The sequence below is a fragment of the Mesocricetus auratus genome, unplaced genomic scaffold, assembly GCF_017639785.1.
Source record: "Mesocricetus auratus isolate SY011 unplaced genomic scaffold, BCM_Maur_2.0 Super-Scaffold_100003, whole genome shotgun sequence".
NCBI classification, from domain to species: domain Eukaryota; kingdom Metazoa; phylum Chordata; class Mammalia; order Rodentia; family Cricetidae; genus Mesocricetus; species Mesocricetus auratus.
This window is the reverse complement of record NW_024429188.1, coordinates 77,220,457-77,353,465: the sequence shown is the minus strand read 5'-3', so window position 1 is coordinate 77,353,465 and position 133,009 is coordinate 77,220,457. Positions and strand designations below refer to the sequence as shown.

At 42.2% G+C, this 133,009-nt stretch overlaps 1 protein-coding gene across 8 annotated transcripts; it reads left to right on the top strand.

The window, feature by feature from the left end:
* Window positions 1–65,752: 65,752 nt before the first annotated feature.
* Tsc22d3 (TSC22 domain family member 3) lies at window positions 65,753–127,283 on the top strand. Of its 8 annotated transcripts, none has more exons than XM_040744465.1 (4): window positions 65,753–65,904; window positions 67,591–68,025; window positions 124,601–124,652; window positions 125,732–127,283. In XM_040744465.1, the coding sequence occupies exons 1-4, from the start codon at window positions 65,876–65,878 to the stop codon at window positions 125,960–125,962; spliced, it is 747 nt and encodes a 248-aa protein (XP_040600399.1). In that variant the 5' UTR covers window positions 65,753–65,875; the 3' UTR covers window positions 125,963–127,283. The 8 variants fall into 8 exon arrangements, with proteins under 8 accessions (XP_040600399.1, XP_040600401.1, XP_040600400.1 ...); XM_040744467.1 differs by lacking the exon at window positions 65,753–65,904 and adding an exon at window positions 66,141–66,280; XM_040744466.1 differs by lacking the exon at window positions 65,753–65,904 and adding an exon at window positions 67,151–67,291.
* Window positions 127,284–133,009: the final 5,726 nt, after the last annotated feature.

The window sequence follows — 133,009 nt, the reverse complement described above, 5'->3', positions numbered from 1 at the left end:
CCTTTCCTTTCCCTCCTCAAAACTTAACAGCTGCTGGGTCCCTTTCACAAAAGACCTTGCTAAGTGATTAAGGAATTCAATCAACTAACTCAAGCTAAATGTTAATAGCTTCATTTGTCTCTCTATTAGGAGATAATATTTTAATTTTAACAGAGGCCTTCAATGTATTAATTCAAAGGAATGACTAATAGCTTATGTGGGTGGGAATGGGGGATGGGGAGATTTTGCTAATCACATCACATAAGCAGCTGCTTTGAAAATATCCCCACTTTCAACGGTTTAATGCAAATTGCTCACTGTAAATTTATTAAAGTAAATGTTTTGTATCTGGCAGGAGATGCAAAACCGGCTGGGAGTGTGTGATGAAATTATTTGTTTATAATTATTTAATGGTTACCTTTGCACATAACATATGTTGATCCTATTAACAAAATAAATCTGGCTCATAAAAAAACGATGTCTGACAGATGCAGCTGGAGGTGTTTAATCGAATTAATCTGAAGTAGACTTACCACACCACATGCCCGCAGTATGAAAGGGACAGCTCATGGGCTATTTTTTTCCAGCTGAGAATGTAAGGGGGAGGGAGTGGCTCCTGATACTTTCTTCAGAGAACAGCACAGAGGCCAGTCTGTTCCAGAAGGGAAAAAAATCACAGAAGGGTGATTTGTTGTACAAGAGCATCATTGCTTCTGCAGAAGGGGACCTTATACTGCTCTCAAAAGAAGCAGCTATTTGTCTGAAATCCAGAGGTTGACCAAAGGCTTTTCTAACCAAGCAGCTCTTAACAGGATGGTGAGAAGAAAAGCACTTTTGGCATAGTCTCATCAATAGGACACTGTTCTAAAACTCTAGTGGTGAACTGGCTCCATGGGCTGCTTGAGAAAGAGTGGTTCAAAATAATTATGTTCCTAATGTGGAGAAGTAGCATGTACCTGGTGCATTGTATTATTTTATTTCTACTCTGCTGCTGCTTTTATAACTTTTCTGAATTGCTATAGTAAACATGTATGTTTGCTATCTGCATTGCATTGTTCCTGAAGTTTTAATGTGCCATCAGGTCCAAGCCTAACCCTTACTGCTGGCCAGGCCCTTCCCAATCAGCAGTGTCAGTTACTTACTGTCTGGCTTCCACAACATCACACCTTTCATGGTTTTCCTACCATCTCACTACCTGTTCCTTAGGTTCTGTTGTTTCTTCCTCTGTTTTATTGCTCCTGAAGACTGTATACCCTAGAGCTCAGGCCTTGGCTCCCCTTTCCATATATACTCACTCCTATGGGACATCCTCCAGTCCTATGATTTCCAGTGTGATCCGTAAACGTCCAGATCCCTGTTTTTAGCTCAGACCTCTCCCTTGGGTCCAAGCTTGCATATTCTTCTGAGTATTTTGCATCTCTACCTGGATGCCTCATAGACAATACTAACATTGTGACCAAAAAAGAATTCTTACATTCTATTCCTCTTCATTTAGTTTAGTGGCATCATTCAACTACTTAAATCAGACTGGTTTGACATCCTTGACACTTTTCATGCCCCATTGCCCAACATCTAACTTATAATCGAGTCAGATTTTCATTTTCTCACTTCTACTTACATTAATAACTCTGACCAGTGATCCTTTCAAAATGGAAATCTTATCATTTAAAGCCTCATTCCGTGCTTAAAACTCCTCTCATTGCTATTAAAAGAAATTTCAACTTGCATAAGTATGCAAGACCTGGAATTAGTTGTTGTGATGGCTATTCTTGGTTGTCAGTTTGACTATATCTGGAATGAACTACAATCCAGAAATGGAGGGCACACTTGTGATCTATATCTTGAGGCAGGAAGACAACAGGCCTTTGATCTGCATCTTGAGGTGGGATGACATATACCTTTAATCCAGATCTTGTGGCGGGAAGGCACACTTTTAATCTGGACCACACCTTCTGCTGGAAGCCTGTATAAGGACAATGGAAGAAAGAAGGCGTTGTTCATCCTTCACCTGCTTCCCCTTGACTTGTCAGCACACCCATTCTTTCACTGGCTTTGCAGCCTACTTCTTCAGGATTCCAGCATACACAGAAGACCAACTGAGACACCCAACCTCATGAGGCTGAGCAACTACTAGATTCTTGGCCTTTCCATTCACGGCTAGCCATTGTTGAACAGCAGTCTATCAATTATTCCAGTAAATTCCCACATAGACAGATAGATGATGATAATAGATAGATAGAGGGGGGATAGGAGACAGAGAGATTCATTCCATAAGTTTTGTGACTCTAGAGAACCCTGACTAATAAAGCCGTTCTCTGCCAAACTCTCCAAGTTCCTTTTATCCAACTCTCATCCTTGCCCATGACAATCTAAACACAATGGCCTTCTGACACCTCTGGAGCTACACACTGCTCTTAAACACCCCCCCAAGAACTCCATGTGCTCTTTTCTTTCTTCTTCAGTGTTTTTTCCTTCCACATTCCACATGGCTGCCCGATAGCTTCTCTCAGATTATATAGCACCGCATCAGATAATCCTTTCTGACCACTCTATCTAAAGCAGCCCCTTCTCTTTATCTTCATAATCTTCTAATGTAGTACCTTGGTCCTTTTCTTTTGGAAACTTATCATCAGATAAAAAATCACATGTGTTTATTTTATGCATTCACATATCCGTGCACAAACACAAATATGCATTCCATGAGAGTAGGCGTTTTGCCTATCTCCATCACTGGTGTATCTCTAACACACCAAACAGTACCTAGATCGCAGTAAATGCTAAGTTTTGCCACATAATATAAGTAAACTGATGAAAAAGTATGGGTAAGAGATGACCTTTGCAACCTGACCTAGATTTACCCTAACTTTCAATACATAATGAGAGTATGGATTGGCTCTCTTGGCAGAACTAGTATAGTCATAACCCACCTTCATCAGTCTGAAGAACTAAGAAAAATCTCCAATATCACCCCCCTCACTTTAGGCATCCATCATAGGAAGGACCAGAGGAGCAGAGCACAGAGTGAGTAAGAATAAGATACATGACATGAACAGCAACAGAACCACACAGATTTGCTTGGATAAGAGGGCACAGACATCAGCCATATGGCAGGGGGACCACTTTAGGGTTTCAGTAAATAAGAATAAAAACCCAACAACCTTCTGGACTTTCCTTTTGGGAGATGTTGGTCATTCACAGTTGTAGGAGATCTAGTGGGAGGCCATGGATGTCATAACAAGTTCATGATGGCAGGTCAGCTGGATGACTCAGAGCCTTAACCACCTAAATTCTAATTCTTAAACTGGCTCTATAAACTTTAGTGTCCCTTAAGATATTAACTGGTGTTATGAGAAAAGGGGGATTTGATCAAAGATATGTACAAAACACTACAGTCTCTCTCAGAGACTCACAACACACATTAGCATATTAAGACTCTAAGAAGTTCTGCCAGAAATAAAATCTATTTGTACTTTGTTTAACATTTCCCCCAACATGTTTGACCATGAAACATTTATGGTCCATCCATTTATTAACATCTCACAGTGGACTGGATATGTCGCTCATAGTAGAATGCTTGTTTAGCGAGTGTAAGGCACTGGATTCCAGCTCTAACACCACAGTAAAACAATATCTTACAATGCCCTACAATATTAAAAATAACATTTTTGGAAGCACTGTCATAGATATTTGGATGAACTGTGTGTGTGTGTGTGTGTGTGTGTGTGTGTGTGTGTGTGTGTAAGGCTTTAGTTTCTAATATCACTGTCTTATGAAAAGTAGCCAAGGCTCCTGGCAAAACAGCTGACTCGATCAATGTCAGATTTAGATTCATAGCAATAAATCCTAATCAAAAGATTCACTTGTGAAATGAAGTAGTTCAGGATGCAACTTTAAAATAAGATGATGGGGGCTGGAGATATGGCTCAGTGGTTAAGAGCACTAGTTGCTCTTCCAGAGGTCCTGAGTTCAATTCCCAGCACGAATATGGCAACTCACAGCCTTCTATGGGATCCAATACCATTTTCTGGTCTGCAGGTCTACATGCAAACAAAACATCAATATACATAAAATAAATAAATCTTTAAAATACAGCAACAATTGGGGACGACAGTGCATCCTGTTAATATAAACCTATGTGGTGGTTTGAATAGGAATGGCTCCCATAGACTCATGTGTCTGAATGCTTGGCACATAGGGAGTAGCACTATTTAGGAAGTGTGGATTTGCTGGAGGAAGGGTGTCACTGTTGGTGCCTGCTTTGTGGTCTCAGATCAAGATGTAGATTCCCAGCTGCTTCTCCAGCAGTGTGTCTGCCATGCTGCCATGACGATAATGGACTAAATCTCTGAAATATTTTCTTTTATAAGAGTGGCCATGGTCCCACAGGAGTGAACACTATTGCTTTAAATTAGTTCAAATGGTATTGCCTCATAGAATTATTACTGACAATCTGGAAAAGATTGATGAAGGGACTATGGAGATAGTTCACTTGGTAAGATGCTTGTCATGCAAGTATGATGCCTTGAATTTGATCCCTGAATATACATAGAATCTGAACAAAGTGGCACATGCTTCTAATCCTAGTACTGGAGAGATAGACACAGGTGGATCCCTGGGGATTCACTAGCCGGTCAGTCAGGCCTAATTAGGAGTCAAAGGTTCTAACGAGACCCTGGCTCAAAGAAATAAGGTGGGTGGTCCATGAGAACTAGCACCTAAAGTTTGGATCACTGTAGCCACCACATGGATACATGTGTACACATGTATATATACACCTGAACACACATGAACATGCATATACACATGATTACACACAGATATCAATGGCACACTGTAGGTTATCCTTGAGAATACACAAAACAGGGGAAAGTGTTACAAACTAAAAGACTAGAGATGAACAGCTATTATAAGGGAAGGGTATGACAAAAATTTTGGTAGTACCTGTCTTCAATCCCAGTACATGAAAGGCAAGGGCAGGTAGATACCTGTGAGTTTGAGGCTTGGTGTGGAATAATGCTCTTGTTCACTGTAAAGATTTGCCACTCATATTGGCTTAATAAATCACTGATTGCCGCTAGTCAGTCAGGAAGTATAGGCAGGGCAGGCAGACTGGAAGAATTCTGGGAAGAGAAAAGGCAAAGATTTGGTTGCCAGGCAGACACAGAGGAAGCAAGATGAGAATGCCTTACTGAGAAAAGGTACCAAGCCATGTGGCTAAACATAGATAAGAATTATGGTTTAATTTAAGTTGTAAGAGTTTGTTAGTATTAAGCCTGAGAAATAGGTCAAACAGTTTATAATAAGCTGTATGTGTTTATTTGGGACTGAACGGCTGCAGGACAAGACAGGACAAAAACTTCAGTCTACAGAACCTTGTATTTTGGGTGTGAGTGTTCACTCACGTGGATCTAGGAAAGAAGTGTAGAGGAACCTCAAGGATGATTTTAGCCTTTTTCAGCTACTAGGTAGATTCATCTCTATGGACTCAACCCAGGACTGAGATGGCCGGACTTATTTATTGTTCTCCAATTTACACTTTAGCAAGTTGATTTCCATATCCTCCAAACATTTTGATGAAGTTTCCAAAGGGACAATGCCAAATGCAAATTGTCGATTAAAGCGTTCTGGATTTTTCCCAACCAAGTTCTGCATAGGCTTTGCACCTTTAAGAAACTCTCAGGCAAGATTCACATGGAGGGTAACAAGAGAAACAAAAGGTAACTGCTAAACAAAAGGTGGATTTAAGGCTAGGTGCTAGCACTTTGGAGTCAAACCAGGTGCAGCTCAGTGGGAATTCTCCCATCAGAGGCTAGCCTAATCTACACAGCAAGTTGAAGGCCAGAAAGAGCTCCATAGTGAGACCCTGTCTAACAAAAAGTAGAAGGGGAAGGAGGAAGGGGGTATTTGCAAGGCAATGGCCCATAGAAGTAAAAGTTGGCTTGAAGTCAGACACATTGTTATTGCTCTTCTCCATTTCAGTATTTCTTTTGTTGTTTGAGCACTCAACATTGGTTCATGTTTTATGGCCTCGGCAGTTACTGTTCCCTCAGCCTAGAGTACAGATAGCCAAAGCTTTTTCTGTTGTCTGCATATGGAAATATTTCAGGCTTTGTGGGCCAAGTACTCGGCTCTTCTGTTACTGCAAAGGTAACCATAGCAACACACAAACAATAAAACTTTACTCTCAGAATGAGAATGTGGATCAGATTGTTCAGTCTGAAGAAAACACTGTAAAAGAATCCTTATGAGTGATTCTTTTTATTCAAAATGAAACCTAGACATTATTGTCTCAAACTAAAGTAGCCACATTAATTTGCTTTATGTGCTTTAAAATCTAGCTATTTTAATTATTTCTCTTGTACCTATCCCAAATGGTATTTTCTTTTTTTTTAAAGATTTTATTTATTTATTATGTATACAATACTCTGCCTCCATGTACACCTGCAGGCCAGAAGAGGGCACCAGATCTCATTACAGATGATTGTGAGCCACCATGTGGTTGCTGGGAATTGAACTCAGGACCTCTGGAAGAGCAGCCAGTGCTCTTAACCTCTGAGCCATCTCTCCAGCCCCAAAATGGTATTTTCTTATTTATTGATTTCCCCCACCTCCCCCTCATACTCAAATAAGAACTAATATTTATTAAGCTTCGTTGTATATTTGGCAGTGTTCTGAGCACTTCACATACATTAACTCTTTTACTCTTCATAATAACATACTGAAAATAATCCTTAATTGACCCAATTTGTAGATGGAGAAATGAAGACTGAAACATTAAGTACTTTATTCTCAGTCACATAGCTGAGTTGGTGATAGTTCCAGGACTTAGACCCTGGCCCCTAAGCAGTATGCTACATTAAATCTCAATGATAAGCTCTACAATGTGTGTATCCTGTCTGTCCTGCTTAGGGATGGCCCTTGAACAGTGTCTAGCATCTGGTCAATAAATACATGTCAACAGAATAAAAATTCTAAGATTCTCTGTTTAAGGGAGTCAGTATTCAACAAATTTGAAATTTGATTTCTTTTTAATGAAGCTTAGTAGCTTCATCTAGTGATGAGACAAGAAAAAAGAAGTACAATGCTGTGTGTGGTTGTTTAAATGAGAGTGGCCCCCATTTGAATGCTTGCTTCCCAGCTGGTGGAACTGTTTGGGAAAGATTGGGAGATATGGCCTTGTCACAATAGGTATGTCACAGGGGATTGGCTTTGAGGTTTCCAAAGTTCATGCCATTCCAAGCTAGTTCTGTTTCTCTGCCTCCTGACTGTGGTTCAGAATGTAAGTTCTTAACTACTGCTCCAGCACCATGCCTGCCTACCTGCTGCCATGCTCCCTGCCATGAACTCTAACCCTCTGAAACTATAAGCAAGCCCAAATAAACTGCTTCATATATAAGTTGCCTTGGTAATGGCAATAGAAAAGTAACTAAGACATTGTGTTATTTGCATTTTAACAAATCATTAAACATGCTTTTCTATTTTACAAAACCTTTCCATGTCATTTGACGCTTTCCTTTTCCCTTTTTGTTTGGTTTCCATGACATTTTTTTGGTTTCCTAGTCCACTGTACACCTTAATATTTTTACTTTGTCCTTTGTAACATCTTCTTTCCCATCAATCATTCCCTAAACTGTGGGTGTTAACCAGGATTCTTCCCTCAACCTTGGCTCATTCCATTTCCCAAATGCTCTTCTGTAGTCCCCTCCATTGTCACTATTTCCATTTTTTGCTGCATCCTAATAACACCCCAGTCTAATACCTGGGCATATTTTTTATTTCAAAGCTGAGAAGTTCGCACAGGCACATAGAGTTAACATGTTCAAAATGAAATTCCTATTCTTTTTCTTATACCACCACCCCAATTACTGACATCATCTGTAATCTCCACATTAGAAGCCAACATGGCATTTTTGCTCCCAATCTGCTTTCACTCTTCCCATATCTAAACAGCAAACCCATCTCAATGATTTTACTACTTAAAATTTCTCAGCTCACCACACAGCTATAATCAACTCCTTTGGTTTCTTTTCCAGTTTTTAATCTATTCCATTCTTCACATGCCTTCCAGAAATACTTTTTTCTTTTCTTTATCATTTGTGCAGTGTGTGTGATATGTGTATGTATATGAGTGTGTGTGTGTGTATGTGAGTATGTATGTGTATGAGTGTGTGTATGTGAATGTGTGTCTGTGAGTGTGTGTGTGTAGGAGTGGGGGGGAGTGCACACTTGTAGAGGTCAGAGTACAGATTTTAGAAGTCCGTTCTTTGCTTCCTCTTTCTCTGTGGGGCTGAAATGAAGTCAATCGACTTTTATGGCTAGTGCTTTTACCCACAGTCATCTCATTGACCCCAGAATTAGCATTTCATAAGCAAAAATTTGAGAACCAATTATGATGCCACAGGCCTGTAGCATCAGCACTGAGGAGGCTGGGGCAGGAGGATAGTGAGTCTGTGGCCGGTATGAAATAAATGGTGATCTACACTGTACGAACTTGTCTCAAAGAGAGTATTTTCTCGTGTAATGACACATTGCCTACAAGATGGAGCTCAATCTACTTTAGGACCTACAAATATTTTCAAAATTACAAGTTGCTGTATCACTCACAGCTAATGTTTCAGGAATCACAAACTGCTTTAATCATTGTAGCTCTTTATTGTTTGTTTGGATTTGCTTTGGGAGACAATTTTTTGGGAAATCCATTCACGAGAAGTGAATCTACACATCACACACACACACATTTTTATATATTACTAAGTTAATTTAGCTTTGTTCTTATGTACAGGAGTTCAGAGCTGAACACTTGGAATTGGACAACTTAAGCAAGAACTCTTCCCTGAAGGAGCAGATTCTCTCTCTCTCAGCAGCTACTGACCACCTGGAACTCTTAATCTAGGGTTGAGACTTTGTGGAATTTCACTTGTCCATGCTAGCAAGTCAACTGCTGTTGACATTATGTCATTCTTGTTTAGGCAATCATACTATTGAGATTTCATGGGTGTATTTCTCCTATCATGTCTTGGAAACATTAGGAGGAATACAGGAGTCTCCCAAAACAGTATAGGCTATTACCACTGCCTTTGGTTACCTTACAGAACTTGAAGGAAAGATACTATAGCTGAAGATACCACACACTTTGAACACAGGGCATGGAAAAATTGATCTGAAGCTGACCTGGAAACACTTTCCCTGAGGACTGGTTCACATGGCATCAAAAGGTGATATACAGCCTGGGAGGGGGAGGGAGCAATTGGTAGTCCTACCCACCTATAAAGCCTGTGAACCACAACAATGACTAGCCTGAGAATATCCCCAGTGGTGCAAAAGTAGCGATTTTATCTTGTGGGTAACCAACAACTCCTAATTGAACTTAAGATCCTCTCAGTTGGAAGGAATTCATGCTTGGTATTGTTTTGTTAACTGAGACAACTATCAGTGGTTAGAAATGCCACAGGAGGAGAACCTACTACAATATAGAGAGTAAGTGACCATGGGAGGACAAGACTGGACCACATTAAGAGTCCTCACAACTGGTTGCTAAGTAGGTGTGATGTCAAAATACTATAACCCAAGAACATGACAGACTGAGGCAGGATGCTCATGAGTTTGAAGCCATAATACACTAAATACGCAGTCTTGGGGGGAGGTTGCTTTCCTGAAATTACTGAAGAAAATTTTAGGAATACTGACTTCAAATTGTACTGTATTATAGTTCTAGAGTTTGGCCTGAGAATATGTTTATTTATAGATTTCTTAAATGAGTTGAGAATCACTGAAAACAGGGCCTATAATAGTGTTTCCTAACCCTTAAATTCTGTAATTCCTGATACATTTTCATGAAAGGAAAAAACCTCAATTATGTATAACTGTGGAAAACTCGCTGGGTCATGAACAGATAAGTTCACTGAAGACAGTTATTTAGAACGGACTTCAAATTTCCAAGAAAGTCTAAATTTCAAAGAGTGAAAATGCAGTCCAGACAGAATAAGCATAAATATATGACAATTAATAAAACAATGTTACATTAAATTTCAAAGGATTTCAATGTATGCTTACATAATAAAATAAGATATAGCTTGTAATTATAAAAAAATTATTGGTTCTTGTAGGTATCTGACATGATATAAATCAAACTCATTATTCCAGGGTTTATCTTTCCAATGTAAACTAAATCCTTTTCCTGAAGTAGCCTATGGTTTAGTAATGGAAGGAAAAATAAATAGTTTAAAAAGTAGCAAAGTAGAATAACTACAAGCTGTTACATAGGATTAAAATAGAGTCATAATAAGTAGTGGAAGGGGGTAATAAGGAAAGAGGTCTAAAAGAAGAATAGCAGCTACTTAGGGCAAGAAGGGTATTTGTGAAAGATGGGATAGTAGCTCAAAAACCAAAGATAATGTGATAACTTCAATGAAGTGATGATATTCTGAGCACACAGACTGAATGTGGAGTGGAATGAAGAGAAGTCGATGAAACTGTCACAGGATAGGTCAGAAAAGGTCCACGTGACATTCCAAGGAGCATGATCACAATTCAGAATCTTTGAGTGATTTAGAATTGGAAATTGGCATGATGAAATTTCCATGGTACAATCAATACTGAAATAAGCGTAGAAAGGATAAACTCAAAGGGGATGGGGACTGAAGCAAGAGGGCTGTTCTGAAAAAAATTTTTTATTATGTTAAGTGAGAAGTAATGAAGAGAGCACATATTTGAAAGGGAGTTTAAATGTAAGTAGAAGTTTGGGACAAAATAATTGAAGGAAAAGTGAAGGGTCAGGTTTCTGTTTGCATATGAGGAATGGCAGTGTCACTAAGTTCTTCAAAAGGGAATGCAGAAGGAAGAGCAGACTTTTTAGGGAAACGAGTATGAGGGGACCAGTCCCTACTGACACAATATAACTCTCTTACCTAAGGCTCAGAGATCATTGAAGACAAAGAGCTGGAGAATTGGTAGAGGCAGAGGAACAAGAAATTCTCTGTGAGATTGTATCTCCTAGGACTATCAGAAGATACACCCACGATATCTCACCAACATGGCTGCTTAAATACCACCTGATATGATACTTAGAAATAGTTCATGCTAATGTGGATGGGAGAAATAATCTCACAAAACCTCAACTCTAAGCAAAGACTACAGACAATTAAGCAATTCTGAGAGATGAAGAATTAGTCTTCCCCAGGGAAGAAGAGCACATCGATTGGTTATACAATACCAAATGGTCACTCCTGAAAGCATGTATATACAAGTAACATTATACAGACTAAGCAGATTATATTTGCATATTTAGAAATGTGTGTGTGTGCACATATGTATATAAAATGACAAAGAGAAAGAGACCATGATGGTTTGAATAAGATGGCTCCCATATGCTCATATATTTGAATGCTTACTCATCAGGGAGCGGCACTATATAGAGGGATTAGGAGGTGTGGCCTTGTTGAAGTAGGTGTGGCCTTATTGAAGGAAGTCTGTCACAGGGGGTCGACTTTGAGGTTACAGAAGCACAGGCAACGCCCAGTGGCTCTTCTTTCCCTGCTGCCTTCACATTCAGATATAGAACTCTCAGCTACCATTTCTGTCTGCATGCTGCCATGCTCCCTGCCATGATGATGATAGACTAAACCTCTGAAACTGTAAGCAAACCCCCAATTAAATGTTTTCTTTTATAAGAATTGCTATGGTCATGGTGTCTCTTCACAGCAATAGAATGGTGACTCAGACAGAGGCCATAAATTTGAAAGAAAATGGGGTGGTACATGACAGGCTTTGGAGGGAAGAAAAGAAAGGGGAAATAATGGAATTATAATATAATTTCAAAAAGGTAAAAAATAAGCATCTAATTCTTGGGCTCTAAAGGCAACTCACTACTAAAGAGAATAGGAGTTCTTGGAGAAATGACTGATTGAATTGAATCAGAATATACTAAATTATCTCAGCAGCTTACACACACACACACACACACACACACACAATAGTTATTATTAAAAATAAAAGATCATTGATGGGAGATGTCATTCTGTAAATCTGTTTCTCTTATTGGTTGTTGAATAAAGCACTGTTGACTAATAGGGAAGCAAGATAGGTGGGACTAGGAGTCAAGGAGGATTCTGGGAAAGAGAGGCAGAGGGACACCATGTAGCCGCCAGAGGAGTAAGAGGTCCGGACCCTTTCTCCAGTAAGAGAAATACTTAGATTAACAATTATGAGTTAAATACTTAAGTCAAAGATAGCCAGTAAGAAACAAGCAAACGGCCAACAGCTTTATAATTAATATAGTGTCCTGTGACTTATTTGGGGGTTCAGACAACATGGCAGGGCCCAGGCGACTGGCAAGGAAAAAACGGCACTCTACAGACCATGAATTTGAACAGGAGTGGGAAGGACACTGGAAGAATTGAAGGAGTGGAGGTGGAAATGATGTAAATAGAATACTTATGCATAAACTTCTCAATAAATAAAACTTAAAAAAATAAGAATTCGGGGGCTGGAGAGATGGCTCAGAGGTTAAGAGCACTGCATGTTCTTCCAGAGGTCCTGAGTTCAATTCCCAGCAACCACATGGTGGCTCACAACCATCTATAATGAGGTCTGATGCCTTCTCCTGGGGTACAGGCATGTTCACAGATAAAAGACTGTATGCATAATAAATAAATAATTTAAAAAAAATAAGAATTCAATCAAGTAATAAATACCAGTGAATGCTAAAACTAATGGATGAAAGTCTGAAGAGTTAATGAGATATTTGTATCATCTCAAAGTATCTTAAGCAAGTGGTCAAACTTAATGTGGCCATTAAAGGAATAAATACTCATCACATGTCTACTGTATTTTTCTGAGTTATCAGTGTCATGAAACACATTCAGACTAAAGGACTCATGAAAATTGAGTACAGCTAAACTAAGATTTTCTTCTTCTTCCAAGGACATTCAAATGGAGTAAAATCTGAATGAGATTTGTACATTAGCAAAAGGTTGTTAATTTCCTGATTCTGAGTAGGCAATGTTATCATCAGTAACATTGATAGGACATAGCCTTGGGTGGGAGAATAGACAGATTCTCTGCTAATAGAAGTATGCCTATGCAGGAAATATGTAGAGGGTTGGTAGAAGAGCTTTCTCTCCTACTAGGGCAGTGGTTCTCAGTCCATGGGTTGAGATCCTTTAAGGGTTCAAACAACACTTTCAGACCATCTACATATCAGAAAATTACATTGTGAGTCATAACAGTAGCAAAATTACAGGTTTGGAGTAGCAATGAAAATAATTTCAATGTTGGGGGTCACCACAACATGAAGAACTATATTAAGGGGTCAAAGCATTACGAAGGCTGAGAATCACTGCACTAGAGTATTTAAGGCTTCTTAGCAAAGTCATCTAAGAAGTGTAAGGAGAGTTGGGGTAAAGTGCCTTATTGGAAGAATGGTATACAATCAAAATATCTGCTCTAAGGAATGGAAGGGAAAAAAGAGTACATCCTGACTTATCTGGTGTTGTTTAGAATACAGCTGAGACTTAAGGGAGTTAAAATCCAATTATAAAAAAACTGATTTGAAATTGGCTGAACGGTCAGCAAACAGGAGGTAGAAGAGAATCTGGAGTTCAAGGTCATCTTTAGTAGTGAGGTCAAGGCTAGCCTGGGCCACATGACATGTTTGCAAAAGAGCAAACACATTTGTTGACTCACCCTATATTATAGCTTTACCTCCTACTCCACAGTTTGTACTTCAGTATTCATGTGGGTGAACCACAAAATTTTCAGTTCCTTTACCTGTTTGTCTCCCACGATCTTTATCTTAACTTTAATGACTCAGCCACCTACTTCCATGCTAACACTTTGGACCTTACCATCATAAAAAATTATACCACTTCTACCACTTTTATTTGAAATGCCCAATCCTCTACCACCCACCATCGCTGACAACATACATTCCCTCACATCCTCATAGCCTCTATAACATCTCAAATCTACTCTTTCTTGCTGCCCTAAATATTCATCATCCTGCCTCCTGACTTCATTCCTTAGCCAGTCCTGAATGCATGTTTCATCCTTGCAAATGCATTCAACTTGCTTGGCAACTCACTCCTCAGTCCACTGACAAAATCCTAACCCTTAATGGGCACTACCATTTGCTTTCTTGGAGTGTGACCCAAGCTACTGAAGAGTGCAGGAGAATATCACACAACTGGCCTGACAGGCTGGTCTCTCGTTTAATAATTTTAAATTTAGACCTCACAAAGCAATTCAGTTCCTCCACTGCCCTTTGAATCACATCCTATTAATCTCTAAGAATCTCTTCCTTTGTGACTTTTCTCTTTTTCTTCTGGGATATTAATCTTTTCCTCTTCCTTGGACCTTTTCCATCAGATTTCATTCATACCCCAATACTCCCTAACAACTAATTTTCCCTGACCATATATCCAATTCCAATCTTTCATACTACTCTTCTAGTCCACTTTATCATTGATTTCTCATGTATAGAGTTGTCTACATCTTCTTTCTTCACTTCGTGCCTTTGTAGTTAATTATCAGTTCATTATAATCAGACCTCCGCACCAAAATAGCTGTTGTCATCAATAACCTGCATGTTACCAAATCTAATGGGTACTTGTATGCCCTCATTTTAACCATCTTGTCAGCAGTATTCAGCACTGATGAACACTCCTTCTATTTTGAAATACCCATCACTGTTGCCTTTTTGGACTCTGTAGCTTCATGGTTCTTTTTTGGGGGGAAGGGGGGGAGACAGTGTTTCTCTGTGGCTTTGAAGGTTGTCCTGGAACTACCTCTTCTAGACCAGGCTGGTCTTGAACTCACAGAGATCTGCCTGCCTCTGCCTCCAGAGTTCTGGGATTAAAGGTGTGTGCCATCACCACCCGTCTCTCATGGTTCTTTTCTTAAATATTCAACTATTCTTCCTTCTCCTTTGATATCTGATCTTCCTCTACCTTCTTCAAAAGCACTGATATTCTGAAGCAATCTGTCCTATACCCTATTCTCTTTTCACTGTATATTCTTTCTGTTGGTGAATTTATCCACTACTGTGGAACACAAAGCCTTTTATTTTGCAGCGGTCCAAAAAGATACCTCACGTGCATTAGTGGTCACTCTCACCCTAGCTGTTTGATTCCTTAACCAGTTTCATCTCAAAAGTCTCATCTTTGCAGATACATGCAATTCCATTATCCATTTCCTACTTTTTGGTGTTATATCTAAGAAACCACTGCCTAGTTCAAATTATTTAAAAGTTATACTTAAGTTTTTCCCAATAATTGCTGACTGCTTTATCTTAAATTTGTGTTTTTGATCCATTTCAGATGAATTTGTTTTGATAGTATTAAGTATGGGTCTAATTCCATTGTTTTTAATCTTTCACATGAATATATCCAGCTATATGTCATTTGTTTAAAAGGCTTTTCTTAGTAAGATGTGGTGACACATACTTCTTTTAGTTCCAGGTACTTTGGAGGCTGAGGCAGAAGGATCTCTTTCACGCAGATGTTCCGGGCAAGGCTGGGCAAAGTAGCAAGCTCCTGTCTCAAAATTAAATACAATTTTCTTAACTGAATGGTCTAGTCAAAAGTCTGTTATCAGGGACCAGAGGGATGACTCAGTAGTTAAGAGAACCAGTTGATCTTTAAGAGGACCCAGAGTTGCTTCCCAGCATTCATATGGTGGCTCCCAATGGCTGATAACTCCAAGTCTCAGAGGAGCTGACATCTTCTTCTGGTCTCCATAGACACTAGGCACACAAGTGGTACAGACATACATGCAGGTAAAACACCATATACATAAAATAGAAATATATACAACAAATACACAAGCAAAAAACACTATGTGTCATTCTCCTCACTACTCTTTTGCTGTTAATTACCTGAGGGCTTTGCTCCATTCTAGGGTACAACCTGGTGGCATAACCATTCTCTGGAATGATGGCAACAGAGGGCGAAAAGTAGCACTTTAAGCTCCCACCTCTAAATGACACATTTGCTACAATTTCAGTTCTGGAACCATGTTGTCAAAACCAACTTCTGAGGGGATGGAGAAATACCTGCAGGAAGAGGTCTTGAATGCAAGTAGTGTTCTTAAAACTTCTCCTGAAATTCTTAAATGAAATCTCCCTACTTTTGTCTCCACAATCTCACCTGTCCTTGTGCTTCTGTTTAGATTGGTTACTCTTGTACAGCACTTTTTTTTTGGTTTTTACGAGACAGGGTTTCTCTGTATTGTTTTGGAGGCTATCGGTCCAGCCCGGCCTCGAACTCACAGAGATCCCCCTGCCTCTGCCTCCCGAGTGCTGGGATTAAAGGCATGCGCCACCAACGCCCGGCGTACAGCACTTCTTAATTTTGCACTACTGATCTTTGGTCCAGATGGTTCTTTACTGTGAGGGACTACTCTGCACACTGCAGGGTGCTTTCCAGCATCCTTTGCTTCATACCTATACCTGTTGTATGTAGTAATTATGTTTTTGCACAACTGCATGCACAGACATACAGTCACACTTCAAATTATGATGACCAAAATATCTCCAGTCATTACCAATTGCCCTTGGCAAGCCAGTGCAGAGGCAAAACTGGTTGAAAATTAATACCTTTCTGTAGGTAATAGTTGTCATCCAGTTATTTTTCATCAGTACAGTCTTGGCTATGATTGACAGTTTCACAAGCTTTGTGTTCCTATAGCTGTTTTTTATTTTCTTTTCACTTTCTGTTGGTGGTCTTTCAAGGGAAATTTCCAAACTAGAGATTTCTGTCCTATTTGGAGTAAATTTATAATATATTACTTATATCTAATCTCTTCCTCTATCTTTTCTTTGCTGTATTGTGATCTCTGTTAGACAGTAGGCATCTTTAATTTCCATTGACCTGATTTGTGTAAATCAGCTATAATTTTCCTCTTGCTGGTGATCAGTTTAGGAACACAGGCACATGACAATTAGAGTTGGTAATCTTATGATGCTTGTTACTCACAACTTCAACATGGGCAATATCCAATGAGGATCCCAAAGAGACTAAAATAAAGGATTTTGCCTTATTCTTAGAGGAGAGACATGTAATGGGAGCAAGTATGCATGCAGTAATTATGGCAACCTAAATCCCAGCATGGAAGGGAGAGGCAAATAGATCTCAGTGAGTTTGAGGCCAGACTGGACTACATAGTGAATTCCAGGACAATCAGAGCTATATAGTGAGACGCTGTCTAAAAAAATAAACAAATAGCTTTCTTACAAATAGGAAAAACAAGGCCTAGGATGACTGGGATACTTTAGATGGGAATAAGAGGAACCAAAAATCTTGTGTACTTCTTGAGATTATCCAGTTGATGAATTAACAAACCTTGTTGCACACAGTATGTCTGGATGTGCATTATGTTAGTTAACACACTATACTCTATTGTTGTTGCTGTTATCTAAAATATTTTACTTATTCATAAACTTTATTATGGAAAGTTATAAGTAAAAACTCACACACTGAAATTAACTAGACCCAACAATCTGTAGATCTCTACCAAAGCCAAAAATCCATGACAAAGTTAGAACTATAAAAATGAGTAACTTTATATCAGCTTTCACATGTAGAATCTAGCCGTGTGTGTGTGCGTGCGTGCGTGTGTGTGCATGCATGTGCGTGCGTGCGTGTGTGTGCGTGCGTGTGTGTAATGTACATTGGGTGCCATATAACATGTAGAAAGGGAGCAAAAATGTTAAATGTTAGAGGATAAGGAAGAACTGAATGCAGATAATGGGTATGAGTTATGAAAGAAGATATACTTTATTATTTAAAGTTGCGTATGGCAGGATTTTCTGTTGTCCAAACACTCTGATAACTTCCTACAACTCATCTTTACTTTTACCCTTTTGTTTTGTTTAATTTTTGAGACAGGGTTTCATGTAGCCCAGATAGCCTTGAACTCACTATATATTCAAAGATAACCTTGAACTCCTGATCCTCCTGCTTCTATTTCCCAAGTGCTGGGATCACAGTTGTATTACAGTATTACAGCTGTGCATTAGCATGTCAGGAAAATTTTATTCTTGCATAAAGGAATTAAATCAATCTTTTATTAATTCAAGCATATGTATTCAGAGTTCATGATCTTTCAACTGGAAAGTTGGGTAAAATTACTTTCTTACTCCTAACTCCAATTTGTGATCTGAAGTCATTGTCTCTGACCAATATCGCTCTTTAATGAATCAGGGAGAAAAGGAATATCCATCTGAACTTCTAAAAAATTATTATTGTGTGCATGTGGGCTTGGGTGTGCCTCAGCCTTCATAGGGCAGTGAGAGGGCAATTCAGTGCAGTTGGTTCTCTCTTTTCACCTTCACTTGTGTTCCACATACCAAACTCAAGTCATCAGGCTTTCAAGGGAAGCGCTTTCACCCACTGAACACTCTCACCATCCTAGAATATCCCTTTTTTGTTTTTTTTTTTGGGTGGGGTTGGCTTTTCGAGACAGGGTTTCTCTGTGGCTTTGGAGGCTGTCCTGGAACTCGCTTGGTAGTCCAGGCTGGTCTCGAACTCACAGAGATCCGCCTGCCTCTGCCTCCCGAGTGCTGGGATTAAAGGTGTTGCGGCACCAACGCCCGGCTTGTTTTTGTTTTTTTGAGACAGGGTTTCTCTGTATTGCTTTGGGGGCTGTCCTGGAACTCGCTCTGTAGACCAGGCTAGCCTTGAACTCACAGAGATCCGCCTGCCTCTGCTTCCCGAGTGCTGGGATTAAAGGCATGCACCACCAACGCCCGGCTTGGAACATCCCTTTAAAAAGAATGATTACTGTATACTAGGCACTTGGTACTAAAGCACAAGTTCATTTTGTTTTTAACAACTCTGGGCTTATTGCAATAGGTTAAAAAAAACAGAAGACTGGGAAGGGAAAATATTTAAGATCATTAACTGTAACAGGAGTTCTAATCTGAATACTAAAAGCCCGGAATCAAATATTAGGGGGTAAAAGCTGAAAGATCAGAGAAGCAGAGCAGCCAGCCACTAGAGCTCTTACCTCTACGAAATACTCAGACGGAAAAAGAGACTGAGTTCCTGTCTCTTCCTGCCTATATTCCTCTGTCTTCCCATCCATCTCACTTCCTGTCAGACTGTACAGACCTCCAGATGTCTATGGTTAACTAGTGGCTAGCTCCACTCTCTGATCTTCAGGCAAACTTTGTTAGATTATAAACAAGATATCAACACAATCAACTAATAAGTGGCAGACTTTGATTCCAACCACAAGAATTTATTTAAAATTGGTACCCTTAAGTGGGGTACATTATCCTATCTTTCTGGCAACTTAGGTTGCTAAAAGTAAACTTCTGAATTTTCTTTTCCCCAGAGAATCAAACAACTCTGGCTACTTCACAGTGGAACTCTCTCTCCCACGAGCAAATGTCTCCAGTATGTTCTCTTTTCTGGCTTGGTTTCTAGGATCTCTTGACTCCACATCTCTTGCCATCCAGGCACATTTATCCTCTCTTCTTGGGAGAAAGAAGACCATCTGTCAGGTTTTTCTGGCCAATTTATCATACTCTGCATTCACCAATGGCGTTTGCTGATTTTTTTCGGCATCTCCCTCCAGCACCTTCTTTAAAATAGTAAAAAGATCTTATAGTTACAGAATTAAAGGATATTTTTAATCACAAGGTGTTTCTAGATGGGTTATTTGGGGGTATCTCTCAAACTCTCCCTCTAGTGGCTTCCCGCATATATTGTACCTAAGTGTGTCTTCCTAGGATCAGAAAAGCTTTCCACAAGGTCTTGTGAAGGAATTTCTGGATAAGTTAAGGAACTTTCTCACTGTGTGGCTAGAAGACTCCTCTAGAAGTTCTCACAATGTACTCTTCAAACTCATGCTGAGTGCATCAATGGAATAAAGGATAAAAACCACATGATCATCTCAACAGACTCAGAAAAAGCATTTGAAAAAATTCAATACCCTTTTCCTGATGAAAACCTCCCAGCAAACTATAAATAGAGCAGAACTTTTTCACCATGATTAAGGGCATCTCTGAAAGTTCCACACCTACTATCATCAATAGTGAAGATTGAAAACTTTGCTCTGAGATCAGGGACAAAAAGCTTATATACAATATTGTACTGGAGGTTCAAATCAGAGCAGTTAGGCAAGTTAATGAAATAAAAAGAATTCAGATTGGATAATAATAAATTCAATTGTCGTTGCTTACAAGTGTCATGATCATGCGCGCGCGTGCGTGCATGTGTGTGTGTGTGTGTGTGTGTCCCTAAGGAATTGACAAAAAGGACTATGAGGATTAATAAGTTAGCAAAACTGCAGAATAGAATGTCAAAACCCATAATTTTATCTTTAAATACTAATAATAAATAAAAATATCCAAAATAAAATTAAGAAAACAACTATGAGGGGGCTTTAAATGGGAAGATAGGAAGGAGGATAATACAGGAGAGGAATGGAAGTGAGATAAATAACATTAATGATGCTTGAAAAAGATATGGGGGAGCATCATTTTATATTTACCTAAAATTACATTTAAGTATATATGTATATATTACATTTATATGTAATATATATTTAAATGAAGTTATATCACTTGGGGAGATATAAGCTATCTAATAAAAGCTCCAGTACCAGGCATGAAAAACGTCTTTATGAGTTGTTGCTCAGTGGAGACCAAGAGACTCCCAAAGCAATATAGACTATTGCTATTATCCTTGGTTGTCTCCTGGAAGTTGAAGGTAAGTATCTATTGCTGAAGATACTGCACACTTTGGACCCCCCCAGAAAAACTCCTCCCTGACTAGTAGCTTCATGGTACCAGAAGGTGATATGCAAGCTATTAAAAGAGGAAAGCAACCAACAGTTGTGTGACAAGACATTTCCTGAGGAGATGCCACACTTATGTCTACTCAGATAGGAAGTCCATGATGAATCAAAGTACGAATACCACCAAAGTTCAACTTGCTGAACTGTAGAGAGAGATCTTATAAGTACCCATAGAGCTGACCAAGGTCACAGGTACAGGTAGGTAGAATATACAGGGGATAAAAGAACTGGGGGAAAGGAGACGCTCTCTCTTTGGGTTCCGGTTGCATCCCAGAGAGCAGCATGTGAACCTTTGGTTCTCAATTTTCTTGGTTTCTCATGTAAGTGATTTCTCCCTCAATAAAATATCACAGGACATCCCTATTTTGTGTAGCTTAATATTTCTGCAATACTGAGCCAAGCAAGGAGTTTTACTGGGGTTACTTACAGCAATTAATGAATGGTTACTTACAGGAGCAGAAAGGACTCAACGACAGCTGACTCATCAAAACTCACCCCAGCACAGGTGACATTCACCAGGGCTGGGAACTTCAAGCGTACTGCACAGTTGGCAGGCAGCTCAACAAGGTGGAGATTGTACTTTCCAAGTGATATGGTTGGTCTGAACCTCTTTCAGGCAGCTCAACTGGTTTCAGTCTTTTTTCAACTTGCCTGTACTGGAGTGACTCAGCAGCTTGACCTGTCGACTCTTAGGAAAAAGTGACCCAGTGAATCTGTTCAATTTCAGGGACTTTCTGAATCTATTTTTAGTTGTTTACCCTCATGCTGAAAAAGCTTCCCTGCAGGATGGAATTTTTCAATATCAGGGGAAACTGATACACAACTATGAACCACAACTTTGACCAATAAAACAAGATCTACCTAAGGTGCAATAGTGGCATTTATATCTTGGCGGTAACCAACAACTGTCTAATTGGAATCAAGGCCCTCTTAACAGGACGAAAATCATGTCAGGTACTATAAACCTAACCAATAACATATGGCTAGTCATGGATCTTAGAAGAGAACCTACCTCTATCAAATTCCTAAACTAGTATTCTTCCTAATTACATTCTAAATGCTTATACAGGTAAGTGTAGCTCTCCTTCTTCATCAAATACGTTTGTTTTTGCAGAAGATGGAGACCATCACAGAAAGCAACAACTGGTCAAATGCATAGAACAAGTGACATAGGGTGCCTGGCACTACTTGGTAACATCTACAATACAACTCCTATACACAAGGCTCAGGGAACATCATGGAAGAGGGGGAGGACAGACTGTGAGAGCCAAAGGATCAGGAAGTCTTACTGTGAGATTATTCCTTCTAGCTATAACAGAGAAACTGCACCCATGAACTCTCCACAGTATGCCTGTCCAAAGAAGAACCAAAGAATTCCAATACCAAAGTACATCCCAATGTAGATAGAGGAAATCTCATGTGGCTCCACACCTACATGAAGAGCTACACGAATTATCAATATCTGAGAGAAAGAGAATTAGTTTTCCCCAAGGATGAGGCAATTGATAGGCTACTCAGTACTAAGTGGTCATCTCTAGAGGCGTATACATTCAGGCAACACCGATGAACTCCACAAACTGTATTTATGTTTATTAACCTATGTTTTTAAGTAACAACAATGGTTAAAAGAGAGAGGAGAGACAGAAATGTGAATTTGAGAAGAATCAGGAAGGGAGGAGGACAAGGGAAAGGAAAGAAGGAGGGGGAAGTGATATAATTAAATTTGAATTAAATTAAAAATTTTTTTGGTTTTTCAAGACAGGGTTTCTCTGTATTGCTTTGGAGCCTGTCCTGGAACTCGTTCCGTAGGCCAGGCTGGCCTTGAACTCACAGAGATTCACCAGCCTCTGCCTCCCAAGTGCTGGATTAAAGGCATGTACCACCAACGCCCGGAAATTTTAATTTTTTAAAGAAAGCAACTCTGTTAATAATTAACATTATGGTTATCCAAAACCAAATCATTAGCCTTAAAAACTTTCACATGCAATCAGTATTGCACAGACTCAGTGGACTATATTTATATGTTTAAACATGTATATGTAACAATAATAATTGAAGAAAAAGAGGCCCTGGATATTGAGAAGGAATGGTGATAAGGAGTGGGGGTTGGAAGGGTTGGCAGGAGAGGTAAAATGATGTGATAATATTTTAATTTAATTAAAAAAACACTATACTTGAAACAATTTAAAATGTTAAGAGGACAATATCATTCACATTAAACTATAGGTTTGAACAAATTCCTATAAAACTTCAAGTTTGCTTTTTTTTTTTAGAAGAAATTGACAAAATGATCTTAAAACTTATGTGAAAATGCAATGGAATTGCAAAAAAATTTATATTTTATTTTTAAATTTAAATTAGAAACAAGTTTGCTTCACATGTCAATTCCAGGTCCCTCTCCCTTTCCCTCCCCTCCTCCCGTGCCCTCCCACCAACCCCTCCAATATCCCCTCATTTCCCCAAGGAGGGAGGCCCTCCATGGGGGTGTCCATAGTCTGTCATTTCATCCAGGGCAGGGCCAAGACCCTCCCCCCAAGAGTCCAGAGTGAGAATGCATCTCTCATTGTTGGATGGATGCCCAAAGTCCATTTGTATACCCGGGATAAATACTGATCTACTACCCAAGGCTCAATAGATTACCTAGGCCTCATCACTGACACCCACATTCAGAGGGTCTTGATCAGTCCCATGCTGGATTCCCAGCCATCAGTCTGGGGTTCAAAAGCTAACCCTTGTCAGGTCAGCTGTTTCTGGGGGTTAAACCAGCCCAGTCTTAACCCCTTTGCTCATCAGTCCTCCCTCTCTGTCACTGGATTTCTTGAGGTCAGCTCAGTGTTTAGCTGTGGGAGTCTGCCTCTGCTTCCATCAGCCATTGGGTGAAGGTTCTGTTTCCCAGACTCTCTGGCCATGGATTGTAGGCTGGCACTCCCCAGGTCTATGTCTAAAATCCATATATGAGAGAGTACATGCCATGTTTCTCTTTTTGTGACTGCGTTTCCTCACTCAGGATGGTTTCTTCTAGTGCCATCCATTTGCCTGCAAATTTCAGAATTCCATTGTTTTTTCTTCTGAGTAGTACTCCATTGTGTAAATGTACCACATTTTCTCTACCCACTCTTCAGCTGAGGAGCATCTAGGTTGCTTCTAGGTTCTGGCTATTACAAATAATACTGCTATGAACGTAGTGGAACAGACATCCTTGTTGTATGAATGGGCATCTTTTTGATATATGCCTAAGAGTGGAGTTGCTGGGTCTTGTGGTAGGTTTATTCCCATTTTTCTGAGGAATCTCCATACTGATTTCCAAAGTGGCTGTAAAAGAATTTTAAAAGAGAAAAGTTGGAGGATTCACACTTCCACATTACAAACTTATTATGAGATAATTAACAACCCAGAAGTAACTTTCACATTTGTAGACAACTTTTAATTGATTTTAAATTATATTTATTTATTTTATTTCATAGCTCTTTATAGCCCCAGCCTAGAGTATTTTAAAGCTATTGGTGTTTTGAAGATTGTGAAAGAGACCATGAAATAACAGAAAATACAATGTTGTCAACCATATTGAGAGAATGAAGAGAATAGACAAACAGGAGCACGATGTAAGCAAATTCTCACCAGATAATATTTCAAATTAAAATAGCCATGTTACTTATAAACTCCCTCAGTTAAAAATGATTTAAAGATTAAATTATTGCTGGGGGAAGGCATAGAATAGGAAGGAGTGAGGCCGAAGGATTTCTTCATTTGTCATAATCTCTTCTGGACATTATGGTTCAAATTACTGTTTTCATGTTCCTTTGATAACTACTGAAAATTTCCATTTGTTCAACTTTATTTTACACAAGGTCTTAAAAGGGGATCATTTCTGGTCCCAGGAACACAAGCATAAAATCCAAGGACAAATCTTACATAGCTTTCATCCCTGAAGAACATTTCACTTTTGACCACCTGATATTCTAACTGGTAATCTGACAACTGGCTTCAAAATTAAAATGGCAACAAAGGGATTTTATTTTTGTTCATCGTTTAATAGCTTTTCAGAAAGAAAAGGATATCAAAAGCACTTCTGCTCGGTAAGGAATGTAATTTACAATTGTTGAAGGATAGACTATTTGCAAACTCGGTGTTGTTCTGTAATAGACTTTTCAAGAAGCATGATGTGCTGCGTGATTTCTCTAGTGGATTCCTTTCCTACTGTGGTTGCAAACTTCATTCCAAAGCATCCTCTACTAGTGCCAAAATCTTTGTGAAAATCTTTTACCTCTCCTCTAGATTGGCACAAGATGTATTGTCTACTTTCTCTTACACTTAAATTCGAATCTGTGCTGATGGCATGGCTGACTAGGCAGGTCTCAATAAGGAACTACATGGCATTTTCAGCATGTTATACGTGATACTCTGTGAAACAGAAAAGACATGGTGTTTTTTTCTAATTATTATTATATCCAATCCATAAATACATTCTTTTTGTTTTTCATTTTATTTTACTTTATTTTGGGTTTTTCGACACATGGTTTCTTTGTGGATTTGGAGACTGTCCTGGAACTAGCTCTTGTAGACCAGGCTGGTCTGGAACTCACAGAGATTTGCCTGCCTATGGCTCCCGAGTGCTGGGATTAAAGTGCCACCACCACCGCCAGCTCTTTTTGTTTTTCATAATCATTACTATTTTATTTTCTTTTTGAGACAGGGCCACACTATGTAGCCCAAGTTGGCCTGGGACTCACTAAGCTCAAATAGGCCTCCAACTCAAATTCCTCCTGTCTCAACTTTTTGAGTACTGGAATTGCAAACATGGACCACTGTGCCCAGATGCTCATAACTACACTCTTGCTATCTCCAAATCTATTAAAGAGATCATATATCTATTCTTTGATCATATAAAGGGTAAGCCTGCCCACACGCCATGTAGAGATTTCTTTCAGTATGTTTTCATGCTCACTGTTATTCTTCATAACAGTGCTCACTCAGCTTCAGAAAGGACTAAATATGCACTCCTCAAATCACTGGATGTGTTGTGGAATAGGTAGCAAATAGACATCTTTTCTCAATCTGACTTGGAAGCAGTGGCATGACCACCAAAACAAATTAAATTTAAAACACAGAAAGAAACTACAGGAAGGAAGGAAGTACACACAGGGATATTTAAGAGATTTGTGTCCAACTGCAAGGACAACCTCAGCTGTTCTAAGCAAAAAAAAATGATCATAAAATCTGACTTTTAAAGTCTTTCTGGAAAAATAAATGCCTCGGGGTTTGATTTTGACTGACTCAGATTATATTTACTATTTCACAGAGGACACGTTTTCCCCTGTGGTGAGGATGGAACCCACGGCCTCACACGTTTCCCAGGTGCTTTACCGCTGATCCTCATCCCCAACCCAAAGAACACTTTCCTAACAGTGTCCACTTGGGAAAATATGGCATAAAACTCTTAAATGTGTCAAATGATCTTAGAGAATGTGCCCAGCTATCCCTGATCCAAAAGAGTAGGTATCGTGCAGGGCCTTCAAAATGACTCAGTGGACAAAGGCATCTTCCACTAAGCCAGATGACTTTAGAGAAAACTCACTCCTAAAAGTTGTCCTCTGACCTCTCCACACTCATCTCAACACATATATGTCCCACACATATGTGCACATGCACACAAAAATAAATCAATATAAATACAATGAAGACAATTTTAAAGAGGAGGTTATCAGATAAATCACGTAAGTGGTCAGTGTTAAAGTACAAACACTTTTGAAACATATCCTAATAATTTACAATTCACACCTATAATATGAAGATCAATATATTGTGTTGTCAGGTTACACAAAGAGTCCTATATATGATATCTCTTCCCCTTTCCTATCTTGTAGTGGTTCCCAAATTCTTGTACAAAAGAAATGCCTGTTGAACTCGATTGAAATGCAGATTCATGCAGACTACTCTTAAGGTATTCTCAGTAGATTTATAGTTCGAAGTCTACAATATGGGGATCAATATGTTGTATTGTTAAGTCACACAAAGGATCCCTATATACTAGATATCAAATATTCAAGTAGCTCTATAAAAATGAAAACTCTCTGGTATTATGAATTTGACCTGAATTGAGATAAGGTTTTATTAGCAGTAATTCTACTTGTCATCTTAGACTTTAGAGACAGTTTTGTCTAATTACTTTAATACTCAAAGTCTATTTTAGAAAACGTCATAGAGAATTTTAAATAATTCTCCTTTTCTAAACTTTCTAACAGGAGTAAGAGCCACTAAAATGATTTCATTGGAGCTGGTGGTACATGCCTGGAATTTCAGCACAGGAGAAGCAGAGGCAGGAAGAGTGTAAGTTCAAGGTCAGCCTGAGTCAAACTGCATCTCAAGTAAACAAAGATCCAATTGTTGTTAAACACACTTTTCACAAAAGGCATTATCTCCCTTCCCCTCTCTTATTTTCAGTGACCCCAATAAATGTGATGACCTATGACAAGAGCTTAAAAAAACTAAAATTTGCACATGCAAGGGGTAAACTAGGCCTGCCCTAAAAACATCCAATGAGGGACTCTTGGGACCATGGGTTAACATTACACTCAAGCTGGATAATATACAGATAATATGTAGAGGATTCATAAGTTTACTTTCAAAAAGTGAATGCCATGTTTTTGTGTGTGACATGATAGCATTTCATAGAATTGTATTTAAAAGAACTGAATATTCATATTCGTGAGCTGTACATGAAGATTATGTTTATTATGATTCTTATATTTTGTGTAGGATTTAATAAATTATAAAACATCAAAAGAAAATATTTTACAATGAAAGAAACACTAAAGAAGAACTAAATATAAGAGTAGACTGTTGCAGCACACCTTTAAGAATTTCTGACTGTAGATGTGGAGAGGCAAACAGGAATTGATGTTGTAATGTGCACTTCTCATTGATCTAGCTGCAAGTGGTCCAAGGAACACAGCTTGAGAAACTTTGCTGAGGTACAGCACTCCCTTAACAATTACTAAATAAACACTCTATTTTCTAGGAATTTATGATAGACGCTTTGAGTACAATAATGAAAGACTCAATGAACGGAATTATTTTAGCAATCATGTCTGGTATCTACATGATATGACTTGTATACACAGTAGACATGCAATAAATTAAATATCTGTTGAATGAACAAATGAATAGATGAATGAATGAGTTCTCAGATGAGGTCAGACAAGAAAAACATAAAGCAGCATGATTGACACTTTTTTAGAGATTTTATGAAAGAAAAGAGAAAGAAGGTAGCGTTTATTTGGAATGCACTTTGTGGTAGGCACTGTGTCAACTTTCCACTGTGTCACCCAGGAAGAGAAGCAGTTAACTCAGCTTAGAGACAACAGAGAACGTGTCTAGAAGGAAAGATGCATCTATTGATTCTCAGACGGCCAGGAATGTATGTGAGGAGTCAGAGGGATTGGCTATTAGTCCTTAGAGGGATGTAGGAATTTGGAAAATTAGCCAGGCAGAGGAAATATATCAAAACAAAGAGACATAGCATAGAAACACAAGCACAGAAAACTGGCGTGAAAGCCTGAAGAACCCAAGTGTCTTAGTTACTTTTAAATTATTGTGATCAGTCCTTGACCATCATGACAGAGAGCATGGGAGCATGCCAGCAGGCATTGTGCTGGAGCAGTAGCTGAGACAACAGCCAGAGACAGAGAGTATGTGTTAGTTAAGCCTTGGAAATTTCAAAGCCCACCCTCAGTAGCACACTTCCTTCAACAACACCTCTTAATTCCTCCCAAACAGTTCTACCAACTGGGAACAAAGCACCAAACACATGAGCCTACAAGGTCATTTTCATTCAAACCATCACACCAAGTATCAACAATAGAATAATTTATATTTTAATTTAAATTTAATTTAATTAATTTAAATGTGATTTATAGTTTAAATGTGATGCCCTGACTTTTTAGATGATAGTTGGGAAAACAATAGAAGTGTGTGTGTGTGTGTGTGTGTCTGTCTGTGTGTGTGTGTGTGTGTGTGTGTGTGTGTGTGTGTGTGTTATGACAGGTTATCATTAATGTCTGAAAATATGGCACTGGAAATTTATTGCTTTTAGTTACTGATAAATGACCCTGTGAAGAAACAAATATTCCTCTTATATTTTATGTACTTTTGCTGTTGCTGTTCCTGGGTTAGCAAATCAGATCATGTGACAGTTATGGATTTCATTTCATGCAGACATTGAACATGGTTTCATTGCACATGAAGTGGTAAAATATAAGTTGGAAGCTTAAGTTGTTTGTCAAGATAGTTCTGTAACTAGTTGAGTAACTGTAGTCAAAGAAGTATAAGAATGACTTGGTCAGATTGGAAAGGAAGTTCTAATAGAAAACCAAAAACCTCTCGCTCATCTTTGGCTAAGTGATAGTTTTGGATCACTATATGAGCTTTAAAGATGCTTAGAGAAGTCCAAAGATGGAAAGCCTACCTGGAGCACTAGACACCAAGGGATTCAAGCCAACCATAGATAGCCTATTGTCTGGTAGCCAAATAGTAGACGTGCCCCTTTTAATTAGTGTGGTATTTCAAATCAAGCATGAACTTGCAGGAAAAAAATTACAGCTCAAGGATGAACATGATGAAGCATGCCTGAAATCCTTGTCCTAAGGAGGCTGAGGAAGGAGCCTTGCTAGGAATCTGAGGTCACCCTAGACTATATACATAGTGAGTACTAGACCATCCTAGGCTACAGAGGGAAATCCTACCACAAACAAGTAAATAAATGAGACGGTAGTTCACATTTCAACTTCGCTATTTACTGAGAACAGGGCCCTTAGCAGGGTAGGAGACTAAAATAGTGCTAGTTTCCTCAGCTGTAAGTGAGGGATCAGAATACTTAGCCTGCAGCAAATAATTTAGCAACCTTTATGTAAAAACACAAAACACAAGACTTGGAACATTGTTGGTATTTAGTAAACGGTACATCTTGTACCAATTATTTTTGTTCAGTGACTCAGAGGACATGCAAATACATCTCAAATCTACCTATGACATAAAAATGGGAGAGACTTTGAATTGAATTGATTAATCTTAGACTACTTCTCCACCAATTGTAAAGGCAGATGAGATGGATCGTCAGATAAAGGTGCTTACCACCAAGTCAGATGATCTGAGTTCGAACCCCAGGCCCCAAATGGTACAGAAAACCAACTCCTAAAAGTTTTTGTCTGACTTCCACATGCACACTATGGTACTTACCATTACCAAGCAAACTAAATAAATAAAATGTATTATATTATGCCGTACTCAAACTGACAAAGTGATGGATGATATTTAACAAGAATATGTATAGAGTATCATTTCTAGGAGCAACATATAGCTAAAAGACGGAGTATAGGTGATCTGACATGATCACAGGTTTGCTTAGAAGCTGTCTTAGAAATAGAACACTCAATGATTGATTTGTTTCCCCTAATTTCTTCATTTGTATGATAAATATTTGTCGAACATTCTACTGGATTCTGGGGAAACCATGTGAAGTAATATGCTTGGGACGGAGAGACAGCTATGTGATTAAGAGCACTTAATGTTCTCCCAAAGGTCCCAGGTCTGATTACCTGTACCCATGTAGCAGCCCACAAACTTCTATAACTACAGCCCCAGAACATCTGATGCCCTCTTCTGGCCTCCGTAAGTACTGCATGCATATGGTGCACAGACATTCATGCAGGCAAAACACTCATATACATAAAAACAGAATTTTAAAAATTAAAAGCAATAATATGCTACCCCTTTCCTCAAGGAGCTCACAATATGCGACAATAATATAGTGTGATTGTTCTAATTACAGATGCAGGTAAAGGTCCAGAGGAAGTACAATGAAGGGAATACAAAAGCATAGCACTAGAGGTTAAGTGGGAGACAGCTTTCTACAGGACACAACTCCTGAGCCCTTTTAACTTCTTTTTTCCTTTTTGTTTATTCTTTGAGAATTTGATACAGTATGTTTTGTCATATTTTCCCATCCCCCAACTCCTCCAACTTGATGTTCTTTCTCTCTCTTTACAACAAAAACAGAAACAAACATCACTAAAAACTATGGGCTCCAGTTTGTGTTGGCCATCACCTCCTGAGCATTGAGATGCACTAGAGTATGGTTGATATACAGTGTCACTCCATTGGAGAGTACTAATTTTGCCTTCTCCCAGCAGTTATCAATTATGAGTAGCTTCTTAGTTAAGAGTGGAATGTTGTGTCCACTTCCCCTCCTCCATGTTGGGAATTTTGTCTAGCTTGAGTTTATGCAGGTCTTGCACACACTATCAATTTCTGTGAGTTCATATGTGCGCCTGCACTGTCATGTCTGGAGGACTGTCTAAAACCTTTGGATCTTTTAGTAATCTTTCTGCCCCCTCTTCCACATAGATCCCTGAACCTTGATGGGAGCACTGTGATCAAGATATTCCTGTCAGTGCTGAGTCCTCCAAGGTCTCAATTATGGGTCTTTGTGTTAATTAACATTGACTGCAAGACCCTCTAATGAGGGTTGAGTGAAGCCCTGATCTATATGTATAGCAACATGGCATTAGAAGTCATTTTACTGCTATGCTCAGATAACAGAATGGTACTGATAGTTTCCTCTAGGCCCATGATTTATATAGGCTCAGGCTCATGGTCACTTCAGCAGTGTCTTGTATAGGTTCCATCTTATGGAATGGTCTTTAGATCCAATCAAAACATGGTTGGTTATTTCCTTAATATCCATGCCATTATTGCACCACTGTGCGTGTCTTGTAAGCAGATTGATATTAGATTTCACAGCTGACTGAGATGATAATTACTTTTTCCTGTGGTGGCGTGCAGAGTATGTCCCAGCACCACAGACATTAGTCAGTAGGGGTGAAGCTTCTAGTTGGGCACCAGCTCAATTTCTTCATATTCAATGACATAAGTAAGTGATACCTTCAGCAATAGGACCTTACCATCAGTTTGTGGTGGGTAACCAACAGCCTCAGCAATAATCTGTGATGTTTGGATGGGTCTGTGGAGCCCCTTTGGACAGTGACTCAAAAAGATGCAACCCATTCATGGCATCTGGGGTTTCATCTAGTTAGAGCATTGTCTCTACCATTGCATGGTGACTCCATTTAAGTTCTTTTTATATATGTTTATATTTTTGGAAGCTTCTACAGTAGTAGGTTTCCACGTGACTTTTTAAAGGAACTTTAGTTATCCCTCCTCATATCCCCTCCTCTACCTTGCCTCTCATCCCACACACCCTTTAATTCTCCTGTTCTAGTTTCCCCTTCACTCCCTGATAACACTGTATTCTATGCCTCCTTCCTTGAAACATCTCCTGGACCCTTACTAGTTACCTAACCTCTGTGGATATTCTAAACAAAACATACATATCTACAGCTTAAAAGCTAACATCTACATAAAGCAAAAAGCATGCAATATGTGTCTTTCTGGATCTAGGCTACCTTTCTTGGGATGATTGTTTCTAGTTCCATTCATTTATTCACAAATTTCCTATTTTCATTTTTCTTAACAGCTGAATAATATTCTATAGTGTAAATGTATCACATTTTCATTATCTATTCACCAACTGATAGACATCTTGGCTGTTTACAGAAATGAACATGGATGAGCAAGTGTCTCTGTAGTAGGGTGTAGAGTCCTTTGGGCATATGCCCAAGAGTGGTGCAGCTGGATCTTCTGATAAACTGATTTCCAGCTTTTTGAGGAAGCTCCACACTGATTTACATGGCTATACCATTTTGCACTTCAACCAGGAATGAGTAAGTGTTCTCGTTTCCCCACATCCTCACCAGTGTGTTTTATTGACCTTGACCACTCCTTCTGAGGTAAGTTGGAAACTCAAAGTTGTTTTAATTTGCATTTCTGTGGTGGCTAGGCATGTTAAATATTTTTTAATATTTCTCAGCCATCTGTGTTTCATTTTTTGAAAACCCTCTGTTAGTTCTGTGCCCCATTTTTAATTGGGTTACTTGTATTCTTGGTGTGTGTGTGTGTGTGTGCATGTGTGTGTGTGTGTGCTTAAGTTCTTTGTATATTTTATATACTAACCCTCTGTCATGTGTATAACAACTTTTCTTTCATTCTGTAGATTGGCACTTTGCTCAAATAATAGTGTTCTTTGCTGTGCAGAAGATTATGTTTGTTTCATGAGGTTCCATTTATTGTTGATCTTAATGCCTGTGCTATTGGGGTCCTCATCAAAAAAGTCCTTTCTTGTGCCAGTGGATTCAAGCAAATTCCCCATTTTCCCTTTCATTAGATTCAGTGTAACAAACCTTATTTTGAAGATCCTTGATCCCTTTGAAGTTGAGTTATCCAGTTTGACTAGCACCATTTGTTGAAGATGCTGTCTTTTCTCCAGTGTGCATTTTTGTTTCTTTGTCAAAAATCAGGTGTCCATGTGTGTGGACTAATGTATGGCTCTTCAATTTGATTCCATTGATTAACATGTCTGTTTTTATGCCAACACCATCTTGTTTTAGTTACTATATCTGTGTAATACAACTTTAAATCTGGGATTCCAATACTTCCAGAAGCTGTTTTATTATTTGGTAGTGTTTTCACACCCCTGGTTGTGTTGAAATTTTGACAGGGATTGCATTGAATCTGTAGATTGCTTTTGGTGGGATGCCCATTTACATACTATTATTAGTGGTGATATTTTGTTTATTATCTAATAAAGCCACTGGGGATCAAAATGCAAAGCTAGCCACAACCATAGAGCCAGGCAGTGGTGATACACTCCTTTAATCCAAGCAGCCATACTATCTAGCCAGAGAGACCAGGCAGTGGTGGCATACAATTTTAATCCCAGGATTCAGGAGGCAGATGGAACTTTGTGAATCCAAGACCACCCTGGGTTACACAAGAATGAATCAGTCTAAAAGAGAAACAGAACTCATGGTTTTAATCCTAGTGCTAGGAAGGAGGAAACAGGAGTATATTACTGGGCAGAGAAAGGAATATAAAGTGGGAGGAGACAGGAAATTGGGAGCATTTGCTTCTGAGGATTCATGGAGAGCATTGTCTCTGAGGATTTGTGGAGATAGGATTGCCATGTCAGCTTTGTAGAGGTAAGAGCTACTTTTTTGACATTTTTTATTTAAATTAGAAACAAGCTTGCTTAACATATCAATCCCAACTCCCTCTCCTTCCCCTCCTCCCCTGCCTCCCAATAGTGCCCCCCCAGCTCACCACCCCATTCCCCCTCCACTTCCCAGGGAGGGTGAGGCCTTCCATGGGGATCTTCAAAGTCTGTCATATCATCCCGGGCAGGACATAGGCCCTCCCCCATGTGTCCAGGCTGAGAGAACATCCCTCCATGTGGAATGGGCTCCCAAAGTCTGTTTGTATGCCAGAGATAAATACTTGTCTACTATCCAAGGCCCCATAGATTGCCAAGGCCTCCTCACCGACACCCACGTTCAAGGGGTCTGGATCAGGCCCTTGCTGGCTTCTCAGTCACCAGTCTGGAGTCCATGAGCTCCCCCTTGTTTAGGTCAGCTGCCTCTGTGTGTTTCACCATCTGGGTCTTGACTCCTTTGCTCAGCACTCCTCCCTCCCTGAAACTGGGTTCCAGGAGTTCAGTTCATGTTTAGCTGTGGGTATCTGCCTCTGCTTCCATCAGCCACTGGATGTAGGCTCTAGGGTGGCACATAAGATAGTCATCAATCTCATTATCGGGGGAGGGCATTTAAGGTAGCCTCTCCACTATTGCTTAGATTGCCAGCTGGTGTCATCCTTGTAGATCTCTGAAATCTTCTCAAACCTATAATGGCTGCCTCTATTATGGTAACTCTCATCCTGCTCTCCTCTATTCTTCCCCTGACTCAACCTTCCTACTCCCCCATGTCCTCCTCTCCCCTCCTCTTCTCCCCCTCTCATACTCCCAGCAACCTCTCTCCTCCCCTCCCCCATGCTCCCAATCCCCTCAGGAGATCCTGTCTCATTCCCCTTCTCCGGGGTACCATGCATGTCTCTCTTAGGGTCCTCCCTGTTTTCCAGACTATCTGGCAGTGGGATTGTAGGCTGGCAATCCCCTGCTCCATACCTAAAATCCATATATGAGTGAGTACATACCATGTTTCTCTTTTTGTGACTGGGTTACCTCACTCAGGATGGTTTCTTCTAGTGTCATCCATTTGCCTTCGAATTCCAAGATTCCATTGTTTTTTTCTGCTGAGTTGTACTCCATTGTGTAAATGTACCACATTTTCTCTATTCACTCTTCAGTTGAGGGGCATCTAGGTTGCTTCCAAGTTCTGGCTATTACAAATAATGCTGCTATGAACATAGTGGAACAGATGTCCTTGTTGTATGAATGTGCATCTTTTGGATATATGCCTAAGGGTGGAATTGCTGGGTCTTGCAGTAGGCTTATTCCCATTTTTCTGAGGAATCTCCATACTGATTTCCAAAGTGGCTGCACAAGTTGGCACTCCTACCAGCAGTGGAGGAGTGTTCCCCTTTCTCCACAACCTCTCCAGCATAAACTGTCATTGGTGTTTTTGATTTTAGCCATTCTGACAGGAGTAAGATGGTATCTCAGAGTTGTTTTGATTTGCATTTCCCGGATAGCTGGGGATGTTGTGCATTTTCTTAATCTTAAGTGTCTATGAGCCATTTTAGACTCCTCTGTTGAGAATTCTATATTTACTTCTGTACCCCACTTTTTAGTTGAATTATTCGGTGTTTTGGAGACTAGCTTCTTGAGTTCTTTGTAAATTTTGGATATCAGCCCTCTGTCAGATGTGGGGTTAGTGAATATCTTTTCCCATTCTATGTGCTGCTGTTTTGTGTTTTTGACTGAGTCCTTTGTCTTACATAAGCTTCTCAGTTTTAGAAGGTCCCATTTATTAATTGTAGGTCCTAGTGTCTGTTATGTTCAGGAAGAGGTCTCCTGTACCAATTCATTCAAGGGTGCCTCCCACTTTCTCTTCTAAGAAGTTCATTGTGGTTAGATTTATGTTGAGGTCTTTGATCCATTTGGACTTAGATTTGTAGATATGCATTGTGTAAATCTGGTTTTGTCATGGAATATCTTGTTTTCTCCACCTATAGTGACTGAGAGTTTTGCTGGGTATAGTAGTCTGGGCTGGAATCTGTGGTCACTTAGTGTTTGTAGAACATCTATTCAGGACCTTACTGTGTTTATTACATGAAGATATGTCCCTCATATCCTCTCCCCTCTCTGACTTTCAATATGAAGACATGGTGAATTTTGTCAAAGGCCTTTTCTGTAACTAATAAGATGTTCACGTGGTTTCTGACCTTTAGACTGTTCATATGGTGGATTACGTTTATTGATTTACATATGCAATACCACTCACATCTCTGAGATGAACCCAACTTGATCATGGTAGATAATTTCTGTGATGTGTTCTTGAGTTTGATTTGCTAATGGTTTATTAAGAAGCCTTGCATCTATGTTCTTAAGGGATATTGATCTATAATTTTCTTTTTTGTTAATACTTTGTGTGATTTTGGTATCTGTAATAGTGGCTTCACAAAAAAGAATTTGGAAATGTTCCTTCAGTTTGTATATTGCAGAATAATTTGAAACTAATTGGTACTAGTTCTTTTTAAGGTCAGGTAGAATTGTGTACTTAATCCATCTGGTTAGGGGCTTTTTAGTTGAGTTTTGATTGCTGTTTCTATTTCATTAGTGGATATGGGTGTGCTTATTTAATATTAGTAGGTCATATATCAAGAAATGTATCCATAATTTTAGGTTTTCTAGTTTGGTGGGATACAGATTTTTGAAGCATGTCTTTATGATTCTCTGGATTTCCTCAGTATCTGTTATACTGTCTCCCCTTTCATTTCTCGTCTATTTATGAAATTTTCTGGTGGAATATTAGTTAAAGATGTGTTACATATTTTATGCTGAGGAATATTTGTTTAATGATGCAAAGACTAGTTACATTCTTTTTTTTTGTTTGGTTTTTCGAGACAGGGTTTCTTTGTGGCTTTTGGAGGATGTCCTTGGAACTCACTCTGTAGACCAGGCTGGCCTCGAACTCAGAGATCCTCCTGCCTCTGCCTCCCAAGTGCTGATGTGTTACATTCTTTTATGTTGTATTTGCTTAACTCTGTTAAGCTGCATTACTTTGCCTGTATAAAACACCTGATTGGTCTAACAAAGAGCTCAACAGCCAACAACCTGGTGGGAGAGGGATGGGTGAGGCTGCCAAGCAGAGAAAATAAATAGGAGAAGAAAAAGAGAAGAGGAGGAGTGAGAAAAGGAGGAGAGGAGGAGGTCGGGGGCCAGCCACCCAGCCCCACAGCCAGCCATGGAGTAAGAAATAAAGAAAGGTATAATAGAATAGAGAAAGGTAAAAACCCAAAGGCAAAAGGTAGATGGACCAATTTAAATTAAGAAAATCTGGCTGGAAACAAGCCAAGCTAAGGCCAGGCATTCATAAGTAAGAATAAGTCTCTGGTTGGGCATTGGTGGCACATGCCTTTAATCCCAGCACTCAGGAGGCAGAGGCAAGCAGATCTCTGTGAGTTCGAGACCAGCCTGGTCTAAAAGAGCTAGTTCCAGGACTCCCTCCAAAGCCACAGAGAAACCCTGTCTCAAAAAACTAAACCAAAACAAAAAAAAAGGATAAGTCTCTGGTCTCTGTGTATTTATTTGTGAGCTAAGTGGCAGCGGGGGGGGGGGTGCCCGCCCCAAAGAGCAAAGAGTAAAAAGAAAAAAAAACTATATTTTCTTCTGTGGATTTGTTTAAAAATATTTTCTATGCCCTTAACCTGGGTTTATTCTCCTTTCTCTCTACCTACTTATATGTTTGGTCTTTTCACAGTGTCCCATGTTTTCTGGATGTTTTGTTCCTGGTATGGAGATGGGGAGGAGGGGCTGGGATGGAGACAGCATATCTAAGGATACCACAGGGAGACCAGAATGGAGGACAATAAAGAGGACACAGGTAGGACCTTATTCTTTTTAAAAGTCATACTTATTGCTTAAATAACTTAAATTGATAGTACAAATCTTCCACTCGTTCCTGTGTCCTATCCACTTGGTTCTCTGAAGAAGAAAACCAGTTAATAGTTTCTTGTGACATACTCAGGGTCCAATTTTGAAAGTAGAATAAGGGTTTGACTGGAAGACGTTATGGCATGTTCAGGGTGACATTGCTTGAACAAAGAAGATAAAAAGTGGTAAGGTCAAGTTGTAAAGGGTACTGTAGGGCATGTGAAGCACCTTGGTCTCTAATAGTGGGAAGCCATGGTAAGGCTTTAATTAGAAGAGGGTGGACTTCATTTACATTAGAGAAAACCCATTCATGAAACCAATGTGGTTAAAAGAGTAGGTGAAGAGAAGGGAAGACGGTTATTTAAATAATTCAGAAAAGACGTGGGGAGCCAGGACTGTTAATGATATAGCACCACAAATGACAGGTGTATCTGATACTTAGAAGATAGACTTAATAGGTCATGGTGACTGACTAAAGGAATTATTATGACTCTAAAGTTTCAGGGCTGGTCAACCATGAAGATAGAGGTGAGTCACCAAATTGGTGGCAGTGAAATGGATAAGAAGGATGAGTAGAAAAACAGGAGGGGTGGGTTTGTGTAAGGATGATGAAGTTAAGACATAGTGTTTTGTCTGTAGGTATCTGTGAGATATATTGTGAAATACATGGTTGATATAAATTGAGTATATACAGTCTGAAACTCAAAGAGAAAGGTCTGGGGATACAGATAGGGATTTAAACTCAATAAAGCAATCAGAATAGATGGGGTGGGTGATCATTTGGAAAGATATAGATTGAGAAAAGCTGGCCGTTATGGGATGCAGAGAAAGAGTCCACAAAGTAACATGAGAGAAATGAGAAGCATCAGGAGAGAACTATAATCATAAAATTCAAGGAGTAGGCAGTTCCAAGAGAGTCATGAACCTCGAAGTAGGGTAAGAGTGATCAATTATAGTCCACACAGCAGAGACTTTAATTTGTTCATTGGGTTTGGCAAAGAGGAGGCCATTAGCTTTTATTTTAACGGGAACAGTAATGATGCTGTTCTGTGAACAGAAAAAGCAAGGTTGGAAACCGAGGCATTTTTGTTTTATTTTGTTTTGCTTTGGTTTTACAAGACAGGGTTTCTTTGTAACAGTCCTGACTGCCCTGAGACTAGTTTTATGGATCAGACTGGCCTCAAACTCACATTGATCCATCTGCCTTTGCCTCCCAAATGCTAGGGTTAAAGGTGTGCACCACCACCCAGCTATGAACAGAGTTTTTTCCACTTTTTTATTTCATTTTACATTTGAATCACAGTTCTCCCTCCCCGCTTCGCCTGGGTCCCTCCCCCGCCTCCTCCCTCTCCCCTAGCCCAACCCCAGTCCATTCCTTCTCATGGGTAAGGGTTCCCATGAGGAATCAACATAGTCTTGCACAATAGGTTGGGGCAGAGCTGGGCCCCTCTCCAATGCATTAAGACTGAGCATGGCATCCCACTATGGGGAGTGGGCTCCAACAAGCAGGCTCAAGTACTGGGATAATATCATGGTCCTACTGCCACTGATCATGGCATCCCACCCTAAGGAATGGACTCCAACAAGCTAGTTCATGTACTCGGTTTGTATTGTGGTCCTTCTACTAGGAGCCCCTCATCTAATCCATATTTCACAACTGTCTCCCACATATGGAGGACCTAGTTTGGTCCCCTGGACTCTTCACAGTTGTAGGTCTCGAGTTCATGTGTTTCCACGAGCTTGGTTCAGCTGTCTCTGTAGATTTCTCCATCATGATCTTGACTTCTTTGCTCATATGTTCCCTCCTCTTTGACTGGATTCCTGGAGCTCCTCCTGATTCTTAGTTGTGGATCTCTGTATCTGGTTCCAGTTGGTGTATTCACCAATCTGATTACAGGGAAGGCCAGTGCAGGTACTGTCTCCACTACTGCTAGGAATCTTAGCTGGGGTCCTCCTTGCGGATTCTTGGAAGTTACCCTAGCAGTTCTTTTGGAAATCAGTATGGTTTCTAAGAAAACTGGTAATGGATCTACTTCAAGACCCAGCAATACCATTCTTGGGCATATAGCCAAAGGATGCACAATCATACCACAAGGACATTTGCACAACAGTGTTCATAGCAGCATTACTTGTAATAGCCAGAACCTGGAAACAACCTAGATGCCCCTCAACTGAAGAGTGGATAAGGAAAATGATGACTTCATGAAATTTTCAGATGAATGGACGGAATTAGGAAAAAATGGTATGTACTCACTCGTAAGTGGCAATTATATGTAAAGCAAAGGATAATCAGACTACAATTCAGAGCTCCAGAGAAGCTAGGTAACAAAGAGGACCCTAAGAGGGACACATGGACCCCCCAAGAATGGAAATTAGATGAGATCTACAGGGCAAACTTGAGGTGGGGGGCCGACAAGGAGGAGGGGAGGATGAGAACAGGAGTGAACAGGATGATCCAGGTGGGAAGGGACGCAGTGGAACAGCAATGAAAGAGATATCTTAATAGAGAGAGCCACTGTGGACAGTTTTTTTTTAAAAGGTGAGGAAATAGAAGAAACTTCTGCACTTAAGAAAAGCATCCATTTGTCGGAGCCAGAGGGGACAAGGACACCACAAGAAAACCCCACAGAATCAACTAACCTGGGCTCATAGGGGCTCACAGAGACTGAACTGACAACCAGGGAGTCTGCTTGTGACAGACCTAGGCCCTCGGCACATATGTCGCATTTATGTAGCTTGGTCTTCATGTGGGACTTCTAACAGTGGGAGCAAGGGCTGTCTGTCTCTAACTCTGTTGACTACTTTTGGGACCTTTTTCCTCCCACTATGTCATCTTGTCTAGACTTAATACGAGGGGAGGTGCCTAGTCTTACTGCAACTTGAAATACCATGTTTATTTGATATCCACGGGAGACCTGCCCTTTTCTGAAAATAAACCAAAGAGAAGTGCAAAATAGGGACCCGGGAGGAGATAAGGAAGGGGAAACTGATCAAGATGTAAATAATAATAATATATTTCTCAAAAAATAAAAATAAATTACACAAAAGAAAAGCATTCATGACTGTGGGAGAAAAGATTCAAGGCAAGTGCCACTTGGGGATATAGTTGAAGGAAAGTTGGGTTTATTTATTTTCAAAGGAGTGAGAATTAAGCATATCTAGAGGACCAACGATATGGTTCAACTGTAAAGGCAAGGGGCTTGCCGCAAAGCCTGCTGAGTTCCATCCCTGGTAACCCACATAATAGAAGGAGAGAACCAACTCCTGCCAAGTGCGTGTGTGTGTTTGTGTGTGTGTGTGTGTGTGTGTGTGTGCCAGCGTGCCTGTACACACACGCATAGTGAATCAATCAATCAATCAATCAATGTAAATATGTTATAAAGATCTTAAATGGGTCAGGTGTGTGGTGGATCACAGAAAAAAAAAGAAGAAAGATGAATATATCTAAATGCTAATGGGAAGACTCCAGTAAAAGTAGTGGTTCAAGGAACAGACAAGAGGATCACATGGTGGCTCATAACCATCTGTAACTCCAGTTCCAGAAGATCAGATGCTCTCTTTTGTCCTAATTGAGTACTGCATGCCCACAGTTCACAGATGCACCTGCAGGCAAAACACAAAATAAAAATAAATAAATTCTCCATTTAAAAATCCCTGGATAAACTGAGCAGTGGAGGAACATGCCTTTAGTCCCAGCACTTGGGAGGCAGAGGCAGTTGGATCTCTTTGAATTCTAGGCCAGCCTGGTATACAGAGTGAGTTCCAGGCCAGCCAAGTTTACAAAGAGAAACGCTGTCTCTAAAAACAAAACCAAAAGATCCCTGGATATATTCTTTCAAAAAAGAAAACAAACCATTTTCCAAGAAAGTGAGAGGCCATTGGCTCCAAAGCATTTAGGTGGATGAATTACATTTGAACTAAAGAATTAAGGGCTTTTCTTTTTTCAAGATATAAGATTTTCCAGGAGAATAGAACATGTGAAGATGAAATTGTATGACAGTGTGAAGTGGAAACAGAAAAATCAACATTTTCATCTATTTACTTAGATGTTCATAATATAATAAGAGGTGCTGTCTTCTGCTTAGAATGAAGTAAATTACGAAAATAAGCTAGGGAATTGAAGAGGGGGTGAAAAATATTTGAAAAGATGAATGTTAACTCTGTATAGTAACCATAATTGGTATATAAAGGAAAGTTGTGACCTCTCCCTCTTTTGAGTCCCCTGACCTGCGGCTGCCAGATCCTTCCTGCCACTGAATCCCACAGAGGGACCTGGAGACAAAACAGAGAAGTCAGCATCATTGGCCGCCATTCCTGTCTTGCCCCTGCACCATTCCGGAGAGTGGAGAGAATAGAGCCTTGAACCCATACCCACCAGGAGAGGGAGAGACCCCACCAATACCCACTGGAAGAAGAGATGGGAAGACAACAGTCTAACAACACATCCAACAACAGAAAGATTTATATGACACCACCAGAGGCTAGGGACTCTACACCACCAAGACCTGAACATCCCAACTCAGATAAAACAGAAGAGAATGACCTTAAAAACAACTTCATGAAAATGATAGATTCCCTCATAGAGGATATGAGAAAATCCCTTAAAGAAATGGAAGAAAAAAAAACAAACCAAAATGCAAGAAATCAAAAACATCTCTTAAAGAATGAAGGAAACAATTCAAACAGTTCAAGACCTGAAAAGTGAAATAGAGACAATAAAGAAAACACAAACTGAGGGAATGCTGGAAATAGAAAACCTAGGGAGATGATCAGGACTACAGATGCAAACAAAGCCAACAGAATACAAGAGATGGAAGACATAATCTCAGGCACTGAATATAAACTAGAGGAAATAGATTCATCAACTAAAGAAAATGTTAAATCCAACATCCTTAACACAAAATATCCAGGAAATATGGAACACCGTGAAAAGACCAAACCTAAGTAAAATAGGTATAGAAGAAGGTGAGGAAGCCCAGCTCAAAGGTGCCAAAACATATTCAACAAAATAAAGGGAGAAAACTTCCCTAACCTAAAGAAACGCATGCCTATGAAAGTACAAGAAGCTTACGGAACACCAGATAGACTGGAAAAAAGTCCCCTCACCACATCACATAATAATCAAGACACCAAACATACAGAATAAAGAAAGAATATTAAGAGCAGCGAAGGAACAAGTCCAAGTAACATATAAAGGAGACCTATCAGAATTATACCTGATTTCTACATGAAAACTCTGAAAGCCAGAAGGTCCTGGATAGATGTTCTACAAACATTAAGAGATCACAGATGACCAGACTATTATACTCAGCAAAATTCTTAATCACTATAGATCAAGAAAACAAGATGTTCCATGACAAAACCAGATTTACACAATACATATCCACAAATCCAGCTCTACAGAAAGTTCTGGAAGGAAAACTACAACCCAAGGAAGTTAACTACACTCACAAAAACATAGGCAATAGATAGGAGGGAAACTCACACAATACCACCAAAACAAATCCAAAACAAACAAGAATCAACAATCAATGGTCATTAATATGCCTCAGTATCAATGGTCTTAACTCACCGGCTAACAGAATGGATACGAAGACAGAATCCATCCTTCTGCTACATACAAGAAACACCTCACCTTTAAAGACAGACGTTACCTCAGAGTTAAGGGCTGGGAAAAGATTTTTCTATCAGATGGCCCTAAGAAGCAAGCAGGTATAACTATCCTAATATCTAACAAATTAGACTTCAAACTAAAATTAATCAAAGGAAATGAAGAAAGTATTTCATATTCACCACAGGAAAAATCCATCAGGATTAAGTCTCAATTCTGAACATCAATGTCCAAAATACAAAGGCACCCACACTTGTAAAAGAAACATTATTAAAACACAAATCACACATTAAACACACTTATAGTGGGAGACTTCAACACCCCACTCTCACTACTGGACAGCAATACCAGACAGAAACTTAACAAAGAAACAAATGAACTAACAGAAGTTATGACCCAATTAGGTTTAACAGATATCTATAGAACATTCCATTCAAACACAAAAGAATATACCTTCTTCTCAGTGACACATGGAACCTTCTCTAAAATCAACCACATACTCAGCAATAAAGCAAACCTCAATAGAAACAAAAAAGTTGGAATAACCCCCTGTATCTTAATGGACTACCATGGCTTAAAATTAGAATTCAACAACAACACAAATTGCAGAAACCCCGCAAACTCATGGAAATTGAACAATGCTCACCTGCATCATTCCTAGGTCAAGGAAGAAATAAAGAAAGAAATCAAAGACTTCCTAGAATTCAATGAAAATGAAGGCATAACATACCCAAACCTATGGAACACTCTGGAAGCAGTGCTAAGAGGAAAGTTCATAGCACTAAGTGTCCATATGAAGAAACCGGAGAATAGCCACACTAGAGAATTAACAGAACACTTGAAAACTCTAGAACAAAAAGAAGCAAACTCACCCTAGAGGAGTAGATACCAGGAAATAATCAAATTGAGAGCTGAAATCAATAAAGTAGAAACAAAGAAAACAATACAAAGAATCAATGAAACAACGAGTTGGTTCTTTGAGAAAATCAACAAGATAAAAAACCTTTATCCAACCTAACCAAAAGGCAGAGAGAGAACTGCAAATTAACAAAATCAGGAATGAAAAGGGGGAAATCCAGAGAATCATCAGGTCATAGTTTGAAAACCTGTACTCCACAAAATTGGAAAATTTAAAGGAAATGGACAATTTTCTGGATAGATATCACTTACCAAAATTAAATCAAGAACAGATAAGCAATTTAAATAGACCTATAAGCCCCTCACCAAATAGAAGCAGTCATCAAAAGTCTTCTAATCAAAAACAGTCCAGGGCCAAATGGTTTCAGTGCAGAATTCTACCAGAAATTCAAAAAAGAGCTAATACCAATACTCTGCAAATTGTTCCACACAATAGAAGCAGGATTATTGCCAAACTTTTTTATAAGGCTAAAATTACCTTGGCACCCAAACCACACTAAGACACCACCAAGAGCAATCTCCCTCATGAACATCAATGCAAAAATAGTCAATAAAATACAGGCAAATCGAATCCAAGAACATATCAGAAAAATTGTACACCATGATCAAGTAGGCTTCATCCCAGGGATGCAGGGATGGTTTAATATACGAAAATCCATCAGTGTAATCCACCATATAAACAATCTTAAAAAGAGAAACCACATGATCATCTCACTAGATGTTGAAAAAACCTTTGACAAAATTCAACACCCCTTCATGATAAAGGTCTTGAAGAGATCAGGGATAACAGGAACATACCTAAGCATAATAAAGGCAATATACAGCAAAGTGACAGCCAGCTTCAAACTAAATGGAGAGAAACTCAATGTGATTCCTCTAAAATCAGGAACAAGACGATGTCCCCTCTCTCCAAACCTCTTCAATATTGTACTTAAAGTTCTTGCTAGAGCAATAAGACAACAAAAGGATATCAAGAGGATACAAATTGAAAAGGAAGAAATCAAACTTTCACTATTTGCTGATGATATGATAGTTTACATAAGAGACCCAAAGAATTCTACCAGGGAACTCCTACAGCTGATAAACACCTTCAGCAAAGTGTCAGGTACAATATTAACTAAAAAAAGTCTGGAGCCCTACTACATATTGACAATGAAGTGGCTGAGAAAGAAATCAGAGAAACGTCTCCCTTTACAATAGCTACAAACAACATAAACTATCTTGGGGTAATTCTAACCAAAAAGATGAAAGACCTATATGACAAGAACTTTGAGTCATTAAAGACAGAAACTAAAGAAGATACCAGAAAATGGAAAGATCTCCCATGCTCTTGGATAGGTAGTGTCAAAATAGTAAAAATGTCAATGTTACCAAAAGCAATCTACAGATTCGATGCAATTCCTATCAAAATCCCAGCACAATTCTTCACAGATCTTGAAAGAACAATTCTCAACTTTATATGGAAAAACAAAAGACCCAGGATAGCCAAAACAACCCTGTACAATAAATGAACTTCAGGAGGCATCACCATGGGTGACTTCAAGCTCTAATATAGAGCTATAGTAATGAAAACAGCTTGGTACTGGCACAAATATAGACAGGTAGACCAATGGAATCGAATTGAACACTCTACTATTAACCCACACACCTATGAACACTTGATCTTTGACAAAGAAGCTAAAACTATACAATGGAAAAAAGAAACCATCTTCAACAAATGGTGCTGGCATAACTGGATGCTGGTATGTAGAAGACTGCAGACAGATCCGTGTCTATCGCCATGCACAAAACTTAAGTCCAAATGGATCAAAAACCTCAACATAAATCCAGCCACACTGAACCTCTTAGAAGAGAAAGTGGGAGGTATCCTTGAATGAATTGGCACAGGAGACCACTTCCTGAACCTAATGCCAGTAGCACAGACCCTGAGATTGACAATTAATAAATGTGACCTCCTGAAACTGAGAAGCTTCTGTAAAGCAAATGACGCACTCAATAAGACTACATGGCAGCCAATAGAATGGGAAGAGATCTTCACCAACCCTGCATCTGACAGAGGGCTGATTTCCAAAATATACAAAGAACTCAAGAATCTAGTCTCCAAAACACCAAATAATTCAACTAAAAAGTGGGGGACAAAACTAAACAGAGAATTCTCAATAGAGGAATCTAAAATAGCTGAAAGAACTTAAGAAAGTGCTCAAATTCCTTAATCATCAGGGAAATGCAAATCAAAATAACTCTGAGATGCCATCTCACTCCTGTCAGAATGGCTAAAATAAAAAACACCAATGGCAGTTTATGCTGGAGAGGATGTGGAGAAAGGGGAATTCTTCTCCATTGCTGAAGAGAGTGCAAACTTATACAGTCACTTTGGAAATCAGTATGGCGGTTTCTCAGGAAAATGGGAATAAGTGTTAAGATTCATCAATTCCTCTCTTGAGCATATACCCAAAAGATGCACATTCATAAAACAAGGACATATGTTCAACTATGTTCATAGCAGTGTTGTTTGTAATAGCCATAACATGGAAGCAAGCTAGATACCCCTCAACTGAAGAATGGATGGAGAAAATGTGGTGCATTTACACAATGGAATACTACTAAGTGGAAAAAACAATGGAATCTTGAAATTTGCAGGCAAATGGATGGAACTAGAAGAAACCATGCTACGTGAAGTAACTCAGTCACAGAAAGACAAACATGGTATGTACTCACTCATATATGGATATTAGACATAGAGCAAAGTATTACTAGTCTACAGTCCACACCTCCAGAGAAGCTAGGAAACAAAGAAGACCATAAGAGAGACATACACGGTCTCCCAGTGAAGCAGAAAGGGACAAGAGACCCTGAACAAATGGGGAATATGGGGGAAGAGAGGAAGGAGCAAGGGGAGGGGAGAAGAGGAAGGGGGAGGAGAAAATGAGAGATCAGGAAGATTGAGTTAGGAGAGGAATAGAGGAGAGCAAGAAAAGAGACAAATCAGTAGAGGGAGCCACTATGGGTTTAAAGAGAAACCTGGCACTAAGGAATTATACAGAGATCCAAAAGGATGACCCCAACTAGGACCCTGAGCAATAGTGGAGAGGCTACCATAAATGCCCTTTCCCTATAATAAGAATGATGACTACCTTAAATGCCATCAAATGCCATCCATCCAGTAGCTGATGGAAGCAGAAGCAGATCCACAGCTAAGCACCGAGCCAAACTCCTGGAATCCAGTTTCAGAGAGGGAGGAGTCACAAACAAAGGGGTCAAGACTATGCTGGGAAAACCCACAGAAACAGCTGACCTAAGCAAGTGGGAACTCATGGACCCCAGTCTGATAGCTGGGGAACCAACATAGGACCAAACCAGGCCCCCTGAATGTGGGTGTCAGGTAGGAGCACTGGGCAGTCTATATGGCCTCTGGCAGTGGAACCAGGATGTATCCCTAGTGCACGAACAGACTTTGGGCGCCCATTCCCCATGGAGGGATACTCTCTTAGCCTAGATACACAGGGGAAGGCCTAGGCCCTGCCCCAAATGACTTGACAGATTTTAATGATCCCTCGTGGAAGGCCTCACCCTCCCTGGGGAGTGGATTGGGGGTGGGATAGGAGGTCGTTGAGGGGTATGGGAGGATGGGAGGGAGAGGGAACTGGGATTGATATGTAAAATAAGATCGTTTCTAATTTAAATAAAATTTATACAAAAAAATAAAGGAAAGTTGTAAGTGAGAGAAATAGAGAGTAGGTAACAGTAGAAAGGGCCAGAAAAGAGAGGCTATACTGTTTCCTGGCCTCATGGGATAAGAAAAAGCCTCTCAACATTGATCATTTGGGAAGGCTGGTTTCTTGGTAGTTGTTAAGAATCTGACCAAAGTTGGTGCCCAATGAATATGAAGTGACTCATTCTTATTTAACCTCATGTGATCATAAAACTATATCTGAAGATTACAGGAAGTGACAGTTCCAATGTACCCAGCACTGGACAAAACACAGAGAGCACCGCATGCATTCCTGAAGGCTTTATTTTACAGTGGATATTTACAACACACGGTGTATCCAGAGAACAGCCAACAAATTCCCAAGGAGTGATAGAGCACTTGCTTAGCAAGTGAAAGTCTCTGGGTTTGATCAGAACTACTGCAGAGCTATAGAGACAGAGAGATGGCAGGGCGGGGCAGGAGCAGGGCTAGAGGGAGCCCAGAACTGACATAGGAAATGAGTATGCCTGGTTACAGGGGGGATATGACAACTATTGTGAGACACTCGAAGAGCTGTTCCTGTTCCATATGGTAGAAGCAAGATTACTGCGTGGAAGTCAGAGAAAGAGGGCAATTCTTTTCTCTAGCCTCGTTTTTTAGTAAGCACAAAATAAACAACTACCTCCTAAGAATGTTAGAAAGGCTACCCTCCAAGACTAACCTCCCAAAGTGTTGAAGAGAAGAGAGAAAAGTTGTTAAGGGCCATAGAGCATCGAGTGGATTTGTAGACACTTATGAAAGATTCCTTCCACCCTAAGCTGTATAGCTTGGCTGGAGTAGAAGGCCCTCTCCCTGACTCATGCTATTGGGGAAGAGTTAGTCATATGCTCTAAAAATAGAAGGGAGCTTGAAGAATAGTTCAAAACGATCATATTCAAAACCCTAAAGGGAGGAAGGTGGCAAGAAAAACCAAATAACCTTCCAGGAAACAATTTTTACTGGGCTTCTGGAATTGCTGAGAGGGCTCTGCAGAGAATCTTTCCAGTGACTGCCTTAGACTAACACTTGGTATTGTTTCAACTATGTGAAAAGAATACGAATTTGAACACTTTAAAAGGCTATGCTGTTTCCTGCTGCAGATGGAGGCAGTGGCTCTGATAAAGGAAATTTGAGCAGGCTTTACCTTTGTAAGACTGCTGGGAGAAGGAGCTGAGGGATGCTGTTAGCAGCTGTTGAGGCCTGAAAACCCTGTGGCCAGCAATCTAGCTTGTGCTAAGAAAAACCAATGCCCGATTGAAATGACCTGGAGTTCACAATGGCAGAATATGCCCATATCTATTTAACACCTGTATTTATATGAACAGTTAAACATAAACTGAAAGAGACTGGCAGATCCAAAGAAGAGACAGTGGCCTTGAGCAGTTTGCAGGAGAAAAGAGAGTAAGTGATTTCCAGAAACTTCATAAGAAACATATAGTAATGGATGTTTGTCATTTATGCTGTATGGCCTTGCTCTTCAAAGTATTGTCCTTGGACCCAGAGACACAGCATCAGCAGAGAGTTTGTTAGAAAGGCAAGATCTCAGGCTCCTTTCCAGACCTTCTGTATAGTCATCTGCCTTTTCAGAAACCTTATGCGATTTGCATGTCACAGCCCCATTTGAGAAGTACTGTTCCATGGAGCTTTGTAGCTAACACATTTATAAACAGATGACTAAAAGCTTTTCTTCATAGTGTTGTGAAGTTGAAATGGGGGAGTTATATAAGCTGCCTACTAGTACAATGACTGGCATGCAGTAGGTGCTCACTCTATGCTAGTCAATATTGTTTAAAAAAACACCAGTTTTGGAGCTGGGCAGTGATGCCTCATGCCTTTAATCTCAGCACTCAGGAGGCAGAGGCAGAGGCAGGTGGATCTCTGTGAGTTCAAGGCCAGTCTGGTCTATAAGAGCTAGTTCCAGGACAGCCAGGACTGTTACACAGAGAAACCTTGTCTGGAAAAGCCAAAAACAAACAAACAAAAAAGAAAACCCACTAGTTTTAAAGCCAAATTAGAAATGGAAAAGAGCTAGGCCATGGTCCTCTTCAGCATGTCAGAATCCCTGTCTTTCTGGATATCTTTAGAAACTCTGTCTGCCTCCTTGACCACAATGCCAGCAGTTGAGCTAAAATATTTATTGTTCCACTGCGTTGTCTTCTGAGTCTTGTGGAATTACCAAGATTTCCTACTTTTTCATTGCAAATGGCCCATGTTTCTAGTGCATTGGAGCTTTGAAAAAACATTCTTCTGTGGGCTGGCCTGGAAATGTAATTCCACTTACCACATTTTTTTTCTCCTATGGAAAAATGCATGTCACCTTCCAAACAACTGACTTCAGAATGAACTTGGAGAACTTAGCCTGCCTGTAGGGTAGAGGCTGCCTGTATGTTAACAGAGAAAGTGGCCACAAAGGATTATGTAAACCAAGTCTAGGATTTCAGAGATGACTGTGAGGCAAATAAGAAATACTACAAGGAGGGCTAAAGAGACTTCTTCATTGGTAAAGTGCTTGCTAGGCAAGCCCGAGGGTCTGTGTTGGATATCCAGTAGCCATATAGTCAGGTATAGTAACAGGTGTAGAGTATAGTTTTTTCCTTGCCAGTCGCCTGGGCCCTGCCCCCAAATAACTCACAGGACACTATATTAATTGTAAAGCTGTTGGCCGTTTGCTTGTTTCTTACTGGATAGCTCTGACTTAAGTATTTAACCCATAATTGTTAATCTAAGTATTTCTCTTACCTGAGAAAGGGTCCAGACCTCTTACTCCTCTGGCAGCTACATGGTGTCTCTCCATGTCTTTCTTTGCCTCTCTTTCCCAGAATCCTCCTTGACTCCTAGTCCCACCTATCTTGTTTCCCTATTGGCCAACAGTGCTTTATTCAACAACCAATAAGAGACAGATTTACAGAATGACAACTCCCTTCAAACAGGTGCTTGTAATCAAAACACTGGGAAGAGACAGAGATAGGCGGATCTTTGGGGCCAGCCAGCCTAGCCTATTCTGTGAGCCTCTGGTCCCAGTGAGTTTATCCTGTCTCAAAAATCAAGGTGGGCTCTCCTCATGCTCTCCCTTCATGCCTCCTATGATCTCTTCTGATCCTCCCATTCCCATCAGCACTTGCCCCCAGTCCACCTGCAAAAAATCTATTCTATTTCCCCTTCCCAGGGAGATTCAAGTATCCCCGCTTGAGCTCTCATTGTTACTTAGCCTCTCTGGGTCTATGAATTGTAGCATGATTATCCTTCACTTCACAGCTAATATCCACTTATTAGTGAGTGCATACCATGTTTGTCTTTCTGTGTCTGGGTTACCTCACTGGGAATGATTTTTTTCTAGTTCCTTACATTTGCCTGCAAATTTCCTGGTGTCTTGGTTTTTAACAGCTGAGTAATACTCCATTGTGTAAATGTTTCATGTTTTCTTCATCCATTCTTTGGTTGAGGGCCATCTAGGTTATTTCCAAGTTCTGGATATTACAAAAAAAAAGCTGCTATGAACATAGTTGAGCAAGTGTCATTGTGGTGTGATTGTGCATCCTTTGGGTATATGCCCAACAGGTATAGCTGGGTCTTGAGGTGGATCAATTCCAGTTTTAAGTGACAATCAGGACACCTGCATGGGTCTTTGCTAGTGTTAAGGCAGAAGCTTCACCACAGCCCCTGGCATCCATACATCCAAAGAGTCTGGGATGTTATGATGAAAGTTCCACCTAAGCTCCCCTCCCGCATCTCCCTCCAATCCCTGCTGTATCTCAGAAAGACCACCAAATGATGACCCCTCCCCCAGAGATGCTCAAGACCATTCCCACAGGGTATTTAAACTGCCACCCTCAAGAACAGACTTATGGTTTTTCCGATTTCCCTTTCTGATCTCCTCTCTGGGGGGCTATCCGGGAGTGCTGTGTCCACTAAACGTGGGCTTCTCTAATTCGGTTTGATTTGTTCTGATTTGGATTGCTGCATCGGCAGAGAGGCTTATGGGGTGTAGAAACTTTTCTGCATATTTGTTATGGCTGAATAGCTTTGTGTTCTTGTGGGACTCCGAACAATGGGAATGGGGGCTGTCTCTAACTCTTTCGCCTGCTCTTAGAACCTTTTTCCTCCTACTGGGTTGCCTCATCCAGCCTAGATATGAGGGCTTGTGCCTAACCTTATTGTAACTTGTTATGTTGTGCTCAGTTGACATTCCTGGGGCAGAGGAACTGCTCTTTTCTGAAGGGAAACAGTGGGGGAGTAAATATGGCAGAAGAGGGTAGGTGGGGGGGAACTGGAAGGAGTGGAGGGAAGGGAAACTTCAGTTGGGATGTAATGTATTAGAGAAGAGTAAAATAAATAAAATCAAGGTGAGTGACTCCTGAGAGAACAACCCTTGAGGTTGACCTTTGGCCTCCCCATTAAGGCTCACATACAGATGCACTCGTATACATTAGAACAGGTACACATTCTCACACTCGAGCAAACATCGCACGAATATGCATTACTAAAAGAAAGAGAAAATAAGGCAAACAGATCAATCTGAGTTCACAGTATCAAGATTCAGAGAGCTAATAGGAAGGGAGCTATAAATCAGGATGCATATTTTTAAAAACAGCAACAGTGACAAGCAAAGCATTTTCTACTATATTGGGTAAGGGAACACTACACTAATTAGTAGCTCAGAATTTACAAGCAGTACTAGAGGGTTTGCAAGTTAAATCTCCAAAGTAGTCACTCTCTTCCTGCCACACAATTAGCAGCCTGTATGGGCAGCTGCCTCCAGTCCTATTCACATCCATACTCTGGCATCCAACCTTCAACTTAATTCAACTTCCTTCTGCTCTTAGCCTGTCTCTTTATGGCACAGGGAAAAACCACTGTAGCTTTTCTATACAAAAAGGAAGAAGACTCCTATATTGGGTAAAATGAGCTGGTCAGTAGGTCCCAGGATGACCAGAAATGGAAAACTTGTAATAAAAGGCCAAACAAAAGCAAAGGAGTTCTGTATCCTATCTCCATAATTGGTAGCAGGAAAATGAATTGTATCCAAAGAAACTCTGGGTTAATGTGACAGCAAGCTAGCACATTATCTGTGTGTCTGATGACCATTATTTATGAATGCCCACTAAAATAGCCGTGAAGTTCTAGAAAGACACTAAGATTTGTACTAGCTTGAGAAACATGGGTAAAGTAACCACCACTTGCTAGTGAGGATGGAATTTCTGGCAGCAGGGAGATGAGGTAGGATTGAAGAACTGAGTTCTGGCCTTAGGCTCTATCATCTTATTGGAACATCAAAAACTATTCAAGAAAAAGGAAGAAAGCTTTTGATCCACTTCTATTGATCAGCTCTCTTCAGCTTTGTGATGCAGAAATTGTGCTGATGAGAAAACCTGAGTCTTTACTGAAAATATTCTTGAAGGCAACCAGAGTTCTGATCTACTTCTTCCATCATCAATTTCTCTGCTTTCTATATGAATTTTAGAAACTGATATTGGAGCATTCCATATAGCTGGTATCAGTGGTGAGGGCCAGAAGTTATTATCAGGAAACGCTCAAACTATAGGCGCACTTGAAATAACATAACATGACAAACTGCAGAGTCAGACAGCCTAGAAGATCAAAGAGAAAATCCCATCTCAATCCAGGAGAACCTAAAAATAACAACAATGTTAGCTGTCAGAATTTTGTGTTTAATTGTCATACTCTAGATACTGCATTAAATACTTTACACATCCTACATGATCTTATTTATTTCTCCTATTAATTAGAAGTTATCATAACATTTGTTTAACATTTTCAGGTAGCTATAACGATGTCTAACTTTACTGAACACTTACTATGCTCTGGGCACTTAGTTTTATACACCTACTAGCTCATTACATGAATGTTTAAGAGGGATTATAAAATGGGCTGGAAATCTAAGAACAGTGATAAATACCTATAATCCCAGTTACTTAGGAGGTAGGAAAAGAAGGATTTCAAGTTCAAGGCAAGTTTGGACAACTTAGTGAGGCTCCACCTCAAACAAAAAACAGAAAGCCGCCAATAATTAACAAATGGAGTGACACGGAATTTAAGTTTCTATACAGCAAAGCAAACTATTGACAGGGTGAGCAGACAGCCTATAGAACAAAAGAAAATCTTTGCAAGCTATACCTCAGGTTAATATCTATAATATATGAAGAATGGCAAAAATTACACACACACACACACACACACACACACTCACTCACTCACACACTTACCAATCAACAAATGGGCTAATGAAATGAACAGACCATTTTCAAAAGAAGAAACATACACAAAAGACCAATAAAAGTGTTCAGCATCCTTAGACATCAGGGAAATGCAAAAATTAAAACTACTTTTCAAATTCCATTTCACTCAGTCAGAATGGTTATCATCAAAAAATAAGCCAAAACAAGTGCTAAGAACATTTATTCGTCAGCCACTATCAAAATCTATTCCGGGTTCCCAAAAACATAAAAATAGATCTATCATGTGACCCAACTATAGCACCCTTGAGCATGTACCCAAAGAACTCTCTTTCCTACCACAGAAATACTTGCACATCCATGTTTATTGCTTCATTATTCACAATAGGAAGGCCATAGAACCAGCATAGATGCCTATCAAGAGAAGAATGAATAATAGGAATGGGGTATTTATACATAATGACATTTTATTCTGTTTTAAGGAAAAATGAAGTCGTCAAAACACACACTACACATCCTCTCTCATATGTGCCTCCTAATTTATAATGTTTGTCCTAGGTAAATAAGTGGGGAACGAGTGTGAGTCTAGACTATGAAAGTAGAAGGGAGACAACGAGAGAGGAAAAGAGGTATTGAGGAAGCAGCAAGGGCAATAGGATACAAGTGACTTGAAGACACAAAGAAAGTAGTGGAGGGCTCACAGTGGGTTAGGAGGGAGAAGCACTGAAGAGAATCAACAACAAACATGGTTTGCTTGAAAGTGCCTTCGTTAAGCCGGGTGTTGGTGGCACACGCCTTTAATCCCAGCACTTGGGAGGCAAAGGTAGGTGGAGCTCTGCGAGTTCAAGACTAGCCTGGTCTCGAAAAACCACAAAAAGAAAAAAAAAAAGAAAATGCCTTAATTAGCCAAGTGGTGGTGTGGCAGTGGTGGCAGTGGCACAGGCCTTTAATGCAAGCACTGGAGAGACAGAGACAGGTGGATCTCTGTAAGTTCAATGCCACCCTGGTCTATAGAGGGAGTTCCAGGACAGCCAGAGCTACATAGAGAAACCCTGTCTCAAAAACAAAACAAGAAAGAAAAAGAGTGCCACAATTAAGCCTAATATTGTACAGCTGATTAAAATCTTAGAGAGAAAAACAGAGTTGGGAATGTAGTTCAGGGATACAATATTTGTACCTGGCTTTGAGTACCAGGTTGAGGATATAGCTAAGTTGCTCAGGGTACATGAAACCCTGAGTTTAATGCCCAGAACCACATAAAAGCAGGTATGGTGAGGTGCATCTGTATAACACTCCGGAAATAGGAGACAGCAAGATAAGGAGTTCATTACCATTCCCGGATACTTAGTGAGATGGAGGCCAGTCTGAGTGACATAAGTGTCTCTTGGGAGAGGGGAAAGGAAGGAAAGAAGAAAGAGGGAAAATACATTCAAAACTACTTTAATCTTTCCAATTCATTATTCCCTTCCAGAAAGCCTTCCTTGAATCTGCCTATGTAAATTTGGTATACCCACATTGTGCCCCTCCTACCAACTCCTGTGTGTCTTTCTTTCACAACTTATTTTTGGTTTTTTGATATAGGGTTTCTCTTTGTAGCTTTGGAGTCTGTCCTGGAACTCACTCTGTAGACCAGGCTAGCTTTGAACTCACAGAGATCCGCCTGCCTCTGCCTCCTGAGTGCTGGGATTAAAGGTGTGGGCTACACTGCCTGGCTTTTACAGCTTTTATTTATTTGTTTACTTATTTATTTATGTATTTATTTATTTATTTTGTATAGTGTTCTGTCTGCATGTATGCATGCAGGCCAGAAGAGGGCACCAGATCTCAATACAGATGATTGTGGGACAGCATGTGTTTGCTGGGAATTGAACTCAGGATCCTGGAAAAGCAGTCAGTGCTCTTAACTGCTGAGCCATTTCTCCAGCCCATTTTTACAACTTTTATTAAATGTATGTTGTGAATGGCTCTTTACTTGCCTTTGTTCCCACCCTGAAAACACACACACACACCAGGATGCAATAATTGGTAACCTTTGAAAAGCAGATCTATAGAGAGCTTGATAGATAATTGCTTCATTGAAGAAAATAATTTCATGCTTTGTAGCATGAGTTCTAATAGGTCTTAATAATAAAAGTTCAGAGTCATATATTTGGGGGTAAAAGCTGAAAGATCAGAGAAGCAGAGCATCCAGCCACTAGAGCTCGTACCTCTATGAAATCCTCAGACGGAAAAGAGACTGAGTTCCTGTCTCTTCCCACCTATATTCCTCTCTCTGTCCAGCCATCTCACTTCCTGTCTTCTGTCTGTACAGACTCCAGACCTCTACAGTTAGCTAGTTGCTAGCTCCACCCTCTTATCTTCAGGCAAGCTTTATTTGTTAGAGTATAAATTAGATATCACCACAACGTTCTGTATGTATCACAAACATCACTTTGTATACTACTGTACATGCATTTTTGTCAACTGTATCAAAATAAAGCATAGGGAAATAAATAAAAACAACTATGAAAAGGGACAAAAAAGTTTACTGATTCCTATCTTGTAAACTCAGAATTATAAAGCTCTGAATCCACAGGGGACACAGACGTCCTAAGTGTCCAAGTGTGTGGGCTGCTTTCTTCAAGCGGCTGACTCTGATGCCCTGCACTTGTGTCTCTGCAGTCTTCATCATGAAAAGGATGCACACACTCCCAGGTACCCATCCTGTACTTAACAAAAGGTAGAAGCCTCATGTATTAAAGCTAAAGATCAGGGGTGACCCGAGTGCACTGATGTACTTGTGGAGCCTCAGCAAGGGGGTTTTGTCATCAAAGGATGTACTTCTTCACAATGTCTGGAGAACGGAAAAGTGCTGAGAGCAGAGACTCCAGGATGTCAACAAAAGCTACCCTGGGGAGGGAGGCAATGTTCTCTGTGCTATTAAGTTTGTGTCGTGAAAATGCACATATAGAAAGGGAAAGCTAAGAGAAAACTTGCTCTTGGATGGCAAAGTCGTGGGTGAGCTGTGAAAATTCATCATACCACCCCACGCCATCAGTTTTCTAAAATCATCTTGGATTGCCATTACAATAAAACATTTATTTTATACAGGCAAACCATGATAACTCTGGCAAATGAGAAAACTGGAAAATCTCCTTCCTTTCATTCCTTTCCCCTGACACCCAATTTCCCCTCTAGAGGTAAGCACTGTCAACACGTTAGTTGGAAGCCTTCCACAGATGATCTATGTTAACTTAAGCAACAAATATGGGAGAATTCTGAGTGGCACAAACCTGTGATTACAGATTGAAAAACCAACTTCAGAGTAAAGTAAAGGAGTATCTAAAGAAAAGATCCAACTTGATGGCTGTAAGGGAGACGCCTCTTTGAGATGTTGTGATTGCTCTGATGTCTGCTGTCTTGAGAAGAAAAAAAGGAGGGGGAGAAGAAGAAAGGGGAGTATAAAAAAGTAGAAATTCTTAAGGACAAGGACTTGATACCACTATCACACTCTGACTGCTGTTGCTATCCTCTGCTTTTATGATTTTAAACTATCATAATGGTAGCCATTTGCTTCACTCAGTGAGGAAAGGGAAAGCAGCCCTCAATAGAAAACAAAACTTCTAATGCACGTGCACATTTACACATTTTTTCATACAGTCCCTTCTCACCTATACATGGCCATATGCAAATGTCATTCCCCACATACACAACATCAACAAATGCATATCAGAAATAGGTGACACATTTCATAGAAATATATCCACAATAATCATGTAAATATTCTGCATATATTAAATATAACCATTATTATGTATTTTTCATGTGTTATTTGTTTTGCTATGTGTGAGAGAATGTATGTGTTGGGGAGGGAGAGAAAGGAAAAAGAGAGAGAGATGTGTGAAAGTCACATGTTTGGGCGTGGGTCAACTTCAAGTGTCACTCCTCTGCACCCACCTTGTCCGAGGAAGGGTCTTGTGGCTCACCAAGGCATGTGCCAGACTAGCTGGCTTGTGGACTCCTGGGCCTTCTCTAGTATGTGACTGACTTAGTTAGGGTTCTTGTTGACGTGACTTTAAAAAAAACCAGTAAGTGAGGAGGAAAAATTTCTTCTAGTACTTCCAGGTAACAGTCTGTGGTGAGGTGAGGTCAGCAGGGAGTCAGTCAATGTAAGAACCTTGCAGGCTGCAGGCGGGAACTGAAGCGGAAGCCATGGAAGAACACTGCTTATTGGCTTGCTCCATCCGTTTTCTTACACACGTGTGGTGCTTTAAATTTGACTGCCCCCCAGGCTCACATATTTGAATGCTTAGCCCCTAGTTGGTAAAACTGTTTGGGAAGTAGTAGGATATGTGGCCTGATGCTCCAATGCCATGCCTGCTTGCCTGCTTGCCTGCTGCCATGCTCCCTGCCATGGTGGTCATGGAACCTAACACTCTGAAACTGTAAGCAGCTTAGACCCAAGTTAGACACTTTCTTTTAAAACTTTACTTGGTCTTAGTGTCCATTCACAGCAATATAACATCCTAAGGTCCACCTACCCCGTAGCTAAGAACATCCTAGGACTACCTACCTGTAGGAAGATTAAGACCTACAAGGCCCAAGGGATGAGCCAACCTGAAGTCTGCTCGAGGACCTAGCAACAGGTGCTGTCAGAGGTCCTGATCGTGCCTAGCCAATGTCACTGGATTGGAATGCAGTGTGGGTGCTGGGAGGTGGGTATATAAGACTCTCCATTGCTGAATAGATGAGTCTGGCTGTTTGCCTTTCACCTGATTCTGGGTGTCAAACTTGCCTTATTAGAGGCATTTTATCAGTTGAATTCCCCCCTCTTAGACGGCTCCAGCTTGTATCAAGCTGACAAAAAACCCTCACTGGCACAGACTCTCATCTTCCTATGGGGCACAGGAATGGCAGAGGCATGCAGTTCTATGTTAGACTTTTGTGGGTTCTGGGGATCTGAAATTTTGCAGTCAGGCTTGTGTGAACAGTGATTTCCCAACTCCCCGTCCCCTCTATCCTTTAAAAGCAACTTCTTAACTTGGCCCTTTCCAAGTATGAGCCAGCAGAGGACACAGATGCCCCCCCCCCAGATTTCTTGGTCTTGGGGAGTGGGACACAACCAACCAGGAGTTCCGGGCCAGGCAGTCCAGCACCATCATAGCAAGTGCTGCCCAAGGTTTCTAGGCCCAGGCACCCAAGAGAAGTAAAGCAATCACTATGCACCATGCCTTGAGGCTGGGGTGGGCAGGACTCAACCAAGTGTCACCTGTGACCCAACCAAAATCCCTGGTGCCAGACAGACTGGCATTATAGTGAGTGAGTACAGGGGGGGGGGAGAGAAGAGAGAGTGTGAGGCAGAATGGTTCATGGGCTGGGAGAGAAGCAAATCTGAAGAGGTGGGGGTGATGAGGAACAAGTTGAGGTGAATGGCCTGTTAACCCCCAAGCCCAAGGTCATGTCCAGCGCTGGGCTAGTACCAAGGGCCAGGTCTTGGTCCAAGACCCTAAAGCAACTGAGGGGGACTGTGTTGATGCCTGTGACTTCTGTCACACTGAGGGCCATGCAGAGGCCTGTAGTCTTGGTCACCATCTGGGGCCATGTTGATATCTGAGGGCCATGCTGCCACGGGGGCTATGCCAACTGAGTGGCCTGTGCTGCAACCTGGGACCATGATGACATTCTGGCCTGGGCTGCTGTCAAGGACCATGTCTGGGTCAGTGATCCTACTGCAGCCAGGGTCTATGTTGATGACCCTGTCCCATATTACCACCAAAGGCCAAAAGGATATACAGGGTTTAGACCATAACCTGTGACCATGAAGGTGTCTAAAGATCATGCTGCTGTCCAGGGCATACTCATCTGGGTAGCCTTTGCTGCCACCACAGCCATGGTGACATCAAGACTGGAGCTAATGCCAAGGGTCATGTCTGCAGCTGCAGCTGGGGTCTGTGATAATGTCTGTGGCCCATGTTAGACCAGTGGAACCTCTGTTGTTTTATCTTCAGCACAGTGGCTGTGCCTTAATCTACTGCAATTTCAGTCAGCAATTGAGACTCTGCAGTTACTAGCCTGCTTCTCTTGCAGGGGCCTGGCCACTTAGGCCTGGTTGGGTGGGAGGGGCACTGATGGGCTCTGCCACTGCAGGTAAAGGTAGCTTTAACTAAATCTCTATTGTTCTACTTATAAATGAAACTCAAGACTCAAAGGCTGCGGTGAAAACCTGGTAGCTCAGAGAGGTTGAGTAGCATCTAGCTAACCTTCTCCCCTTGCTGTCATCTCCCAAAAGCCTGTCCTTCCACTCCAATAAAACAGAAAAACCACTCAAAACCCCTCCCTATCACTTCCAGGGTGTTTCTTTATCTCTTCTAGATGCCCTCTTATGCTCTTTGATTACTGTCAATCAGTTGCTAACTCAGCCTCCTGACCCAAGGTTAATTTTATTTAGTTAATACAAATACAAACTCAGGGTTCAAAGTCTGATGGAATATCCCCCCCAATACTTCTCTCCTCCCACTCTCTCTCCTCACCTCCTCTCTCTCCCAGAACCACCTTCCCTCTGTTTCCCCTCAGAAAAGAGCAGGTCTCCCAAGAACATCAATCAAGCATTGGATAATATGCTATTATAAGATCAAGCACATACTGGCCAGGTGGTGGTGGCGCACACCTTTAATCCCAGCACTCGGGAGGCAGAGACAGGTGGATCTCTGTGAGTTTGAGGCCAGCCTGGTCTATAGACAGTGTTCCACGACAGACTCCAAAGCTACACAGAAAAACCCTATCTTGAAAAACTAAAACAAAAACTGAGTCAGCCACCAACCTCTACTGTTAGGATCCTACAAGAACATCAATCTTCACCCATAACATATATGACCCCTACAGGCTCCCTGATCTCTGTGAGTCTCCATGAGTCCTGGTCAACTGATTCTGAGGGCCATGTTCTCATAGTGTCCCTGACCCCTTTGGTTCCTCTAACCTTTCCTTCCCGTCCTCTGGAGGAGTCCCCCAGCTCTAACTAATGTTTGGTTGTGGAACTCTGCATTTACTCCCATCAGTTGCTGGATGAAGTCTCTCCGGTCTCTTTGGTGAGAATTCTCCTAGGCTCTGGTCCCAGAACACTCTGCAGGCAGGATAAACTGTAGGTTGAAGGTTTTGTGACTGGGTTGGTGTCCCAACATCCCCCCCAATTGAGGCCTTGCCTGGGTACAGAAGAGACCTATTCAGGCTCTGTACCTGTTCCCCACTTACTAGGAGTAGATTCCATGGAGTTTCCCCTGTGCTAGGTTTCCATATCATGCCTGAAATGCTCCCCAATTCCAGTTGTTTCTCCCAGTATTTACTCTCCCATCACCACTTGATCCCTCTTGTTTCCAACCCCACCTGTCCTCAGTTCACCCACAAAATCTATTTTATTTTTATGTGGGTGCTGGAGGTCTGAACTCAGGTCCTCAGGCAACAGACACATTACTGACTGAGGCATCTCTCCTGCTCAAGAAATAAATAACAGTTCCATGTCACATTACTGTTATTTTGGGCATCTTTAAATGTATTCACAGCCGTTATACTGAAGCTATCATGGTTATCAAAGCTGCATCTAAACTCTTGCTTTTACTGGACTAACAAGCACTTACATAATTTTCTATCTTGTGAATTTTGAAATCTTGACTTCAGTACAATTGATTTCCTTTGTAACCCTATGTGTTTTATTTTGTGTTATCTAAGAACACTATTTTGAGAAGAGGTTCATGAGCGTCTACTTACTGTCATAAGGATGTGTGGTACAAAACAGGGGGAAAAAAGCTATGAACACCCTGATCTAGATTTCACACCATTACCAGCTTTTTACAAATCTGTGATACAAAAAAGTGTGTGGGTTTTAATGAATTTGATTCCCTCTGTGAGGACAAGTTAACAAAATTGAGTATTGACGATATGAAATGAACTTGCCTACAGCTCCCTTGGGTATATTGATTTGAACCTAACTAGACTATACTTGCTTAAAGGAAAGGTACTCATAATCCAGGTTTGCCATGTTTTTCCTCTGTAGCTCAGTTTCCTGATCTATTAAATGAGAATGATGGTAGCATTTAGCTCAGAAAGTTGTTGGGATAATTAATTTGTCTTGTGGGATGTAAAGCACTTAACATAATGCCTGGCTCATGATGGCCCTTTAAAAATTCAGCTATTAGAATATTATGCTAGGGTCATCAATTTTTCTTGGTATTACTCAATATAAATAAAAATCTTTCAATATATTAGTCAGTAAATCATTGGATGCACATGTACTTCTGTGAATGTACAGTCTTCTTAAAACAGATGTTACTGTTTGTAAATATTTGATAAGCCTTCATTTAAAAAGTCACCTAATGGATAATAACACAACCTCTGAAGACAAGAAATTATACATTCAAACCCTGACAACATCATGTATTCCTCATATAATCAAAGAGCTTCTTTAACTTATCCAAGTTCATATCATCACTGAAATCATACCTACATTGCAGGATTATTGTGACAATAAGTGTGTGTGTGAGTGCGTGTGTGTGTGTGAGTGGGTGTGTGTGATATGTACATTTGTGTCACATAGTAAGGACTCAGTAAATGATATTTATCTCTTTTCTTAATAATTGTCTAAAGCAAGGCAAATATGTAAAGTGGAAAGGCTTGTGGTTGGCTGATTTTGAATCAGGGTCTTTTATGTAGCTCAAAATCATGCTTAGTGCTGGGATTACAGGTGTAAGTCACCACACTAGACTCAGAGCAAATTTTTCTTTAATGCTTTACATTGGATCCCCTAAGTCCCTTTCTAGCTCTCAACTTCTGCCTTTCCCATTTTCTTCTCTAGTAACACAGAACTCTTTCGCAATTCACACAGGATTCAAACACACCCATTATTCTCACCCACAGGCTTCTCTCTGCTAGTCCCTGATTTTCAATGATTCTATTTACAAATTTTGTGTTTTATGATGGTGCAAAAAATCAATGTGTATTCAGTAGAAACACTACTTCAAATTTAAGATTTGAATGATGGGCATCTCCCAGTAAACCACAAGACTAGGAGGGTCATATGGACTTCTGTGTTTGCTAAGCTACGGTGCTCAGTTGACTAAGTGTAACAATTCCATTTTTTAAATTTATGATATTTTCAGGGTGTGGTGTATTCATTAGGATGTATGTTTACTATAATTGAACCAAGGCACATGTGTGGATTACCCTTCAGCCCCAAAGTAAGCCCTCCTCCCCCTTGTCCAGTATATGCTGCTGCCTGTCTACAAATCACCAAGTGTCTATCATTTAACACTTGTATGGTAGGCTTGGGATTTCTTTCTTGTTTTCTTTTTGTAAAGGTGCTGGTGATTGAAGCTAGAGTCTTATGGGTGTCTCACCAATACTCTATCACTGAGCTATATCCTCAGTCCTTAACACACATGCTTGTGCACGAGAGAGGGGAGGGGAGGGAAGGAAAAAGGGAGGGGAAGGGGCATTCACTAAGTTATCCAAGCTGGCCTTGAACTTGTGATCCTCCTGCCTTCACCTTCCAAAAAAACTGGGTTTTCAAGCCAGTGCCACCAGACTCAGCTTGACTTGTAGTATTTTGCTTGTCTGTAAATCTGGTTTTCCAGATAGACCAGGAATTCTTTTGGGGAGCTTTGGAGTGATCTTATTTCCCTTTGAATTTTCATTAATGCTGTACCTGGCACAGGACAAACACACAGTAAATGGCTGCTGAATGGCTTCTCCATCCACGAAGTAGGTGTTTTCTACTCTCTTTTTGCCCCACCCAAAAAGCCACCATCTTTGTCTGCTAGTGCCCCAGACTCTGCCTTTCTGAGCTTATACAAGAACAAGTTTGTTTGAAATCTCTTCACCCAACTGTATGTCAGTAAAGCAAGGCTTCACAGATGACAGCCAAGGGAGCCTTGTCCAGTCGGCCTTCTCTCACAGAAGTATGCAGTCTGTCAACACAGGCTGGACTCATGTGCACACAAATGCGGACTCTCTGAACTCTATGTCTGTACTATCTAGATTTTTTGGTGTCTCAATTATATTTGCTCTTGATCAGCCTTGATATGGGGTACAAAGCTTTGCTGAATTATTAACAATAATTCTTGAGAACAAGGACTACAACGGGGAAATGTCAAGGGAACAAAAATCTTCAATTTAGCAGTGCCAAATGCCAAGAAAGAAATAATTCCACCAGGGCCTCCTCCCAAGGTTATACACAAAGATAAGAGGGTTCAGGCAGACATAGAAGCAAAAGGCCTAGCTGTTCCCAAAACGCAAATAAACATTTATGGAACTAATATATTTTATTATAACATTTAACATAAAATAATTATAAACAAGAAGGAAAATAATAAACACTGTAATTAAAAAACAATTCAGTAGGCTATAAGTCTACACAATGCAGATGAAATTTTATATTCTACTACCTCCTCTGGCTTTTATCCAAGAACATTTAAAAAGAGAGAAGAAAGAAAAAGGAAATGCAGTAAAATGATGTGACGGGCTTTTAAGGGAAAAAAATAGACATTTCTTAGTCTGTGAGGGTGCAGGGTTATATGCTCAGGTATACCGCTTTCTGTTACAGCCACCACGGCCTCTTTCACCCTGGGCCTTGGGATCCCCTCTGGAAGCAGAAATATAGCAGGGTTTTCTATTCACTACAGCACATAGTACTGCCTTCCCCATTACTTGCATTTTGTGCAACACCCATAAGGACTAGGGAACAGGTATTAGATGGCTGTACCTTGCTCATAATTAATTACAGGTCTGACTTGGGATTTTTTAGGGGGGGATAGTGTTTTTTTGCGTTTTTGTTTGGTTGCTTTTCTGTTTTATTTTTTACTTTCTGTTTTTGTTTTTGTTTTGTTTTGTTTTTGACAGTCTCACTATTTAGTTCAGACAGGCCCGGAACTAAAGCTTTGAGAGTAGCTTGGATCTAAGGAGTGCTCCCTTAGGCTAGGAAATCTCAAATATTTTTAAGTCAAATCCACCAGGGTTCAGGCAACTGGAACTTCACTGTTATTAAAATAGTGCGACTCTTGCCCTGACTTGAAGTCCCAACGGATTCTTCCACCAGGAGGCACCTGTAGTGTCTCACAGTGCTGAATCTTAGGCACTTGACAGAAAATAGTTCAGGTTTTGGGCAGAAGATGGCAGTATCCACTGCTCTATTTCAAATGTCCTGGGTTCATGAATGAAGCGAATGGAGGGGGCGGAGGGGGGCATTGTAAAGGAGTAGGACCGAATAGAAATTTGACTTTCATGCAAAAACTGAATATTGTGGATGCTTATTTAATTTTTCCAAGAATCAATACTTGTTCAGTCTTCCACGTTTAACATATTCCAAGTTCCCAGACACCCTAAAAGCCGCCCTACTTGATCACCTAGCGCGCCCCTGAAGCGCATGTCGACAGCAGGGGCATTAACCCGGGCACCAGACTGACCCTATACGTGCCCTTTTGCTATACCTCCGCCCCGGGTTTATTCTCCCAGATCCCTCCGCCGCCATTACGGGACTCATCACTCCTCTTCTGACTCTGCCCGCGGCTGGCTGAGCAGAAGTCTCTGGAAACAGCGAAGGAGACAGAGCACCTGAAGTAGCAGGTAGCGGGCCTTTGAAAAGCGGGAGGACAAGTTTTGAAGAAAAAAAGCCAGCGACGATGAGTGAAGAGAAAGAAGAAGTGCCGACGTGAGGCGGGGGATAAAATGAAGGAAATAAGAGGGGAGGGGGCCAAAGGCGGATCAGAGAAGAAGAGGGGACAGCCAGAAATAAGAGGGGAGAAGAGAAATACGAGAAAGGGGAAAGGCGGAAATAAAGAGAAAATTGAAGGCGCGAGTAAAGAAACTTGGGGGGAAGACAAGACGTTAAAAATGTGACAGACATAGCGGAAAGAGCGGGAGCCGAAACGGGCGAGTTGAGCGGCGACGGAGAAGGGGCAGGCCCCAGGGAAGCCCGCAGCCGCCGCGACAGCGGAACCTGAGGGAGATGGCGTCAAATGGGGCGGCGGGACGGAGGGCGAGACAGGGTGACAAGTGAGGAGGAACGGGCTTCTCGGACAGTCTCGGTGTGTTCCTGGGAGTTTGGAGTCGGGCGTTCCTTAGGGACTTGGGCTGTTTTGTTTGTGGCACTTTCTCGAGTTGCTTGCCGAGGCCCGGGGGGCTGTTAGCTGTCTCAGCACTTCCCAAAAGGCCGGGGCTGCGTGGGGCGGCGGTTTAAAGGCCCGGTGGCTTCAGGCCTGGAGCGGGACCGGCCCGGCTGTCAGGGGACTCCGTCAGCGGCGGGACGGGCACCGTTCGCCCTCCCGCCGAGCTGGAGACCCGGAGGGCGCCTTGCTCGCTCTCCCTGGCTCCCTCTCTCTTTCTCCGTCTCTCCCTCTCTCCCTCTCTCTCTCTCTCTCTCTCCCTCTCTCTCTCTCTCTCTCCCTCTCTCCCTTTCTCTCTCTCTCTCTGTCCCTCCCTCCCTCCCTCCCTCCCTCCCTCCCTCCCTCCCTCCCTCCCTCCCTCCCTCCCTCCCTCCCTCCCTCCCTCCCTCCCTCCCTCCCTCCCTCTCTCTCTCTCTCTCTCTCTCTCTCTCTCTCTCTCTCTCTCTCTCTCTCTCTCTCTCTCTCTCTCTCTCTCTCTCCTCTCTCTCCTCTCTCTCTCTCTCTGGCCGGGGAGAGCCGCGCGCGCGCGCTCCTGGAGGTCTGGACGTTAAAGCGGTGAGCGCCCAGCCACCTAGCGCTGAGGAGACGCTGAGGCGGGCTCCACAGGAGCGCGGGCGAAGGTGTGAGCGACCGCGTGGGTGCTGAGGGGACCGAGCGCAGGGAAGGGGGGGGCGACTCAGCGGAGGGGGACCGCTCAAGCCCAACCAGGGAAACTGTGGCGGCGGTGGCGCGTCCCCCGTCTGCCCCCACGGGGCTAATTTACATGCTGTCACAGCCCGGTGCGGACTCCGGGGCTCTAGCTCTCTCTCCCCTGGCGACTCGCTCACTCGCTCTGGGCTCCTGCCACAGCTCAGTCAGCGCAGCCCCGCGAGCCTGAGGAGAGAGGGCGCGCCACGGCTCTCCCTTTCTGGCCGCCCTTCCTGCCGGCTGCAGGTCCGCCCGGAGCCATGCTCACACTTGGGAAACTTAGGACTGCGCTGGGGACCGCGTGTGGAAGCTCCCGGGAAGGAGGGTAGAGGTGGCAGGACGGGTTGGGGAGGGGGTAGAGGGGAGCGGCCCTGGCTTCCAGACCAGAGGGAGGAGGAGGAAGTGAGTCCAAAGGATCCGCTGGGAGCTGTTTGTCCAGCTGTTTCTATTCGCACCCTGAGCGCTGTAGCCAGAAGGGGGCCCCGAACTGAAGGTGTCCGGCTTTTTTTTTTTTTTTAGGCGCTAATTTTCAACTCTTCTCACAGCTTGTCATTTCCAGACACCCTGGAGTCCCAAAAAGCCAGCTCGGCGGGTGCGCACCTGCCAGCCGCCCCTGACACCGCCGATCAGGCAGCCTCCGCCTCCGAGCCTGAGAAGATGGCCCAGGCCCAGTCCAAAGCCGACTGCCGCTCACCTGTCGGTCTCGACTGTTGCAACTGCTGTCTGGACCTGGCCAACCGGAGCGACCTCCAGAGAGGCAGCAGCGGGGAGAACAAACCGGGCAGCCCGACCGTGAGCAACTTTCGGCAGCTGAAGGAGAAGCTGGTCTTCGAGAACCTCAACACTGACAAGCTCAACAACATAATGCGGCAGGATTCCCTGGAGCCCGTGCTGCGAGACCCCTGCTACCTGATCAACGAGGGCGTCTGCAACCGCAACATTGACCAGACCATGCTCTCCATTCTGCTCTTCTTCCACAGGTGGGTAGCTGGCCAGAGTGGGTGGGAACATGGCCCTGCTGCCACCAGCCTCTCCTAATCTTCACCTCTGACAAGGGGGCAAACCAGGAAGTTCCCGAGGGGCACTGGGTGGGTGAGGGGAGCGTAGTCTTAGGCTACCATGACTGAACCTTTTGGCTAGCTAGAGCCCCCCCCCCGCAGAGCTTAGGGAATTTTAGCAGTTGCAAGTGTATTTTGAATGGTGCCTGGAAAGGCTTGCAAACTAGGGTGAGGAATGGGAAAAATACAAACCTGTGAGGATTTTTGAGATTCGGGATGGGGAGGACTGGTCTACTCTGTAAATTATAGCTTTCCATTCTGAATGCAAGTGAAAAGCAACCCAGGAAAAAATGGTTTAGGATTATCACTTTAAGTGCTCCAAGACCTCTTGCCGGGCAGTGGTGGTACATGCCTTTAATCCCAGCACTCGGGAGGCAGAGGCAGGCGAATCTCTGTGAGTTCAAGGCCAGCCTGGTCTACAAGAGCTAGTTCCAAGACAGGCTATAAAGCTACACAGAGAAACCCTGTCTCAAAAAAAACAAAAAAAAGACCTCTGTATGCAGGAGGGTGGATGAACTCACCTCCTTGTAGAACTGTCTGAGCCTGTATCAGATATTTTGGAAAGCCGTAAGGCAAGAATGATAGAAGGGAGGAGATAAACACAATGGTAATGCCCAGGGCATCTTCTAGATACTCTGGTATTAACTTAACTTAGATAATTTAGAGTCAGGAACTTCAGAAAACCCATCTATAGATTTTGTGTTCTTAGAGACATTGTGTGTGTATGTGCATGTGCATGCATGCACAAATGCATGTGTGTGCGTGTGCATGTGTGCACATTGGGGTGGATTTTATTCTTGCTCAATGACAGAGGTTATGTAAGAGTGACATTCCCTGCTGTAGGAGACCTGAGTGGTAGGACAAGTTATGCTTCTACCTTTTAGCATGAGCCTGAGCAAGTTATCTGACCTCCCTGCTCTCTGTATGGCACTTTCTATCTTTGGGCAGATGGTGTGCCCAAAGTGATGAAATGCCCAAAGAAATGCTGAACACTCATGCATTACTTGCATGGCAGTGGAGCTCAAATAGGACATCTAGCTATCAAGAAATGCAGGAGGTACTCCTATTAACTGCTAAGAATGTGTTTACCTCCTTTGTCCCAATACAAATCAGCCCCAGTGGTTCCTGGTGGGGACACAGAAGGCTTAATGTTGTTATGTCAAGTTGTTTTTCTGAGGCATTTTCAATGCCATTGAGTAATTTCTCATTTATTTCACGTTAGGCATCAAATTATTTTGTGGTCTAAAATAAAGCCAAGCTATAAACAGAATAGGTTTTAAGAAAGTCTTCATTTCTGATGAAATGCTACAAGTGTATTCAGCCACAGACACTGAAATCCTGTAGAGCACAATACTTAACTGACTCGTAATGGTCATAATGATCTACTTGCTGGCTTAACTTAGTTAGAGAGTGGTAAAGGTGAGGGAGTTGGGGAGAAACCTGGAAAGAGAACTTGCATTTGCTTCAACTGGGAAAGCAAGGACTCCTCTAGGTCTTTGATGAAGTGAGAGGGTTATTTCTGCTTCTAGGCCTTAGGAAGGGTCTAACCTGGGTGAGTGAAGTGTGAGGCTGAGATTTGCAGAGTTCACTTTGTGTCACACCTCTGTAGTGTCCTGATTGCTTGGGTTTCTTGAAAGACCTCCTTTGTCATCTATTTCACTAACAACAGTTTTTGGTACTTGGTTCTTGGCAAAGCCTGGAAATACCACCGAATAGGGATATTATTAAAGGCACTGTATAAGGGAAAAGAACAAACTAGGGGGGTATGCACCTGACCAGAATGCCTTCTGGGACCAGAGCAACTCAGTCAGTGTCATACGCTGCTATCTCAGAACAAGCCACAAGTCTTCCAGCTTTTTTGAAGCTCAGTAGTGAGTGACAGAATCCTTTGGTAAGGAACTAATAATTATAGCAGGATAAATCACTCTCTTTCCTTAATGACTGGTATTGGGAATCCCAGACTGAGTCGAGGCTTTGCACAGAATAACATGTTCTTTGCAAACTAGAAGAGCAATATTGCTGGTTATGAGTCTTTTCCAATGTCTTGATTGGACAGCCTGCTATATGAACGTTTCCTTTCTTGAAGCATTTGATTCTCTGAGTTTCTACCTGTGTAATCCAGCTGTAATTTTTACTTCTATTCCAATTCACAAGAAGAAATTTTAGGTCCATATCTGAGTGTGTTTTCCATTATCATTTTTCAAGGCCACATTTCCTCCTGGAGAAACCAATCTCCATCCCTTATCTTTTAGCCTATTCTGCTAGTTCAAGGCCTTCAACGTTCTTGTGAAGAAGACATGGCATATTCTTGATTTATATCTGTTTCGTCTGTTTTGATCTGTCCCACCTCCCAGTTTAGGCCTTGATTTTCTTGGAACAAAGAGTATAAGCAATCTGAGGGTAGGGCTGTGTTTTACTTGCTTGGTTTCTCCTTGACTTCTACTTATGCAGGCAGTACTCAGTAAAGGTATTCTGGGGTTTTTTTTTGTTGTTGTTCTGGTGATTATGGGTAACTACTTAATTATTGGTGTACTCTGAGGTAGAGATTTCACAGCTTTAACTTTTAAAAAATTTTAAATTTTTTATTGATGGTGTGTGTGTATGTGTGTGTGTGTGTGTGTGTGTGTGTGTGTGTGTGTTGTGTGTCTGTGCAAGCACGGGCAAAATGTACCCATGGAAATCAAAAGAGTATCAGAAGCCCTGGAGCTGAAGTACCTGGTGTGGGTGCTAGGAACCACAGTGTGTTCCTCTGCAGGAACAGCAAGCACCCAACCACAGAACTAATCATGTGCTAGACAATCCTTATTAGTGTTTAAATGTGGATTTTTCTTTTTTAGTTTTATTCACATGTGGTAACTAATAGTATGGTAGAAGTTCTGATGGAGTGTTTATACTTATTGGAATCAGTGAGAATGAGTGTACAGCCTTTGGTATATAAATGGTACCTCCAGACTATTAGGGAGAAGAAATGTATTTTAAGCACCATCCCTTAAATCTTGTGTAATGTAATTAATAGCTATAAAGGATTAGTAGCTAACAATTATTGTTCATTTATAATGCATACCAAATAGCATCTGCATAATCTCATTTAGTATCTATATCAATCCAATGAAACTGGTATTATTAGCACTGATTGTCACTTTTTGTTTTTTGGGGTTTTTTTTAAGATTAGAAACAATCTACCCTCCCACCCTCCCATGTCCCCCACCTACCTCCCCCATCCCATCCCCTTTCTGCTCCCCAGGGAGGGTGAGGCCTTCTGTGGGGAATCATCAAAGTCTGTCACATCATTTGGGGCAGGACCTAGCCCTCCGGCCCCCACATGTGTGTCTAGGCTGAGAGAGTATCTCTCTATGGAGAATGGACTTTTAAAAGAAGGAAATTGATGCTTGAAATTTTTAAGTTGCTCTATATCTTACAATGAAGAGCAATGCCAAAACTCCAACTGAGATCATGGATTCTGAAGTGTACTACATGTTTAAAAATAACTAACTAACACTAAAGAGGTGCTTAGAACACTAAAATGTTTTCTATGAAGCAAAGAAAAATGTTACTCCAGAACCTTTCCAAGTGATCAAAATGTCCAACTATCTTAATCTTTCATGGGACACAGGACTCTGATGATCAAACTGGAACAGTCTCAGGGAAACTGTGATGGTTGGTCACACTATTATTAGATTTCACTTTATCATTTGACTATGCTTCTGAATACTAGAAAGTTTAGAAGAAAAATAGAGTACACTAGACAGCTGAATTTTATAGTTTAAATGCAGTATTTTAAACAAACAAAAAACCTTCTTAAATGAACATTTTGAAAGAGTTTAATTGCCTGTCTTGTAAGGTGGAGCTAACTGATATGGTAATTGGAAATATTCATTTTTATGATTGCTCTTTTTATTACCTCAAATTTATTTCCAAGATTTATTTTTGAGATAGTCTCACACTATAGCCCAAGGTAACTTGGAACTCACACTGATCTTGACTAGCCTGGAACTCAGCATAGTCCAGGTTTGTCTTGAACTCAATACAATTCTTCTGACTCTGCCTCTTAAGTGCTGGGATTACAGGTATGAGCCACACACCCGGCTAGACCAACCATATGCTGCCTTTGGCCCCAAAACATACCTGCTCAGTGTCATCTTAAATACTCTGAGTCTTACTTCCCTTTAGCTTCAAAATTCCTAGGATTCTACCTGTAAACCAACCTGCTTACAAACAGTTCTCATAAACAAATCTCAGGAAATGATATAAAATATTTTGGATTGCTTAATGTATGCTAATTCATTTAATATTCTCTGTTGAGCTATTATATACTAGCATGGAGGAAGAGTTAGATTTAGAGATCAGTTTTTTAAAATAAATTTTTCGTACTATTTAAGATTCCATTCTGTCCTTGTACCATCTGAAACTCCTCTCCTATAGCATCAGTGGTATGTAGACCACACCGTGAGAAACCCTGAACTAGAGATTGCAACCCTTTGTCAATTAATTTACCATTTGATTTCAAGGACAGGATTCTTTGTTATAGAGAGGTTTTGAGTTTCTATGTGGTTAAGCCTGTCATTCTTTGCCTTTGTGATTTTTGCTTTTGGTATCACGCTTCAAAAGTCCTTCCTTGGCCCAAAGTAATTTAAAATAACTATTTCCTGAGTGACTAGTAGTCTGACACAAAATAGGCACTCTTGGATTAAGGGACAGCCTCCATTAAAAATACAAATGCATTTGCAAACTTAACATTAAGGGTTTGGATACCTCATGAGAACCCTACCATACAAGAAATTGTCATTTTGCCAAGGCACAGATGTGAGTTGCATGTGCTGGCAGGCTAGTACATGGAAGCCAGTCCATATGCTGATGAGTAAGCTCAATGCCCTGCTACCATCACCCACTATTACATAGTATCCCTGTGATATATATTGTGTGCATACACACTACATATTTTATGTGTTTAGTGATCCAATATTTGCAGTGTACATTTTACCATTTTAACCACTGTACTCACTAAGTGGTAACATGCCCAATCTCTCCTCTCCTTCGTCCCTGGTAACCTTGTACTTTCTGTTTCTATAGATTTGCCTATTCTTGTTATTTCATATAAGTGGAATTGTGCAATATATGATCCTTTGTGTTTGACTTCTTTCACTCTCATGATGTTTTCAAGATTTATCCATGTTGTAGCCGGGCATTGGTGGCACACGCCTTTAATCCCAGCACTCGGGAGGCAGAGGCAGGCGGATCTCTGTGAGTTCGAGACCAGCCTGGACTACCAAGTGAGTTCCAGGACAGCCTCCACAGCCACAGAGAAACCCTGTCTCGAAAAACCAAAAAAAAAAAAAGATTTATCCATGTTGTAACATGTAACAGTACTTCACTTCTTTTCATGACTGAATAATATACCATTTTATTGCTATAACACACATTTTGTTTATGCATTCATCTGTCAACAGCCACATGAATTATTTCTACTTTGTGTGGCCATTATGAGGAATTCTGCTATTAACATTATACAAGTATGTGCTCCAGTAGCTATTTGCAATTATTTGGGGTATATACCTGGGAATGGCATTGTTCACCTATTTTTCATCAAAACTTTTGACCAGTTATTTATAGCTATTACTTGTCGTTTACTTCTTTGTGTGGAATTGTTTCTCATCTTTAAGGACAGGGTGACAACTCATAGGAAGTAGATTTCAATGTGAATGGGCCACCGAAAAGCCAGATTTAGAGAATAGAATTAAAGAGAGGTGCAGGGTTCATGAAAGGTCAGGTTGGGTGGGCCACTGTTGTAGAACATTGAGAAACAAGAGAGTACAAGAAGTTTGCCTGGAAGGTTCAGCTCTTAACAAAGGGTCAGAATGTGGCATTAATTTTATCTTTTTGTCAGTTTAGCTCAGAGAGGACCTATGTGAGCCCATACCTTAGAAAATACCTCTTTCCAGGGTGACCTTATTTTCCCTTCCTGAGGGAAGTTAACACCCTTGCTTTTATTTGTACCTCCAGATAAAATGGCAAACTCTCAATTCCAGGTAGTGTTGGCTTCTTTCCAGACTTACTCCTGAAGGCCAAGACGTCTGTATAAATGGAGATGGATACGTCTGGCCAAGGTTTCCAGGGTCTCTGGACTGCCTTAATGATGGAGCACAACTAGCCCCCAACAAATTTCTTAAGAGGGATGAGGTGGACTGTCTATACGTGATGGTAGCCATTGCACTGTGTTTGCTCATCATGATTCTGCTCCTACCTGAACTTTCTCCTCTTATGTAAGGCATCCCTCAAGATAACTGCAAAGCTGTAATCTGCCATGGCTGGCTGAGTTTACATAACAAATTGGTTGGTATCATGCAATAGTCTTTTGAGCCCTTGAGAAACCAGTGTGCTGAAAGAAGCCTAAGCTTGGGCTCATTTGGAGGGGCACTTTGTGTGCTCAGTGTACTCAAGGGAAAGCATTCCATAATCACAAGGGTCAGAAAAATGAAATTTCCTTTTTAGATGAAGAGAGTAATGATGGCTCAGGACATAGTGTGCTGCCCCAATGCCTGCAATAATGGGGCAAGGGTTAGGGCTTCATTTTATGCCAGAGCTTTGGCAGACAAAGCCATCCATGGAATCGCCTAGGTTACTGGGAACCCTATGAAGGACTAAAGGCAAAACCCCACTTTTAGCAACCTTCCTCCTCCAGTGAGGGGTCAGCCTGGGGAAAATGGCTTCTGGAAGTTACTGCCTTCCGTGCTATGTCAAGCTTAATTGAGTTGGAATAGGGATAAAACTAGGAGCAAACAGCAAGCATTTCCAAATGCTGTGCTAGGAAGGAGATGATTGTATCAGCTAGCCAGGTAAGTCCACTTGTATCTTCTGGCTAGGAATCTTCCCCAAAGTAGCTATTGAACTTTTGGAAATGCTGTAAGAGGTGTAATGTCCCAATCAATACAAGAGACTAAATGAGAAACTTCCCAATGTGCTGACTAGTCCAAGAGAAAACAAGAGTTAGAACCAGGTTCAGTCAGTGATGATCAAAGCATGTTATTGCCTTCCTTTCTTCGGAGTAACATTTCTTAGATAGATCAAGCCTGAAATCAGTCTCCTGCCTATGAAAGCATCACAGTGACCTTCCTCAAAGGAAGAATTTACTCACAAAATAGCCTTGAGTATTCAACCAACTCTCTTTTGTCTTCTCTTCAGAGGAGATGGAGAGCAGCTGCTTACAATGTAAGGGTCTGGTAGGGATTCCCACTTCTCTGATCTTTGTATGCCAGAGATTGGCTCTAACTATCCCTGGGGAAAAGAGAGAAGTAAGAGGAGGAAAGCGGATCCAGTGGCTGCATTCTAGCTTAGCCCCTCAGCTCCTCTCCTCCACGGCTGTTTAGCCTCACTTTCCAAATAGGCTGGGTCTATGCCAGCTTCAGGGCCCTGACTCATATCTCATGCAGTGCTTTATGTAACAGTGCCAGGTTACTGAGACATCAAGCTTCTACTTGCTCAGTGGTGGGCTTCCCCCAAGGCCAGGCACTCAGAAGCCTGCTTCAGGTTTAAATGGAGCTCACTCGTATTTCCCAAGGAAAAGCTTGCTATTCCCTATGTGAGGCAAACAGTTGGCTCAGAGGTAAATGCCAGACTTCAAGGTGTGAGTTGCTTTAGTCCCACACTTAGAAGTAAATGTAAACAGACAGGCAAGATGGAATGGATTTGGTTTGACTGAAGTCATTTTACAGGGGTACTGCTACTTTTTCCTAACAATGAACTACTACTAAAAGGAATGGTGTGTGAAAAGACTTGTGAACAGGCCTCAGAAAGCCCATCTTCCTTTTTTTATCTGATTGTCAGGTCAGGAACTTTTCTGGATTGATAGACACTAGGCAGAAAGGTGTACCTGAAGCTAGAGGAACCGTTTAAAGAAAAGTCCTTCAAATGCCAATCCCTAGTCCATTTCCCATGAAGTCTCACAGTTCCCCAGGCCTCCCCAAATTCAAAATGGTTTTAAAACTTGTTTGTTATGTTTTGTTTGGGGTTTTTCTCTTTGCCTGCTCAGAAAATTACATTACCAGCTTGGTAGAACTGAGCCCTAGTAAAGTTAGGGTTGCTAGATTCTGACAAACTTCTCTAACAAACAAGTCTATATTCAATACACATATCCCTATTAATCTAATATTCTGTTGGCTCTAAGTTTGTGACTAAGTCAGTAACTCCTCCTCTTCTCCTCCCTTGTGTTTGCCCCAGCCTGTTCCACTATGTTGCCACCAGGTAAGTGGCTTGCAGGCTAAGGTTAGCTGAGGAGACTGACTGCTCTCTAGTCCAAAAACAGAGAGAGAGATAGAAGCAGGGAAACGAGTAAAAAAAGTGACTTGGAAATTACTAACAGGCCTAGTCTGCATCCAGAGATTGTACTCATGAGTTCTTGGGCAAGTTCATGACCATTATCTCAGGACTCAAGAGAACTGGGCAACCCAAGTTCTGAAGACACATCACAGACAGAATCAAGGAAAACTGTAAACCCCTACCACAATTTTTGCACTTAATTTGTCACTCCTCCCTTTCCCCTGGTTTGTAGTTGCAGGGGGAAAAGGAAAGGAATGAAAACAAAAAAGGAAGCATAAGAACTTCTCAGTTTTAAGAGTACTTAATCTGCCTGCTCCTGTGCACAGAGAAATGAACAATGGCAGCATCACATTCAGCTTTGAACTGAGCCACCAAACACTTCAATTAATCAATCCATCATTTTTGACCAAAAGTCTGATACCTATTGAACTCTGATTGTGGATTTATTGAATGTCTACCTTTCCTGAAAGGCACTGGAAAGGACACAGGGATGTCAGAGGCCAAGGTCAGTGTCTGAAGAGTTGAAGGTGTGGCCCTGGGGAGTAGAGCAGCTGCCACCAAGGAAGTGTTGCAGGCTTTGAGCCTCTGAAGGCTGAGTTGAGGCTATGCTCTTTGAGAGAAAAGTCTTAAGCTTAGTGGAGCTTGGGTTGTGCCAAAGAAAACTAGGAAGGGAGAGTCTCTTTATGGCGGCAGCTTCCAGCAGAGCCTTAACGAATGGGTTGGCTTTGGCAGGTGTTTAGTGGCTGGCTGGCTGTCTGCAAGATTTTCTGGTTGGGAGAGGAGAGGAGAAGCTTGCCAGCCCCGCAGGGATCCTGGTAGGAAGGGGCTGGCCTGGAGTGGAAACACTTTTTATTCTTCCTGGACTGGAACCCAGAGTTACCAAGCTTCAGGAGCAAGAGAGAAAGGCTTGCTTTAGCACATCCCTTACTGTTCGTTTTTTAATCAGAAGAAGCTAGACCCTGATGTCCTCCAATCAGGACCTTGGGCTATATCCCTTCATATAGGGAGGCAGCTAGTGAATGGAAGCAGGAAAATACCTCTGTCTTATGACCACTGGACCCAAGAAGGTTGAGCTTAGGTACACAGTAAACGGTAAGCCCCAGAAGAGCCTGGGGTACAGCTTCATACCTGGATCTCAGCTTCCATCTCTTCAAGGATCCTTTAGAAGTAGGTAATAGAAGCAGAAGCAAAGTAGTATCAGGGTGCTGCCGTGTGTGTGTGTGTGTGTGTGTGTGTGTGTGTGTGTGTGTGTGTGTGTGTGTGTGTGTGTAAGACTGGTGTCCCTCTAGGGTGTCATTTTAGGCTTGTTTACACAGCCAGAAACTCTGTCTTAGATGCTCTCTAAAAGAAGGCATTTAGGTAGGGTTAAGAAAGGTGGGAAGCCTCAAGTTGGCAGAAACAGAGATGGAACTAGAATAGCAAAAGAAGCAGCCCCGGGTCAACTGAGCAAGGAAGGTATTGTTTAATGTCAGTGCTACATCTTTATTTTATAGTGTTCTCTACCCCAGTCAATGTCCTGGATGCCTGTGCCCATAATCCTTTCTTATAAGTGGTTTGAAAAACTCACATTTAAGTTCATGAACTGATTCAGTCAACAAGAAATGTTCATTGCACATCTTTCATGTTCTAGGTTCAATGTCAGACACTGAGGGTTCAATGGGAAATACACAAAAGGCATGCATGATTTTATCTGAGAGAGTCAGGCAGAAACCAGATTGTGATGGTGATAAATATATAAATTCCAGACTACCAAGAGGGAAGAGTATAACAAAGAGACTTCATAAGGAATGGTAACTGTGCTAAAGAATCTTTATTATTGAAATTCTAATTATCAGACATAGGCCAAAGGAAGACATGCCCAGACAAAAAGGCTTTCTAGGAACCCTTAAAGTAATACCATGCAGATAGTTTTCACACCCCTAGAAATATGTCTAGGTCATGAGTAGCCAGCAGGTCCAAAGTGGAAGAGATAGGTTTGAAGTCCATGAGGCATTTTATGTCATCCTTCGCTAAAAATAACCCCTGACAGTATGGAAATGTGTAAAGGCTAGCCTTGGGACCAGTAGTAAAGTGGGTATAACCTGTGAGGAGGAAAATTTGGTTTTGTAAGTTATTTATTGAATAACAGCAACAACAACAAAACAAAACAAACAAAAAACAACTGAAAGGAGGGCTCCTTTTGCTTGTTTTTTCTCCTTTGAGATCCTTCTTCTGAACTATGAATGATTCTTATTATACAGAGGCAAGTGGTATAATAAGCTTTCACTCCTTCCTAGGGCCCAAGGTGATGTCAGATATTTGTCTAGACTGAAAATAAAATAACCTGGCTACAGAAGAGAAGTGGGACTACACCACTGAGGAAGGCACAGAAATTGATCAAAGGGCCCCATGTAGCTTTCCTATGAGAAAAGTGACCTCATCACAATGGAAAGGTGACAACTGAAAGCTCAATGGAGTCCAAGGAAAATTGTGTTGTGAAGGGTCAGGATTGGGAAATAGGTCTTTCAGGGACAACAAGAGGTAAACCTTGGACTGGAGGAACTTGTTTGTCAAAACTAAGGAACTAAGATTATTGATTTAAGAGGGGTTTAAGTGTGGGAACTTGGAGGGTAATCAAGAAACAGAAATTGGTTTTCAAATAGAAGAAAAGTCACAGCTCAGATATGATGACTAGCTGTTTCCCAGTCACACTAAGGACAGAATAAGAGAGAACAGGCTTATACAATAGCATGAACAACTGAGATTAGATAGCAGAGAGAACTTCCTGACTATAAGCATCCAGGGAAGAATGGATAGCTGGGTAAAAGAGTGAGAGGGCTGCTTTAATAAAGGTTATGCCAGAAGGGGACAAACAGTTGGGGAAAGCAAAGAGGTAAGGAACAAGAACTTAGGAAGAAAAGGAAAGCACATAATACAAGATGAACATGTGTGTTGATTTTATAATAAGAATGTTGTTGTGGGGCTAGAGTGATGGTTTGGATATTAAAAGCTTGTACTGCTTTTGTAGAGGACCCAATTCCCAGCACCCATGTTGGGCAGCTTGCAATGTCCTGTATCTCCAGTTTCAGGGAGATATGACACCTCTGGACACCACAGGCTCCTGCACTCACGTACACACACACATAATTAAAAATAGCAAAAATAAATCTTTGAAAGAGTATCAATTAAATTTCCACTAGAGGCAAGTCATTGCAACTAGCATATGTTTTTATATGACTGAGTGGTGTGTGCAAATGAACTAAGGAACTTGTTAAGGCCCCTTCTAGCATCCTCCAGCTTTCTTGTCTCATAGCTACATTAGTATCAATGGGGCACTCCCATCCCCCACATGTAATGATTTGGGCATTCACTCTACTCTGGAGATAGTGAAATAAGGTTGCCTATTCCAGGTGTTTATGGGAAGAAGGACTTCTTTCTCATGCACATGACAAAGATTAGATTTTAGAGGACAGAACAAATCATGCCAGTTTTCTTGCCCCATGAAACTTAAAATTTAGTAGAATGGACAGATATCAAATAATAATTATACAAAGATATTGGTTCACTTGATCACAGAAAAGGGGCAGGAAGCTGGAGAATACAGCCTAAGATGGTTTCACCTGAGACTAGAAAATCTGCAAGAGAAAATCCCTTTTTAGAACCTTAGGAATTGCCTGTGACTCAAAGTGAGTATGTCTTGATCAAAATCAGTAGCAAGAAAATTTAAAAACATGAGCCTAGTCACTATTAATGTCCTCAAAAATGGATTTTGAATCTCCTGCAGCTCACGGAAGCCTTGTCAAATAAGAGCAACCCACCCCAAGGAAATTTTCTCACTGCCGAGATCACATAGCCTTGGTTAAGGGAGAATGATTCCGTATGTGTCAGAATGGCCTGTCAGCTGAAAAATCTGTGTCTTAAAGACTTTGAAGAGTTCATACCTGCCGGATGAACAGGATGTGGGTCAGTGAAGTAAATAAAGGACTAACATGATGAAAGTTATACTAAAAGGCTGGTCATGGTGGCACAGTACTCAGGAGGTAGTGGCCTGAAGATCAGGAGTTCTAAGTCCTACTTATTTGTCTGTTTAGCAGCTTGGATTACATGAGACACTGTCTTTTTCCATTTTTTTATTATTTTAATTTTAAATAGCTTGCTTCACATGTCAATCCCAGTTCCCTCTCCTTCCCCTCCTCCCACAACTTTCACCATGCCCCCAGCCTCCCACCCTATCCCTACTTCCTTCCACATAGGGGATATCTAGAGTCTGTCATTTCACTCAGGGCAGGGTCCAGGCACTCCCCTAAGAGTCCAGGCTGAGAGAGCATCCCTCTTTGTGTTATGGACACACGAAGTCCGTTTGTATGCCAGGGATAAACACTGATCCACTGCCCAGGGCCCCATAGGTTGCCCAGGCCTCCTCACTGACTCCATGAGACACTGTTTTAAGGGAAATAAAATAAAAGCAAATTGCACTTGAAACTCCACCCCCACACACACACACCAGAAATAATCACATCTCCAATACCTTTATTTTACTCTTTAAATGTGAGATGCTTTGCTAAGATTACCTTGTTTGGGCAGCAGGTTAAATCCGGTGCTGAAAAGCTAGTAGTTTGGTCCTGAGAAATAGTATCCCATTTTTCTGTTTTATCTCTTTCTCGGGAAACCGATTGGTTCTGGCCCTTCTGAGAAACTGATGGACTACTCAGCCTTCAAAAGTGGACTACCAAGTGGCTTAGAGGTCATCAGGCATTGTGTGTTCATGAGACATAGGGGCTTCCAATTCAATGGACAATCACCTACCATATTGTGAGCTTGTCAATTTTTCTAACAATCCTTGGTGTCATCATTTAGAAATTAGTGGAAATATGATTAGAAAAATTAAGAGAGAGGACACTCCTAGAAAGCACTACTATCCCAGTATCCTTTCATTAGCATTAGGCACATCTTTTGTGGTACAAAACCAAAACATTATCTGGCTATCCTTGGCTCCCTTTCTCCCTAAATCCTTCTCTGCCTGACTCCTCCCCATCTGCTGTCAATCACGAACCCTCTCCTGCTCAGAATCACAAATGAAATCCTATCTGGAAAGCCTTCTCTGTATCAAGGCTAGCTCTCTCTGCCTTCATTCACCTTTAGGTATAAATGAATAAGAATACTTCTGGTTTCCTTCCTGCTGGTGGTGTTAGGAGTACATGAGCCATGTGGGGCTGGGGATAGCATCTTTGAGACCTGAACTTCCTTCCCAAAATTGACTGATATTATCTTCTGTACTTTGAACAGAAAATAGAGGCTTAAAACTGTAGATACACTCTCAATAATCTGGTCTGACCCCTTCCACTACCAAGGAGAAAACTGAGGCCTCAAGTGGGGTGGGTAACCGCCCCAAACTAAACAGCCAATTAGTGAGCAGATGGATAAAAAAATCATGTCTCCTGATTCTATGATCCAATGATCTTCCAACTTTTCATCTCTAAATGGCTGTGCACATACCGTCCCAGTAGGTACACAACATCTCCATGCCAGGAGACTAGTTTCAGGCCCACCGAATGCCAAAAACGTGTTTTTAAAATTTGATTTTATTTAATGGAATTGACCAGTGGTTTGGGTGTTAGGGAGCCCCAGCCCTAGAGTCCCACTTCTGTTCAGGCTGGGGCTGTATGCCACAGCCACAGTCATGCAAAAGGGACAGAAAAGCTTGCTGTTCGGGTTGGAAAAGAAATCAGTTGCTGAAACATTGGTCTTTTTGAAAGTTCCAACCACAGGGGCTGGCTGGCAGAGCCTCTGTCTGGGTTCCCCGGGAGGATCCGGCCCTCCCCTTTAGTCTGGGAGTTAGTTTAGGAAGCTGGCCCAGCCTCTGCAGAAGATCCTGAAGGCAGCACTTGCCTCAGGAGCTCCAGTCTTCCCTCAGAACACAAGAGCCCCCAAAGGCACTCAGAACTCAGGGAAGGGAGCATCCAGCCTTCACAGCAAAGCCAGCCTAGGCTGGCCCTGAGGCTCCTTGAGCACTTTTTCTTTGGAGTCTGTTAAAGAGTTTCCGATTGCTCCTGCCATAGCCAGGAAGCTACAGGGAGAGAGTGAGAGGAGAAAGAGCAAGAGGAGACGCAGAGAGAAAAAAAAACAACTCTAGCCAGGCAACTAAAGTTTCCCTGTGCAACTGGGAAATGAAGGTGGAAAGGCTGGAGGAACCCCAGCTCATGGAGGAGCCCCAGCTCGGAGAAGACCCAGAGCTTGGGGAGGAGGCACAGTTCCTGGAGGAGTTACAGCTCGAAGTGGTAGAGAGTGGGTCAGACTTGGATCCAGAAGATCTGGGTTCAAGTCCAGACTTTGCCACCAATCTGATGCTTGAGCTTGAGTAAGTAACTCCCTGCCCTTCTATGGTCTGCTTTCCCTCATTATACAATGGGGGAGGGAGAGATAAGATGATCTCTAGGGTCTCTTTCAGTTCCCTATTTGGAAAGAATATGTCTGTAAATTTGTGTAGGGTTGGATTGCAGAAAAAAGTTATTGTTGCACACCTTAATGTCAGAACGATGTTTAAGGGACCAAAGATAGTCATGTGAGTAAGACAAATAAAAAAGGTGGTGAATGTGGGGGTTATGATCCCCACATACAGGCTTAACAGTATTAGCTTTGATTTTTTTTCTTAAACTCAAAGATTAAAGAAAGCTTGTAAGTATTGGGAAATGGGGTGTTTGGGGTCTTATTGATACATAGCTATAGTTGATAATAAATCCCTTAACCAAATATCTCCTAGTGGCACCATCCATCCTAACAGGTAAATACTGAACCAAGATTGTGTTTCTTGTGTTTTTCATATGTAGCTTTGGAGAAATTCTCAATTGAACGAGAGGGAGGTAAGGTCAGATATCTGTTCACATCTAGAACTCCTGGCAAACCACAATTCCCATCAGACTCACTGATGCATGACTCAAAGCAGACACTTTAAAAAATCTGAAGATCTTTCTATATATGTTTTCCTCCATCCATAACATGTAGATGAGCTGCCAAAACTTATCTGCTTCATTTATGCTAGTGTTTGGGACATGGTACTGCATTCAGATTCCTTCAGTACTGGCTATCCTTCCCTGGGCTATCTGGCAAGTGTCTACAAGGCATGAGGAGACATTTATCTAGCAACCAAAGAGCTCCTCATCATGACAGGCATGATACCTTGAAGTTTCTCATAAGGCAAGTTATTTACATTGTTGTCTGCTATCCTTATGCACACCAGCATCTCTACTGCTGGAGAAACTGCAGTGGGAGCAGTGAGTAGAAAGGGAGCCTCCCTCAGCTTGCCCACATCCTTAGAACCATTAATCACACATTCTCTGTCCTCACCCTCACCTTTACACTTGCCCATAACTCTGCCTGTCTCGGTTGAATTCATTTCTTCATAATTTCTTGGCTGATTTCTGGCCACCTAAATTGATCTTAGTAGATTTCTAAGATTGGAAAGGATCTTCCTATTTCCACAGAGCAACATTTTTTTTGAATAGCTGCAAGATGTAAAATTCTTTCTGGCAACTTAGGGACTGTAGGAAGGAGAGGAAAAGAAAGGGAGAATACTTTACTGAGGGGAGGAAAATGAATTTAAGGGAGAGAAGGGAAGAAGGAAAATTTGGAACAACTAGAAGAGAGGTAGATTTTGTTACCACTTTCCCTAAGCAGAAATTGCACTTCTAAATAAAGTCACAAATAAGAATGTACACGTGTCTTTAATGCTTACAGGACTTTGGTCCTCAATTGGGATGGTTTTTCTTTGCCAAAGGAATTACATGCTCTCTACATGTACCACAAGTTTGGTACATTTAGGCAGCTCTGGGATGCAGGGGAACCAAGTGGCTAGAACTCCCAGCCTCCCGTAGAGCAGTTCTTCTCCTCTAAGAAGTTTTTAGGTTAGATTAGGAAGTAGGGAAGGGATGGAGGGTGATTATTGTTTAGCAACCACAAAGAGGCTTGTAAACCACTGAAGGACCTTAATTCTCTAACAAAACAAGAATCTCTTACAAATAAATTATCTATAAGAGGTGGAGACACTGCCTGGACTTAGGCAATTAGCACTAGCACAAGCCATTTCTCTTGTTAGACAGCCTATCTGTTTAATCCAAATCAAATCAAATCAGCATACATCCTTCTTGAACACAGAACAGTTTGGCCTTCCAGTAGTGTTCCTGCCTCCTTTGTTTCTTTACCACCCAGGTAGCAGGCTAGTGGCCAGAGGTGTTGCTGGCTGCAGTGTTCACAACTAGGGGCATCTTGTGCTTCATGGAACCTCTATAAGCACCACTTATGGCACATGGGTGGGCAGGATAGCCACTGATGTGGGCTTGAAGCACTCCAGCCCATACAGCCCCTGGGGCCAAGGTGCAGGAAGTCCACTCCACAGTGTACTGGTTAAGTGAAGTCTAGTGTGGCATTCTGAGCAGGGGAAATAGCTCGAGGGAAGGAACACTTGACCAGGAATAAGGGCTCTGTGTTCTGTAGCAAACTCCAGCTTTGGCCGAGGCTGTCACCTGAAAGGAGAAAAATAATAACTGGCTCTGAGAAGAAGGAGAGAGGGAGCCAGGCTCAGGATGGTATCCTGGCCATTTGGGGCAGTCTAAAGCCCCACCGGCTTTACATTTGGAGCAAGAAATAAAGCAGTGCTTGTTGGCTATGGGAACCATCTGTGTGCATGATACAGAAAGCACTGTTTCTCCAAGTGTGGTAAACATACGCTGGGGGTGTGCAAGATGATCTTAGGTGGTATAAGGACTAGCTTTGTTTTTTTCTATTTTTATAGCTATTTATTGATTTAACATGTATTGGGGTAAATTGACTAGCACATGCACTCTGATTTCAGAAATATTTCGAAGGATGAGGCATCTTTAAAAGGTTAATCTGCTGAAAGTTGATTTTAAGAAAATTTCTTGACAATTAAGTCAAGGATATGGTACTACCACACTGTGTCTTTAACAGCCACATAGCAAGAAAACCCAGGGGAAAACAGGAGCCATACAGTAAGACCTGAGGTCTTCTTTTTCATGTGAACCTGGCTGGAGATCATTCTCTGACAACCTTTTTCCAAACATACGACCAACCTGCTATTTTTATATCTTTGGTGTCCTGCTCTGCCCCATGACACTCAGCACTCTAGATTAGGGATAGGTCTTTCACTCATGGTGAACACTGTCTTGACCACACTTTGGTAAACATCGGCTAGTAAGTGTTGGAGAGCTGGTAGGACTGTCCCCACCTGCCTCCATTGATTTCATTGATTTCCTCAGAGCATTGTCCATTGGTTTATTCAACTCTAAGGTAGGTATCTCCAGGAAGCAAGATGAGAGATCAGTCTTTCTTTAAATGTTCAAAACTACAGGAGGACAGGAACTGTCACTGAGGCAATTTTGCATGGATTTGCACCGATCTTTTGACAGATTAAAACAAGATTTTGTGGGAAATGTGTATAAAATCAAACTGAACAAGAGACTTCTCACTTTTGCTGGGATTCCATAATGGGCTCTCTCTCTATATATAAGTTTAGTTCACTTCCTCTTTCCATTAACCTGAGACTGATAACATGGTGCTTATAGAACGTGATGTTTAATCCTGCTTTCTCCCAGAGTTCTTCCTGGCAGATTATGAGGGTAAGCCCAGAGCAGAAGCAATGAAAGTTGTGGGCTTGGTATATATTTCCTTATGGCTAGGCTGTATTCAGGAGGATTGTGTGTCTTTGCTGAGTGTCTGGTCTCTTGAATTAGCTCAAGTAAAGTTACTGATCTTCAAACACCTCCAATCAAGTAAATACTACAATTTTCTTTGGTCATACATTCTAGTCGTTAACTACCCCTGCTATGAAATCATTACCCCCAGTTCTAGAATTTTTTTCAGTTCTCTAATATATCACTTGATAAAGTTTAAATCATACTTACGTTCTTTGTTAGATTTCTTTCAAAATTTTGTGAAATATATTTTCCATATTTTAAATTAATTCTTTGAGAATTTAATGCAATGTATTTTCATCATATTCACCCCAACTGCTTCCCTTAACTCCTCCCAGGTTTACCTCACCTTCTTACCCTCCCCCCATATTTGTGTCCTTTAAAAAGAAAAGAATTTGTCCACTCCAGTTTGTGCTGATACCTATATACTCCTGGGGTACAGCTGTCTACTGGAGTATGGTCCACCTACCAGGAGCCACAAACTTAAAGAAGACTGACCTTCATAATCCCAGAAGACACCCACTGTCGATAGCTACTACGTTAGGAGTAGGAAGTAATGCACCCCCTCCCATTCTCTGCAGAATTAACTGACTAGAACTTGTGTCAGTCTTGTGCAGGCAACCACTGCTGCTGTGAGTTCGTAAGTGCAGTAGTCTTGTCATGTCCAAATGACACTGTTTCAGTCTAGTCATTTCTGACCTCTGGCTCTTGCAGCCTTTCTGCCCCCCTCTTCCATTATGATCCCTAAGCATTGGAGAGGGGTGTGATATGCATGTCCCATTTATGACTGAGTACTCCACTGAATCTTATTTTCTGCACTTTTACCAGTTATTAGTTTCTGTGTTTGCCACCATCCATTGCACAAAGAAACACTGATGAAGTCTGAGAGCTGCACTAGTCTATAGGTAGAGGAAGATTAATTTAAATGGCAATTTGATATGTCTATTTAGCCAAAAAATAGTAATGGGTTCTCCCTCTGGAGTCTATGAGCTCCCAAGCATGGGTTCTTGGCCAGATTTATAGTATGAAAAACATTTTTAATAAAAAATTTAGCGAGGTGGTGGTGGTACATGCCTTTAACATCAGCACTCAGAAGGTAGAGACAGGTGATATCTGAGTTCGAGGCCAACCTAGTCTACAAATCGAACTTTAAATTTTAAAGCAGCCAGAGCTAATATATAGGTAAACCCTGTCCCAAAAAACCAAAAATATATAAATTTGAACCAGCTTGCATTTCTCTACCTTTTATGTAGTTTTCAAATTCTTCAATAGAGATTTTATTCTGCCTTTTAAAAAGGCTTGAGATCATAGCATGAATGCCTTTATTTTTAGCTAGTCACCCCAATCCCATTTTGATCAATGACTTACAATTATAGGATGCCATGTTTGGAAAGGAACAAAAGTAACTGGACCGTGGAAGGCCCAATCACCTGCACTAAACCCTTTTGCTAGCTGTCCTTCTGGAAACTGGAGCTGTGTAGGATTTTACTGGTAGCTTAATGGCCACGGAATAGAGAAGGAAAATGACCTCGAAGAGTCTACATACTGCTTTCACATTCAGATCATCCATTATCATGCTCTTTCCTTTAATAATACTAAATCATATAGTAGCCTTTAGTCCCATTTTGTATATGGGTAGAGCCACATCTGTACTATCCCCATTTTTATTCATTTTGTGAATTATCCATAGCACTCCCCAAATCTCAGGTAGCCCACTTCCATGGTGTCTACTAGTTTCTGGGAACTTAGGGGTGCTTTGACATCAGTCCAAGCAGAGTATAAATTAAGAAGGAGTTTTGAAAAAATATTACCTACTTACATTTGGATTCCATACTGAATCATGGTTGGATTTTCCATGGCAGGATCACTAAGGTAGGATGTGTGATAAAGGATTAATATGGAAGAAAAGTATGTATAGTTAACTTTAAAGGTACATTATGGGTCACATACATTTTAGTAGCTGTGCCTTTCTACTTATTTGAGCTGATGTGAAGATGAGTTTGTATCCTTGGAGTGCATAAAAACTAGAAGAACCTGGATGTAGGGAGAAACTAAACTGAGACCAAGTATGTGCCACAGACCACCAAGAGACACTTGAGGTTGACTTTCTGGCACACAGAAATAATTTCTGTTTGTCTTTGGAATGTGTTATATGGCTGTTTACCCCATGGATTTGTCCAGAAAGATCTAAGGGAGTTACCCACTGGGACTTAGTTTGCCTTGGAGATATAGAACCAAGCAGTTCTCAGGAAATGGATAGACCCCCTTCACCATCCTCATCATAGCCCAGTAGCTGTATCCCTATCCTGGGCCTGTTCATTTGACCAGTGTGAGTCTGCAAAAGGTAGTGTAATCCATCTAAGGAAAGTCACATCAGAGACAGGAAGGGGCACAGCAGCCTCTTTGGTCAGGGATTTATGTATCTGTCATGGGAGGGAAGTGTGAGCTGAGAAATGACTCCCAGAAGTGCAAGAATTGGCCAGGGCAGCACTGCTACCTTTAGCAGTCATTGGTGTATTCATTGGGAATCAGTGGTAATTCTGATTGCCAGCATACTGACTTTTCTCTCTTCCTTCCTTGAATCCATTCTCCCTGCTCTCTCCTCTTTTTCCCCTCTTGCTCAGTACACACTGAATAAAGCAACTGAACTGGCTAAGTGAACCCTGCCAATGGCCAAGAAATGGGTGAAGAAAGGATAGCAAGGCCTTGGACTGCTTTTTGTGTGGCAATTAGAGGATGTGGGGACAGACACAGATGCTTGGGTCAGCCACAGCAGACTTGCAGCTGGTACCATGTCACCATGGCTGGCACTAATGGCAACTAATGGGGTCCTGACAGTCCCCACAGCCTACAGAAACCAGCCAGTCGCTCAGTTGGACTCTATCTAGTCTTAATTCTTGCTGTCTTTGTGAATAGGTTTCTGCATTTTCACCAGCCATGCATATCATTGCTTTGGGCTCTCTGCTGAGCCTGGGACTAAGTCTTTGCTTTACATACCTTCCCCTGCTGTGAGACTGCCAGACTGGCTCCCTTGGCAACCTCATTAGGCATTAGTGGTGTCCATGGGAATCTAAACTGGGCAGCAGGACTCATCTTTAGTGCTCTTATGCTCCGTGATGGCTTGTAACAACCCCAGTGCAAAGGGGTCCCAGCTAAAAAATTGTATCCAACTATCTTGGGAAACACTCAGTCTGCTCACAACTCAGCTCAGCACTTACTAAGACAGACTAGAGAAATCCCAGACCTCCAGATGAAGCTATTTGTTTAACTCTTTCTTATTCTTTGTTTCCTAATGACTGTTGGCATTTCCTTCTCTCAAGAAGCATAAGGTGAGCCTCGACAAGCCTTGAGTCTTGGTAAGGAACATAAATGCCACCTGGAAGCCGGGCATTGGTGGTGCACGCCTTTAATCCCAGCACTCGGGAGGCAGAGGCAGATGGATCTCTGTGAGTTCGAGGCCAGCCTGGTCTACAGAGTGAGTTCCAGGACAGCCTCCAAAGCCACAGAGAAACCTTGTCTCGAAAAACCAAAAAAAAAAAAATGCCACCTGGACTCTAGACCTACTCCCTTCTCTACAGCTCATGTTCCTTGTATTATGTGGGAAGAGATGAACCTGATTTGAGGGAAAATTCCTCAGTGTGAAAGCAGATTTTACCTCTTTGATGCTATATAGAAAACATTTTCACTCTAAAAAAATCAGCAAATCATGTAGAATTTGGTTTTAACACCATTCTTCTTCCCACTTCTTTCCTTCTAGCAAATGATTCCTCAAATAATCAGCAGCTACTCAGAGTTGTCAACAACAGGGTTATAGCTTATGTTATAGAACTTCTCTGATCTCCTGGCCTCTTAACCATCCATGGCTTTCTACATCTTGCTGTCTGCCAATATTCATATGATATAATAATGTCAGGTAAGCTATAAAGCCCAGTAAGAGTTGCAGGTTCAGCTGGGCGGTGGTGGCGCACACCTTTAATCCCAGCACACGGGAGGCAGAGGCAGGCGGATCTCTGTGAGTTCGAGGCCAGCCTGGTCTACAGAGCAAGTTCCAGGACAGCCTCCAAAACAACACAGAGAAACCCTGTCTTGAAAACCAAAAAAAAAAAAAAAAAAAAAAAAGAGTTGCAGGTTCAACAGGGGCAGGTAAACTGAGATTTGGGGGGCATTGTCCAATCTATGTCCTTTCAAATGAAACTATGCAGGCAGCCACCCTCTCCATTTGTGTGTGAGGCCATCCATGGTTTTCTCTAGCAGAAGGAGCTGGGAAAATCTTGACTAGGTAAACTCCCCTCTTGAGCCTGCATAATTCTGCCTAGGTCTCTACTCCTTCTTCCCACCAGACAGGCAGGCACTTACAAGAGATGCAGACAAGAAACTGCAACTCTTCCTCCCGGTGTACCTGTTTTAGTTGACATGTTTAACTCTCTGAGAATGCACTGAGAGGCAGTGACTTGAAATGTCAAGCCCACCTTTGCTTGAGGGAGGAGCTCTTACCACCTACAGGGTTATAGTCCTTCAGAAGGGTCTGCTACAAAGATATTTTTGGTTCATTTGCTCTTCTTTCCTCTTTGAGTTCTGTTCTCTTTTAGTCCTCTCAGGAGAGCCTCTCTCTCCACCTTCTCAAAGTCTGTGCTCACACAGCTTACGCAGGGGAAGTAACCCCTAGCCAAGCAATTCTCTCATCCAACTCATTTTCCAAGATGGTCCCACTGGTCCTTCCAGAAGAGCAGGGACAAAGACTGTCTGGGTCAACATAATGACCTCTTCCCCTCCGCCCAAGCACACCGGAATTCCAAATGTTCTCGTTTCCTTCAAGCTCAAATGGTTTTTGCTGCTGATCCTTTGCTCTGGGTTACCCATTTCCTGCTCAACCCTGGCACAGCAAATGTGTCTCTGTAGCAGCTACCTCAGGGTAATTTGAGAAGCAGCTCTAGGCCACCACATGTGGAAAAGGAATCAGGGGAAGACACATGTGGAATAAGAATCTCCTAGAGAAAGATGCTGGGCCTTTGCAAACAGCTTTAATAATGTAGAAATGCCAGCACCGGATGTTTCTAGAATGCCAGCATAATTTACTCTAAGGTGATTTTAAATGATTATTATGCCTTCCCTAGGTTTAGTGACTTTACCAAAATCTTTGACACTCTTCCATCTGCCTTGGGGAATCAACTACTACCCATCTTCTGGCTGTGTGAATATCTTGGGCACACATACCCCTATCCTTCTTAGAGCCTCTAACTTGTTCCTGCAGTATCTGATCAGTTTCTGCCTAGTCAGTCAGATGTGCCCTGTTGCTGAGCCTGTTTGGGTGGGGAGGGTGGGAAAATGGAGCAGGCATTCTAGGAGGAAGCTGTTCTCAGTTTCTCTACCCCCACTTTCCAGGTCTCTAAACTTATTCTGTGTCTCCTGTTTCTGGGCCCCCATCCTGATCAGACCCAACTCCCTTACACATAACACTGGGTTTGCAGATTTATTCAATATATTACTTTGGTGCTTCCACCATTCTTCTTTGGCTCAGCTCCTAGGGCTGGTTGCTGATATCTGCCTGTCTGGCCCACTGAGCCTACCTAAAGATACTCTCTTGGTGTTTTCCTCCTCACCATGGCAGGGTCGCTCATTTGTGATAGGGCCACAAGTTGGAAGCTGCTTCTTCAACAGACTTATCCTAGGAAACAGATATGCAACTCTTATTCACCTGGGCCCTGGCTTTTTAAAAAAATCCATTTGGAGGTCTACATTACTAATAGATTTTTTGAATGGATTTTCAAAGCTGTAGCTCCATTCTAGAATGATTGAAAATTTATGATTGAGATCTAGAAAAAGCTGCTGACTAAACAAAAGATGTTTCACTTGGCTCTGCCTTCCTGTAGCATTCTCTCACTCATCTTCCCGTGTCCGACTTCCAACACCTCCAATACTCTCTCTGAATGCCTGGGAGAACCATGTGTTAAATCAGTGGTTCCTGCTCTATACTGTCAATTGGCAGGAATACTCCTTTGGAGCCTGAGGCACAGGGATCAATCCACTGGCGGGATCTCAGAGACAAGTTGGTCTAGCCAGTGAGGCCACATATCCCTCCCACTTGCTCCAACCCAAGTAGCACTGCTTTTTTTCTTTTTTATAAATAGGGCTTTATATGTGAGGCTGTGTTTGAAAGAAGAGGTTCACTTTTTAAAAAAATCACTGCTCTAGGCCAATCTTCATGTCAAAGTTAACCTATGTCTTGCCTTTCCTCTGATTTGGAACTCTGCTAGCAGACGGTAAAATGGATGTAGTGCTAATCAAATAATGATCCCTAAGATGTGATCAGTGTCTCAGACTTGCTAGAAATGCCAGTTTCTTCACCCAGTTATAGTGGTGAGGAGAACAAACAGGTCGACACTCTGCTTTTCAGTTCATGTAACTGCCTCCCCAACCATCATTAATAATCTCTTATATTTGCATAGTACTTGACAATTTCCAAAGTACTTACACAGGGGGTTTTGCGTGCTGCCAGGGTAGGGGCTATTATTTGTGTTTTACAGACTGGGAGGCTTAAGTCCATTTAATCAACCTCGCTGAAGAACTTGCTAAGGGGAACTAGTCAGGGTGAGATGAAAGGCTAAATAAATGGAACAAGAGTTGGAACAAAGGTTATGAAAGGAATGGCAAAGAAGAGAGATGAAGCAGAAGGAATGAAAGATCTATAGTACTCCAGATCCATCCGCCTGTTTTGGGAATCATTTCAAAAGCAGTATAGAACATTGGGATTAGCCCACCTAAAGAGGCAAAGATATCCCCTTCTTCATGATGGTGTTTCCCAAGGCTAGTGAGCCACTGTCCCACCTTGTCTCAATTCTGCTCCAAAAAGCTGATCTTGTCACATGACTATTTTGAAACTCCTGGAGCCATAGTCAAGTTCTAGAACTGGATATATCCAGCCCCTCATTTTACCAGGACAGGAAACAGAATCCAGAGACAGAAAAAGTTTTACTCCAAGTCACACAAAGAAGGTGAAGCAAAGTGTGTGTGCGTGTGCATGGTGTAGGAGTATTAAGAAGGACTGTGAACAGTGCTGAGAATACTTGTCTGGTGAATTGCTATAGCCTGGACCTTGTACACATGTGCACTGGCTGGGGTTAAAGCCATTTATAGGGCCTGGGGTATGACAGGGTGTGAGAAAGACAGGGTTCAGGGTTTCTCTCCCAAGGGGATTCACCCATATAAACTGCTCCAGGTAATTAAGATCCCAGAAGAATTGGCAGCTGCTTGCTGAACAAATTAGGCTCTGCCTTTATGGGCATGTTCTGTGCTGGAGATCAGAGGGCCCTCCCTGATGTTTGGTTCATTAGTCATTGTTCCCTGTCAGAGCAAGCACTCAGAAAATTGGATGTCTGGCAACAGTCTGTATTCAGAAATTCAATAGCAGGAGCGGCAACAGCAACAGCCGAGTGTCTGGGACAGTGCTCCATGCACAGTAGGTGCTTGAAAAATGCTTGTTAGCTAACTAATGAACTGAGTAAAGAAAGCCTTTAGTCTTCTGTGCTATTCAGAATGAAACAGTGTCAATAACAGATCTGATTGCTTTCCATCAGAGGCACAGTTGAACTTTTTAACAGGCAGGCTGATGGAACTTGGGGGGGGGGACTCACTGGAGGCTTGATTTCCTATGCTGACTACACTTCATGGATCACAGTGCCCACCACTTAGATGTTGTACTACATTGTTTGGGATGCATAAACTCACTGATCCCTCTAAACTAGCTTGTGATTTTCTTCTATTTGAATCCAAAATCATTATTGCTAGTTTTAGGCTTCTTTGGCCAGAACAGACTATGCTTGGCCGAGAACAAAATAATGCCTGTGTTCATGTATGAGGAGAGAGAAGTGAGCAATCTCCAAGTGACATATAGGGCCAGTGAGATTTAAAATCAGTTCTTCCTTTCATCACTGACTTGCCATAGGCCAGGTCTGCCAGGCTAGTTTAGTTGGGCAGTTTGATATTGTTCTTAAATGTCAGGGAAAGTTTTTTATTTTTGTTTTGTTTTATACTAAATGCTCCTAGTTCAAAATACCCAGGATTCCTTGCAAAGGTCAGCTAGCATAGCAGGACCAAGAGAATCATAGAAGCTTTTGGCAGTCACTAAAGGTTACCACTGGTGTCTTGTCTATAGGCCAAGGGAGTGAACTCTGTGAGGGATTTCAAATGTCCTTGATGGACTTTTCCACCATGCTAATAAACTATCAGGAAAAATACTCCTTCAATTCACCTAGCATCAAGTCACTATTTTAAATCTTATTTATCAAAGAAGAAAACACTAAAAATTTATTTAACACAGACTCTTTTAGACTTTGTTGGGAAGGAGGATTGTGTGTGTGTGTGTGTGAGAGAGAGAGAGAGAGAGAGAGAGAGAGAGAGAGAGAGAGAGAGAGAGAGAGAGAGAGAGAGAGAGAGAGACTGTGTGGACTTGAGTTTGTAGGAGTGGCTTTGGTAGTAATTTAGATGTATATAAAGAATGTTTATGCCATATGCATAAATGGTACAGAAAAATAGGTGGTGGGTATATGTATGTGGTACCTATGTTTGATAAAAGACATCTGGAAGTTTTGCACCTGATAGGGTTGATGTTCCTATGTGTGTGACTTCTGTAATTCCACCTGAGTCCCTTTGTGAATATGGGACTCACGAGTCATGGTGACAAAGGTATATGTGAAGAAGGTATGTGTGTCTTCCTATGTGGATATATGCAGAAACCTCCCGTGTGTGTGCATGCCCAGTAAGGTTGTGTATGTCTGAACAATCCTCAAGTCTTCTTTGAGGAGAACTATTTGGCTCCTCTTCCTTTTTCTGTTATGTACCCCAGGCCTCCTTTCTCTGCTTCTTCCTTCTTAGGGAGATGTTTCCTATCATGGAGTCTCTCCCTACCCACATTTCCGTTTTTACCTCTCTCGAAGGCTACCTGCAGTCTTCTAACAAAGTGGGGGCGAGTCTACCAGTAAGAAAGACAGCATTCAATGATTGAGAAACAACCTCCAAGCCAATGAAATGTCTGCCTGAACATTGTTCTTGGATCAATTGAAATCCTGTGGGTCACCACTGGACTGACTAACATTGTCAAGAAATGTAATATAGATATTCAATCCTTGAGTTTTGATGAATTAATTAAAACCTTGTTTTTAGTTCTATTGAGAAGAAAAATCATTTATTATCTTTAGTCTGACCCCATGCCTTCATTCCATGAAAATAAAGGCTGAGGTAGGCAATTCACACATACTTGTGAAATCTAAGCACATTATCTCACCAGTGGCTATAACTGTAATAAACTAGAGTGACCTGGGTTTAAATAAACAAATGTTTGAAGCTGGCATTGAAGTGCAAACATGACCCTAATTAATGGTTTGGTTAATAGAGAGTAGTTCTGTCTTTAGAGATTGTAAAAAAAATTCATTCTTTAGTTATAACATGGGTCTTTAGACTGCTCTTAGATTCTTCCTGTTAGAAGCTAGAAATGTCTATCCATTTAATCTATTTTACTCTTCTTCTGAAGTAAGTAAAACTCAGCATTCCTTTGAAGATTGTTTTAGGAAAAGTATTCCTAAATATTCAGCTTTCATATGTAGGATCATCAAAATCAGTTTCATATGTAAATTCAACAAAGAGTATATCTTATTAAGCATTAGTATACTTAATTTCAAATGGTTTCCTATATATAATTCATTTTGAGGCAGTGTAGTCACATGGGTACATTCAAAGGAGCTACAGTTTCTAGAAAGTAACCTAAAACTTTGCTGTTCAAGAGATAAATGGCAACAGAGTGGAGGATGCTAGGAAGTGGAATGTCCACCAGCTGCTGGGCTAAATGGCTGCTTGGTGTGAGGTACTCTACCCTTGTCCCAATTGCTTATTTGTTATTTCATGAAGATGAGGTGGGGAGGAGCTGGTTAAGTCAACTGAAACGCTGGCTTGGGGTGTTAAGAATAGCTCTTTCTTTGCTGCAAGTGATACATCCAGCTGCAGATTTCTGTCATCACTGGACAGACTTGCAGATGAATTCAGAAATTATACTGGCCACCCCAGTTGTTGATGAGTTGAACAATCACTATTGAGACTATCCTCTAATCCATGTCACTGTACTGGGTGTCACAAAAGGAGGGGGAGGGAATAAAACTACAGAAGGCTTGCTTTCCACCCTTCAGGAGCTTTAGATTAGGTTGAGAAGATGAGATACACAGACAAATCTCAGGAACAATAATAAGTATATATTGTCCACGGACACAAACTTAGTGCAAATCAAAATGATGTCTCTGGCATCTGGAGAAATTAGGTGACAGTTACTATCTACAGTTTTGATGAAGATCATCATGTATGTAAGGTCAAAGAAGACTTTGTTCTGGTGCATGTGTACCACTGAACCTACTATAGGATATGTTCCATGGTATGTGTTTAAGTGTTCAGAGTAGAAGGCATGATTACATTCCATGCTGAGTTCTCTATTTTAACGGAGTTTATATGAGATATCCAGATTACCTTACCTCAGAACACAATGTGTACTATTTTTCCACTGGTCACAGTGAAGGACTGGCAGCTTACAAGAGTGGAAAGTTGGTCATACCACAGAGGACAGCGCAGGGAAGTGACCTCTGCTCCAGCCCCTGCTCATAACTTGAGCTGTTTGATTATAATGTTGGCCTGGGCACACTGGAGTCAACATTGTGAACCTTTCTATCTGCCTGTAATCTGATCCCAGAACTTGCTCAAAGTTTAGAAAACTCCCAACAGCTCATCACCCTGAAGTTAGTAGGTATTCCCACCTATCTACTTCATCTTCTATGCTCCATTTTAGGCTACACACACAGGCTTCAAGTAGAGTATATGTGGGGGGGGTGCACAAATTGGGTCTGAATCCCAAAAACTGGTAAGTGTTAAGACTAGTCCAGAAAGGATGAAAGAAGGAAGATATTTACCATTCAGGTTTGATTTTGAGTCCCAAATATGCTTCTTATCTGACCCAACAGTGTTACCAAGCATGCCAATTGACAAGCAAAGGAGTCTAGAGTACTACAGCCCCACAATACCATTCTGGCTAGCTTCAATTCACATTAAGTTGCACTGTCCACTTAAGCTCTATAGATGGGTCTAGTACTTCTGGGTCCTCATATTCCTGCTTGTTCTTGAGTTGGTATATCTTCTTCCAGATTTTCTGATAACTAGTAGAAACCTCATTTCTACTATGAGCCTCAATCTCCCCATATGGAAGATGCAAAGGTTGGACTACATTATCCCTAAGGTGGCTTCTGGCTCTGACGTCTGTCCTGTTTGCTTATATGCCCCCTTTGTTTTCATGAGGCAAACATTTCAGTGGTGGGAGGGGGGATCAAGGGATGTTTGAGAACTTCCAGTTTGGAAGCTGGGGCAAAGTTCCCAGACTGGGTTTGTTTTGTATCATGTTTGTTTCTTCCTACTTGGTTTATCCCACTTCTAAGGACCAAGGGCTACTCTGACTTGGGCTGCAGGTGGGTTAGGTAGGGCAGTAGATCCACCAGGTCAGTGGTTCAGTGCCACTCTGGGAGCTTGGGCTGGTAGAAATATATTATCACCTCTGCTGGGATCAGCTGTCAGAGCAGAGCCCCTTATCTCAGAATCATTGCCGCTGACCTGTGAGGTGACCTGAAATCCCCAATGGCCAGGCAGATAGCATTGTGGGGTTAGCTACATTTGGGAACAGGAGTTGTTTTAGGGGTTTCTAAGAAGTGAGAATTTCTCTAGAAGATATGAAGATCCCATGTTGATCCCAGAATGATCCAAGGGTGGGATTAGATTCATTTTAAGAATCTGGGAAACTTGCATGGTGGCCCTGAGGGAACCAAACTATGGACCTGGGGAAGAGTGTTGCCAGTAGACTATAAATGGGAGTGGGCAGGAGCTGTTCAACATTATACACTGTTTTTTTTCCCAAGGGACCTTGAAGCCAGGCCTTCCAGCCTGGGTTTTCATTTTTTTGGGAGCTGAGAAGAGGAAGGAAGAGAGACCTTAATAAAGCCAGGCCAGGGGTTGAAGGGAGGGAAAATTTGTTCTGTGATCATGTGGTGACACTAGGATTCCCCCTATTTCATAGTCCCTTTGAGGGAAGCATTAGTAAATTGAAAAAAGTAGGCAGGGAGAACAGTAATAATGGGCCACACAGAAAGCAGTGTCATCTACAACAAATCACAGCCTCCCAGACAAATACACACAGTCTTTTTTACAAACACCTTCCAACTCTATATACACATGCACACACTTAAATACATGTACAAATATATACAGAGGTCTCACTGAATACTCTTCCCAGATCCTGAACATGGTTCCATCACACTAATTTTCTGTGAAGATGCTAGTGACCCAGGCAACATCAACTACAGGTAGAATTTCAATTTGGACAAGTGTCAGGGAGGGACAAGTTCCTTGGGAGGGGAGGGACATTTTCTAATACTTAAAAAGAAGTAAGGAAGAAAGAAAAGAAAACAAAGAAAGGCTGAAGTCCTCTCACAGGCAGGCTTGTGCTCCGGGTGTGCTTTCACAGGCCAGAAACTACAGAACTGGGAGTACTGCCAAGTGTTTTATCAAAGGAAACAGCCTGCCCAACAGCTGGAGATGGGCTCCTGCCAGCTGTGTGTGCCTCTTGGTCTCCTTTTAGTTGTTCTCCTATCTCCATCTATCCATCTCCTACAGCCTTGCACTTTGCATTGGGAAAGGTCATATACAGATATCCTTGGACCAGAGAGAACTCTTCATGCTAAGTAACTATAAGCATATCACAACCCCAGCTGGTCTAAAAGAGGCTGTCTTGAGAGGGAATGTGTTGCCCAAAAGCTGGTCTGCAGGAATTGAGCAATGGGTGAGCACTATAGGTGCTACACCTAGAGTCTTGGGAAGATGCAATCCAGTGCCTTCCTGTCAACTCACAGTGGGAGGTAGGTACCTAGCCAGACTGTGTGTGCTGGCAGCAACAGGGTGTTTTCCAGCAACCTCAGCAACTTTACCATCCATATTAATTAATTAGTTAATTACTTGGATTGACTTCGCTAAGCTTTAGGTTTCCAATTGAGAAAAGTGACAACAATGTTGGGCAGAGAGAGAGCTCAGAAGAAAGGTGTTCTTCTCTTTTTGGAGACGACAGGACTATTGCCAGACACTAAGAAGAGTTAAGGGGACCTCCTGTGCCTTTCCTTTTTCCCCCACCCTGCACCCACTTCAGATTTCTGGTTTTTCAGCTGAAGTGTCCAGCACCAAAGTTTTATATTGAGATGCATATGTGGAAACAACTTCATTAAAATGAAATCCACTGAGGCTGCTAAGTTCAAAGACAGTACTGATCTCTATGTGCTGAAGGCAACAGCCACAACATCCTCAAGGAGACCCAGAGAATTCATTCTATTCTCTGATCATACAACCTACATCTCTTGCCTCAGTTGACCCTGAAAATGGCTCAAGAAAAACCCAATATCCACCCCCAGAAACCTGGAAACACCCCCAAGAGCAGGATCCTTGTTATGCATCTCTTGTATCCACAATGGTTGCCATATTCTGCCTGCTTAAGCAATTGATGGCTTAAGTGCTGGAGAAATTTACTTTAAACCTTGAATCTGACTTGGTGGGGATCAATAACTTGGTCTGTGTGTATTGCTCAAAGTTACCATGCTGGGTTTCTTTGTTCTTTAGCTGAATTTTACTTAAGTGAGTATGGATGAACAAAAAATGTAGATGATCTTATCTCTGGCATTTCATAGGCATTATGTTGCCCATCATCCCTTTTACTTAACATTGCGGTTCTTCTACCCTGGCCAAGATCTTAACCCTTTCTTCTTAGTCTTCACTTCCTCCTTCCATGAAGCTTCTTCTACAGACAAGAGCACTATTATGCTTAATCACAAATGACTCTAAAGCATAAGCATACATTTTAGAGCTAGACCTGAATCCTTAGTCTCTTCCTAACTTTGAGTTAGTTATTCACTTCGCTGTGCCTCAGCTTTTCTGTGTGAAAATGGTACTGATAATAATAACCACATGACTTTGGGGAAGTCTGATTGTGCTTATGTGTATATTGTATGTGAAGTGCTATGGACATTCTAAAGTTCAAAGTAGGCACTCAATGAATGATTGTTAGCTGCTGATTTTTAGTACTATTCCTCACTGTTACTATTACTATTTGTATGATGATAAAGGTTGCTTGACCCACACAAATGGACTGATAGAACTAACTTTATGAAAAGCCAGATACCCTGACTGGGACACTCTGAAGACCTTTCAGCAATTCCGTTTGTCTGGCCCTGGCAACTACAATCTTAAATGGAGTAAGATGCAAAAACAAGGGCATAAGGTTCAATTCAACACCTGCTTGATATGTCTGTCCCAAGTAATTAACCCTTGAACCACAAAGACTACACTAGCTCCTGAGTTAGGGATGAAATGTCTTCTGGAAAGTTCTGCCTTCCCCACAACATTTCTAATCTGACTTCCTTTCTTCCCTCATTTAGGATTGCATCTGTTTCATCTCTCCATCCTGCCATATGTACTAATAATATGCCATCCCATCCCTTGTCACATATTTCCCAGCATGTGGCCAAGCTTAAATACATCTAAAAGTACCAGACTAGGACTCTAAAAGACTACTAGCTCTATCACAAATTGTGTATTACTATCTCCCCAAGGTGTGTGAGTGTGCATGGTAAACTTTATGAAAGCAAGATTTCTTGTCCTAACCCAACTGTAAATTGTTCGACCCACTATTACCAGTAGCTTCTGTAGTGCTGAAGAGTCAGAAAGAGACTGACATAGCACTGACATGATTTGTCATCTAGGTCATCTAGGTTTGAGGGCCTTGACTCCTCCATTTTCCTCAGAGAGTACTTCCTATGATTAGCACCATCAGTATGTCAGCTGTGGGGAGCAAGTGGCAAGAGGGGAGAGAGTCTAGGTCTGCCTTGGCTATCTCTGACTCCTTATTTCCTCTCCTTTCCTAGTTTGAAAGCAGTTGTTGCTCTCTGAAAGGCTGGACAGTGCCAACACCACTATAAACAGCTTGTCCAGTACACACAAGCTCTTTGGACCCTGAAATATCAGCTGGCCAACTGGCTCACAGCTAGACCCTGCTGCGTGCTGTTTGTATCCGGCTCCAACAATACAACTTAGCACTTGTACAGCCATGTGTCACAACAACAAGACTGAGAATGGCGTACCCACAGTGACTTGGCCCTAGCTCTGGGAAGCTACACTTGGGGACCACACTTAGGGCCCTAGATAAAAATTACTGCCTTAAAGATCCAGATCTGCTGGTCTTAGACCAGTGATGTGGCTGGTCCTTCTCCATCCTGTACCAGGCTTGGCTCCAAGGGTAGCAGCCAGACAGACTCCCTATGCCCCATATGGCTGGACTGCTGACTGGTGTTGGACAGAAATATCTCACCCAGTGAAAGCTTTTAGGATGTATGATACGTGCCTCCAGGGGGTGCAGACTGAGCATAAAGGGCAAGAGAAGAAAGAGAGCAGCAATGGGGTCTGGTGGCAACAGTGCTAGGCCAAGATCCAGAAAGCCTGGGCTGTGCTCCCAGCCTCTGCCACCAACTCCCTTGGTGTCCTTGAGCAAGATCACCCAGAGGGCAGGGTTGGGGAAATAGGCACAGGGCCAAGGCCTTGCCTAGGAGAAGATGAGCTGCAAAATCTTGTTCATATATCTGAGAGGTAGAGATTGGTGTTTAATCAGGAAGTTTCATATTGCCTTTCAGTATCTTGGATGCATTTTGATCACTAACATAGCCAAGCTTAGGTGTCCAGAGGACATATCAGAAAAGATAGGATAACTTCTTTCCAAATGCTTGTCTCTTGGTTTCCTTTGGAAGTCAACAGACAGAAATGCATGCTGCCAGAACTTAGTGAAGAGGGTACAGTTGTGCGTTATCCATGCAAATCTTTGATATTTGTCCTAACTTCTGCACCTCACAACCACAGAGGATAGCTTCTCTGAGACAAGAGTTTACATAAAAGGAGCATCACAGGTGTCTCTGTTCCAAAACTCAGGGATTCATCCATAGCATGGAACATACTTAGTCCTAGGACTCATTTTACATCTCATCGCTTGAGTTTCCTCTCAAGCAACAGATGCTATTTATCAAATTCTGTAGGTGTTCAGTGGTGATGAATTCATTGGGTAGTCTAGTATTCAAATGAACAAAACACAGCTGGCAGAAGCTATCAGTGTCTGACATTCAGTAGGTGTTCAACGCATATTTGTCATGTGAATACAGCCTAGAATAAATGTATAATACTCTCAAATAAAAGACTGCATCTATTGATAGATATACCAGATAGACAGGCTTCTTTCTATGGCAAGAGCAGTTCAGTTGGGGGAGGGGCAGGAAGAAGAAACCTGCCAGAAAATAGTATGGAGGCACCCACCCTCTGTATATGTAGAGAAAAAAATAGACTATACCTATGGTATGATGGACACAAAGGCCTCACTGCAATCTGAGAAACTGTGACACTTTGTATCACAAGAAGACCACCATAGTGGTGGCTAACTGGGTTTTAGGCTCTCTTAGTGATTGGGGGTTACAGTGTGACAAAGCTATGTCAAAGCTGAGATTTAGCATCTCTCCTAGTGCTTTTGGATTTCCAACCAGATGCAGTGTCCAGGAAGTGCTTTGGAGTTAGGAACTACTTCCTGGCGGAATAAGAAAGGTTTAGATCAGGATCTTTAGCAGTTACTGATCACTCAACATAACCCTGGTCTTCATTGCTGCAAGAACTCTGAGAGCTGTGTTTTGGCATTTGCAACTTCTTATGCCAGATTTCTGTGCTGTCCATAGCTCTAAATGCAATTGGTGAGCAAGAATTATACAAAAGAAAAAAAAAAACAGAAGAAAGGTCTCCAGGTCTTTTGACATTATGGCTGCTATTGATTTTGCAAGATTTTTCCATTGAGAAGACAGTGAACTGATATCGTTTTGCATCCAGCTTGGGCCTTGACACCACTGTCTAGGCCGTAAACTGATAATCACAGAGGCATGCCTTTATTTCAACACAGTTGATAGTCACTATTCTCTGCAAGGCCAAGCTGGGCGTCCTGTGGTAGGATATAGTATGTGTGTGATTCCAGGCGTTCCCCACTCCTTCCTGTTTCCCCAGAGATGTCATATGAACCTAGGCTCGTATCACTGAAAGGAGGATTTTCTATCATGAAGGAACAGAAAAAATGATGCTGAGGCAACAGAAAAAATGTCTGAAAGAGCATGGAGGTTGGACTTGTGTCCCTACTATGCCACAGAATTAGCCATCTGAATTTAGGCAAACAGCTTCCCCTCTCCTTGCCTGTTTTTTGCTCATTTGTTTTTGTTTGTTTGGTTGTTTGTTTGGTTTTATTTGATTTATTTTTAATCTGTTAATGAATAGCTAAAGATATTCTTCCTATCTCTGAAATCCTATAGGCTTGTGAAAAGAAAATACAGCATCAGGAAGGAAAAAATTGTGAAGAAGAGAGAAAAGGATTCAGATTGAAAAATTCTAGGACAGTACCAAAAGGGGGAAAGTCAGGAAGAAAAAGAGGTGTTGTGGTGGAGTGGGCGTGGTCCTGAATGGAAACTCCATGACATAGATGCTGTTCTCAATTGTATCACTAATGAGCTATATGGCAATAGGCAGATCACTTTCTGGTTTTGTATTTTGTATCTCATACCTGTGATCCTCTACTACCCAGGCCATTTTGTTGTTAAGGCAAAAAATTAGATATATACTTAACAAACATTTAAGAAATAAAATCAGTGCTCTGTGGTGCACATTTAGAGATGGAAGGCACTGTTGATAATGAATGACAGGCTAAAATCTGAAACATAGGGCAAGGGAAAATAAAAAAGTATAGTGGTTCTAGAATTAGGCAGACCTGGCTTTTTTTCCTATCTGGCTGTGTGACCCTGAACAAGTCATTTTCTCTACCCAAATTTAAATTTCTTCACCATAAATGGAGGGAATTAATCTAGTTGACCTTGAAGGTTCCTTCAATCTCCAAATATGTAAGAAAACAAAACATAATAAAGAGAAGCCAGAAGATGCCAAGTAAGCCAAAGGTGAGCATTGTTCATTCAAGGAAGCAGCCAGCCACTATGGATCATTTATGCCAGGAGTTTGTTTGTTTTGTTTTGTTTTTCGAGACAGGGTTTCTCTGTATTGTTTTGGAGGCTGTCCTGGAACTCGCTCTGTAGAGACCAGGCTGGCCTCGAACTCACAGAGATCTGCCTACCTCTGTTTCCTGAGTGCTGGAATTAAAGGCGTGTGCCACCAATGCCTGGCTGTCAGGAGTTTCAAAGCAAAAGCTGGAGGAGGGGGAAAACAAGGCAAGGTCATGTTAAAGGAATTGTTGGAAAAGGTATTACCTCATATTTAGTGAGAGAAGACTTGATTGGAAAACATTCTGGTGAAGAGCCACCACCTGGCATAGAGATCTGAAACAGGTTCCAGAATAAGATGTTGAAGAGGGTGGTGAGTGCTACTGCAGACTTACCTAAAATTGAGCCTCAAATGGAAAGTAGGGGAGGTGGAACTATTTCAAACTGGCAGGCTTTCTTCCATGGCACGGTGAGGGAGTGCAGAACTTGGTCAAGAGCCCTTCATCAATTATTTGACACTCCTGGATTTTATTCTCCTTCTTACTCATTTATTTATTTGGTTGGTTGGTTGGTTGGTTGGTTTGGGTTTTGGTCTTTTTAGACAGGGTCTCATGCATGCTGACCTTGAAATCAGCTATGTAGCTGAAGCTACATCCCATTTATACAGTGCTGGGTGTTGAAGCCAGGGCTTCATGCATGGTAGGCAAGCACTCTACAAGTGAGCTACATTATCAGCTACATTATCATTATCAGATTTTATCCATAGAGACAAAGTCTATGTGGCTATGGATTCAACCTATCAAGAACCCTGTAACAGTTTCATGGCAGAACCAGGAGCAAAAATTGTTGAATGTTCTTGTTATTCCTGTTCCAGTATCTGGATTTTCTTAAACAAACCCTAAGCTGAATTGTTAAATTATTAGAGAAAAAAAAACCAGTAAAGAAAAACCAATTCCAGGTAACTTGTCTCTTAGGGCCTAAATAGGCCAATCTACAAAGACTGGAACTTGATGGGTTTTTTTGTTTGCAAATCCTGAGCCTGGCACAGGCAGTAAGGTCTAGATGATGGGGAAGAATATGAGTCTACAGTTAACTGGATCTTCAAACCTAAGCTGTCTGTGTAATCTTAGGCTAGTTACAACCTCTCTGGGTTTCTGCTTCCTCATCTATCATCTACAATGTTTTTATTGGGTTATTATAAATGAATGAAATAATGCATGAAAAGCACTTAGCACAATGGTATATTACAAACTTTCAATAGTAGTAGCTATAATCATCATCATTATCTTCATCCTTTTTTATGATTACTACTACTACCACTACTGCCAGTAAATATGAGTCTAGTATCTACCTCTCCAACATCCCACTAACCTCATCCCTTGCTTTCTTTGGAGTTCTGTCCTACCATACAGGTCTAACAGTCAAGCCTAGTTTTCTCAGGACCACCTTCTTAACTCCATTATGACACCAGTATTCCCTGGCAGCTTCTCCAGAGTGTTCTACCTCCTCAAAACCTGCCTGCCCATGTAAGCCCTAGGAGAAGGTCGAAGATGGGAGACAGGTGACAGGTGACAGGGCACAAAATGAGGCCATGTGTTGCCATCCTGTCATCAGTTTTCTGGCAAGGCCTAGCAAGGTCACCTTTTGCTTCAAATTTCCTCCTTTGGGGAGAGGAAGGTTGAAATGCAGCCCAGAGGGAGCATAGATAAAAGCAAGGGCTTTGTCTGCACAAGGGAGGAAAAGAGTGGAGGCAACTCTCTCCATTATTTTCCAGTCCAAGAGACATTCCAGACCAAGGCAATGCCATCATCTTGGATAGGAGCAGAGCTATCATGTCTCTCTGTTCTGCTGTGATGAGACTCTTTCCCATATCTACCCCTAGGCTAAAACTCAGAAGCTCTCAATGCTAGGTGAGAGGTCCAGATTGCTTCAGGTGAGAAAGATTTGTGGATGTGATTATATAGAGGTAGCTGATTGTTTGTGCTAAGGAAATTCAAGAGTGTGTTCCATATTTCCTCAACCTCTCAGATCCCTGGAGGAAAGTTCAGTTCACCAGAGAAACTCAGTGGCACTAGACCAGAGAGAACTGAAATCATATTGTAGCATACAGGTCCTGGAAATTAATTGTCCCATTCTCTGTGTTGAGAAGTGAACGGGAAGATAGGTGGTAAGAACAGACAGGCAGGAATGTAATGGTGGAGAATGCAGTTGTCTATGGCTTGCAAGATTTCAGGGGAACCAAAGCAGAGTCCATCAAAATGTCTCCCCTGGCCTATGTAACCAAACAATGATGTGTTTTTTGAGCACATGCTGAGTGTTCCCCACTGTGCTAATCCTTTGTAGCTAATTCTCCAGTCTAATCTAGTCAATACCCCCTAGAGTCCCTTCCTCTTTAATGCTTTGATGGGGAGAGCCTTAGATCAGTGCTAGAAAAGCAGGACCCCAGACAAAGGGGATAGGTAGAGAGCATGACAAGAGGCTCTTGCATGATGAAGAAAGGACATGCGATGGGTGGTAAGGGGGATGAGGGTTGGGCAGGAGATGCTCTTAAATAGGGTCCAGACCCTGGAAGAGAAAGAAAAGTTAGGAGAGAGGAAAGGAAACAGGCCTAGATATATGTGGGTTTTTAGTGTTTTGTTTGTTTGTTTAAGATACTGTCATGGACCATGGGCAAGGCGAAGCAGCATAATATCTGATACTCATCCAAGGCCTTGCCCTTTAGAAAGTCTCTGAATCACTTGCGCTCTCTGTCTCTGTCTCTCTCTGTGTCTCTGTCTCTCTCTCTCTCACACACATATCTTAATTTTCTTTTTACCTTTTTTTAATTTAAATTAGAAACAAGAAATCACATGTCAGTCACAGCTCCCTCACCCTTCCCTCCTCCCCCCCATCAACCCTCCTAACCCCCCTCTCTACTCCCCAGGGAGGGTGAGACCCTCCCTGGGGGATCTTCAAAGTCTGTCATATCATCCTATCTTAATTTTCATAACAGCCCTGCCAAATAGAGCAGAGATAGAGCAGAGATAATTATCTCCATTTCACAGATGAGGAAACAGACACAGATTAAAACACAGTGATCATGTAGGCCATTTTAATGGAAGAGATGGGACCATAACTTTAGTCAAAGCAAAAGGTCAGAATTAGTCTAATGAGTGGCCTCCTTCACAGTATTATTTCAAGAATTCTGGGAAGGACATTTCCCTAACAAAACCTCTCTCTCTCTCTCTCTCTCTCTCTCTCTCTCTCTCTCTCTCTCTCTCTCTCTCCCTCCCTCCCTCCCTCCCTCCCTCCCTCCCTCCCTCCCTCCCTCCCTCCCTCCCTCCCTCCCTCCCTCATTGGTTGAAGATACTTAGTTGCACTCCTAGATGCTCCTTCTGTTTGTATTTAAACCGTATTCCATTAGAAATGAAAGAGACTACTGACTGCAAGAGTAGGGAGAGCAAGAATGTCTCAGCACCTCAGAATCTGGGGATGCTGCTAGGAGTGGGCTTCAGCCATGGTTCCAGTGGAGTGGGCAGGGGGTGGGTATATTGGGAGGGAAGGAACTTAGTGGTGGCTGACAAGCCTCCACCATTTGCATAAGCAGTGGAAGAGGAGTTGTGTCTAAGTAAATGCAGGCAATCCTGGAAGGGAGCAAACCTGTCCAAAAGCAAGGCTGGTCTCAGACATCCCTAAAGATTGACTGCCCCAATCAGCTAAGTCTTTGGAAAGAGGTTTGGGGGGAACGTTCGTGTAGCCTTTGTGCGAGGAAGGAAAAAAAACCTTGGCAGTGGCTAGAGAAGAAGCAGATTGGCCTAAGAAGCTGGAATTATGGAGGGGCAGAGATGGGAGCTATTTGGGGAGCTGGCTTGGAGCCATGGGCCAGTCCCAACGGGGTGAGCAGAGGCTTGAGAGCTCCGGGACCAAGTCCAACTCCTGACCTTGAGTCACCATGCAACTCGGCACTTTTCCTACCTCAGCCCAGGCACCCATCAGGTCCCTGTTATTTTGGCTTCCCGTTTTACAGAAAACTATAAAGAAGTTACTCCCCTGGCTTCACCTCCTGACTGACCCCAACTTTCCTACAACCCTTCTACTCAATCCAGCATCCTGAAAACTTCTTGTGCCTCTAGAAGTTCATTATTGCTCTCTTGGTTCTTAGAAACTATACCTGCACAGTGCAGACTATTCGTGAACCAAATAGTACAGACATAACCTAGTTCTGCAAGGGCCTGACAATCTCACCTGGTTTGGGGCCTCCTGACTCAAAAGTATACCTGAAAACCACTGCATCTGAGACCATGGCAGAAAGTTTAGAGCTGGTGTCAAAAAAGTCACTTCTGCTGTTTATTCAATCACTGTTTGTTGAGCATATCCTATGTGACAGACACTGCTGTGGGTACTAAGGATATTCTGCCTGAGTTTATGGCTGTCAGTCTACATTAGGTGTGTCATTTATGAAAGTCCCCAAACTGTATAAATTTGCAGCCCTGGACCTCTCATCTTACAGTTTAAGGGAATTTGGACCTAAAATAGTTATAGGACTTTTCAAAGTTGTTTTGGTAGCAAGAGACAACCAAGCCCAAATTCAGCTTTCGTCACTGTTGTTCCAGCACTATTTGTACTATGTTCTGGAAAGAAGATAGTGCAACTGTAGGAGAATAGTAGTATTTATTCCTATACATATACTCAGACTTACCTTCTGTGAGAGTATAACATGGTCTTTTTGGCAATATTTAGAATTCGCTGATATGCCGTCTCTTCCAGCATTGCCATCCTCACCTAAAGTTATACTATTGACTTACCTCTTTGGACTAAAGCACCTGTGACCTGATCAGGGAAAACACAAACAAATTTCTTTAATTTGTCCTTTACGGCTACCCGAAATGCTAGGTAAACTTGGTTTATGGAAGGTGGACCTGGAGTTTTCCCGAAAGCAGCTTTGCTGTGGAGAGGCCAAAGCCCAACCAACCCTGAAACTCCCAGGCAGTGGGAGGACAAGGACACAGGTCGCCTAAGGACAAAAGCAAGAGGAAGGTACCTGAAAAGGAAGCAGGAAAGTTCTAAACACAGGCTCCTACTTGAGTTTAGCCCAGGGGACTAGCCCTGCAAAGACACTGTGATGGGTGACACTTTGTTTCAAAGTACATGTTTACCTTTTCTCTTACCTTGTACTGCGTTTATACTCAGTCTTTTGTCCCTTCTACCTGACCTCCTAGGTAGATTGCAACTGTTTGCCATTACCAAAGGTCTAGTCACTGTATTGTAATGCAGAGCTATTCCATTCTAGCATCCTAGAGGGGGTCACCTGTCCTGGGATTCCTTCCTGATCTTGATAAGAATTCCCTTCCCAATTCCCATGCAGCTGTGATGAAAGGAATTCCCCAAGAAGTGACATTGGGTGTAAGTTACAGTCACTGACAAGAATACCTGAAACAGCCCTCAAAAAAAGATACAGGGGACTGGAGGTATAATAAGTTAGTGAAATAGTGCTTTACTGCAAACAAGCCACCACTAACACAGTGCACAGTTAAAGTCAAGCCAGTGCTTTGGAATAAAATACCAAAGATTCTTATCTGGCCTGTGCCACTAGTGCTCTGAAATTCCAGGAAAGTCATTTAATGGTTTAACATCTCTAATTCTCATCTATACAATAGGCCTAAAATCATAAATTACCTAGCTACTAAGACTGTTGACAAGATTCAAACTGCTGGAGGAGATAAACCAAAACCAAAAGTAGAATCCGCTCTTAGGTTATCAGAACTTGAAAGCTGTTGCTTTTATGGTTTGTACTAGGTGAGACTTGAGGGGGGGGTCTCCCATTAGGTCAAGGCCTTACAGATCCTTACTCCCACAGTTTATGTCTATTTTGCTTTAAACAAGGCCCCACCTGCAGGGCATCCCTTTGCTGATGATTCAGGGGTGAGAAACATTCCACTCACCTATTTTAAGCTGTTCTACATTTTCTACCCCTGAGGTAGATGTGTTTATGCAGGGGAGGACCGTCCCAGTCAAAACAAGATGAAAATACACTGCTGGCTGGGAGCCCCAGGCTAACTGGTTTCAGGTCCTCTCCCAGCTGTCAGCACCTCACAGCAGGGCCCTAGGGGGTGTGAGGACATCCAAAGTACTCTCTTGCCTCCTTCAGGGGGTCCATCTGGGTCTGGTGTCTACAGAATTATCTCCAAGTTGGCCTCAGAGACCATAAAGTTTATTGCCTTTACAGCTGCCCCTCACACATAGTTTGGTTTCTTGACAGCTAGTCTTGAATACCTTGACTCACTTCCTCATGTCCTAGGCCACCAGGTAAGCAGTATTCTTCCCAATTCAGACCATCACCTTTCTTCCTTGAGAAAAATGAAAGTATTCTCTCTGAAAGGCTTTTCATTTTAACAGAATGCTTGAAAGTTTCAAAATCAAGGGTGACATTGACAGAATTGTCTTTATCTTAGTGGATGCTAGGATATTTTTATCTAGATGGGTTTTGCCTCTCCCCATTCCATCATCAAGTTATACCACTGTCACTCAGGCCTGCTAACCCTAAATCTCTCTTTGATATTGGTGCCAGTTGAGATTTGGCTGCCCTGCTCCTGGACTTTTATCACCCTCTGCTGCTCCCTGTGGGTGACCTGTTCCTGACTCAGCTCCTTTAGCTGAAGATGGAAACTGATCAGAGAACCAAGAGTACATATTCAGGCGACCTGCCCCTTTTATTTAAGTAGTTAGGCCTTGCTTGCAAGTTATCAGTGGTTACTTATTCAGTATTTCAGTTTGCAAAGAATGTTTGGTTTTCAGGGGTCTTTCATGTATTAACTGTAGAATTACTTTCAGACAATGAGTATTTAAAGTTTAAGTGTTAACGAAAGGCCGATACATTAATCTGCTTATAGTTCTTCTCACTGAAGCTATTAGAAAAATTCTAACTTTTAATTTCTATGCAGTTAAAATAGGCATTTGAAACTGAAGCTGTGGGGCTTCACATTACATTATACATTCATTATTAAATATATTTTATGCACTTATATACCAACAGAAACAAACCAAAAATTCCATGAGAGAATTAGAACTAGGAAAAGACCTTTACATCCTGTTTCATGACTTGGATATTACATTTCATAACAGACATTACCTACATTTAGTCCTTCCTCATCCCTTTGTTTTTTGTCTTTCTTGTTTTCTTTTCTTCATGTTACAGTTTTCACATGTACATATGTGTACATTGATGCATATATTATTGGCTAGGTTCTGCATGTGAGAGAGCGTATTTTTTTCTGAAATTGTGTGAACCTGGTTAATACTATATAATCTAATTTACACATTGATGCCATTTTCATATCAATTCCTGAAACTACCTCCTCCACATAATCAGTATAAATAACTTCTGAAACTGAGGAAAAAATATATATTAGACAGAAAGCTTGAAACAGTTTGAAAGGTTTGTGTAATTAGAGAGCCATTTTTCTTGTCATTTTTTAGGATCATAGAGTATATCACATTCACATGTTCCCTTTTCACTCTCCAACAAATTAAGGAATGTGACTGCCTACAGGTTGTCAATAGTCTAGAAGTATAACACATACATACATTGTATATAATATATATAATCATTTAGATCATCTTTGTTCTGTTAAAAATAAAGTGAAATTATCTGTTTCCAGACTTTAAGGTATCCATAGCATATATACCCTGTGAGGCATTATATGAGAGGAAAAACATAGTTCCATTTTTATGGGTGAGGATCTAACAACATAGGGTGTTTAGAAGTCATCTATGCTGTCTCCCAGCTAGCCAATAATCAATGTGGGAAAAGTACTCTGGTCTCCTGATGATTTTCTTCTTGCTTGACAAAGTTTATTTAGAACAGATGTTAGAGAATCTGTCTCTCAAAAAAAAGTACGTTAGGGGAATACCTGTCTACTCTTCTGTCATTACCATCTGTCTGAGGGACCAGTATTTGTATGTGGGCCAAACCCATTGTTGTAGCTGCCTATAGAGGAATCACTGGTAACATAAAAGATACCTTTTGGGTTATCTCCTAACTCTACTTAGGCCCTGGTTTCCCGGGAAGTAAAAGAGGTATCTTTAAAAATCCTTTCTTAGGGGTTGGAGAGATGGCTATTCTTCCAGAGGACCTGAATTCAATTCCCAGCACCCACATGGCAGCTCACAACTGTCTGTAACTCCAGTTCCAGGAGGTCTGACACCCTCACACAGACATGCATGGAGGCAAAACACCAATGCATATAAAATAAAGATTTTTAAAAATCCCTTCTTAGCCATAGAGGTAATAACTGCCTATACTTGGCTATTCCTCAGTTTCCATATTTACTTAGTTCTCTTGCAACTCTGTCAACAAACCCCACAGTATTATTAGTTTCAACAAATAACAGGATGTCAGAACGGTTGACCAGGATTCGTTGGGTTGCTGTTAGAGCTCTATCCCAGGATAGTGGGGCTAGTGTTCGATTTATTTTCAAGGTGTGTGAGCTTTGGCAAGAAGCTTTTCCTGGTCAGGCCCACCAACTCTGTTGTCTGTGAGTCTTAAGGGCTTCTTATACCCACAAAACCTCCACCCATCATAACCCAGTCACTTTTGTCTTTACTTATTGACACAGAGACAACTATAAGTTGTTTTTTATCTATGCTGGCACTTTGAATTTTTTCATTTCTGTGCTTTATCCTTACAGTCTTCTTGTGGCCTTTAAAAGAAGTCTGTACTTAATAAGGCAACTTCACTACTTCACATGCATGTTGTTAGGAAGGGCTGAGAGCTGCTTATAATAGTAATGTTTTTCATCACTATATAACAAAATACCTCTGAGAACAACTATAGGTTAATTGTCTTTGGTTTTATTGATTCTGGAACTATGGTTAGTCAGAACAACATGGTGGCAGGAGCATGTGGCAGAAGCTACTCACCTAGTGGTGGACAGAAAACAGTGAAAAAAGGATGGGGAACAGGTATAATTTTCAAGGGCAGGTTAACATTAATCTCCTTTCCAGTTAGACCCCAACTCCTGAAATAGTGCTACCAGTTGGGGACCAAACGTTTAACACACAAGTCTGTTGGGGGTAATTTCATATTCAAACCATAATAACTGATGTTTTAAACTGGCACTAAGATTTTCCAGGTTTTTGACCCAAAGTGTCTCTCTTTTAGAGCCTCACCTACAGCACTGTCTCAAGGAGCAACAGAAGAGAAACGGTTAAAAAGATAATTATGTTGCTGTCAGACAACCAGGAAGTCCAGGCCTTGGGGAAAAAGCATAACCTTTGCTTATTTCTAAGGCTCAGAATATCGCAGTGTAAAATAAAGATAAAAATGAAATACAAGCCAGGGGTTGGTGGCACACACCTTTAATCCCAGCACTCAGGAGGCAGAGGCAGGCGGATCTCTGTGAGTTCCAGGCCACCCTAGTCTACAGAGAAAGTTCCAGGATAGGCTCCAAAGCTACAGAGAAACCCTGTCTTGAAAAAAAAATGAAATGCAATGCCCACATACAGGTCACAGATCAGATGCATGTCACCGACAGCAGTGAATTCCCCTCCTGTTGCCCCTTGAGAGAGGGGAGTTGGTAAGCAGTGGAGGCAGTTTCCTGACCAAAGACAGACTCATAAATCATAGCATAGGGTGATAGTGATGGTAGAAGTAGGTAAGTTTCAGCCTTGGATCAGGGAAGGGATGGGAATGTGTGCAGCGAACAGTCCCCAACTGGTCTTTTGTAGTCAGCCCTAGCAAGTTACTGATGGGGAATGAGTCTCATCTCTCTGGCAAACCTAGAAACAACCCAACCGACATTTGACTGTGTACCTTGGCAAACAAGGACCTTCAACTGAGCTAGCTTCTGTAAATGGAGTTAAGGTCTGTTCATCTGCCAGACTGTGATGTTCTGAAAAGTCAGACCTTTCTTATTCTCTGGCCTGTTTCCTCTTCCCCGTTGTGATAGCCCATTTCCAAACCTTCTCAGCTTCACAGGTTGAGAATTCCCAAGGCAACTGTAAAGTGTCTTAGAAAGAATCTATTTCTCATAACAGAGACAAAGTTCTCCAATATTTAGATATAAATCAAAATACTTCAGAAAGACTGGCTATGGTGGCACACACCTGTAATCCCAGTATTCAGAAGGCTGAAACAGGATGATGTCGGCAATTTCAAGGTCAACATGGGCTACTAAGCAAGATTCAGGCCAGTCAAGACTGTATAGCAAGAAGCCATCTCAAAAATCCCCCCCCAAAACATAAAACAACAAAAAAAAGAGTAGGCCATGATTATCCCCCTAATAATAGCTCTCTTGTGGCCTGATCAACTTTCTAAAGTGAGAAACATGGAAAATTAGGTACCTGGCCTGTAATGTGCAAAGTAGATCTCAGTATCTATCTATGGTGCCAAAGGAGCTTTCTTGGCCCTCACCTTTAAACCACGATTTGAGCACTGACTTGATTTAAAGTGTCATGTCTTGCTATATTGTCACATATTGTCGCCTTATTACCTTACTGAGAGTCATAGGGAAGCTGGCAACCAAGGAGAAAGCAAGATAAGGCCCCTCTTTTCCTGCCTACCTCTAGGAATCAGACTTGTGAAAGGCTGGAGAAAGCGGTATTTGCATGTGTGTGTGTGTGTGTGTGTGTGTGTGTGTGTGTGTGTGTCTGTGTGTGTACATGCGCATGCTTTCTTTTTGATAAGATGTGTACATTCTTTGTCAGCAGCTCTTAAAAACAGTTGCTTGGACTAGTGTAGAAGAATTGTATCCAAATCACCTAAAAAGTAACCTTCCTCTTCTCCTGACAAGTCTCACTAGCTCACTGGAGTGACCCATCACTTTCCCTCCTTGGCCACTATCAAGATTTATTTTCTGTGAGTCTAAATTGTGTTCTAATTTTGATTGGCCACTGACTACAGAAGTACTTGGATAATTTATCTCATAGCACTTGAATTATTCATTGGTGGCTGCATGTGGTACCTTTTTACTGTTGCTTTCCATTGGCAAGGGAACTTTTCTAGTTCTTCAAAGTATAACTCCAGAAGATATCACTAAAACCCAGAGTCATGACCATGATGGGTCTTTATAGGCACCACAGTTGAAGGTCTGGAAAACAACTAAGATGAAGTTTTTTCCTCTGCCCTTCAAATTACATTCCAAGATAACCAGTCACAGAAGGCACTTATGCCAGGACTGGCCCTAATTAGAACTGTCCTCAGGAAAAACCTGTGGGAGTCATTCCTTAGGCATCACATATGATTGATTGTGCACAAATGGCACCTGTCTTTATTTTTCCTTTACTTAAAAGACACCATTATAATGTGTGATTGACAGCTTTGAAAACTGTAGTCCTAGCAGTGCCAAGGATTTCCTCTTCCCAGTGTGCAGTTCAGTGCTTAAAGCTGGTTTCTCTATCTGAATGACACTCCCAAGTTTCTTCTAAGATCCTGTCACCTGTGGCTTCTATACAACACATAGCCAGTTGTGGATATCAGAATAGAGTCCATGATTTTTGGGGGGGGGTGGTTCGAGACAGGGTTTTTCTGTATTGTTTTGGACTCTGTCCTGGAACTCACTCGGTAGACCAGGCTGGCCTCGAACTCACAGAGATCCGCCTGCCTCTGCCTCCCGAGTGCTGGGATTAAAGGCATGCGCCACCAACGCCTGGCCTGAGTCCATGACTTTTGACAGTGATTTAAACTCTAGAATTTGTGTCGTCTTGTCATATCTTATCATCTTACTACCCTTATGAGGACATAAGGAAGCTGGAAACAGCCAAAGAAGAGCATAGGGATTGAGGGAGGAGACTGTGGAAGGAATGACCTTCTTTCCCTGACTATCTCTGGGATTTGAACTGTGTAAAAGGTTGAAAGTGTTTGCATGGGGGGGCCGGCAGAATATGAGAATGTGTGTTTTTTCTCTTCTTGAGAAGGTGTGTTTTTCTCTTCCTTCTTGAAAAGGTATGTGTATTCCTTGTCAGCATTTCTTAACCCTGTTGAGAGGCCTTCCTTAACCCCTCTCATCACTCCTTTGAGTGTTCTCTGGCACTGTTCCCATGGTTGGGGGCCCTGCCCAAGGAATGGTTTGATTGATTTATTTCTCTGCTTTCCGTTTTGAGAGAAGTGTACCCCCTACTTCCCAACCATTTTCTATATTCCCAGTATGACCTCCCACTCCATCTGGGCTGCCTTCTCACCATCCAGGAAGCCTCAGGGTAGGGTGTGGACAGACCAGACCTTTTGAAATCTGCAGAGCCTCTCTCCACAAGTTATAGAACCCCACAAAAGAGGCCCAAGGATTCACCTCAAGTGACTGATGAATAGTTCTGCTGTGATGTAAAGGGGGCTTCACTGAACAAAATGTAAGACCCATTGTGGCTTCAGGAGCCAAAAACCCTGAAGAGGAGGGCATTATTAACCATCCTTATATTCCTTAGAAAACTTGTATCACTTCAAAGGTCACCTGTTCTATTGTGGGGCACACAATGGAGCCAGGTGTTTCCTATGCCCTTTTCACAAACCCCTTGCCTGCTATCTGTGCCTCCCTAAAAAGGTCTTCTGCCTTATTAGCCAGCCCCTTGTCTGTTGTCTCTGCCACCTTAGCAGAGTCCTCTTGGTTTTTATCTCCTAAGCATTTTTAGTAGCCTAAAGTCCTTGAGGTACCTATCAAAGTAACCTTGGCAACTGCATGAAAAATATAATTTGGAATTTTGGCTGTCAGAATGGCTTCACAGAGTGCAGTGGGTAAATGGGTAAAAAGGTCCTGCCAGTGTCTCCTTGTCCTGTATAAGCCGGGGCAGATGAACCAACATGCTTATTTGCCATATTATACTCTTATTTTCCCCAGCCTCTGGAAGGCTACAGTGCACCAGGATTTCCAGAGAGCGGTTACTTGCCTTTGTTAATATGTCTCTTGGCCTGGGGGTGGGATGCAAACAACCCTGCTACATAAAGGATTCGAAATGAGAGTAAGACTGAGCGATGGAGCTGGCCAAGGGAAAAAGTCAAGGACATGGCAGGGAGAAGTGAACCCCATGTTGGCCTTGCATTACAAACCTTCCTGGGCACTGTTAGCCCCAGTGTCGGAGAAAACATAGGTCCTACAAAAACTCCATATTCTCTGGCTGCTGTATTACCAGCTCCACGTAGGTAGGCAATGGCCAAAGAGAGGAGAGGATAGGAATAAGAAAACTTCACTCTTCACTTTGAAATTATGCCCAGAGGTGGGTGTGCTATGGTCCCCATGAACTCCAAGCTACACTCCTGTGCCAAACCCTAGTTTTTTGTTTTATGTTTTGTTTTCTATACATAAAACTTTCACCCATGTCTAACAGTAGGGAGAACTTCTAAATTTGCCACAAACTTTCTAAAAGTAAGCATAATTTATGTCTTGTATTACCAGTTTGCTTTTTACCTAGGTTAATTTTACAAGCATCTTTTTTCAGGAAATTTACAGATAGATATTGGTAAAAGTGAAAACGAGAAGACGGCTTGGAAAAATTATGGAGATTAATTGTGCTAGCCACAAGGCATAAAGGGAAAGGAGACAGGCATAAATACTGGCACATGGTTCATGAAATTTAAGGTCCTCTGAGGTTAAACTGCATTCCTGAATAAGTTATCAATATTTCCAGTCCTGCTGAGACTCCCAACACAAGACCTCCCCATAGTTAGCCATCAAGGTTGAGGTAATGAAGGTGATTTGACAAGAGCAGGGTTTACTTATGTGAATGATGGCAGTGGGAGGGGCAGAATGCCTTGTTTAAATGGAGTTCAGTTCTGCCTCCTATCCCGAGTGTCACTCAGAGATTGTTTTTGAAGCTCACATGGGACCCTGTCCAGTCGGGAGCTGAAAGGCCCAATTCATTGCTCTTGTTATCATCCAGTGCCAGGGTGTGCCCCAAATCATTTGCTAGAGCTACTTCTATAGAGTATCCATCTTTCTACCAGGATTCTCCTTGTCGTCTCCCCAACACCACTGCCTTTTGCATTTGCATCTATATCCTCCCCACTTTCTTGCCCAACAAAGTTAAGACTCTGGGTCCTGGTCATGCAAGGCAATTCACATGATCTACAGAGAACAAGGCACTTTCTCTATCACCGTCTTTCTTCTTGCTTCCCTCCTTCTGAACTTTGGGGATTTTCCATGAAGTCAATATAACTATGTAAATGGAAGTGGCCTTCCTGTCTAGTCTCTCACATTAGAGTGGAACCGGAGGGGAAGAGAGAAGATAAGAAAGAAACAAGGACAGATTATACCATGGCATTTCAGCCTCCTTACTCTCCCAGCCTCTTCAGAAAAGGGGACAAGTAAGTAACCAGAACTAGTTGGAGCCTCAGAAAGAAGGGTGCTCTGGTGGAGGAGTAAGTGGGGACGGATGCTTTTTGACCTATCCCATTAACACTGTACTAATGCTTAGTCACTCAATATCCTTTTTGTATTTCCCTTTCTAGCTCCTAAACCAGTGTTTGTTTTGTGGCTGGTCCCACACCTCTCCCATCATGTCCTTTTCCGTTTCTCCTGACATAGGACCCTGTGTTTTGCTGGCAATATTGCTGAATCCTTGGGTGGAACATTCCCTGTAGAAAATACGGAAGACTTGCCTATAAATAGTTTCCTTCTGGCTGTGTGGTACACAATGCTTCAAGTGTGACAAAAAGGGAAGTAAGATGTTCCCCCTCACTGCCTCCTCCAACCTACCACACCCACCCAAGCCTGCTCTCCACCCCTTTGCAGCATGCTGAGATCCCATTTGAGGCTTCTGCTGCTAGGATTTTTCCCGGTTACCTATCTACTGTCCTGTGGAAACCCCAAGTAGCAGGAGCTCTTGTCCCAATGACTTTGGCTTTTAAAGTTGAACAGACCAATGGGAATGTGAACACATTCTTCCAACTCAAACAATAAACTAACTTGCAGGGCCTCCTGAAATGAGGAGAATAGATCCATCCTCATTTCAACACCCTCCTTCAGGAGATTACCCCGAGGGAGGTAGGGCCAGTTATGACTGCTTCATTGCAAAGTACTGTGGCATCGGGGCTAAAAGTGAAAGCTAGTAGAGGGCTTAGTTCTTCAGCAGGTGTTGCTGGTGTGCTGGCTCCAGATCTAGACTGTATTTATAAGCTGTGGGATATAAGAAGAGGCTTATAAATATTTCTGAATGTTGATGTTGCTGGTCTGTTGAAGCCTTAAGTTGCTAGTTCCTGTATGAAGTCCACTTGTGCAGGACTGAAGGAAAAGATCAGCATTTTACTCAGAAGCATTAGATCAGATAATGCATATTATGTACTGTGCAATCTTTCACTCTCTCCAAGGGTTGGTGGAACTGTTTTGAACAGAGGAGTTTTCTGGTGTGCTGAGGGTTAACCAGGAAACTAACTGTTTAAGTTCAACCCCCTCCCCAATCTCCCTTGTCCTTGTTATTAGAAAATCTTTGTATAGAGACATTTACATCAGTTGTTTTGTTTTCTTTATCTAACCCTGGGATCCAGTCATTCTCAGGAGACTGAGATGAACTTACTTTTCACATAACAGAACTGTGGGCATATAGCAGAAGAGAGATTGATCTAAGTGCGGGCTGAATCCACAGTGTAGTGGATCAGTCTGGAAAAAAAAGCGCTAAGTTCTTGGTATAAACTTGCCCCTTCCTCCCCTCTCCCTTTCCTTTCCTTTCCTCTCCTCTCCTCTCCTCTCCTCTCCTCTCCTCTCCTCTCCTCTCCTCTCCTCTCCTCTCCTCTCCTCTCCTCTCCTCTCCTCTCCTTTCCTTTCCTCTCCTTTCCTTTCCTCTCCTTTCCTTTGGGTTTGCTGTGTTGCTCTGACTAACCTGGAACTCACTATATACACCAGGCTGAAAATGGACTCACAGAGATCTGCCTGCCTCTACCTTTTGGGATTAAAAGCATGTGTTACAATGCCCAGCTAAGCTTGTTTTGTTACTGACCTCATTCTAAAGACTGGGTGCATTAAGAGTAAGGAAAATGGGGAGATTTAACTATGAATGTCAGTAAGTGGGGGCCCAAAAACTTGGGGTTTGACTTGACTATGACAACACACTTTATTTGGAATAGTGTGTGCTCTGGAACTATATATTCATTTTCTTTCCAGAACTACCAAGTTAGATTAGTATCTCCCATTTCTTAGACTGACATGACTTTGAAGACTTCTCAACTGTGTTTTGAACTGATCTAAATGAACATGGCCCTTTTCTAAAGCTCTTAGGGACAGTTTGAATATTGAACCAATGTTGCTGTTATCCTACAGGCATTTTCCTTCACCCTTTCTTTCCTCCTTACCCTTCTCTGACTCCTCCAATTCATTCCTCCAACATCAGTAATCTTTGCTCTTTCAGTAAACATATTTCCTGGCCCACAATTATCCATTTGCTAATATAGTTTTTTTTAAAAAAAAAACCCTTTGTTTCTAGGTCAGTAGATTTGTGCCAGAGTCCTAGCTCTGGAATGTATTCATCATCTTGGGCAAGGTAGCCAGACCCTCAGTTTCTTCATTTGTAAATGATAGTGATAGTGCCAAAAATGTAGGATTTTTGTATAGCCAGCACAGTGTCAGCCCATAGCTAGTGCTCCATTAGTGGTAGCTATTACTGTCAGTGACTCTCAGACTCACCTTGTGTTTTATTTGAAGTATAATTAGTGAGCAATTCAATTCAACCTTGTGAGCAATCCCTATTTCCTCTTTTCTCTTCTCTTCTCAAAGTACCTGGATTTCTCTGTCACTGTTTCCAAATGAGGAAATCTGCACCAAAATGATTGTTTTACTTCTCTTGTACCCCATTTTCCTGGTGGCATTTTGCCCCTGTCAACCTGTCTTATCCCTACCTCCCACTACCTTCTCACCATCTCCTTTGTAATCTTGGGGTGAGTATCAGTAGTTTAGGAAGAATTAACAAAGCAATTAAAAAAAAGCAACTCAGAAGTTCTTTCAGACCAAGAAAGCTCTAGGTGCAGAGGGAAGATTAATAAATCAGGGAACTCCAAAAGCAGCTAAGCTGATAATTTAAAACGTTTTTTCCTCTTCAGATAACATTCTTGATGACCTATAAATACTATCTATACTTTGTTCTGTCTGCTTCACACCACTTAGTGCAAACACCACATTCAGAGAGCCTGAAGTTAACAATATCCTGAGGTTGGCATTATCTCCCACTTTAAATGGTATGAAATAGACTATGCAAAATATTTGCTTTGAGAGTTTATTGGTCAGCTCTTTGGAACTGCAATGGGCATTGAATATGCTGCCACTGAAATCTAGCTGAAAACAGTGGCTGTTCAGTGGCATAAACGCATTAAAAGCCAGGAGGAAGTCAAGGTCTTCACATTGGGCTTGGCTGGGGCCTTAGCCAGGGTGTCAGTACCAGGTACCTGTCTAAGAGAAATATCCTGAAGCAAATAATTACCTCTTTTGCTGATAAGAGGTCCCAGTACTTTTCCAATAGAATGATTGCACTAGATTGTTTCATTGGACCATAACTTGTAGAGCACTGATTTATGTGTACTTGCCTTAACATCATGCAAACTATTGTATATGTTGGTGGAACCTAATGTTCCTCTAGTCCTGAGTTGGTGTAAACAGAATTGGTGATTGCATCACTTATTCCTTTCTCTGCCCACATTTTTCTTATGTTTGCAGTTCTAATTTTGTCCACCAGGTGGCCTCTCTTAGGAAGGAGCAGGAAGAAAGACCCTCGAGGCTTAGGTGCCACCTCCTTTTTCATTCTTTCTTTCCTTCCTTCCTTTCTTTTTAATACCCCAAAGAATGGAAATATATTGATGCAGATGTGTAATTGTATTAGACAACAGAAATTTCATTTCCTTATGTCATTATTAAGTACCTATTACTACTAGACACTTAAATCCACAACGTGCCAGCTTAGTTTCCTATATTCTAAAGTAAACAGAAGTGGCTAAAAGTGGATTTATTTATAGTTTGGCCAAATTTCCCATGGGGATGGAGTCTCTCTTTGGATTTCCTGTATTATTCATTATTTCCTATTTTATAAGAAGAATAAAAAGTTGGAAAAAAACAGGAAATATGCACATGTAGGTGGAACTGTTATCAGCATTTTGAGATTCCTGGGAGACAAGTTGCCCTTAGTGTCGATGCTTCAGGGTTCTCAGCTTGGGAGCACCTGGAGAAACCCTAAATCTTCCTTTCCTCGGGGCTCCTGTTTACACTGTTACATCATCACATGGCGCTATCTTCTTGAGGCACTTTATGTGTAACTTTGGTTTATAATTTTCTTCTTCAACTTAATGTGTATAAGAAAGTTTATAAATGTTTTCAAAAATAGTTAGCCAAGTCATGATGGTGCAGCCTATAATCCCAGATTTTAGGAGAATTGTGAGTAGAGGCCATCTTGAGCTACATAGACAGAGCCTGCCTGTACGTAAATAAACAAAATTAGGGCTGGAGAGATGGCTCAGCAGCAAGAGCACTGGCTGCTCTTCCAGAGGGCCCAGTCAATTACCAGCACCCACATGGCTGCTCACAATCTTCTGTAACTCCAGTCCCAGGGGATCCAATGTCTTCTTCTGGCTTCAGACACCAGGCACTCATGTGGGGCACAGATGTACATACCAGCAAAACATCCATACACATAAAATAGGGTCATGAGCTCTCAGGTAATGGTGTTGAATGTATTTTCTTTGCAGAGTAGGGTGTAGAGACCAAAGAGAAAAGGGTTGGCATCTGTGATCACTCCATTGCCAACTCAACTACCCCGTGTCTTTCCACATCCTCCGTCACCCACCTACTGCTCCCTAGTATGTGTCCATCCCATCAGTTCTTGGGCACCCTTTCCCCCATACACATGCATTCATAGATTAGTACAGGCCTGTTAGTGTATCACATGCAGACCATCCATTATTCCCACACTTGTACTTCTCAAGGGAGAGATGAGTTGACCAGGTTCAGGAGTTTGGACCAAGCTAGGTAAGCATCTGGCTGATACTTGCTGGACAGCTGCATTGCTGAGTGAGTGAACATACAGATAGAAAGTCTCTGTCCGAGGAAAGAGATTGACTGAGGGGGCAGCCAGCTGGAGAAAGTGAGATTCCTAATGGTGGGAGTGACAGGAGAGCATTGCATATCACCGGAAAGCTTTTAAATGCAGTACCGCCCTCTACTGAATGTTTTCTACCTCCTACTAGAGCATTTCTTATTTCTCTAGAAATGCGCTCCACTTTGGTTTTTACCAGCCTCCAAAGTCCTCTTTGGAGATGCCAGTTGGCACAAGAGAGTGCTGAACTGTTTACACTCCCTGACTAAGGTTCACGGAGGGGGACGTGGGTTAACTGGGCCACAAAGCCCAGTACAGGACTCATTTGCATGGCCCCTGACGCCATGTGACGCAGCTGGCTCCTCCTATATAAAGAACCAGGAGCCCAAATTATCTCTGAGTTTGGGTTGGGCTGGTGGCTGTGGAGTTTGTGACACACTTGGTGACACCCCTCGAGCCACTTGCCTTCAACTGCGGCTTGGAAGTGCCTGACTTGCTGAGGTTCTGCACTGCAGCCTTCCTCCTGCTCCTAGCTCCAGGGCCTGTCCCATAGCAGCGCGCCAGCGGCCGCCCAAAGCAGCCACAGCTTCCCGACAACTCGAATCATGAACACCGAAATGTATCAGACCCCCATGGAGGTGGCGGTCTATCAGCTGCACAATTTCTCCATCTCCTTCTTCTCTTCTCTGCTTGGAGGGGATGTGGTTTCCGTTAAACTGGATAACAGGTAACCACTAGCCTGACCTCGAGCGCGGAATCAAGCCTTGGAGCCAACCAGGGCTGGGCTCCGAGGTGGATCTCAAAGCTAGCTAGCCTTGCACTGGTCCCTGTTCCCCGCGGTGTAGCATCCTGGGAAGGGGCGGGGGTAGGGGACGCAGGAGGGGGGGTCACCTCCGCGCTGGGATCCGCCAGCAGAGCGTCCCTGCGGCTGCTGTGCGGTGAGAACCAGCAGCTGCCGCCGAGAAGGCAGGGGGGCGGCGACCTAGGCAGGTCTGGGTGCACCGTCTGGGAGAAGGCCGGAAGCTTCTGAATCGTGAGGGAATTCCTAGCTAGGTTTGGAGATCGGTAGGTTTGCCCGGAACCTCTGGGGCCCACAACGGGAGCTTCCCTCAGGCGCGCTCTATTGTTTGCAAATTGCTTGAAAGCAGGCCGCTCAGGCCCGACCGCCTCAGAAACCGCGCAGAGCTCCAATCCGTTGGAACTCAGGGCGGTGCCCGAGCAAGGCTAGCGGGGTTGGAGAAGTGCAGCTTCCTGCAGGGGTTGGAGAGAGGGACCTAAACACTAAAGTGCCTGAAACTCAGGCCAGGAAGACAAGAGAAAGGAAGACCCTAGGCAGATGGAGGACTTCGGTCACAGCTGCCTTGGACTTAAAGAGTGAGTAATGGGTGCTTTTGCTTTTTGTCTTGGCAGTGCCTCCGGAGCCAGCGTGGTGGCCCTAGACAACAAGATTGAGCAGGCCATGGTGAGTGGCATGACTGCGTCATTACCGTCCCCTGACTTAGCTTATGTAACTCTGAGCAGGTCTGAGGGGGTGGACGGAAAAGCGTTTAGCCAGGACCCTATGGAAAACAATTGCCAGCTTCCCATCTTCCTTGGAGACTTTAGAGTCCACCTAGTGGGTTGGGTTGCCTTTTAGGACATTCCCAGTTAGCCCTTGCTACACAACCTCCCTTTGAACTCCTCCATCCCAGGGCTTTGCAGCAGCCTCTGGCTCCCCCCTGAATGATGGTGCAGGGTGAGAGCTTGACTCTTGGGTTTGTCTGCCTCCTGCAGTTGGCAGGGGCCCGAGCTCATTGGATGCAGTTGCACTGCAGTGCCTCTGCAGATCCTGGGCTGGGGTCAGGAGTGGGAGGAAACAGAAAGCAAAGCACCCCACCCTTTTGCTGGTCTGCTTCTTACTAGGTAGAGGCCACACTTTGCCAAACAGCCAAAATCCTGCAGAGGCATGGGACTTCTTGCAGTGATGAGCTCCTCAGCTGTGCTGTGGGGCTTAATGTCATAGTTTCCAATCCCTCAGGAAATTCAAAGGGTATAACAAGCTCCATCCCTTCCCCAGAGCAAGGTTCATGTGTCCTGTTTGAGTCTGCAAGACCACTGTATCTCGGTGTACTGGGTTATGTACAGGGGAGAAAATGCCACAATAGGTGGCATCTTTAGGAGATAACTTCATATTGTTGTCGAATGTTTATGAAGCAGACCAACAATATGGGGTGCACTGTAGGCTTCCCCCAGATTTGTGCCAGCAGCAGGACAAACTAAAAGAGGTCTTAACCTAGTCAGACTTGAAAGTCATTAGTAATTTGGAGGATCTGCAACAAAGTTGGGGTCCCAACCCTGGCATGGCCCAAGTCCTGCAATTCCTGAACAAGAAGAATCTTAAGTGTGTCAGAGAACGGGGCATAAAGAATTGAGCTTCAGGGACAACATGCTGAGCGAGGGTTGCATGATGGTGACATGAAGGCCAGTGCAGCAGATTGATGGCGGGGTGACAGTGTTGCTGCGGGACCATGATGGTTAATAAATAGCTTTGTTCCGTGACAGGATCTAGTGAAGAATCATCTGATGTATGCTGTGAGAGAGGAGGTGGAAATCCTAAAGGAGCAGATCCGTGAGCTGGTGGAGAAGAACTCCCAGCTGGAGCGTGAGAACACCCTCCTGAAGACCCTGGCAAGCCCGGAGCAGCTGGAAAAGTTCCAGTCCCAACTGAGCCCTGAAGAGCCAGCACCCGAAGCCCCAGAAACCCCAGAAGCCCCTGGTGGCTCTGCAGTGTAAGTGGCTCTGTCCTCAGGGTGGGCAGAGCCACAACTTGTTCTACCTAGTTCTTTCCAGTTTGTTTTTTGGTTCCCCAAGCGTCATCTCATGTGGAGAACTTTACACCTAACATAGCTGGTGCCAAGAGATGTACCAAGGACATGGCCATCTGGGTCCACTCCAGTGACAGACCCCTGACAGAGAGCAGGTCTCTGAAAACTGAGTTGCATGGGGCCTAGTAACCCCAAGCCAGTGAGCCTCTCATGCTACCGGGTCCGGGGGCTTGCAGGGCCTGGGCAACTTAGTTACAGCTGGCAAAGGAGAAAGTAGTTTGAGATGTCATGCCAGTGTGCTCCAGAAAGTATAAGGGGTCTGTTTTTCATTTCCATGGACATCTTCCACAGCTTCATCTGACAACCGTTCTATGAAGAAGCCACTTGTGTTTTAAGCAGAGGCAACCTCTCTCTTCTCCTTTGTCTTGCCCAGGCAGGGGCAGAGATGGGAGAAATTGAGCCAAGTCAGCCTTCTGTTGGTTAATATGGTATAATGCATGGCTTTGTGCACAGCCCAGTGTGGGATTACAGCTTTGGGATGACCGCTTACAAAGTTCTGTTTGGTTAGTATTGGCATAGTTTTTCTATATAGCCATAAATGCATATATATACCTATAGGGCTAGATCTATATATTAGTGTAGTGATGTATACATATACACGTACACCTACGTGTTGAAGGGCCTAATCAGCTTTGGGAGTACTGACTGGTCCCTTATCTCTTAAAGCTAATTTTTTGACTGTGCTAATTTACCAAATTGATCCACATTGTCCTGTAGATTATCTAAGACTCAAGATATAAGGGAGGGAGAGGGGGACCAGCCTCATAATGCGGCCACAGATGCCTTGCTGCTGCAACCCTCCCTCATCTGTCCACTGAAGACACATGAAGTCCTCTTTTGAATGCCAAACCCACCATTCATTGGTGCTGACTACATAGAATGGGGTTGAGAGACGATCCGCTTGGACTTCACATTTTGTCTGAGAAGGTGTTTTTTTTATTTGTTGTTGGTTTTTGTTTTGTTTTGGGTTTTTTATTTTTTATTTTTGTGGGAAACTTTGGGATTACTCAAAGGATGGAGTCTTGTGGTGGACAAGAGAAATAAGTAGCTTTGATCCCTTGTGGGGCTGGGAGATGTACCCAGTAAGTTTGTGTAAGGAGGTTCTGTGACAGTGAACACTTTCCACTTTGTGACACCTTATCCTGTTGTATGTCATCAGGATTTGGATTTGGATTTTTCAGATGTAGCTTGAAATTTCAATAAACTTTGCTCTTTTTTCTAAAAATAAAGTTGGTGTCTGTATATGTACACTGGGTGGGCACTTGATAGAGGCAAAATGTTTTGCTAGTATGTCCAATATTTGTTGAACACGGGCAGACCTATGCTGAGACTCGGCAAGTCCATGTAACTTGTCCAAAGTCACACAGCTCTTACAAAAATTTGGACTCAACCTTCCTACTCCATCCTGCTCTTTTATATGAAAGCTACATAATGAATGACAAGAGATGAGCCAAGTTAACACAGATGGGCCTGGGAGTTCTCTCACAACATCCACCAGTGGTTGGGCAAAATCTATTTGGGCTTCCCTGTGCACCTCTTGAGGGCTGCTTACTACCGCCCTTCCCTTTCCACGCTTCTCTGCAGTTGGTCTGACCAACTATTGAACGTTTAGTGTCTCTTGTACCACACCCTCAACTGGACCTAATTCTGGCCCAATTTTGAACCTACTGTGTTCCCAAGGGAGTCACCCCATGCCAGTCATTTCATTTAATCTGGGCTTCCTGTAGGACACACAGCTATTACTTAGACACATGCAATTGAACTGAATTTCATTTTTCTTAAGTCATAAGCCTCAAAGGTGACCAGGATGACTTGGCCCAATTACTACCCAAATTAAATTAAAACGACATGCTTTCTTCTCTGTCAGATTTACACATATTGGCCTGTTCTTTTTCAGTTGTCAAAAATATCTTCCTAATGTTACATATCTCTGCTTGCTGGCCTCCTGAGCCCCAATTTCCCTACCTAGTTCCAGCCTTGCCACTCAGGATGCCAAATTCATCATGTACACCTGTCAATTTGGTCATGATGTGCCGAATACACAGCTGCTGGCGGAGACACAAACAGGGCTATTGCCGTGTCAGCTCCCAAGCACCCATCCTTCATCTGACCTGAGTTTCTCAACCCTTATTCCCAAGCCCTTTCCCTGTAAAACCAGCTGAGGCACTTTTGAACTATTCAGTACATCTATAGACTTCACACCCCCTGTTTTCTAGCTGAAAAATAACAGATGAATAAAGGAAGGTTTGATCCATGGTATCAGAAAGACTGGGGGTGGGGACAAGTGGGTGAAGTGATTGTCTGATATAATCTCAGGACCTGAGAGATGGAGGCAGGCAGATAAATTCAAGGACAACCTAGGCTGCTTGAGACCTTGTCTCAAAAAGAGGAGGGGGGGGGGCATGAGGAAAGGAAGAGGTTTGAAGGGGAGGGGGAATGAGGAGGGGCAGAAACTAGTCCATCAAACCCTCTGGTCAACAAGCACTTTCTGTACAAGAAAGGGGAAAAACTTGTCCCACAGTCACTTAGTGGTAAAGAGAACAACTTTGTTCCCTAGGCAACCCCACCTAAACAGAGACAAACAACTGCAACCTCGGAGGCCACAGTGGTTACTAGAGCAGATAAGAGGAACTTTAGGGTTGTTGTTCACACTCAGGAGCAACTCTTTGTTATTGTTGCTCCACACAAAGGCAACCAGGGTGGAAAAAGGCAGAAAAACATCACTGATGGGCTTTCATGCCTTTTGAAGTTCTAGGCTCAGCTGTTCCCATCAGACCCAGACTAAGGGGAAGAAAACAATTGGAGCTGAAGCAGTAACCCTTTAGTTCTGGGCATGCCAACTTGCTGGGTGACCTCTGGTCTACTGTCTCATTGATCTTCCTGGCAGCTTTTTTGCCATGATCGTGAGAGCTCTGCTCTGTAACCCTCCTCAAGGCAAAACTGTGTTTCCTGACCTTGTAAAAAGGCAGTCGTTGTTTAGCTCCATTAAACAGGCCAGAAAACAGAGGCAGAGGACTCTGTGTAGCTCCCAGAGTTCCCGTGGGCTTCAGGACACAGCAGTTTCCCCTTGAAATGTCAGAAATACTCTCAGACCCCCCTCAATTCCATAGTAGTTAAACTTTGAATCTTTACTGAGAGCAAGAGAGAAAAGGAGATGAGAGAAGACGCAAAGAACAAAATTATTGAATTCAGTGTGGCCTTTTAAAGAATTACTTGTATTTATCCACAAAATCAGAAGCATCCATTTGAATACTAGAACAGTAATATATATGCTAGCTAGGTTTAGACACACACACACACACACACACACACACACACAGTGGGACCACATGATTTACAGAAAAGGGGCTGCCTTGGGTATGAGGAGTAAGGCCTCCAGGCTCAGGACAAGCATAAAGGAAGCTGCTTGGGAGGGAGGCCTCCTGGAGAGCTAGGGGGACGGAGTGGAGGAGGAGGAGGAGGGCCACTTGTACCTGGAGTATAGGAAGAAAGATTGGAGAAAGTGCACAGGAAGCAAAGTGCAGGGCCCACCGGCTCCAGGGGTGTTGTGCTAACATCATCATGCTTGCTCTGGAAACCCTTGCTTTCAAATCTTACCTTTTCTCCTCCTAGCAGGCCAATTACAGCTTGAGAGACAGCCCAGTACCCGGGAGAGGAGTACAGAGAAACACACTCAGATCCAAACACTGAGCATTTAAATACCCCTACCCCTAGATCAGTCAAGGCTTTACCAGGGACTCTGAGTTCGATATTCCAAGAAGAAACGATTTCTAGGAAGGAGCTGGCTGGAAGAGGTAAAGATCACAATCATATTATCACTTACATGGCAGTTTATGTCACATACCATTATAATCAATTTTATTGACTTTTTACTCCACAAGTCTATGAGGTATGTTCTATTAAAATCCCTGTTTGGGATGGCTGGAGAGATAGCTCAGTGGTTAAGAACATGGCTGCTCTCCTGGAGGACCTGAGTTCAAATCCCAGTACCTACATGGCAGCTCATAATTGCAATGCACATAAAATAAAGCTAAATGAGTTCTTTTCCTTTAAGAAATCCCTGTTTAGACACAGTATAGCTCAATGATAGAGAGCACGCCCAGGACAAATAATGTCCTGGGTTTAATCTCCAGCTGAGTGCCACCAATAATAAACATTTTCATTTTACCAATGAGAAAACGAGAACACTGTAAGGTACAGAGACTTCAGGTCCCTTGACCAAAGTCATATAACTGGTGCAAGGCAAATCATGGATATGGAGGAGGGGAGATGGATGCCTGAAGCAATGGCATGAACCACCTCCATAGTTTTCTCAATTTCTCCCGTGTGGTGTAGTGCTTCACATTCCAATGTTGGGTACAACATGGAGAGATGGGAAAGGAAAGGCAATCAGCCCAAACCAGCAGAGAACACCATATTAAAAAATCAGTGAGGCGGGGAAAGATGGGAGTGAACAGAGAAGGAAAGGGCGGGAAGCTGGCTTGGCTGGCCACAAGCCAAATGCCTTTAGATAGCATCCAAGAGGTCTCAGGAAATCTCTGAGTAGGGAAAGGGTGTGAGGCAAGAATTATTTGTAGACGCTGGGTTCTGGCAGCTAGAGAGGCTGGAACAGGCAAGGGCTAATGTAGGAGTGAACCCCACAAAGCTGGTGGACCACCTACTGTTCTAATCCAGGTGTGAGTGCGGTGATGAGGGCCAGCCCAGGGAAGGGTGAGAACAGAGGGCACCGAAAGGAAAGGACAAAGCCAATACAAGGCGGTTATTTCTCAAGGGTGGTCTGTAATCCACCCCATCAGCACTCCCCGAAAGTTCAAAATGCAGGCTGCGGCTCCACACACACAAGCTATAGAGCCTGCATATGTCACAAGTCCATGCTGCTGCAGATGTCACACTATGGGGAACTTTGAGGACCTTCTAGCAGGTGAAAAGCCAGTACGACCTAGTAGCAAAATGAGTCAGGTAGAGAGGAGGTAACTCAGTAGTCTAGCTTGAAGATGACAAGGGTACTGATTTGGGATGGGTGTTTTGTTATGTTTTTTTGTTTTTCGAGACAGGGTTTCTCTATGCAACAGCCCTGACTGTCCTAGAACTCACTTTGTAGACCAGGCTGGTCTCGGACTCACAGAGATCCGCCTGCCTCTGCCTCCCAAATGCTGGGATTAAAGGTGTGTGCCACCAACACTGCCTTGGGACTTCAACCAGATTTTCAATTATATAACTCAAGATGACCAAGAAATTAAGATGTGCTGCCTCTACTTCCTAAATGCTAAGATCACAGATATGCAACGCCGAATCCAAATTTAACCAATTAAATTTAACCAATTAAATTATGTGCATGGATATTTTGCCTGCATGTATGTCTGTGTACATGCATTCCTTGTCCCCAAGAAGGCACGGAGAGTGCATTAAATTCTGTGGAACTGGAATTACAGACAACTGTCGACTGCAGTGTGAACACTGCCAATTGAACCTGGGTCCTCTGGGAGAGCAGCCAACATTCTTGTTCCTGTGCCGTCTCTCCAGCCTTGTAACCACTTTTCTCTCTAGATGAAGATTTTCCTGATACTCCTGAGCTCAAGTAATTCTCCCGCCTCAGATTCTAAAGCAGCCAAGACTACAGGTTTGAGCCATTAGGCCTTACTTCATTTTAACCAATTTGGAGGACACCGACCATTGGTGTTAAGAACATTCAGACTGGCACGCAACCATGGCCAACCTATCCCCAGAATGTAGTCAGTATCCTAAGTCGGTAGTGTGTCCCTGGGAAACACTCGCTCCCCCTTCCTCCCACCCCCACCGTGAAAGTGCTGTGTGTCTAGCAGGTTGAAAGGACTTTAGAGGAAGAATGTGAATGCTAATTTGCATTTCCGGCTGAGCTGAGAATATTTGCATATGGAGAGACCATCCGTTAACTGTGTGGACAGAAAACTGCGAAGGCCAGGGCTGGAACACATGATGTACCCACGTCTGCATGTCATCGGATCTGAAATGCTGAAGTCATGTGAATAGATGTGAAGTCACCACCCCGGGGAGAAATGGCTGCAGAGGACAAACAGGGAGCCCAGGAGGGAACCAGTTCAGCTGTGATGCAAGAGCTGGGGGAAAACACGGCTTGCTGACATCTCTCATTTTTACCTTTTGGTCCATTCTGTCTGACGGTTCTTCTTCAGAGGCCTTATCACAGCCCTGGCATCCCATAAAATTGAACACACCCCTAAAGGTCACTTTGAGGAAGGCTGAAGCAACTGGGTATTCCGGGAAGAGGCAGCCAGGGGTTCTGAGCTGCAGTCCTTGTCTTTCCACGGGCACCTATATCATGATGGTTTGCATCAACTGCTCTAGACCTCAGTTCCACAAGCTGCAAAACACAGCGCTTCCAACAGGTCCTTTCTAACTCTGCTGCCCAGGAAGCCCAAAGACAGAGAAGTCTCTGTCTGGCTAGAAGCTTCCGCACACGCCTTTGATCCCAGCACTCGGGAGGCAGAGGCAGGTGGATCTCTGTGAGTTCGAGGCCAGCCTGGTCTACAGAGTGAGTTCTAGGACAGCCAGAGCTGTTACACACGGAAACACTGTCTCAAAAAAACAAAACAAAAAGATATCTTTAGAGGTCTATGCAACCCTCCCGGTATGTTACTCTACTTTCTTTTCTTCCTTCCTCCTTCCTTCCTTCTTTTGTTCCTTTCTGTCTTTCCTTCATCATGCCTGGTTTATATTGTGCTGAGGACTAAACCTGAGGTTTCCTGCATCCTAGGACTACTTCCCTAGATCCCCACCCCATTTCCAGCAGCAGACAGGTCAATTTTCTGAGCAATTGTTACAGGCTAGATTAACTTTGGACTCTAATCGACTAGGTTCTAGACAACAAGGATCAGTGAAGACTATTTTGGGGAGAGTTTAGGATTAAATATATTTGAAAGACCTACCCGTTACCCAGCAGGGCAGTGCACACATGGAA

Coding starts and splice junctions, on each gene's coding strand:
- Tsc22d3 (XM_040744464.1), top strand. CDS start 67,306: ATGCTCACACTTGGGAAACTTAGGACTGCGCTGGGGACCGCGTGTGGA. Junction 67,371..67,590: donor GGAAGCTCCCGGGAAGGAGG/GTAGAGGTGGCA, acceptor CTCTTCTCACAG/CTTGTCATTTCCAGACACCC. Junction 68,026..124,600: donor ATTCTGCTCTTCTTCCACAG/GTGGGTAGCTGG, acceptor TTGTCTTGGCAG/TGCCTCCGGAGCCAGCGTGG.